Source organism: Stegostoma tigrinum, chromosome 32, assembly GCF_030684315.1.
Source record: "Stegostoma tigrinum isolate sSteTig4 chromosome 32, sSteTig4.hap1, whole genome shotgun sequence".
Classification (NCBI taxonomy): Eukaryota; Metazoa; Chordata; class Chondrichthyes; order Orectolobiformes; family Stegostomatidae; genus Stegostoma; species Stegostoma tigrinum.
In genome coordinates, this window is record NC_081385.1 from 4,166,826 (window position 1) to 4,311,004 (window position 144,179).

Consider the following 144,179-nt stretch of genomic DNA (forward strand, 5'->3'; position numbering starts at 1 on the left):
TTCATGGCACCAACGAGCCATGCTTCCCTCTCACACCAGCTAGCCATTAATGAAGAACAGTAATTTACAGTCAAATTCAGAGCAGACTTTTGTGCTAAAGGCTGACACCACTGAGAACTGAATCAGTAATGTCCTCAAATTCAGCTCACAAAGGACCCACTAAAAGCACCAGGAAGTGAAGAAGCCCAGCCTTCACCTGCTGTGTCGTGTTTCCAAATGCTTGTGGTGTGGCTATTCCATCCATTGACTCTTCTGCACATCCTTTAGAATGAGAGTCCCATGTTCTGAATCAGAGAATGCACCCTGGGCTATTCCACGGCAGTCGTTATGTTCATCGAATTGTGGCTTAAATTGTGAATATGAACACTATTGGTGTGAACTTTGAGACTTTTATTCTGTCATTCAGTGATTTCATTTCTGGAATTGGGGATGAATTGGGAACCAAGTGGGAGATATTGCTGAATTTTGAGGAACTTTTCATTTTGTGTGTGTGTGTCTATGGTTTTGGATGTGTGAGTGGTTCTTTGTGTGTGTGTGTGTGTGTGTGTGTGTGTGTGTGTGTGTGTGTGTGTGTGTGTGTGTGTGTGTGTGTGTGTGTGTGGTGTGTGTATGTATGAGAGAGAGAGTATGTATGGGCTTGTAGGTGCAAACATGTTGTTGCTTTTTCTTAAGAAAACAAAAGAGATGGCATGGTGGCTCAATGCTGCCTCACAGCGCCAGGAACCTGAGTTTGATTCTAGCCTTCGGTGATTGTCTGTGTGGAATTTGCACACCTGTTTGCACATTCTCCTGTTTGCATGGTTTTCCTCTGGGTGCACCGTTTTCCTCCCACAGGATTGATTCAGTGAATAGGCTGTGCTAAATTGCCCACTATCCAGGGATTTGCAGGCTAGTTGGGTTAGCCATGGGGAAATGTGGAGTTACAGGGATTGGGTCTGGGGGTGATGCTTTTTCGAGGGGTGATTTGGACTCGATGGGTTGAATGGCCTGCATTTAGACTGCCGGGATTCTCTGTGGTTGTGTATGTATGAATGTGCACGTGTGCATGTACAAAGCTGTAGGTGTATATGTATGAGCCTTTGGCAGGGTTGTGTGTTTGTGTATATACGGGCATGCGTAGGTGTGTCCCATTTGAAGATGAGTTAAATTTGCATTTCAGAAAAGGTTATGTAACAACAATTTTAGTTTGCATTTATACGACACCTTTAACACAGTTCACTATCCTCCTGAAGCTTCACAGGGATAAAATCAGAAAGGAATTGACACTGGACTAGACAAGGTTAATGCAACAGATGACCAAATACTTAATCAAAGAGGTAGGTTAAAGCAAAGGCAATAGAGCAAGACAGAGAATTTGAAGGAGGGAACTGAAGAGCATAGTACCTCTGAAGCTGCACAATATCTGCTCAAATGGTGTCTGTAGTTCACAGGAATCATAGAGTGAATAAACAGCTGCCTAATGTTACTGTAATAAAACGATAATGTGAGTGACCTAAGAATTCAGAAGACTGAACCAGTGTCCTTTTAGGGAAGGAAATTTGCCATCCTCTCTTGATCTGACCTACATGTGCCTCCAGACCCAGGGCAATGTGCTTGACTGCCTCTGCCTCTGAAATGGTCTGGCAAGACTGTCAGTTATATCAAACCACTACAAAAAAGTCAAATTTTCAACATATCACTTCAATTCCACAACATCCTCGTTAGAAACTATAACCAAGGTCCGGTGGCCACTTCCATACTGGACAAATTGACAGTGGTCAGTAAAATATTGGGGAAAGGACTGTGATTGTGTGGAGAGTCAGGAGAAGCTGAATTTGTTCTCTTCAAAACAGAGAAGGTAAAGAGAAGATTTCAAGAATTGCTCAGAATAAGCAATGACTTTGAATGAATAAATAAGGAGAAATTGTTTCCACTGACAGGACTGTTTTTAGTGCAGTGAACTGTGGAGGTTTGGAACTGCAGTATCAATATGAACTTCCAGAAGAGAAATGGAGAAATAATATGTGAAGGGGATAGGTTAGCAGTTTCAAAATAAAAGTCCTCCTGTTTAAGGTGAAGATGTGGAAGAATTTATTCTGTCAGGGGACCATGGATCTTTGAAACCATATGTTGCAGAGAATAGTGGAAGCTGGATTGTTTGAATATCACCTGCTCTTTTTCTCACATCTCATGTTCTTCCAGGGCTTTGGGGAAATAGCAGGCAAATGGGATGAATTGATCAGCTTTCAAAAAGTTGGCGCAGTGCATCAAGTGGCCTATTTCTGTACTGTCTGATTGGATGGCTCTGAAGCTACTGTTTGTCTTTGCAGAAATTTGATGAGTTCAAAACGGACCCCAACTTATTAATGAAAGGAACATTAGCTTAACCACTTAGAAAACTTGGATTGGAAGACACTGTTTTTTGAAGAAATCATTTTGGACACACTGTATTCTGCTCCGGCTCTTAACATTGAGAATTTCCACAGATTTAGCGATTTATGCCAAGAGTTACTCAAAATCACACCCCTGGCCTTTCCACTAGTTTGATGACAGAACTGCAGTGAGACTGCATTACTACACGATGCACAGCAGCAACTCACCCAGGCTCGTTTGGCAGCACCTTCCAAACCCATGACCCTCACCACCTGGGATACGAGAGCATAGAACATAGAACATTACAGCGCTCTATGGGCCCTTCAGCCCTCAAAGTTGCACTGACCTGTGAAACTAATACGAAGCCCATCTAACCTACACTATTCCATTATCATCCATATGTTTATCCAATGACCATTTAAATGCCCTTCAAAGTTGTCGAGTCTACTACTGTTGCAGGCAGGGCATTCCATGCCCTTACTACTCTCTGAGTAAAAAACCTACCTCTGACATCTATCACCCCTCAATTTAAAGCTATGTCCCCTCGTGCTCGCCATCACCATCCGAGGAAAAAGGCTCTCATTGTCCACCATATCTAATCCTCTGATCCTCTTGTACGTCTCTGTAAGTCGCCTCTTAACCTTCTTCTCTCCAACGAAAATAGCCTCAAGTCCCTCAGCCTTTCCTCATAAGACCTTCCCTCCATTCCAGGCAACATCCTGGTAAATCTCCTCTGCACCCTTTCCAGTGTTTCTACATCCTTCCTATAATGCAGTGATCAGAACTATACGAAATACTCCAAGTGTGGCCGCACCAGAGTTTTGTACAGCTGCCACATGACCTCATGGCTCTGAAACTCAATCCCTCTACCAATAAAACCTAACAGACTGTATGCCTTCTTAACAACCCTATCAACCTGGGTGGCAACTTTCAGGGATCTATGCACATGGACACCGAGAACTCTCTGCTCATCCACACGACCAAGAATCTTACCATGAGCCCAGCACACTGTATTCCTGTTACTCCTTCCAAAGTGAATCACCTCACACTTTTCCATATTAAACTCTATTTGCCACCTCTCAGCCCAGCTCTGCAGCTTATCTATGCCCCCGTATAACCTGCAACATCCTTCCGCACTATCCACAATTCCACCGACTTTAGTGTCATCTGCAAATTTACTAACATCCTTCTATGCCCTCATCCAGGTCATTTATGAAAATGACAAACAGCAGTGACCCCAAAACAGATCCTTGCGCTACACCACTAGTAACTGAACTCCAGGATGAACATTTCCCATCAACCACCACCCTCCATCCTCTTACAGCTAGCCAAATTCTGATCCAAACTACTAAATCACCCTCAATCCCATGCCTCCGTATTTTCTGCAATAGCTTACCATGGGGAATCTTATCAAACACTTCACTGAAATCTATATATACCACATCAACCACTTTACCCTCATCCACCTGTTCGGTCACCTTCTCAAAGAACTCAATAAGGTTTGTGAGGCACGACCTACCCTTCACAAAACCGTGCTGACTATCCCTAATCAAATTATTCCTTTCCAGATGATTATAAATCCTATCGCTTATCATCCTCTCCACACTTTACCCACAACCGAAGTAAGGCTCACTGGTCCAACATTACATGTGTTGTCTCTACTCCCCTTCTACAAGGGGACTACATTTGCTATCCTCCAGTCTTCTGGCACTGTTTCTATAGACAAAGATGACATAAAGATCAATGCCAAAGGCTCTGCAATCTCCTCCCTAGCTTTCCAGAGAATCCTAGGATACATCCCATCCAGCCCAGGGGACTTTCCTTTTTTCACATTTTACAGAATTGCTAACACCTCCTCCTTTATGAACCTCAATCCCATCTCGTCTAATAGCCTGTTTCACCACTGACAAGCTCTCTTCCAAACCACCCAACATCAGACTTGGAAGCATATTATTATTCCCTCATTCTCACTGGATGAAAATTATAGAGATGCCTGTGGTCACATTGAGTGCATCTATATCATGTTGGCTGTAGTGGTTCACCATTCCCTCCTGCAAGGCAGTTAGTGATACACAATAAATACTGACTAGCCAGCAATGTCCAGATCTTGAGATTGAATTTGCCAAAGATTTGGACCAGGAGAAACTGGTCCAGAAGAAACACAGTATGACTCTCCCTGAAGCAACAGCTTAAGTTAAATTTCCTGATAAATGTATTAAAAAAGATATAAAATCGTAATAAGCGAGCTGCAGCTAAACGTTCAGATTAATTTGATAGAAGCAATTTAGTGTACCACTTTGAACTGAAGAAACTTGAAGCTGCAATTCTGAAGTTTGGGAGGTAACAAGGAGAAAGCTGTCACTTTACCACCAGTGCACCCACCCCTTCTGTTATCCATTATTCCTCACAATAAACTCTATCATCATGCAAGAGGGAAAGAATTTGAAGGCTGCTGAGAAAGGGGAGGGAGATCAGGTTGAATTGAATAGCTCTTTCTATGATCAGAGTCATGGACCAAATGACCTGCTGTGCAACACATTTCAATGATTCTTCATAGTACATGATGCTGCACTGTGCAGGAGGGGAGTTGTCAGTTATTTATTAATGGAACCGCTGTATTATGGTGGAATGGTTTGGGTTATTATGGTCTGGAATATGTTTCCTGAAAGAATGGTGGAATTAGACTCCATGGGACCACCCCACAGGAAATGGGATACAAGCATGAGAGGAATCTCTTGTTCAGGGTAATGGGGTAAAGCTGAGATGTGGACAAAACCAGACAGCTCGTTAATGAGCTGCTGCTAGCACAGCAGGCAGAATGACAACATTCCCTGCTGTAAGGGTTTACATTTCTGTGCACTAAACAGATATTTTTGATTTTCACCAGATGTGTTTCTGGAATTGGACCTGCCACTGGACATTGTACCTGCAGTTCACCAAGGGGATGAGGGTGCTCTGGGCTTCTTTCCACAGGTCCTTAGCTGCTATCGAACAATTCTTCAGAGTAGGACATTCTTGACTCCTACTCTGCGTTCCCCCCAAGCTCAGCTCAGAGGCCCAAAAAGAGGTAATAGGCCTTTCAGATTATGATTGCAGTGGTTTTTATGCCTGCCTTAAGTGGCTGGTAGGAGTTAGCTGTAACTTTGTCAAACCCAGTTCAGGCTGGACATCCTTCCAGGTGCCATTTGAATCCAGAACATTGATGCTTGCTGAGTTGTCAGCTGTGGCTCAAAACAGGAAGTACTTTCACTTCTGATTCAGCAGTTTTTGGGTTGAAGTCCCACTCTGGAGCTTTGATTCTAAATGTGCAATCCCAAGTGAATCTTGCTTTGGTAGTAATGCCACCTTTTCAATGAGGCATTAAACAAAGACCGCTCATGACTGTAACAAAATCACGTGGCAGTATTCTGAAGAAGGTCAAAGGAGTCCTCCTCATTCTGCTGGCCACATTATCTCCCAATCAGCATTACTGAAACTGATTAGCCAGTCATTATCACAGTGGTTTTGTAGAACCTTGCTGTGTGCAAATTGAATGTTACATCACCTTCACTAAAGCAAAAACTACATCTCAAAAACACACATTTAGTTGTAAAACACTTTGGGATGGCCTAATATGTGAGACACATGTTGTGTTTTCCTAGAACCGGACCTCAGTTTCCCCGTAGATGTACCAGAGACTAAGTTCTGTCTTCAAGGAGTTTAAGATAGGAGAGCGCTAGAAGAAACCTTAATTGCTCTCTTTGCTTCCTCCTTTCATCCTTTAGTTCCTTCAGGCTAATGTTGTCCCACTTTTCAAGAAAGGTGGGAGAGAGAAAACAGGAAATTACAGACCGGTTAGCCTGACGTCAGTGGTGGGAAAGATGCTGCAGTCAATTATAAAAGATGAAATTACGACTCATTTGGATAGCAGTAACAGAATAGGTCAGAGTCAGCATGGATTTACGAAGGGGAAATCGTGCTTGACTAATCTTCTGGAATTTTTTGAGGATGTATCTATGAAAATGGATAAGGGAGAGCCAGTGGATGTAGTGTACCTGGACTTTCAGAAAGCCTTTGATAACGTCCCCCATAAGAGATTGGTGAACAAAATTAGGGCACATGGGATTGGGGACAAAATACTGAGTTGGATTGAAAATTGGCTGGCTGACAGGAAGCAAAGAGTAGTGATAAACGGGTCCCTTTCGGAATGGCAGGCAGTGACCAGTGGGGTACCACAAGGTTCGGTGCCGGGACCGCAGCTGTTTACAATGTATATTAATGATGTAGACGAAGGCATTAAAAGTAGTATTAGCAAATTTGCTGATGACACAAAGCTGGGTGGCAGGGTGAAATGTGAGGAGGATGTTATTAGAATACAGGGTGACTTGGACAGGCTAGGTGAGGACAGATGCATGGCAGATGCAGTTTAATGTGGATAAATGTGTGGTTATACACTTTGGTGGCAAGAACAGGAAGGCAGATTACTATCTCAATGGAGTCAAGTTAGGTAAAGGGGAAGCACAACGAGATCTAAGTGTTCTTGTTCATCAGTCAATGAAAGCAAGCATGCAGGTACAGCAGGTAGTGAAGAAAGCTAATAGCATGCTGGCCTTCATCACAAGAGGAATTGAGTATAGGAGCAAAGAGGTCCTTCTGCAGCTGTACAGGGCCCTGGTGAGACCGTACCTAGAGTATTGTGTGCAGTTTTGGTCTCCCAATTTGAGGAAGGACATTCTTGCTATTGAGGAAGTGCAGTATAGGTTCACATGGTCAATTCCCGGAATGGCGGGACTATCATATGTTGAAAGATTGGAGCGACTGGGCTCGTATACTCTTGAGTTTAGAAGGATGAGAGGGGATCTGATTGAGACGTATAAGATTATTAAGGGATTGGACACTATGGAGGCAGGAAGCATGTTTCCGCTGATGGGTGAGTCCAGGACCAGAGGACACAGTTTAAAAATAAGGGGTAGGCCATTTAGAACAGAGTTGAGGAAAAACTTCTTCACCCAGAGAGTTGTGGATATATGGAATGTTCTGCCCCAGAAGGCAGTGGAGGCCAACTCTCTGGATGCTTTCAAGAAAGAGATAGACAGAGCTCTTAAAGATAGTAGAATCAAGGGTTATGGGGATAAGGCAGGAACAGGATACTGACTGTGGATGATCAGCCATGATCGTAATGAATGGTGGTGCTGGCTCGAAGGGCCGAATGGCCTACTCCAGCACCTATTGTCTATTGTATTGCCCCTGAAAGATCAAGCCTTAATCCATCATGGGCTTTTCAGAGAATGTTGGAGAGTTCTTCAGTGCAATAAACCATATGAATTGTCTGAAAGAGCAGCTGGCTGGTCATGTCATAGGAGGGTACTTATCCTACAAGTATTCTTGGGGCTGCATTACAAAAAATCCCTCCCTATTGTGGCACAGTTCCTAGGGCCAGTCAATCAATTTTGAGATTCAGTATTTGGATCAGAAACAAATTAAGATATCTTGAGATTTTGAGTGCTCGGAACACTAAAGGATATCCCTGGCTCCCTTCATAACTCTCCCCCACACTGTTATTGCACAGTGTCAGCTGTCACATGATTGTGAGACAATCAGAAAGTTGTTGGTTCAAATTCTACTCCCATCATTAAGTTGAAATTCATGGCGAAGTATTGATGGAGTGCTGTGCCATACAAATCTTGATAAAGGTAAGTCAGTCTTCCTGTCTTTGCAATGCATAAAGAAATAATTCCATGGAATGTTTGGACATTGTATTAATAATGAAGAAATTCCTATCACAGCCTCTTATGCATAAATTATACAATTTAACTTGCACTAAGCCATTACTTTAATCTGCATCTGTTTGTAGAAGAGTTGTGTTTCTCTAGCACCTTTAATGACCTCAAGTGTCTCAAAGCCAATGTTGTACATTTAAAGTATCGTAACGGTTATTGGAAATTCAGCAGCCAATTTCTGCACACCAAATTCCACAAACAGAAATGTTATGATGACCGGATAGTGAGCTGGGAGATTAACGTTGGCTTGCACACCTAAACTCTAACAGTAGCATGAAAGATCTTTTACTTCTGATTGAGAAAGTAGGTGGGGTCTCTATTTAATGTTTACTCATTGAGGTGGTAGCTCCTAGAGTACAGTACAACACCACAATATGAACACAAAACTGCACATCGGGAAACATAAGTTAGTTCACGAGATGCCTGGAGTGAAGTGCATCACAGATGCAATCCCCCTTCTAACTCCACTAGCAGGCTGTCTTTTACTTTACCCAATGCTCCTGAGGAGGCGCCCCTCAAACAATATATAACCAATTCTCTTGCTAATAGAGAGAAATGTTTTGACTCCTTATGGACGTTGGCTAGCCACCTGTGCATGAAATTCTGTCTACAACTCTTGTATTTTCAGTTATTGTAAATGTCCCTTTGTCCCAAGGCCTCAATGGCTACTTAATTTTAATTGTTTGCAGCCTGTCCTGTTCCCTCCTGAAGTCATTGATTCTCACAGGGTTGTGATTTGAGCGTTGCTGCTCGGGATAACAATTATTGCTAATCCCTACTTACCTGAAGCAGTGACTGAATTTGCTGGACCACTGCCATCTCTATGATAGAGATACCCCCACAGTGCAGTTAGATAGCAAGATCCAGAAATTTGACCCAGCAGTGCTAAAGGTTTATCCATTGTCATAAAGATATGTGACTTGAAGGAAAGTTCGGAGATGATACAGGTAGGTGCACCACTTGCCCCTTCACCTTTTTGGGTGGGAAATGTTGTATCTTGGAGATTCTGGATGAGTTACTGGACACAATCAGACCAAGAATCTTGTTTGATGTTTTATTTGAAGTTAGTTACATTCCCAATGTTTAATGGCTCAGCCACAGTTTTTTACCTTTTGATAATCCTTCAGTTTGACTGTCTTTGGAGCTCCATGCATCTGCAGACTTTGGGAGAGATATGAGGAAAATGAAGCACAAGGCCCAATCTTCACAAACTGCTGATTCAGAAGAAAAGGATCTAAAAGAGAACTCACACTCGCACCCAGTTCACACTTAGCCCACATACGTAGCACACACTTTGACCAGCTCACACACACACATACCCAGCTCACACTTGCACCCAGCTTAGGCACAGGAGCTCAACCTGACCCCACACTTACACCCTTGCACTCTCAAACTCGCATTCACACCCAGCTCAGACTCAAATGAGCCCACACTCTCATGAGGATCACACTCTCATTGGGCTCAAATTCGTATTCATGCTCTCACTGTCGCTGAGCAATTACACACACTAACCTCACACTCACACTGATGTACGATTACAAGTTTGTTCTTGATCAGGGAAATTACACAAATGTAAGTTCTGATCCGTGTGGATATTTAAACGGGCAGTCTACACTGAAATGTTTGATTAATTCCTCTGTTGCTTCCGGGAGAGGGAACATTTTGTCCCAATTTCATTCCTAAATAGTTGTAGTAAATCAATGGGATGATTAATCTGCACTCTCTTTGTACTTAAGAAGAAATAATGTTAGTGTAGTGTCGAGTTATTTACCCGTGGAAGCTGCAACTCTTTAAACCATTGTTGGAAAGGAAGTGGTTTGTTTAACAATATAATTGGCTAAAATGTGATCTGCACAGGGAGAAATAAAATGTTGAAAAAAGGGAACGTTGCTCACAGGAGGACAGCCTGTTGGGGAAGAAAGCTGGTCAGGAAAATTATATCTTCACCGAGCGAGTTCATTGTACATCTAATCACTTGGCAGGAGATTGATCTCCTGAATCCAAACCACCTCGATGGGACATGTTGGCAAAGCGGGATCTTAAATAACACTTGGCGTCAGGTTCCAATCAGAGAAGTAACTGAGGTACTAATTATAGCTTCAGAAATCCGTTTCATGAAGAAGGCAACAAAGTTCAGAGTTTACTCCGCGCTGTAGGTGATCAGTCTTTGCACTCAGCACCCCATTTCCTCTGGCCCTTGGAAGGACTGCAGTCAGAGAGAGTGGGAGGAGAGTTAAACTAAGGTTAGGAACTAGTGCATAGCAGCGCGCGGTCCACTGCTTAGTCTAGGGCACACACAGAAAAGACTGAAGTCATGTGAATCAACGTGACAACTGAAAAATATACACTGTACAAATATAAAGCACAGACAACCTCGATGCTGCTTGGCCAGGTATTATCTTTTATTTTAACTCAGCATTTAGCAGCTTTCTGTCTTCTCTCTCTATTTCTCCACCTCTCCCTCTCTCTCTGTTTAATAGAGGATTTATTTTTGGCAGGACGCCAGACTGTGAATATCAGATGCATGATGGTACTGGTTCTTGAGGCCTCGCTATGATGGCTACGAGCCACGATCAATTGCTGGTGAAATAAGTTGGCTGTCTGCCAGCCTCAGGTTGCTACGCAGCCAGCCTGCCCTGCGCTGTTCACTGTTAAATCACAGAAGGCAAAAGATTGGCTCCAGACAACTTTTTTTTCTCTCTCTTATGTTTAACCCATTTCAGGCAATCGGCATTGCATCAAGATACTGAAGTGTAAGCTTTCAGGCAACTGCCACAGGTTGAAGGTTTAAAATTAACATGTGATTATGTGTTTGTGTGGGAACAGGGACTTTTTTTTGCATATTAATATGAATGTTGGTGGCATTTGATGTCCATCCCTCATTGCTCTTCAGATGATGATGGTGAGCTGTCTTCTTGGACCACTGTAAACCAATTTAACATAGAATGGTGGCGATGGGTGGGCACGCTCAAAACGACTTTCAAAAAAAAGTTGAATAATTGTAAATTCAACCACCTCGGAGACATTTCCGAAAGAGAGACAGGTCATGTTCTTTTGTTTCCTTCGACCGTAAATGCACCAGTATTTCAGAGGCTGTAGCTGGCAACACTCCATCCTTAAATATACCCATACAAGACAGTGACACTCGTTCTAATACTGTGCTTCATCACAAATAATCTTGGCAAAGTTTAATTGGCTATCTGTATATGTTAATGCCTTGTGTTAATTATACTGCGTGAATTGCACAATGGGATTTGGAAGACTGCAGCAGAGCGATTAGTTCTAAAATGTTATGTTTCTGCCTGCAAAGAATATACCAACTAAGGAGTTACTCCTATTGCCTAGTGTTTCACTTGGCTGCTACCCAGTTAGATGCCTTGGTATCTTCAAGGCCGCTAGGGTCTAGACAGTTCATTGTCCCCTGGCATTAATGGGTCCTGTACTGCTGTACAATGGCTGGTGGCTCTTCAGGCATCTCAATTGCCTGGCACCAGACATGGAGTGCTGGGTGGTGTGATTACATGGTTGATCAAACGATTGAGGCGACTTGAGAGAGAATGGGGGAAGGTGGGGAGATGGGGGTGTGATTTCGAGGGGATGAGAAAGCAGCGTTCTGCAGTGTGAATCCTCCTTTTTCCAAGCAGTCGCTGATTTTTGATTCCCTTTCTTTGTGGCTGTATGTGACGGTGTATGTATGTGTGTGTGTGTGAGTGAGTGAGTGAGTGATGCTGCAAATTAGGTTTTCAGTTTGAAAAATGATCCCTAGCTGCTTCATTCCCAGTCAGCACATTTGAAGCTCGAGATTAATGTCCATGATTGGTGTAAGACTGCCGCAGTAATCCGTGAGCAGAATGCAAGATGGGATATGGGGGAAAGGCCAAGATTCATGCCTATACTCAAGAGTTTACACAAGTCTCCATAGTAACATGCCTGGTTATTTTGTATGCGTTTGATTTTTGTTTTTGTGAGAACAGATTAAAACTGTACATTTGTTTGACCAGTATATTTGATGTTATTATCCGCAATATTCCTCTTTTATTTCTGAAGAATTATGTTCCTCCAATTTTTAAAATAATTGACTTTCACTGTATTGCAGTTCTGATCAGCAGCGAGATCACCGTGTGCTTGCTGTGTCTCGTTTCTCTCCCGTTTTCTCTGTCTCGCACACATTTCTGTCTTTTTCCTTCTCTTGTTTGTCTTCTCTCGCTCATGTCTACTTCCTTCATTTCTCCCTCTCTGTTCTTTCCGTCTTTTCTCTCCTAATCTCTTTACTTTCCAATTCCCCCCCCCCCACCCATCTTTCCCCTCTCCATTCATTTCTCTCTTCGTCAGCCCTTTCTTATTTCTCCCTCTTTCTCTTTCTGTCAAGTCCACTCTCGTTCTCCTCTTCATCGCATTTTTCTTTTTCTCTTCCGGCCCCTGGAGTTGGCAAAGCCAATGAGCTTTTGTCGCTATTTCCCCCAACCTCTCAACACTGCCTGCCCCAACAACCCACCCAGAATTGGTGATGAAAAGACTACGAAAAAAAAATTACTCCTCAACTGAACCCCCACCCCCAACCTGTGCAACCCCCCCAGCCCCCACTTGGCATGCACACGCGCACACTTCACACACACGCACACACACACAAAAATTAGTCATTGGCTTCACGAGAGAGAGGGGGAGAAAAGGCTCCTTCAGAAGTTGCCTTGTCCTTCCTGGGTAAGGTATGTTGGAACACTACCTCCAATCCAGCTATTCACACGTAGGGAGAAGCCACATTTCAAACCCGATCAGCAGAGGAAGAGAGAAAAAAATGGGATTGTAAGAAGCGGTGTGCTGCAGTCAGCCTGCTTGTAAATACTCTCTCCCCTCTGTCATGGCTCTCCGCTTCTAAAAAGCATGCCAAAAAAAATTGAAAGGCTCAGTGTTGGCGATTTTACAAACAGATGTTGCCTCTTGATGCTCTGTTGAAGCAGAGACCAGAACAACAGTTTAGACACTCTAAACGGCTTTTAGGGGTTTGCTTTTAGGTCTGTTCAGGGTTGGGGGTTGCGATGGGGCGTGCGGAATGCGGGGCTGGAAGACCATAGTTTTATTCATGTTAGTTAAAATATCATCGTTATTTTCTCCTGTCATAAATTCACTAATCTCAGTTTTATACTTTGTAAATTGTTTTTGAAAGTTAAAAGTGGCTTCCATTTATCTATTCTCATTAACTGCAATGTGGACAAAGCTGTGAATGAAGTCTAGATCCGTCTTAAAATATCCCAGCTCCTCGCCCGTCTCCACAAAGTTTTAAAAAAAAACCCAATGATCGGGAATTTTCGGACGTTCCTGGTGAGTTAAAGAAAACACCACCGCAGACACAATGGTCTCTTTTTGGTTCTTTTTCTTATTCTTGGCATCCATCTCTAGCGAACATTCTCTTCTTTCTGCCATTCCCCCCCCCCCCACCCCCTTTACACCTCCCACCACCCCCTCCTCCCCGCCGGTATTGTCAAACAGTTATTTTGACATAACGTGGCTCTCAAGTTATTAGCCTCGAGGGAAGCAATTCACTTTGAATAGAAAAGTAGAAAGGGGTAATTGTGCAAAGCCGGGCAACTGTTAATGCTCTCCAGTGCCAACGTTACTCCATATTGCTTGTCTTTGCCAGGATGCAGACATCTACATAGACAGCCGTCTGCAATCTTCCTTCGCTTTCTGTTGCTTTCCTGACCTGTGCCTCCGTCTCGAAAGTGTTAAAATTATTTGGCACCAGAACTGCATTTCAAAGCAGATTTGTCTTTTCTTTGCATTCAAGATTCACAGGGTACCATCTGATATTAAAATTCACATTGTCGGGCTTTGTGCATTGTGCCAAGATCCACTCTAAACCCTTTGCTCTTTCTCTCTCTCTCTCATTCTCGTACCTTCCCTCTCTCTTTCCTTCCACCCCTTTCGTCCTTAATTGCCATTTAACGCTTAGAGAGAGAAAAGAAAACTTTAAAAAAAGGCTCCTTCAAAGTTTTCTGGCTCTAGGAATTAGATGTTTGACCGCGATTGAAAGGCTGAATTTCTTTGTGTGTGTGTGTGTGTGTGTGTTACCTAAGTCTTTGTGAGCCTGTGAATCTTTCTCTTCTCCCTATCTGCTGATGACTATCCATCAACCAAATGGTACTGTCGCTGTACTAAGTAAGAATCTGCAGTGCCCGGGCACTGCATGATGCCAGCTTTGCTTAGTTGGGACAGCAGTAGATCGAAGTCGGTGGGGGGGGGAAAATAATTCAAAAATACACCATCTGAAAACTGCTGCAACGCTTTGTCCCATCATTTTTTTGTTGTTTGTTTTCGTTGATGAAAATCAACGCAAATATTTCCCTGCTAATCCCACCCGGATGAAACAAAAGAATAGTAATCGCCATTTTTTTTTGCTAGCAAGGGGAAACAGCTGGCTTGTGCAGTCAGCAGATTTAATTGCGAGGGAAACCAATTCCATTCGCAAAGGATAAAATTCTATTTGGCGATCCTTTATTTGGACGACAGAAAGCAGGCAGACTCCCCATTTTGCTTGTGCCTGTGTTGTCTGTGTGCTTTTCCAGAATTATGGAATTACCCGAAACCTGCTCGGAGCATTTGTGTTGGCAGCGCTGTTCTCAACGTCGGTGGTACTGCGCAATGTCGAGGTAGGCCCTATTGTCACAAGCGGTGAAGCATCTTAAAATGAGCCGGGAGATTGGGTGGAAGGAGGAGAGCAGATAGGGAAAGGAGGGTGGTGTCTGGTGTGTGGGGAAGGGGCAGGGAGGAGGGGGAGCTTGGATGCAGCTCCATTTGGACCGCTCTCCCTCACTCCCCACAAGCAAACCTGTTGTGCTGTATGTGGATTTTGTGTAAGTGCGCCAGCTTTATTGCGTTCCCTTTCTTCATTCTCTGGGCTCTGATGGCGAGACGGTGAGCAGCAAGGTGAGGCCTGTGCCTCAGCTTTTAGCAGAATTCGTATGCTTGCCTTTTGTAAGGGGCGGAGTAGGGTGGGTGACTGCCTCAATCCGGCTGCACTCTGCCGTTTCTTTCTGGAATTCTGCAACGTGTGTGAGGAAGACTTGGACTGTAAGCCGCACTTAAAGTTGGTCCAAAGGCATTGTTGCTTTTTTCCAGGAGGGAAAGGTTTAGGAGAGAGGCGAGAATGAAAGTGAGAGAGCGAAATCAAGACACAAAGGCTGTGTATCCAAGCTTGGCGTTCAGAACGCGCCTGGGTAGCTAGCCAAGGAGTCCGCTGTGGTACAAAGCAAATCTTCCAGAATCTGAGTCAAGTAATTCTTCTGATAGTAGTTGTGCTTTTTTCATTGAGTGATCGTACTTTTCACTTAATTCTGCCGCTATATCTCATTTTGACCGTGATTTGAATCAAGGAACTTTAATTGCGTTTAAATGTATGTGCGGACAAACGCCCAATATTTGATGGACACGACGAGATGAACACCCTTCGTAACGTTTAAGAAATTACAAAGCGTTATCTGGTTTAAATGTCCTGAGTTAGTCGTTTTGGAATTATTAGCAGTGAAATATTTCATTTGCAATCTTTAAAAATCTCCTTTTCATTTCTTAATTTTTCTCCTTTCTATTTTAGGAGCAGAGAACTCGGCCTAGTGAGACAGAACACAGCCTGATGAGCCAACAACATCCTATGCCAGAAGTTGAAACTGAGAGCTAACAGATGGCCCTACATGTGCACATACAGCAACTAGATCACAGTGTGTTGGTGTTTTGGGTTTTAATATTACTTTTATAATTGTTTTGGAAAAGCTTTTAATTTGTCCCCATCTTTGGTCAGATTTGGAGTTGGGAAGCTGCATTGAAATTTTGCAAATTCATTTAAGTTGGCAACCAAAGTGAAAGGCGATCTCTATTTCAGGGAGCTTTGGACCAAGCTCACAATTTGCACAATGGGTGTGAACCTGTATGTGTAGAGAGAAAGGGAAGTGAGAGAAGGGGAATAAGAGGGGGAAGAAGAGAGTGGGATGGAAGGCATTAGCAAAAAGGGAAAGGAGATGAAAAGAAATGAGGGAGAAGCTAGATGTGTACAGATGTTGAAACTGCAAAGCCAGCTGCCACTAACCCGTAGATCCGAACTTGTGTTTTGCATATCCCACAAGCTCGTGTCTATAGGTCTGTGTCTACGTGGTAAAGAAACATCAAAATTTCTCCTCAGCAATAAATGATCAACACAGGGATATGAAGATGTCTTGTGGTGATTCTCAGCCTCAGATCATTCCAGTTGTGAGGCTTAGCCCAGGGGCTGGGGAGAGGAGGGTTGTGGAAGGGCTTCCTTATGTACTGTATGTGCTGAGGACCCAAGTTGGAGCAACAACCATGTGATAATTACATCAAACTGTACAGCACAGGAACAGGCCACTCATTCCACTGGGTTCAAGCTGCACAGGAACCTCTTCAGTTACTGACGCTGAGAGGGGCCAACTTTCAATCCAGTTCTCAGGAAGGGTCACTGAGCCCGAAACGTTAACTCTGATTTCTCTTCATAGATGCTGTCAGACCTGCTGAGCTTTGCCAGCAATTTCTGTTTTTGTTTCTTATTTCCAACATCCGCAGTTCTTTCAGTTTTTATTTTAAGTCCTGAGCTTCTTCTTTTACAACAGGGTGGGGCTGGCAGTGTAAAAGTCCCAACCCATGAGTCAGTGATGCAGCTGAGCTTCCAGCAAGCAACTCCCTAACAAAAATTGACTGTTTAACCAGTCATTTACTCCCCCCTGGACGTAGTGACCCAAAAGCCAATCAGAGGCCTTTGTGGTGAAATCTTTTTGAATTCTTGCTGGGGACTAGCCATGAAGGAAGGAGGGGACATGTGTTTTAGGGGAGATGTGGGTTCAGGCATAGACTGCTACAACAAGCCAATCTGACAGTATTTTGTTTCTGAGGTTCACAGCTTCCCTATCATTGTCCTGAGAGTCTAGTAAACAGCACAGTCTCACTGAAGACACCATAGTTGTCAAGATCCCTTCTTGGTGTGGAGGCAAGGATAGAAAGTGAGTAGAGATTGTTATTGGGAAGAAGAGATCAGTGAATCATTGGCCTTGGGGTTAGAAGAAAGCTGTTATTTGGGTGGTCCTGCATTCCCATCAATGGCATAGAGAGGTGTGTTGCAAAGATCTTTTTTTCTTAAAATTAAAACTAAAAATCTATCTGTTATTGCGTACGAACAAGTGTGTGTGTGTTTTGGTTTGTGTGCCTGTGTCTACCATTGCATGTACTATTGTCTGGATTTATAAAACTGAATACACTAAGGCCATGTTTATGGATTTCTACATTTTTCTCCTCCTCAAGGTGTGTTTGCATCATCCAGCTACCCCTGTAGAAAGATAGTCATCTAGAGAAAACTCTAAATTTTGGACTGATACTGCACTTTCCACCCCTCTTGTGTTCCCTCTCTCACCCTTCCTCTTGCATCCTTTAATGTCATCAGTCCTCTACTCATCCCTACCCTCATCTCACCTACAGTCGCCCACTCACTGTCCCACCCCATCCTTGATTCACTCCCACCCCTGACAAGACTTCTCTTCGTACCTCTGCTGCAGGAGTCGATGAGCCAATTACTGTGTGCATTCAGGCTGAGGTAGTAGGTTGTATAGTTTAGAATTATACCAAGGGAGATAACTGTACAACCTCCTAGCTTTCCCTGGGGCATGCATACAACAGCAGCGGGGGAAACGAGTCATGAACAGTCGACCCCCAGGAAAATAAACCCCCCCACTATAACTGAGAAAATGGTAAGCACGTTGGTTTGCTCTCCAGGGTTGAAAGGCATCAAATGTCTGTAAGTATCTGGCCTCCTGTTAGAAAGTTCTGGCGGAGTGATCACGAGCAAGTCTTTCAAAAAGTTGATTTTACAGAGAAAAGTGTCGGTGTCTGAAACGACAGTATTTAATAACACTTTGCTCCCTGCAGGTCTCTCTGTTGCTTGACTTGAGGATTTTTCTTAACAGTAGCAACCTGTCAGTGTGTATCGGTTTTCTTTGGGGTGGGGTCACTGAGGGAGAGTTTATGGGTGTGTTGGTTTTTCCTTTTTGCACTTCTTCACTCAGTGTCCCCTACTTCCCAGTGGCCAGATACCAGATACCTAGTAGATCAATACTCCATCAACTGTGCTCATCAGCCATGTAAATCAGAGAGACCCCAGACTGGTGTTGAATCAAGTATTCTCCATCAAGCAGGGGCCCTACAGTTGGTCTTCACCGTTTAGCTCTGGGGCAAGAGGTCTACTTTTAAAAAGTTGCCTTTTAATCAAATTGCTATCCAGTAATCTTGTTAAGATCCAGTGTGCTAATTATTTGAGACATAACATGTGGTGAGTGTAACATGGCTTGGGGTCAACAGATCAGTTTTGATCTGTTATTCCTGAAACTCTCCACCTCTGGATTTGACATGGGGTTTGTGGGGAATCTCGCCTCATGTCTGTTATGGACTCATTGACGCAGATTGAATGTAATCAACAACTCTATTATCTAGCGAGTTTTGAGAAGATTTGTAGTTCAGGTTGAGGTTCTGGATGTGAGTTTGCTCGCTGAGCTGGAAGGTTCGTTTTCAGACGTTTCATCACCATACTAGGTAACATCATCAGTGAGCCTCCGACGAAGCGCTGGTGTTATGTCCCGCTTTCTATTTATCTGGTTAGGTTTCCTAGGGTTGGTGATGTCATTTCCTGCGTTGGTGATGTCATTTCCTGTTCTTTTTCTCAGGGGATGGTAGATTGGCACCAAATCAATGTGTTTGTTGATGGAGTTCCGGTTGGAATGCCATGCTTCTAGGAATTCTCGTGCGTGTCTCTGTTTGGCTTGTCCTAGGATGGATGTGTTGTCCCAATCAAAGTGGTGTCCTTCCTCATCTGTAAGTAAGGATACGAGTGATAGTGGGTCATGTCGTTTTGTGACTAGTTGATGTTCATGTATCCTGGTGGCTAGCTTTCTGTCAGTTTGTCCAATGTAGTGTTGGACAACACTACATTGGACAAACAGGCAGAAAGCTAGCCACCAGGATACATGAACATCAACTAGCCACAAAACGACATGACCCACTATCACTCGTATCCTGACATACAGATGAGGAAGGACACCACTTTGATTGGGACAACACATCCATCCTAGGACAAGCCAAACAGAGACACGCACGAGAATTCCTAGAAGCATGGCATTCCAACCGGAACTCCATCAACAAACACATTGATTTGGAGCCAATCTACCATCCCCTGAGAAAAAGAACAGGAAATGACATCACCAACGCAGGAAATGACATCACCAACCCTAGGAAACCTAACCAGATAAATAGAAAGCGGGACATAACACCAGCGCTTCGTCGGAGGCTCACTGATGATGTTACCTAGTATGGTGATGAAACGTCTGAAAACGAACCTTCCAGCTCAGCGAGCAAACTCACATCCAGAACCCTATTATCGTACCATGGGACTATCAGGAGCATGAACTAGATAGATACTAGTTTCTGTGAATGTGTTTTTGGTGAGTGGTGCCAGGATTAGATTGGCATGGTACTTCCTCCCATGTTAACCAGCTCAGTGTCCAGCCTCTCAAGTCTCGTCTGGTAACATTGCACCCAGTCATTTCAACATCACCAACTTATATTTATAGAGCACCTTGAACTTGGTTTAGAAAAAAAACAAGCTGATTTATGACAGGTAGATCTAGAAATAAAAGCTTTTGTTGACAAAGGGGACCATGAGGCTACTCGATTGTCAGTAACAAAAAATTGAACTGTTTCATTTGGCCCTTTAGGGTAGAACACCTGCTGCTTTTGCCCACTTTGGGCTGATACGTAACTCCAGATCACATCAATGTAAATGACTTTTAACTGTACCCTGTGACAGCCTCACAAAATAGAAACATCCACGATGCCCACACACTGAGAATGTATAAAACTCTGCTTTTATGGCAAAATGTTCAGTAGATGGGGTTCTGATGAAATCAAATGAAAGAGAAAAGGTTCTTCTCATGACTTCTACATTCATTTCTGTTTGTGGGGAGGTGGTAAAACACACATGTTTAGATATTTAAGGAATGTTTAAGCCAAGAACGATAGATTTCCAAAAATGTAAAGGCACAATAAGGGGAAGTTGTAAATGTTGATTCTTGGCACGACAGTTAGCCTTTTAGAGAGAGAATGAGCAAAATGAGTTTTTGCTCTCCAGATGAGTGGGAAGTGATTTACCTGAAACTGACAAAATTCTTTAGGAGCTTGGCAGGGTGGATGCCGAGAGGCAGTTTGCCCCCTGCTGGACAATGTAGAACTGAAGGTCACATTCCGAGGACAAGAGGTCAGATCATTTAGGACTGAAATGAAGAGGTTTGTGAATCTTTGGAGTTCTTCATCCCAAAGAGCTGTGAATATTCCATCTCTGAATATTTTGAAGACTGAGATTGGTAAATATTTGCATGCTAAAGACTATGCAGATGGGCTGGAAGTTGAGGTCAAAGATGCGTTGTAGAGTTATTGAATGGTGGAGCAGGCTTGCGGGCCTGAATGGTCTGCCGTTTCTCCTATCTTGTATGCTGTTGTAAATCTGAGTTCCGTGTAGGTCAATGGGTTAGTGAGGGAAGCTGTGTCCAATATCACAGCATAATGATGCGGTAGTCAGGGTTATGATGATTTGTTCACTTAGTGAGATTTTATTTGCTCTGTGCCCTCACAGGAACTGCTGTAAGTGACATGTCCTGTCGCTGAGGCTATGGGTTATCACCAAATGTTATCAAGAGCCTCAGTTGTGCATAGAGGAGATTAGTAAAGAAAAACTGAGTACATACAACATTCCTGGATATATTAAAGAGGCATCATCCATTGAAAATTGTTTGACAAATCCTTTCCTTCCTCCAAGATCATTCCCACTTCCCCAATTACCTCTCATCCTTTCCCAGGGAATGAAGATTCCTGCTGTGATTATTATCAATAGGTCTCATTCATAATGTGGTCTGCCCAAGTCACAGCTATTGAGTCCAAATTGTTGCTGAGTGTCTTTGGACTGGAACATCACAAGCAAAGCCATACCCTACCCTGACCCAGATCTGTGGATGCAAATTGAGGCATTGTCACAGCTACCCACTACAGTGACTGACACTGTAGTCTGGTACTTGGCAATGCAGTTAACCATGGGACCCATCAGGTGACAGTGGTGAATTTCAGCAAAATTAGTCCAACTTCCCTTTTCCATCTTTAAATAAAGAGGAAATGATTGGCTATGAAATCACAACATGGGATAACAAGAACGCTTAATATGTGCAACAGAAATTTTTCTTCTGTATCTGCTGATCTGTAAGACTCCTCCCAAGGTGTACCTTTCATTTACCATGGCCAAGGCAGGGAAATATTTTAAACAGAATTGAATCATAAGATAAAACAAAGGAGTTTAAATACTGGAAATCTGAAACATAAACAGAACTCACTGGAGAAACTCAACAGGTCTGGCAGCATCTGTGAGCAGAAAGCATTGGTAACATTTCAAGTCCAATGATCCTTCTTCAAAACTAGTTGCTGCTTCACGATCTGCAGAAGGGTCACTGGACCTGAAACATTGACTCTATTTCTCTCTCCACAAATGTTGCCAGACCTGTTCAGTTTCTGCAGCAATTTCAGTTTATATTGAATCGTAAGCTATTACCTTGAACCTATACACTAGTGTTTAGCCCAATTACTCTAGTGTTTGCAATTCAGATGAGCCATCTCTGACCTTAATAATCTCTCCCACCACACCCTGTCTTCTTTTCTCTTCTGTGACATGAAACTGCCCTTTAAATGCAACAAAGTGTTTTGCTTCATCTGCCACACTATGAGGCAGTAAGTTCCACACCTTCACTATTCTCCAGCTGATACAACCTACAAACACAACCAATAGTTCAAGATGAGATAGCAAGAACTGCCAATGCTGGAGCCAGAGACAACAAAGTGTGGAGCTGGAGGAATACAGGCCAGAAGGGTCCCAACCTGAAGCGTCAGCTTTCCTGCTCCTCTGATGCTGCCTGGCCTGCTGTGCTCTTCCAGCTCCACACTGTGTTATCTCATTAGTTCAAGATGTTGCTTCAGTCCCTGTGCAGTTATATTACGAGGTTTTCTGTTACTTCCAATTGAATTATTAATGGGTTAGCCTGTCAACTTTGAGTTTAAACACCGTGAGAGGGATCTTGTTGTTGTTTCTGTGTGTCGGCTCAGTCATCTTATCAAAAGAACTTTCTGGGAAAAGTGACTGAGATTGAAGCTAGGCAGCAGAGGGCTAATTGTTAGAGTTGGCTGCCACTTCCTGATAGGCATAAGCTCTTCCCCATCTTCAAAGAATCTCGCCAAGAGGCATTTTGTAAAATAGAATCTTTCCCTGTCAACTTAGGTAGAATTTTCCAGCCATTCCATGGGATTCTCACCCATTCCACTGGACTCCTGCCTCGTGAATTAGTTTAAAATCACGTCCCACCCATTTAGTTTCAGAATGAATGAAGTACTCCTTTGTCATTTTAGTTTAAAGATGTTTGGGCAAAAGGGCAGTTTGTGCAAAACCATAATTCTGTCACACAAATCATCATAGCCCCTGGGTACTGCATCATTATGCTGTGATATTGGACACAGCTTCATTCACTAATCCATCGTCCTACATGAAACCCAGACTTACAACAGCAACAATGCCCAGTTTTGGGTCTTAGCACAATGGTCTGCCCAGCCAAACATACCCTTCAAGATGCTACGACATCTCATGTGGAGGAATTTTATTAATGGAAATCTAAAAAGAGTAATTTTGAGTGTAATAACTTCTCCTTTTGAAAGGGTATAATAGCAAAGCAACAAAACTCAATACGCACATTAATCAAACCCTGATCTAGAAGTTTTTAGAGAGACCAGACTTTAGATTTGGGTTCATTTTGACGGCTGACCTAAAAATACTAGGTACTCCTGTAAAAATATTCAATTCCTACAACCAGTTACTATTTCCATAGAAAGAGTCCATGCTGGTGGCCTGGTCTAAACATTCAACAGAGACTGTTTTGCCATTTGACTCAAATTAGCTTTCACCTCTCAGGTTTTCTATGGAACTGTTCATGTTTCCTTCCAGGCAAAGCAACTAGATGTTCCCCCTCAAACCCCTTCAACCCTTTGTGTATTTAATTCCTACCCTTTACAATCCCCCACCAACTCCACTTGCCAACTCTTCCTGAAATGGCCAGTAACCCACTGGAGCCTCACTGAAGTGCTTGCTTTACAGATATTAAAGGCCAGGAGATCAGGAGGAGAAACATTAGGGATAGCTTTAGCCCCGTCACTGCCCCATGATCATCAATTCAGTTTTCAATTGGACTCATTGAATAAAAGATCAGGATTCCTCTGGAATTGTTAAACATTTATCATATTACTTCAGGTGGACAGAATTGATGGAATGCTGTACTGTCTGTGATGCTGTCCTTTGAATGAGGCATTAAACTGACTGTCCTCTCAGATCCAAAATCCAAAGAAGAGCAAGAAAGTTCTCCCCAATGTGCTGGGCAAAACAACTGGACCATCACCTCATTTAACACAGGAGACCTCGCTCTGCACAAATTACCTGCATTGCTTTTCACTAAATGTTAGTGGTGACTATTGGCTTTGCTGCTAAACTGCCCACATTTGTAGATATGCAGCTGCCTGAAAAAAATTGCTCAGGCTTCTTCTGTGCTCAGTGTAGTGGCCATGTGATAAAGATTTAGGGATACTGAACAGTAGAAAAAAAAGTACTCATCATAAATAAACTCACCATTTCAAAGGGAATCTTGGTGACTCTCCTTCATTGGCTGGCAGTTTTAACTTTCTAGGTGATAGCGTAATCTGATTAAGAATTAATTAGCCACCACAATATGTCATGTCTAGCATTGAAATCGACAAAAAAAAGGAATCTTGGGCAGAATGTAGGAGTGAGAGAAGACCACTCAATTCCTCCAGCCCTGCTGCACCATTTAACAAGATCCTGGCTGACCTACTACTTATCTCTATGTCCTGTAATCTTCCTTGTTAACAAGAATGTACCATTGTTCACAATGAAGGATGAGCTGTCAAAGCTTTTTGCACTCCTCAGAACAGACACGAGAATCCTGGAGAAAAGGGTGCTGATTGGTTGGCAAGTTGACTGATTGGTCAAGGTGTTGTCTTGGAGAATAAACCAGGAAACCACAGTCCCTCGAGGCTTTGTTTAACTCAAAAATAGCTAAATACAAGACTTAGTCCTTTTCCTTGTAGTAGACAACTCCCTGTTTATGACCAACAAGCATAAGCAATGCCCAAGTGATATTTTAAATTGGCTGTTAGTGAATTCTGAGAACACACTATCTATCTCAGATTTATGAAGAACTATTAGCTCACTATTGATTGTCATTTGTGAAAGCAAATTTTCACAGAATGGAGAAGGGTCTAGGCCCGAAACGTCAGCTTTTGTGCTCCTGAGATGCTGCTTGGCCTGCTGTGTTCATCCAGCCTCACATTTTATTATCTTTTCACAGAATGGTGTTTCCTAATTTAGTCCCTGAAAAGTCTGGCTTTAGTTTTTAGATTATGTTCCATGATCCTAAACTCTTTAGCCAGTAGAAATAACTCTTCTCTATCTATCCTATTACTTCCCGTTAACACCTTGAAAACTTCAGTGAAATCACTCCTTAAGTGTATAAGGTACCATTTCTAGATGCTCAGTGACCAGCAAAGTCAGTATTGCCCACTGTCTGCCATCACCCAGGGTTGGGCTGTAGGTCTGGAACACCATTGTGTAAAGGAACCTGAGCTAAGGCTGGAACCATATAAACTCAGCACCAACTTGTGTAGTGTAATGTTAGCAGCAGTTAATTGGATGAGTGTCTGGTTGGAGGTTAGATCAATAATGATGCACTGAAGTAATTAATGACCCTGAAAGACAATGATGTTAGTGCTAAGGACATACTCCCTGGATCACAGCAGGCTTATGCAAAACAGTAAGATTTGAGAATGAGTGAATGTTTTGGAGTCTTAGTTGCCTGACTGGTCCCTACTGTGCATACTAGTTCCTACAGTCCATTATGGAGAGTTGAGATGGGCGAGAATAAGTTGATGTAAACTATGCATGTGGAATGACAAGGCTTTAATAGTCATGTTCTTGGAATAAGTCCTGATGCATTTAAATGGGAAATTTGCCATATATAACATGCAAATCCAATGTGACATTAATTGGCTGACGTCCTCACAGATGTCAAATTAATAGGTAAATCCCATTCAATCTGACCAATCATCTCCTTTATTAAGACTGCAGAGAGGCTGATGAATTAACGATGTCTCTATTAGGGATGTTACTTTCTGATAATCCATCAGTAGTGGAATATTAAAACACTGACTCCGTGATTTGTTCCCAAGGCTGAGATAATGAGCAAAAACCTGACCATCAGTGAGGCTGCTCCCAAATCCTAAACTCATTACAGATCGATAATATCTTCAGACATTGAGATGTTTCTGTAATTCTCAGAAACCTTGGTCGTAGCAGAAAGTGGTAGAGGAAAATGTGAATTTAGAGAGAACCTTTATTTTCCCCAGGGAGTCCCAAAGTCATTTACAAGCAATGAATTACCTCTAAGGTGTCGCCATTGTTGTTTTATAGATAAGAGCAGCAACCAGTTTGTCACAGCAAGCTGCCGCAAACAGCAACAAACTAAATGACTTGATCGTCTGGATATTTTTTAGGTGTTGATTGAGATTGCCTTCTGATATGATGTGCTCAGGTGCCACAAGGTAGGGAGACTCCTCATCCCACTCTGCAGACAGTTTTAGGTTTCCAATTCCCATTAACCTGCCTGTTTAATTCAACAACAAGTTTCATCTATATTGCACCCTTGTAATAAAATGCTCCAATGACTCTTCACTACATTGTGATCAGACAAAATTGGACATTAAAGCAAAGCAAGAGATATTAGGAGAACTGACCAAAGACCTGGTCAAAGAGAAAGGTTTACAGAGAGTGTTATGGAAAGAAAGACAGCAGGAGAGTTTCAGGGTGGAATTCCAAAGCTAAAGATATAAGTTCTTAAAGATAGCATTAGTAATTGTGGGATGAAGGGAATGAGAGCTGTGTAAGGGGGCCAGTGTTGGAGGAAATTTGCAAAAGATAAATGCAGGACCTGTTTTGAAACTCTCTAGTTTTTTTATTTATTCATGGAATGAGGGCATCGTTGACGAGTCAAGCATTTATTACCCATCTCTAACTGTTAAGAGTCAACTACACTGCTGTAGCTGCGAATTCCCATGTAGGCTGGACCTAGTAAGGATGGCAGTTTCCTTCCCGAAAGGACATTATTGACCCAAGAGTTATCAGGAATTTTCAGTTTGTTCTTGTGTTGTTTAAGTCGTGACCCGGGGTGGGGAAAATGTGAGGGAGCCACTTTCCTGATGCGAAGGTTCAACAATGCTAAATGTGAAGCGCCATCTTTGGCAGGGGTACAAAATGGCCAGAAATGAAACAGTTGCCCATTATACAGCCATCTAATTAATGTTAAAAGGAAAAATGGCTGAGTTGGGTGTATAGTGGCGGCATATTCCCATTGGGATTGTATTTGGGCCTTCTACTTCCAGCTCCTCATTTAGTGACTGTTGTACTGCCTCAGCCAGCTTTTAGTGAAGCCTAAACCCAAGATGCAGAAGTTGGGGCAGATGAAGGGAGATGTGGTTAGAGTCTGGACTCTGATGTGAATATATGAATCAGGAGTAAGTCCATTGAGTCTGCTACATCATTCAGTAACATTGCAGCTGACCTGATGACTCCGTATTCTCACCCAGCCCTGGTAACTTTTCACCCATTTCCTTTATCAGGATTCTATACTCTCTCTTAAAAGTTCAAACAATTTGCTTCCAGTATTTTGAGGGAAATGTTCCAAAGGCTATCGATCCTTGAAGAAAAAAACGTTCTCCTCATCTGATGTTGCTATCCTGTAGCGAGAAGATTTTTGAAACTCTCATTAAAAAGGCACAGGTACCATAGCCCTACCTGTCCAAAGGGCTGTTGTCTCATTAGACAGAGATGAATGGTAGTGGTTTAATCTGAAGGTCACCATGCCTCAGACAAGGGGAAAGGTTGAGGGGGAGAGTCCTTCACGGTAACCTCAACCAGTGCAGGAATTGAACCCATGCTTTTGGTTTCACTCTGTATCACAAACCAGCCAGCCATCCAAGCTAACCAATTCCCTCTCACTAACTGCTGTCTGACACAGCGGGTAAAACAGAAACTTTGTTTTTGTGATGGTAGTTGAACAATGAATATTGACCATCAAGGAACACAGCTCGTGAACTACTCAGCATCTGGGAACAGGGTTCATGTTTCAGCTTCTCTCAAATGATGATGAAAAATAGTTGAATTGCTCACTATGTTTCTGTCTCCATTGCTGCTGTCTGACCTTAATAGAAACATTAACCCTGTTTCTCTCTGTAGAGATAGTGCCTGACCTGATTAGCACTCCCAGTAATGCGTTTATTTCAGATTTTCAGCATCCACAGTATTTTGTTTTTATATTTGGAAATAAATCCCTGCTCTTCTTTGAAATAGTGCCATGGGAACTCATTTGACATCTGAACTGAAAGGCAGCATATTCCGCAGTGCAGCACTCCTCAGCACTGGTGGCAGGAATGTTGGCGAGATTACTTGCTCAAGTGTCTGGATTGGGACTTGAATCACGAGTGTTGATCACTGAACCAAATCTGAGCCAGAGTCTCTTCTAGTTCACTTTGAGCAGTAGCGTAGAGAATCTGCTTAATACTTTTTTTATAAAAATCTTCATGAAATTAAAAAAGGACAGCAACAAATACTCAAGATGAGACTCCCAAAGTGTACCTTGTGATGACAAAGCCAAGTCTTTAAATCCTTGGCTGATTGGCAGCAATAAATTAGAGGCATGATGTAGAGGTGCCAGTGTTGAACTGGGGTGGGCAAGGCCAGAAGTCACCCCATACAAGGTTATAGTCCAAAGGTTTATTTGAAATCGGAAGCTTTCGTTGTGCTTTCGAACCTTGCAATAAATTGGCTGTTGAGTGTGATTACTGGGTGAGTGATGAGGTGCTAAATGGAGCTGTTAGAAGGATCAATTAACAGATTAGCATTATACAGAGAGTCAAACACTAATTCTGCGGCATGTCCATTTATTTTTGTTAGATGGTGTCAGGAATTACAAAATAGGTAATTGGGGGCACAGTTACAAAGATTGCACGGATCTACTAGCTACCATGGAACTTCTGAAAGCTCAGACATGTAAAGAATTCTCCCCAAAAAGAAATTGTAATTTTCATCAATTCTAACCTGAAAAATTGAAGCTAATATAAAACAATGTTTTCCCATTTTAAATTTATTGAAGAAAGGAATAATGGTTTAACCACACATAGACAAATATACTTAAAAGGGAAATTCATCTATAAAGTCCCTTAACCAGTCATGTTGAAGCTTTTGCTGTCGTGATCCATGTAGCTTCAGAACTCCATGGAGCATATAATACAATGGCCATTTGGTATATGCCAGGTTGCTAACTCCAGTGTAAGAGTTTGAGGACCCAGTCCAGTTCAAGAACTGGTGGAATACTGCTCTATAGGAGTCAGGAGCTGTCTTTCGGATGAGACATTAACCACAGACCAATGAGACCTGTCAGGGAGATGGAAGATCCTGTGGCTACAATTCAGAGAAAGGCAGGAGAGTTCTTCTTAGTAAATAAAATATACAATATTACAGATGCTGAAAGTCTGAAATAAAAACAGAAAATGCTGGAGAAACTCAGCATCTGTAGACTGAAAAACAGAGTTAATATTTCAAGTCCAGCATGACTGTTCTTCCTCCTGGTATCTTGGCTGATATGTATCTCAGTCAGCATCATAAACAGTCTGGTCAAGATTGCATGGCTGTGCGTGGGATCTTGCTGTGTGTGAATTAGCTGCCAACATTCCTTCATTGCAACAGTGACCACACTTCATTGACTGTAAAACCTGTTAGGCCATCCAGAGATTGTGAAACATGTAATATATTACTGCAGGTTCTTTCTTTCTGGGATATTAATTCATAATGGGTCGTGATGAGTCAGCAGGCTGTATGCTCACTGCCCTATTCTATTTCCGTTGACTCAGTCTTTCTGACTTGCTGTCTGATTCAGATCCATTCACCAATTCAGCTCTCAGCCCAGCCCTTTCCAATTCTGCAGACCAACATGTTGGCATCAGAACAAGCCAACTAGTGAGAAGTAAAATCCCGAGTAGGACAAAGTTACCTGGCTGGTAGGCTGAAGATGACTCATGGGCTTATAGTTTGAACACCCCTCATCTAGGGTTCCTGCCAGAATCAGCTTTTGAAATTAGATATCTGGTAAAACAGAGGAATAAGAAGTAGGCAGAAATAGTGAACTTTGCAGCTGCCTCAGTGTTGTAAAACAAAATTGTTGTGTGGGCAAGTTTAATTGTCCACATCAGTATGAATCTAAAATGTGAAAGTGTCAGAATGGAGGGAGCTTCATTTCAAACCCTAGAGTGTTTGGTAATGAAGCCTGGAACGAAAATAGATTGAACCTTTTCCTCAGCAAGAAGAGGGTATGAGTGGGGCATAAGCCTCCCCAAATGACTTGTTAATGTTGTAAATACTATTGATGTGGCCCAGGCAATGTCCAAAATCTCAGTCAAACTCTTCTCTACCGCATCAACATTGGCTGTCTCCTGGTTTTATTGACACAATTTAAATTTTCCGAGACAAGATCTAAGGGAGAGGAGTTATCATTTTAGGAAGAAAACTATCCATTGTTGTCTATAACTCTTAACCAGATCTTATCTACTTCAATGGTAATTTTACGCCAATTAATTTCATTTGCTTTTCAAAATATCGAAGTTCTGCTCCATTTGACAGGAATTAGTTTGCAATAATTTGAAGATCAGAGATTACATATTCCTAATATTTCACAAGAATTTTGTGAAAAATTTGTAACATGGCAACAAACGTTCTGGTTTTCTTCAAACTTCCAGGAACCTTGTTTGTTTTCAGTAAGATTTCTTCAATAAGACGATTAGATCCTAAGAATAGACTGGTACTCAGGCTTGTGTCTGCAATCGGAATGTAATAACCGCGTCACGAGCGACACGGTGGCTCAGCGGTTAGCACTGCTGCTTCACAGTGCCAGGGACCCGGGTTCGATTCCAGGCTCGGGCGACTCATTCTCTCCATGTTTGTGCGGGTTTGTTCTGGTTTCTTCCCACGATCCAAAGATGTGCAGGTTAGGTGGATTGGCCATGTTCAATTGCCCGTAGTGTTCGGGGATGTGTAGATTAGGTGGGTTAGAGGGCGATGCGTCTGTGTGGGTGCCCTTGAGGTTTGGTGTGGGCCAAAGGGCTTGCTCCCACACTGTAGGGATTCGATGAATAAAGAGTAAGATTCTGGTTATTTAAGGGGTGCCAAGTTAAGCTAAATTTTTGTTTTGGGGTTGCAATCTTCTCTGATTTTTTTTTAAATTTTGGTGCCTATCCACACTGCCACTCTGTACAAATACATGGTATGAAAGGAAAGACTCGAGGGGTCAGTGGCACAACACGTAACGTGGCTGACCTCAGTTAAGAAAGTTGTAGATTTGACTCCCATCTGGCTCGTATGCAATAGATAACTTTGCCCTCTTGTGGTGCAGCGGCAGCATCCCTACCCCTGGACCAGGAGGCTTGGGTTGAAGTCCGACCTGCTGCTGAGGTGCGTAATAACATCTCTGACCAGGTTGATGAGGGAAAATAGGTTAAATAATGAATATAAAGACTTGCAGCTATATTGCACCTTCCAAGACCACAGGACACCCGATGCATTTTGCTTGTAGGCACCTTAGACGTGTAGTCAATCCCATAAGAAATGCGAGAGTCGATTTGCATGTAGGAAAACCCCACAAACAGCAGTGAAAGAATGACCCGTTAGTCTGTTTTTGTAGTATTGTCGGAAGAGTGAAAAGTACTGGCCAGGAAACTGGGGATATGTCTTTTAAATTCTAACTAACTCTTTTTCTTTTAATAATGCCACAAGATCTCCTCTCCTAAATTGTTCAAATGTACCAGCTGACCTCAGGTACTTAACCTTAGTAGCTTTTTTCAATTCTAAACCCATGTCGGCCAGTGCCTGAGGGCTATTTGACCATGATGTGGATGTGTTGGTGTTGGACTGGGCTGGTGAAAGTCAGAAGTCACATGACACCAGATTGTTGTCCGTCAGGTTTATTTAAAATCACAAAGCGTTTGGAACGTAGCACTTCGCCTGAGGACGGATCAGTGCTGCGAAAGCTTGTGATTTTCAACGAACCTGTTGGGCTATAACCTGATATTTGACTATGAAGGGTGTTGGGAGTTCGTTGGTCAAGCTCAGTTCTGTTCTGATCCAGTGTCCATGTTCACACATGGCCCGAGACATGACTCCATATAACAAGGAGACCTCTCATTCCCCTGTTCCAACAAGCAAAGTAATTTACCAGTTTGACCATTGCAAATCCTCAAGGGCATCCCTGCTGACTCAATTGCGATTGAGAATGCTGATCATGTGATTATTGTGACCAATCAGCAACAGCAAAGAGTTCGGAGCTCTCCTGTCAACCACAGAATCAGTGATCAGTGAGGAGATCAGCCAATGACTCAAAACAATAGATCGAACCAGAGTCAGCAAAATAGATGTTAGTTGCATTATGATTTGGAGAAATCGTGTCTGTTTGAAAGGACCCAGACTGTATTCTAGTATAAGATGTTGTACTCAGTTCACTTACCTCGGGTCAAAGTGAATATTTCAGTAAGGCACTGAAATTCAGGGGACTTGCGATTAATCTGAATGGTCAGGCATGGATTTAAATTAGTGATTTGTCTCAACCAATGCCTGTGTTGTATTAAGTAAATACATCTCATATCCCTCTAAATAACTATTAGTGATTACTGTTAGGTTTTGTTTCTCCCATTATGGAAACGTTCTTCCGACATTTACGTTGTCCAACCCATTCATAATTTTAAAGATCTCCATTTGGTCAAATCTTTTTTCTAATAGAAAAATTCCAATCTATTCAGTATTTCCCAAAAAGTATAATCTTGATTCTGGTACCATCCTTGTAAATTCTTTTTGTGTTTTCTCCAATGACTTTGTGCTCTTTCTGGTCACCAGAACTGTGTACAGTGCTCTGACTACAGCCAGATTCGGGTCTTACACGACTTGAATACTTCATTACTTTTGAATTCTACACCTTAGAGAGTGTTTTAACAGTTTCAAAAGCTCTGCTGACCTGCAATTCTGCTGCTAATGATTTGTTCCTCTGTATTCCTAGCTCTCTTTGCTCTTCTACCTTTCAGCTTCTAATTTTCGAAGGTGTGCCTGATGTTTCTTCCAAAATGCCTGTGTGAAGTACATTATCAAGATTCTGAAGCTTGAAATGCTGTATAGTCAGAAGATTGATCCCAACCAGTCACTCGCTTGGCACCATTGCTCAGCTGGCACTACCCCTTATTTCCACTATCACATACCTGACACTCTCACTCAGAGAAGCCTCGGGGAGCAGGTTAGACAAATGTCCTACTTGTGCTGTTCGAGTTTAGGATCTGAACACGTTCTTGAAGACAGACTTCAGGAGAACCTAAAACAGAATTGACCAATACTTGGCCTTTTACATTTTCATCCTGACCTTGATGAACACAAACCACTTGTAAAAGAAAAATACTTGCAATTAAATCCAGCCCTCTGTTACAACCATCCCTCTATTTTCTGTATGTCCATCGTCTTGCAGTCTTTTGTTATTCTGTCTGTTGTCATTAGGCTGCTACACGATAGATAAAGATGAGAAAATCTATTTGATTCATCTTAGCTCATCCACCTAAAAATATCCTGCACTTCCCTTTATCCTTGCCAATCCTTTCACAGCATCAAATTGACACAAAATGATTGCAGAATTTTCACAAGCCAAAATATTGCAGAAGCTAGACAGCTGCAATATAAGTAGAAAATGCAGGAACCCCCTCAGCAAATCATACATCTCTGGCATGCAATGGCTAATGTTTCAGGTCTCTGACCTTCCATTACACTTTCACCTTTGCTGCTGTTTTTTTTCCCAGGTGTGGATTACTCTTTTAATTAAAATCGCTTAACATCAACCTAAATCTACTTTGACTAATTTCCCCATTGTATATACCTTTGGTATAGTATGAAGTATTTTTCTAGATTTACCATTTTTGCGCTGCTTGATATCTTAGTTGTCCGTGTTTAGCAACAATATTTGAGGTGTACAGACCTAATTAGCCTACAGTTTATGCAGACTTCCCTCAAAACCCTCTTTCTAACTTGCGCTTTGGGGTGTGCAAATTGGCTGCTGGGCTTAACTATGTAACAGCGGTGACAACATTTCAGCAAGAACTTAATTGGCTACAGCATGCTTTGAGATTGCCTAATGATGCGAAAGGTGCTATATAAATGCAAGTTCCTTGCGTTCACAATGTAGTTCAACATTCCACTTGATTCTTATACCCCTCTCTGTGCGCCTCCTTACGCTTTCAGTTGTAACGCAGGTTCCAGAACGAGGTTGCTGGAAAAGGTCAGCAGGTCTGGCAGAACTCAGTTCTGAGGAAGGGTCACCAGACTCTAAACACTAACTCTGATTTCTCTACACAGATGCTGCCAGACCTGCTGAGCTTTTCCAGCAACTTTGTTTTTGTTCCTGATTTACAGCATCCGCAGTTCTTTTGGTTTTTATTCAGTTGTAACACTCACACACTCTCTCTCTCTCTCTCTCTCTGTCTCTCTCTGTTGAGAGTAACGATACAGCTGTTCATTTGAGCATTTTATTAATCAGGACTGATGTTACATTTAAATTCCCAATTCCTCATTATTTCACCATCCTTTAACCTCCTTCTTCCAGTAAATATCTATTTTCCTCATGTACCTATGTACTGTAGTCTTTCAGAGCATTATGCGTAAACAAGAGTTTTCTAGAATTTTTTTGAAAGTAGCTCAGGTACATACGCGTTGCTAAGTCTAAATGACTGTGTTGGAGAAGAGAGCAATTCCTATCAGTTTCCATTCTCAAACTTACCCCAACCCTGACTTAATGTCCAGGCCACGCAGGACTGGGATGGCTAACGTTGGTAATGGCTGGTTTTCATTGCTCATCCCTAATTGCCCTTCAGGAGGTGGTGGTGAGCCGCCTCTAGGGAGTGGCTTGTTGGAATGAGGGCAGTTTAAGGGTGTGTTGGTGTGACGCTGGAGAAAGGAAGAAAGGCATGCCATTAGATAGCGCCTAGGGCTGGGGGAAAAAACCCAATTGTACCCAGAGGTTGCTGTAAGGTTTTAAATAAGAGAATTAAGGAGTTTGCATTTCAGTAGCGCCTTTCGACGTCTTTAGGCCGTCCTGACGTGGGTTTCTCATAGCCAATGAAGGTATATGTGATGTAGAGTCATTGTTGTGATGTAGGAAAGTCCGGGTGGGGGGAGTGGGGGAGACTGCGTGCATCTTTCCTCGAGTGCTCGGGGCAGCTTTGTGATTCCGGAATGTGTTTGTAAGTGAATTTCAAAATTCTCAAACTGCCCGTTTGCAGGCGCATTCCTCCAATTCGGATTGAAGTGAGCTCGGTCTCTCGTCTTTGCAGAAGCTTCACCTGGTGAGCAGTCAGCAGGGTTTCTGCGGCCACTCGCCCCGGGGTCTGGGTTACTTTGTGATGCCCTCCAAGGCAGATAGCCAGTTCGCACTCAGGCCGAGCTCTGGTGTAGAAACGGGATCATTTGCTGGGCCGTTAACGCCTGGGAGTTCTACTGAGGGGTAAAAGAGGCTTGTGAAAGCAACGCCGGTTAAAATGGACTGAGACTATTCAGAGCAGCGACCGGGAAGTGTTTAATAGCAAATGTTTGGAACCCAATTGCCTCGCTGCTGATGCGAAGCGATTATTTAATTTTGTGTTTTAATGATGCCGACGAGATGTCGCTGCCTTTGTTTCAGCTAAAGACTATTGCAAAGGCGTGTCTCTGCCACCTGTACCTGACCAACAGTTTTTAACAAAAAAAAATCCCCTGCCTGAGTAGACTCAGGAACCTCTCGTTGCTTTCTGCAGCTCCCCAGACCCAGAAATTCTCCCTCCGCTTCCCACAGGTGCTGAGAGCAAACAGCGTTGCACTAGCGCCGGGTCTGGCGTGGGTCCCCTCTCAACAAGCGGCATCCGGAATCAAAGACTTTTTCTCCCACCAGAGCCACACCCCCCCCCTCCCAAAAAAAAGCGCAGCCTGGTTCCTTCCTGAACCATTCCAAGGCACTCTTCCCCTCCCCTGGCCCCTGTGAGAGTTCAGACATCCCAGTGAGAGTCTGTGGAACTGAGTGCAGGGTTTTTTTTAAATTTCAGAACAATTCATCGTTATTTTTGTCCTTTAATTTGGAAGAATCGATTTGGAGTTTGTTCTGTGTGTGTGTGTGCGCGCTGCAGTCTGCCTCGGACCATTTTTGAAAAAGAAATTGCATTTTCCGTTTGCACATCCCTGAACCCCTGCTGGAGAAATTTAGTTTCTACGAGTTAGATATTTTCTCTTCAATCTTTTCCTGCCCCCTTCTCTCTTCTTCCTCTCCTCCCCCCCGCCACAAAAATGCCCCGCATGGAGGCAGACGAGAGGGTGTTCAACACCAGGAGTCTGCACATCTCTGTCTCCTGCTGAGAGCAGCCTGGGTTTTTGTTTTAATATAAATATTATATATTTTTTTCGCTTTCCTTCCGCAAAGCGGGGGGGGGGGGGTGGGGGGGTGTGTGTGGTGGGAGAAAGGAGCAGGAGCTTGATCAGAGTGATATCGATTTCTGATTGAGCCTGGCGCTGCTGTGAGCAGTCATGTACATCTGTGCAGAGAGAGATTCTGACAAAGAGCCATGTTAAAGCGCTCTGAGAGGGAGAGGGCAGTGCAGCATTAGGAAAACATTTCTGCATGTCACTGAATACTGCCCAATGCCTCGTCCATCAGCAACCTCCTCCTAGGAGCCTGAGGGGGAGAGAGAGCCTGCTCCAGAGAGTGTACACTTTTTTTTAAAAAAAAGTCAGCCACATCGATGGTGCGATGTGTCTGCACGATTAAGTTTAAAGGCAGTGGCTATGATGACGGTCTGGCGATGCCGGAGAGGCGGATTATTTTCTGGGCTGTTTGTATGTGTTCAGCGAAGGTGAGAAAACGAGTAGGATTTTCCGCATGCAATTTTAACGTTTTTTTTCCAACTTAAAGTCTGTTCTATTTGTCGGTACAGGAGAGATTCCCCCCCCCCCCCAGAAGCTGTTTGAATGATGGATTATTTTTTCAGATCTGTGTAGAAGAGGCCCTGCCTGAAACGGTGTTAGCTCTTTTCTGTCTCCCTCTGTCCGTCCCTTACCCAGCACCCACCCCCGATCCAGGTTTTTGTCGTTGTCATTGTGGTTTTATATCGAAATGGGGTTGTGTGCGTGTCTGTGTGTGTGTATGTGTTGGCGGGAGGAGCATTGGAGTGAAAGGGAAAGAAATGAGAATTAAGGGTAATGCAAAAATCCAATGGAACTTTTAAAAAGTGTTTGTTTTTATATAGAAAAAAATCTTGACTATTTCCTTCGGCATTGAGTGCACGGTAAGTGTCCTCTTTTGCCCCCTTTGAATGAGAAAGACAGGATCAGAGTGAGGAGGAGGTAACGGCGGAGGAGGTGGGAATGTCTGGCAGAGCCCCCTGCTCCCTCCCTCCCGGTGTCTAGTGAATGACACATCAGAAACTGCAGTTTGTTAATTTGGCCTTTAGTTTCATCCCTGGATCAGATAGACCGGTGTTTGGGGGGGGGGGGGGGGGCGAAGTGGGGATTTGCGGAAGAATCAAATTCGAAGCTAACGACCTGCCGAGAATGTTTCTCAGGAAAAGGGGGAATTAAGTACCATGTGTGTGTGCCTGGGAAGCGAGGGGCTGCCTCTGTCTCGGCACTGACTTTGTGGATAAGCTTAAAGCTTCAGAGTCAGCGGCAGTCTAGACTGCTTTCCTCAATGATTATTTTCCTTTTGGTCTGCACTTTGTTCTCTCTCTCTCTCTCTCTCTCTCTTGTAATGGCTTTTGGGCCAAGCTTCACGTTCCAAAGCTGTTCCCTTGCCCCTGTCCTCCACCTCCTTCCTGGGATTGCTTTGCAGTCTGAGATTGCTCAGTTTGAAAGGGTGAGTTCTAAACTGATTGTTTTGCTAACACATTCTTTCTCCTCCCAGAAATACTCCCCTGCACCTGGTCATTTTGCTTTTTAAAACCCAATGTATGGGCTCAGTGTTTACTTTCAGCCCCACTCATTTCCTTATCCCAGGTGAGCAGGACGAGAGGGAAATCCTGAGACATGACAAGAGAAAACTCTCCAGCCAGGGAAATCTTTTGCCACATTGCTGTCCTATTAATAGCAAGTTGATGTAAATGAAGAAAGCGTTGACAAGATTTGTTGTCGTCTTCCTAACCTTCCACAATTTCCGTCTCTCGAACAAAGTGATTGTTCGCCTGGTTTGAGTCTCATTCCTCCTGTAAAACTAACTGGCTATATGTGGGAGCAAAATGTGAGATTGCTTGTGGGCTGAGAGAGGGTTGTTGTGAGATTGTGATGCCGGGGTGAATCGGATTGGAAGAAGAAATTTTTTCAGCAGATTAGAATCCTTGCGCCTTATTCTGACTGTTCTGGATGTTTTCTGTACCTCATTTCTTTTCTGTAACAAGTTGCACTCCTCTCAGTCCCTGAGACCCTAACTTGTGATGTGTATCTCCTTAATCCACGGGTTAGGCTCTTGGGAGCTGTGTGCTGTGCGTTGACATCTTAAAAATAGGAGGACATTTGAAATGAGAGAGTTTGGTGATGGGGAGGAGAGACAGAACACTGTCAGGTGACATTTAGAGGCGTCAGCTGATTTGAAAATTCTATTTGAAATGAAACAAAGGCATGCCAAGATTTGAAAGAGGATAAACTACATGATATTGTTCATATTTGATATATCTCCATAACATCGTGAAGTCTTTGACAAGTTGGTTGTAATTGTCTTCGCTTCCCTCTCCGCTATCTCTCTCTCTCTCTCTCGTGTAACAGTTTCAAGGGCCTCTTATTGACAACAAATAAAAATAAAATGATTAACAGTTTGAAACGACTCAGTGTGTGGGGTTTGATGTTATTCTTGCAGTGCCACAGTTAAATGTTGGAAGAGATCACAAGTTAATGTCGCATTGGAGAGAGCCCGTGGTTATGGAGTGTTGTCGCACAGGAGAGACTGTGTGTCGGTGATTTTCCATTACCCCAGGACCAGTCTGAGGGAGGGAATTGAGGGAGACGGAGTGGAACCATGGGGAGGGTGGGGGAAGACAGGGGCTTCCTGCATGGATGGTCAAGGTAAGAGCCCGCCCGCAGATGATAACCTTGTGTCTGCTGTCAGCTCCCCCAGGCTGACCCTCTGCTGAGGGGTTACGTTTCCCACTGCATTCAGGCACCGCCTGGGAAAAGGACACAGGTCACCTGGACCTTGGGCTGTGGTCAGGTTTGAGGATAACGACAACAGTTGGCGTTTATGAAACACCTTATTGAAGTAGTCGGACGGTGTTTCTCCAACCCCCATCGGTTCCCAAAAATTTGGTCAAAACATAAACTTGACACGAGGAAATATCAGCAGAAGTAGCTGGAAAAGCTCAGCAGGTCTGTGCAGAGAAATCAGAGTTAACGTTTCAGGTCCAGCAGCTCTATGGGTTTTTATTCAGGAATTATAAGGACCGGTGACCAAGCTTGCGGCTGGGTGCAGTTTATTTTTAAAGGAGTGTGTTAGGAGGAGGAGAGATTTTTGAGGAGGGGATTTCTACTGAGAACCTCAGCCACCAAATGAGTGAAATTTGAAAATGTGCAAGAGGAGGTTTTAAAGATAGGGAGGGCGATAGAGAGGGGCGGGTGGGGGGAGTTGGAATCAACTTTTGACTTGGATGATATTTTAAAGAAAACGGTGGCGGGGGAAGGGACGCAGTGAAACCATGTCACTGCAGATTAACAGTGATGAAATACGGAGAATTGGATAGCGATACAGGCAGGTTTGTGGAGTTCAATGCTGGAATGCAGGATGTCTCAATGTTAGCCAGAGGTGGTTTGAAATCAATGAGAAAGGTGGCATTATCCTGCAAGACAGGCAGGTTACCCTAGCGGTAGAGTGCAGTGAAATGAATAACATAATTGCTGGTTGGGTCATTCACCGACAGTCTAGACTGGTCCAGACACATCAATTAGTGCCTGTCTTAGGGGGAAGAGCTGAGCAGAAACAAGCGCTACCTTATTGACACTGATCTCTGCAGCAAAACTCCCGCTCACACAGATCAAACCAACACCAACATTTGCACACACGGCCGATCCCAGGAAGCAGAATAAATGAAATGCAATAAGATCCCACCCCACCCCCCACAACCACCGATTCAAACCGTGAAACTGGGGCATCCTCGGTTTTACAGAGGGGTAACATTCACAAATTTGTTACCGTCTGACCGTTCTTCAGCCAGCCCCAGACAGAACAATCTTCGGTTCACAAGGTTTTATTTTAAAGAAAGTGACTTCATAATTTCCACCTTCCTTGAGATTAGATGTTGTCTGATTTAAGTTTTTTAAAAATAAAATCATATGGTACTGCTAATGCCACCCCCAACCCCCACAATCTGAGCTGGACACAGTGGAGGCAATGCAGAATGATGGGGAGGAGACACAGAGAGAGTTACTTATTTCTGCTCGGAGCTAATTGATCTGCTTCATTGATGAATTCATTCAGGGTTGAGAGGCCGCCAAGGTGTGTGTGTGTGTTTTGAGGGGGCTGTGTACGATACAAGATTTGACCGGTCCATGTAGACAATGAACTGAGGAAGGCTTGCGTCTGGAGTTCTGCTTCTCTGATACTGCAGTGAGTTATTTGCCCCTTAGCCTCTCCCCAGTGTTTTAGCCAGAATCTCTGCTCAGTCTGACTCTTAACAAGGTTTGAAACGATGATCATGGGTATTTATTGTTGGGGATAGCTGGTGAAAGGTGTCACCAGTTAGCCCATTAACCCCGAGATTAATATGATGGACATAATGAGTTTAATTTCTGATTGATGTTAAGGTATATCCTGACACTGACCTCTCTCCCTCCTCCCTCATTAACCAAGTGAATGATTAAAATCCGGATGAAATTGGGTTTTTTGACAATAATAGGTTAATCGTCTGTGAAACATTGATTAATTATGCAGACAGACAAACATCATCCAGTCGTTTGATCAATCCTTTATAAAACGACATTGAAATGCTTAAAAGTACAATAAATCCTTAGATAGTGAGATCGTTGTGAACAGACGACTTGGAACCTTTATTTAAAGAAAAATATTTTTAATGATTTTGTTACCTAAATGTTCATTTGCGACAAGAAATACAAGGAAATGTTTAATCCCGTGAGATCTGCTCTAGCGGGGTTCCATCATAACCGAAAGACGAGTGAAATTCTTTTAAACAAATTCTTTTCAAATTCTACGTTGCATTCGTGTAATCCTTTGTTTTATGTTTTCGAGAGAAGCTTTCTATCAACTCGCTAACGTATTTTCTTTCCTAAATCCCCGGTAGTAATTGAGGCTTGCTGCCCCATCTCGAATTGCATGTAGGAGGAAGCGTTAGTAGTTCTCTCCCAGTCCCAGTTCCTTCCCAGTGCGCGGAGCAATCCCGTCTGGTTGGCATGGAAACTAGCCGAGCTATTATTTCACCTTGTCTTTCATCACGAAAAGAACTGCACTTGACAGAGAATGTCAGAGAGAGAGAGAGAGAGAGAGAGAGAAAATATAACCCTCCTATAGAAAGAATCACCCGGCACCATTCTATGTAAGTGAAAAAGTGAATCGAATAATGGAATATAGTCTGCACAGGATTCCCACTTCAGTCTTTTATTTTCACTTCCCAGTGAGAATCTATAGCCCAGACACTTTGCTTATTGATTGTAGATACCCCGGCCCCCAACCCACTTAGGTCAGGAAGTATACTTTGCCGGCCTACGTTGAGCGCTTGCAGTACGACGTGTGTATCTGCTTATCAAAAACACGGGGTCGGGAGATCATTAGGAATTTAGAAACGGATAGCCAGTGAAGGAAAAATATTTAATTGGTTTCTTTATTTCTTCTAACTTATCTTCAACCTGCGCTCCCAGATGCATCCACTCGTTCTGCTTTTTTTTAAAAAAACAAGACTTCCGTTACCCCATTTTCGAATGCTCAGAGTAAAATGCAAATTAACATCAGTGGATGCTGGAAGCCTGAAGCCTGAAATAGAAATTGCCGGAGAAACTCAGCAGGTCTGGCAGCATCTATAGAGGGAGAAATCAAGCTAATGTTTCAGTTCCAGTGACCCTTCTTTAGAAACACATCCTGACGACGTGACCAGACCTGGACTTTGCTTGGAAACTTGAAAGCCCTTGGCTCAGTTTCTGATGAGCGGCATTGCGGGTGATTCAGTGAGTTTGAATGGATGTGTGTGCGCGCTGGGAGGGAGGTGGGGCGGGGTGATATTGGTGGAAGGGAAGAGGCAAGGAGATGTCACCTATACACCAGCCCTCAGACTTCGACAAAATAAATCCTTTGCTACTTTTTCATAAAACTTAAAATAAGTGAAATCCTTCAGCTTGTTCCTATCCTAAAAACATACACCTTAAATGCAGTTAGATGCTCCAATCTGCTTCTTAGAGATGTCACTGTGCTCTCTACATTGTCCTGAACTGAATTCCTGTAGCACAGGAGAGGAAAGGGCCTGACCACTATTAACACCAAATTTATCGTGAAGACCGACGTAATGTTTTGGGGGCCCAGGTTCAAATCCTGCCTGGGCAGATGGTGGAATTTGAATGTGATAAAACTTTAGTAGTGACCACGGAACGGTTGTTGTGAAAACCTTCTGATTCACTGATGTCCTGTAGGAAGGGATATCTGCCATCCTTACCGGGTCTGGCCTTCGTGTAATTTCAGATCCACAGCAATGTGACTCTTAGCTGCCCTCTGGCAATGAATGCTAGCCTGGCCAGCAACACCCATGAATGAATTTTTAAAAATGTGGCTAGACTTCATAACAAGTTCACTGTGGTAAAGGATGTCACTGTAGCTGTGTAGTCTTTTCTCAATTCATGATTTTTTTAGCCCTTTTACCCTCGTATCGGCAGGTTTAGCTACCAATACACATCAAGCTTTTCGTTTCATTGTCGTCAGTCTCTTAAGCGAGCAAGTCTGACCGTCCCCAAACAACTTCAATTTGTTATTTGTATTTTCTTAAAAGACCTCCCAATAGGCAGGGGTTGAGTCAAAATATTTGCCTGCAAAAGCTTAAGCATTTTTGAAATAAAATTCCCATTCTGAGCATTAATATAATATTATCCCAGTGGCAGCAGTTACTGACTAGGGTCTGCCTTTAATGTTGGTTCCATCGGGGCATCGACCACACATTATGCTCCCTGCGCCCTGGGTTTGGGGGGCCAGGGGACAACGCCTTAGTATTCAGGTTCAGCCGCTCAGATGGAGGTGAATGCTTTTCACACAAAAACCTGGAACTCTGCTTCCTAAAGCGTTTAAGACGAGGTCATCTGATGATTGCCAAATCGACTTTTATGTTTTCTGAGGAAGCACCACCGGACCCCAAACGTGAACTCTGATTTTTCTTCACAGATGCTGCCAGATCTGCTGAGCTTTTCCGGCAATTTCTGTTCTTGTTTCTGATTTACAGCATCCACGGTTCTTTCGGGTTTTATTTGCTATGTTTTTGTTAGTTACAAATATTAAAGGGTTGCAGAATCCTATCAGGAAAATTTGAGTCGAGAATATAGATCGACCATGATTCATTGATTGATAGAACAGACTTGATGGACTGAACGGTCGACTACTGTTTATATGTAACAAAAGTAAAGGGTTGAATAGCCTCCCCCGTTCCTATTATAACCGACACAACCGGACCTTGAGTTTCTGCGTAACAGGCTAGAAGGGCTGAATGGCCTCCTCCAGTTGCTGTTCCTAAACAGCATGCCAGCGAGTCTCCGAACTACCACTCCAAGCGGTGGAGAGGGAAGACAAAGATAAAAATTCCACAAGTTTTAGGAAAAGGTGGTTGTTCCCATGGTTTGGAGATGGGAGAACCATTCTACGTCAGGTTATGGTGTAAAGCGGTATAAAAATTCCCTTTCACAGCTGTTGGCTTTGATTCAGGTTCAAATTCATTGAAATGAACTAGGCATTGAAACAATTGGATTTCGGGAGTCGGATAAATATTTTTCAGTCTGTTATCACCGAGCCAATAATTCTTCCTTTTCTGAATCAAATTTACATAATATTTTTAAAGAAAAAAGATAAAAAAATTTGATTCGCATCAGAAACCATTGGTTGAAAGGTAAGTGTGTGTTGCTGTCTCCTGCCGGAATCAGCAATCTCTTCAATCACAAAAGGAAGTGTTCAATGTAATGGAAGACAGCTTCTGTGACGAGCTTACTTATCTGGGGTATTGTGTGTAAAATGCAGTGAAAGTGACCATTCTCTGAAAGCCCCTTCTCTGTGGGTGGCAGACTCCCTCCTCTTAGATCATATGCCCTCTTCTTCCATTCAAATGCACTGGTCCTTCAGAAGTGTTAAGTGTGAAAGGCTTTTCGCGCGCCCCCCCTTTCCCCGCTATTGTGTGCTTTCCATTGCCGGTATGTCTGAGTTTGCATGTTTATGTGAGTGTGCGTGTTTCTGAGTGCCTCTATGTCTGTGAGTGTGTCTGTGTGGTGTACGAGTGCAATTGTTTTATTGAAACAGAAAGTGGCCTGCCAGTCAAAACACGGGGGGAGGCGATGGCTTTGATGGTGTTATCGCTGCAGTGTTGATCCACAGACTCAGGTAACGTTCTGGTGATCTGTGCTCGAATGGTGGAATCTGAATTCAGTCAAGATCTGGAATTAAGAACTTAACGATGACCGTGAATACATTGCCGATTGTTGGGGGGAGAAAACATCTGGTTCACTCATGCCCTTTCGGGAAGGAAACTGCTATCCTCACCTGGCCTGGCCTAGATCTGACTCCAGACCCGCAGTGATGTGGTTGACTCTTAACTGCCCTCTGGGCAATTAGAGATGGGCAATAAATGCTGTCTGGCCAGTAACACCCTCATCCTGTGATTGAATAAAGAAAAAACCCAATACCTGACAGAACCTAGACTGCCGTCCTCTTGGGGAGTTGCTTGTAGACCATCAGCATTTGCCCCTGATAGCTATCCTGTTTGTACATAAGACACTGAGCTTCTGGATCATCCAGAAATGCGGGAGATTAAGATTTAATTACAGTTCAGGAGTATTACACCAACGTTGGATAGGGTCAAATCAAACCAATGCTCATGGCAAAGTCATTCTGTCTCAGCGTATTAGTGAAACAAACCATTGCCCTGATGCTGGGTTTTATACAGAAGGCGAGATTGCTACATCTGCGTTAACTCTTGAGTGCTGAACTACCTAACTGTATTCCAGGTCTGTAACTGGAGAAACACATAGGATGAAAGCATCATGGTTTCACAGTTCTCGACGGGATCATGAAAATTCAGAATTTTCTCAATGTTTCCTCATTACATAAATTTTAACAGCTGAATGAGTCGAAATGTGATGTTAAATCTGAGTGGGTGGGTGTTTTAGAGACAATATTCATGATCTCTCATTTCTTTCTTCCTCCAACCTCCAGCAAAAGCTGTGTGGAAGTGACCATTGGAAAAAATGGGCAATGTTTTTGTTGAAGTGAGAGTGATGGGAATGGGGATGTGGTCAAAATTGCCACCACACTGCGTGTTCTCCATCCTAGTGGTTCAGCCACCGTGGGTACTGTTGTGGCAGTGGTCTCTGTAAAGTAGGGAATTCCCCCTGATTGCTTCTCCCTCAGTTCGCTTTTCTCAGTTGGGATGTTCCGGAGGAGACAGCACAAGCAAGATAGAAAATGTGGTTTCAATCTTTATCTTAAAAGTCCGACGAAAGACTCCTGTTGTCTTGACAACGCAATGTGAATAAGACAGCTTTTGTTCAGCTTCCTATTATCCCTGCCCCCTTCTCTATCTCAACCCCACTCAAGTTCCGTCAGTGTTTGTATTAAGTGCGAGTCCATTCTGTTATCACTTAAATGGTTGTATCTTTAGGCAGGAACTGAAACATCAGGCCCATAGTCTAGACTTCAGTTCCTTCCTCTCTGGGTTTAAGTTCAAGACTTTGTGCTTATCACAGGTTCAATAATTAAAGAAAGGGTTGTGTGTCTGTGTGTACATTGCGCCTTTCACGACCCTCGTCTCAAAGCACTTTCCAGCTAGTCACTGTTGTGCTGTAGGAAATGCGGCAGCAAACGTTGTACATAGCCAGGTTCTGCAAACAGCAGTGTGACAACAACCAGCTGATCTTGATCTGTCTTAGTGATGCCGATTGAGGGATAGGCTTTTGCCGGGGCACTGAGGATGACTCTCCCGCTCTTCTTCGAAGTCGTGCCACTTTGGATCTTTTCATTGGACCTGAGAGGGCAGCTCGCTCTTTTTGCAGCAGAACACAGAGACTGTGTGTGAGAGGCACCAGGAACGTTGTCACTTCTGCCCACGTGTTGGCACAGGGCGACTGTTGCCAGGAGACCAGCTCTCTGCAATTCCTCAACAACAGCGCACTGTTTTCACTGCAGCAGGACACAGAATCATCATAATTGCCAAAAGAACGAGAGGGAAGATGAAGGATTTTTTTTTCTTTTTCTTTGCGCGTTATTGCACTGCGCTGCCTGAAAGGGCAGTAGAAGCAGATTCAATAATAACTTTCAAAAGCGAATTGGATAAATTATTGAAAAAAAAAGCAAGGTTCAAAGGAAAGAACAGAGGGAGTGAAACTTGCTGGAGAGATCTTTCAAAGCTGACACAGGAACAAAGAGCTAACAAGGCTTCGTTCTGTACTGTAAGGTTCTTTGGTTTTTGGGACTAGCATCTGGCTTGGATTTTTAACCTATAGGGGCTCAAACCGTTCTGTCCCTGTGACTGGAAGTAGGATTTTTAAAAAAATTTTTAAGAAGTCTATAAGATGAGAAAAAAATAACCTAACTATCAAAACTTGAGCCCTTAATGTGTCCAAGTATCTATTTAAAAGTAAATTGCCAATTTGTACTTGGTGATTTTGTTGATGATAACAGAGACAAGATGAAGTTTGACCTGACCATACTTTTGCACCTTCCTATGTTTGACAGTGCAACAGTTTTCTAGCTTCATTGATAACACAGTGTGGAGCTGAAGAAAAACAGCAGGCCAGGTGGCATTAGAGGAGCAGGAAAATTGACATTTTGGGTCAGGACCTTTCTTCAGAAATTCTGACCCAAAACATCAAACTTTGCTCCTCTGCTGCAGCCTGGCCTGTTGTGTTCCTCCAGCTCCACACTGCGTTATCTGTGACTCCAGTATCAGCAGTTCTTACTATCCCTTCCCAGCTTCGTTGTCAGTTTAAGGTGTTTGTGACACAATGGCTCTCTCATTGATCCTTAATTCTTTATTTCCATTCAAATTCACGGAACAGAAATCATTTGGATTCTTGGTACTTTCAGCTGACATTCTCATGGGACAATTTATCCTGCTCTATATCCTGGTAAATATCTTCTGAACTCTCTCCAGCTTAACAATATCCTTCCTGTAGCAGGGCAACTAGAAGTAGGCAGCATGGTGGCTCAGTGGTTAGCACTGCAGCCTCACAGCACCAGCACCTGGGTTCGATTCGCGCCTCGGGTAACTGTCTGTGTGGAGTTTGCACATTCTCCCCGTGTCTGCCTGGGTTTCCTCCGGGTGCTCCGGTTTCCTGACACAGTCCAAAGATGTGCAGGCTAGGTGGGTTGGCCATGCTAAATTGCCTGCAGTGTTCAGGGGTGTGTGTGGGTTGTAGGGGAAGGGTCTGGGTGGGATGCTGCAAGGGGTGGTGTGGACCTGTCGGGCCAAAGGGCCTGTTTCCACACTGTAGGGAATCTAATCTAATCTAGACACTGTACTTCAGAAGAGGGCTTACCAACATCCCATGCAACCTGAACACAGCATTCCAACCCCTATACTCAAAGGTCTGAGCAATTTGTGTCACAGAAATGGGCCATTCAACCCAACTGGTCTGTGCTGATGTTTATAATCCTTATTTACCTCCTCTTAACCCTCTTCATCTCATTGCATCAGCATTTCTTTGGATTCATTTCTCCCTCGTGGGTTTATCCAGCTTCCCTTAATGGATCTATATTATTTGTCTCAGCCGTTCCTTGCAGTAGTAAGTTCTGCATCTAAAGCACTTTCTTCATTGAGAATTTCTCCAGAAATGCCAGTTGGATTTCTTTGTGCCTGTTTTTAATATGTATGGTGCCTGGTTCTGAGGGTTGAAAGAACATTGGAGATTGGCCATGTTTTTCTGAGTCTTTGGGAAAGAATACAAGGCAGTGAGCGAGAAGAAGTGGTAAACACAATGTCAAAGATGGAGGTTAGGAAGAACAAGAGAGTCCTTGCAGATCAACAACCATAGATATTGTCTAATCATCCTGTTTGGAAATGCTGTTAAACACAGCTGGAACAGGTGGGACTAGAAGCCGTGCCTCCTGGCTTAGAGATAGGGACACTACCATTGCACCACAAGAACTCCCAATTATAGTCTGTATTTTTAATCAAGTTGTTTAAACGCATCCCTGGGTTGAGTGGGACTTGAACCCCAGCCTTCTAGTGCAGACGTAGGGATATTAGCATTGCACCACAAGAACCTGAGTTGCTCAATCACTGTAGTTTGTGGGACTAATGTAGTGTTTTGTACAGATTAACTGCAGATTCCTGTAATCATTGCCTGTAAATAATTTCCCAATTAGTGTGCAGTAGTGATCTCATGATAGTAAATCAAGGGGTGCACATTGTTAATTGGGAGTTAAATGTGCTTTAATCAAACACAGGTGGTAGGCATTAACTGGGTATTCCCTTTTTAAACAAAGTGGTAGCTTCCCAATCTCTGAGGCAGAAGGTCCAGGTTCAAGTTCAACTGCTTTAGAGGTGTGTAATAAAATCTCTGAACAGGTTGATTAGGAAATATTAAAAATAGACACATAAAACTCTGTGAAGATTGGTTCCAGTCCTATCCTTTGACAGTTGGAATTTTGAAATAGTTTACAGATGGAGGTTAAATCCAAATATTTGCAGCTAGTCAAAAATCAGACCCTTATTGAACAAAAAGATTACTCTTAATTCTTCTTATTTGCCCTTTAAGGCAAAGATGACCATATTAATCATCTGGAGTGTTTGGTAGTTTTCCAGTGGGTATGTACATCAACTGCTGAAGTCAATTTGCTTTTGGATGGCCTTGCTGTGAAAGGGACTGGATAATTCTGCACTCAGTTTTGGATGAGTTGCAGCTTGGGATTTCCTCTCCTCGAGTTCACTCTCCACCTCTACTTTTGAAGCAGGCTATACGGCATTTTATTTGATTGTTCCATGTGCATTCATCCTGAGTGAATTTGTCTCAGGACTCAGGACTTTATCAAAATTTCTAAGTGAAATGTACAGGGTGTCCTTTTGGTGCTTCCTTTGACCACCATGAGCATCCTCCTGTATTCTGGGTGTCCAAAGAAGTCTCACTTTAGTAAGCAAGTATCAGGCAGGGGTCACTTAATTGTGTCTATCTCAATACAGTGTGAATAGCTGGGATGCCTGCTCAGGTGAGCACCTCAGCAGCTGGTATTTTGTCTCAGAAGCCTCAGGAGACAGCTCAGCTGAAAGTGGTTGAGCTAGTTGGTGTGACGGCAGTACACAGCCTGAGTTTCACATGAGGTATAAGGGCTTTGAGGGAGAAGTGGCACTTTTCGCAGGTGACTTTGTCAAACTCTTTCTTTTGGTTGTCCTGTTCACCCAACTCTCACCTGCAGCTCCAAGTTGCTTTTTGCATGTGACTGCAGCCATGCCACCTTAAAATTTGAATTAGAACAAATAACATATAGGCCTGGATAATAGATGTTCTGGGACAACAATAGAACCCTTTTCCCCGACTGCACTCTTCTATAATAAAACAAAGAACCACAGATCCTGAAGACATGAAACAAAAACAGAAATTGCTGGAGAAATTCAGCAGGCCTGATAACATCTGTGGTGAGAAAGCAGAGTTAACCTTTCTTCAGAATTGGGTTAGGATTAGGGTTAGAATCTACTCTATCCAGGCCACAACATTTTTTTGTGGTAATTGTTCCAGGATCACCTATTTGTTGCAGATTTCGCTTAAATCCAGATTTCACCACCTTCCGTTAGTGGGATTTCAGCCTATGTCCCAAACGTTAGCTTGCTTCTGGGATACTAGTCTACTGACATTACTGCAACACCACCACACCCCACAAAATATTGTCACCATCCCTCCTAATGCACCCCTTATATAATGTGAAATATGTTTACCTGACTCTTCTACAGAAAAGACCTCAGCCTGTTCCCTCTTTCCTGATAGGTTTAACCTCTGTTTACCTCTTCTGTATCCTGTAGAATTAAAATAGAAGCTCTAAGGTCAGGATCGCTCTAAGGTCAGGATCTCTCAAAGTATTCCAACAGATGCTGAGTTACTATGAAGAGTAGTGAATGTACTGACTTAAGGGAATGTGATAATGATTCTACGTCAATCATTTCCCAGAACCAGCAGTTTGTGAGCAGGGAATCTGCTTCTGTTTGGTGGTTATTGATGCTTATTGCTTTTGACAATGCGCAGATCATTGGAAACTGGATATGTAATTCAAGATGTGTATGGATAGCCTGTGGAAATCCCAACATCCTCAATCACCCAGGAAGCTTAAACTTCCGATGGGTAATTTTTTCTGCTTCCAGGAGCCTCTGTAAGAGTCTGTGTTAGAGTTGGTGACTTCCCACAGTTTTTGGTGTATTTAACTAAATGGTTACGCAGGAAATGTCAGACAAACCAGTCTAATTCTTCGGTACTTACAGAACTCACAGCCTGCTGTATAATAACTTAACCTGACCCTTGATTCCCACCACAAGTTCCCTTGAATACACCCCTCTACCCAACTAGCCCCTTGACCAGCCCAATAACTGTCTCCTACTCACCTAACAACAGAACCAACCAGAACTGACTTAGTCATCCCAGAAACATCCCCAATTACAGTCCTCTATCTGGTTTCCCCCCTACCCCAAACTAACTAGGACTCAATTCACCACTTTTTTTGAGATATCAAGGTGTGGAGCTGGATGAACACAGCAGGCCAAGCAGCATCTTAGGAGCAGGAAAGCTGACATTCTGGTGAAGGGTCTAGGCCTGAAACATCAGCTTTCCTGCTCCTCTAATGCTGCTTGACCTGCTACGTTCATCCAGCTCCACACCTTGTTATCTCAGATTCTCCAGCATCTGCAGTTCCTACTTTCTCTCACCACTTCTTTTATTCCCTTGTGGGTCATGGGCATCGCTGTTCAGCCAGCATTTATTGCCCACCCCCAGTTGCCCTTGAGAAGGTGGAAGTGAGCTGTTTTCTTGAATTGCCGCTACCTTCCACTTGAACCTGCTACAATCCTAGCTGGCAGTCCCACTAGAACTTCAACCAGCTACCCCCTCACCTGTTCAGAACACCCCCGCTTGATACTTAGTTATACTCTCTGGCAGATGGTGCTGTAAAAAAGGGGGCATGTCTGACTTCATCACCCTCACTACCCCCATTCCCCACTTCCTGATACTTCTGCATTGTATCATGGACTGTATGCTCTGCATTTCTGCAGAAGCCAAGTTTAGAATATCCCACCAGAAAAGTGGATCAGTATTGGGTGTGGTAAAGGTCAAGCAGTATAATTTAAGGGCAATGAGTATTTAGAATACATCATGGGATTTGCGCATTGATGGCTGGGCTAGCATTTATTATGCATCCCTAATTACCCAGCTGAGAGTCAGCCACATTGCTGTTGGTCTGGAGTCACATGTAGACCAGAACAGGTAAGGATAGCAGATTTCCCTCCCTTGAGAACATTAATGAACCAGATGGATTTTTACAGCAATTAGTAGTGGTTGCACAGTTGTCATTCAGCTGGATTCATTTTAAAATTCCAGATTTTTATTGACGTTAAATTCCACCTTCTGCCATGCTGAGATTTGAATCAATCCATGCTCCCAGAATGTTAACCTGGGGTTCAGGATTACCAGTCAAGTGACATTACAACTACACCAAGACCAGCCCTGCCCCTAAGCGTTGCAGAGGGCCAGGACTGACATTTTTGTGAACTGTCCCTGGATATAAACCACTTGCTTGAAGATGCGGGATGTTCACTGTGTGTTATGGTAATTTAATCATGTTTAAAGTGTTCGGCGGTGATGTCGAAACAAACTATACTGTCAGAACAGGCCTGCATACATTTAATTTGTAAAGTTAATGATTTGTGTTTTTTCAAGAAGCCATTGGGATGTTGAATAAAATTGCCAAAAAAACCTATTAAAATCTCCAGGAAAATCCCCTTTAATAAAAATGGAATTAAGTTTTCAGTCGCCATGAGTCAGTGAACCATTATAATTGATTGAAAAATAGGATCCAAAGTAACGCTCCTGGGAATAGGCTGCCTGTGTAACTCGATGGCCAGACAAATTACTTTAAAAAATTGGGATCCTTGGCTTTGAAATAATTGGATCATATAGTGTACAAAGAGGTTGCTCTGCCTACCATGCCAATTCTGGTCCATTGTCTGGTATCTGCCCTCAAATGTTTCTGAACACCTCCTTGGCACAGCTTCATTTGCACTATCCCTCTACCTCAAGGTCATACATTTACTTTGAATGTGCAGAGCTTACTTTATCCCTCAGTCTCCAGTTACCTCCCACCTGGCTATAGAATTCTCTTAAACTCTGCCACAGACTAAATCTCTTCCAGTTTCTTCTCAAACCCAACTCTTTGACCATGATCATCATCTTTTCCTACCTTCCCAGACGTGTTCTTGGTCTCCATCTCTTATTTTCCTCCCTTTCTTTATTATTTTACAGTGATGACTACATGTTAAATGTTTTTCATTGACTATATAGCAAACAGGGATGATCTGACATAAGTTGCTCTATAAAGTGAGCCATTCTCTCTATGATGACTATAGGGATAATTTTCTACACTAGAATGTGCATTCAACACAACGTGTACCATCTATAAGATGCACTGCAGCAATTTGTAAAGCCTCCTTTGATAGCACCTCCCGAAACCATAGCCTCTACCATCTGGAAGGACAAGGGTAGCAAATACATGGGAACACCATCCCTTGCAAGATTCCTTCCCAAGTCGCTCACCATCCTGACCTCCATTCCTTCAGTGTCGCTAGGTCAAAATCCTGGAACTCCCTTCTTAGCCCTAACCCCATATGGACTGCTATGATTCAAGAAGGCAGCCCACCTCCACCTTTCTAGAACATTAGGAATAAGCAAGAAATTCTGGCCCAGCCAGCAATGCTCACGCGCGTGAACAAATAAAAAATAAATATAAGTGCAGTATGGATGTAAAATATTGCTGGTGATTTCACAGCATTCCAGTTATGAATCTCCCACCCTCAATCCATCACCTCCACCTCTTCCAAAGGTGCGAACTTGTGCTCAGAACAGATCCACAGCATCACCTCTTGAAGTGATGACTCTTTTGTCAGCTTGAATGCAGCATAATAGTGATTACAACAGAGAAGGACAAAAAAACAGGAGAGTGGGCTTTGTGTAAGAAACATGTCTGCGTTTACAGAGTGAATAAGCAAAGGAAAGGTGGAAATGAAGTCAAGTGGAACCTGAAAGTGACAAAGCAAGAACTAGTTTAGGATATAAATGTCAGCACAGATGAGTTGTGCTGAATGAGCTGTTTCAGCTTATGTAAATTTTGGGTGTTGGGGAGCAAGGAAACCAGTAAATGGAAAGTTTTAGCGAAACATTGAAGATGGATTCAGACAATAACTCAAAGAACATGCTGAGATCTGGCTTAATTCAAGAAGAGCCAGTACCTGTTTCCCAGGGAAAAGTGAGAAGGACAATTAATGTCAAGAATTTGCCAATGACACACAGGTCCTGAGAATGAATTTATCAGAAAATGATAGATGTGATGGGAAAATTACAGATTTTCCCTCCTCAAAGCCTCCCCTTTGATTCTTACATTGTTCCTGAGCAATAGACACAAGCTCAAGATATCTTCTCATTGAGAAATTGCTTCCCTTTCCCCCAGTCCCTTCACCAATGTCACCTCTGGTCAACTCCATTACCATTTCCTCCCCTACCTCAAAGTCGGAGCTCGGTCAGCCACCCCTTCACCTCTCCAAGCACTCAAGAAAGATCTGAAATGTATATTTTTTAAGTTGATAGTGTGGTAAGATTTTTCCTGATAGTGAAGCACTTCAACCAGTATGATTGAAATAATATTATCTGAACAAATGTGCTATATTTTAAAGGAGTAAATCCATATAACTCAATAGCGCAATTTTTATGCATATTAAAAATATAAATGAACATTATTCCAGGGCAGAGATAACAAGGTGTAGAGCTGGATGAACACAGCGGGCCAAGCAGTGTCATAGGCGCAGGAAAGCTGATGTTTTGGGTCTGCCCCTTCTTCAGAAATTATTCCAGGGCAGTTGTTAGAAATCACTTTAAAAGGCCAACTAACAATTTTTGCAGTGACTCTGATAATTCACTGTCTACATAATTACTACAGAAATCACTCCAAAATTGTTAAACTCTCATTTAACCAACTAATTTCATATGGAATTTGAATTAAAAAATCAAAATGAAGGAACGATCAACAAAAATAAGGCACTACCATATATGATATCCTCGTCAGAGAACTATAATCTGTCTTAACATCTTTGGCTAGTAGAGGACTCTGGCAGGAAAGGGATATGTGAAAGGAAGGGAGAGAGAGAGAGAGGAAGATAAAGAAAACACGAGACAGAGTAAGAGAGCAAATAAGAAGAGCAGAAAGGCTTCTCAGAAGTGCGAAGAAAAAGGAGGATACAGAGAGAGGAGAGCAGAAGAGAAAGAAAAACCTCAAAGGGACAGAAAGAGAACGAAAAATTTAGAAGGAATAGGAAGATTGAAGGGTAATTGATAAAGACAATTTTTAAAAAGGGAGACATTACAAATTCATTGTGACCTGAATTGAGTTTGTAACCTATAAAGAGCAGAAGTAAATCATGAAATGCAAAATGCATGACGGGAACAGGGTCAATTTCCATCTTCACCACGTAACATTAGAGCCTGTGCCTTCAGCAGTATGGGCTCGAATCTCTGGAATTCCCTTCCTAAACCTTTTCACCTTACCATCTCTATCTCCTCCTTTTACAAATTCCTAAAAAACTACCTTTTTGACCGTGTGCACCATAATATCCCTTGATGTGACTTGGTGTCAAATTTTCTTCTGTAACTATACCTGTGAATCACCTTTAGATGCTTTACAACATTAAGGGTCTAAATAAATACCAGTTGTTGTTGTTATTGGCTAGGAGAAATAACAGAAAGATAGGGCTACTAATAAACTTTTTTGGCAGCATGAGTTGCAACGAGTTTTTTTTTGGAGACATTCCTACGCGAGGCCCAGCAAGTTTTATTGACACATCTCTCCAAAGTCACTGCATTAACTACATATCCTGTCATATGGCATTTCTCACATCCAATTCCATCCCCATCTTGCCAGATAAAAACCAAAAGTACTGCAGATGCTGGAAATCAGAAACAAAAACTGAAATTGCTGGAAAAGCTCAGCAGGTCTGGCAGCATCTGTGAGGAGAAATCAGAGTTAACATTTCAGGTCTGGTGACCCTTCCTCAGAATGCCTCTTGCCAGACGTTATCCCTTGAATAACTTGCCGCTCAATGGACATCCGCCCCACCGCCCCCCACCACACCCCCCCACCACACCACCCACCCCCCCGCCCCCCACACCATGCACACACCATCTTTGAAAAGCTACTATGTACCCAGACAAGCTTTGATGGTACAGCTTTGTCCCTCTTTGGTAACACCATGACACAGCAGCAATCAGACCTTTCTGCCCAAGCACATAGCCAACATGCCTGACACTGCCTTGCACCCTATTCTCTCACCCTGTTCCCTGTGTAACCATCAGGCCACACATGCTTTACCTGTCTGTAGCTACATCCTGAAGCCTGAACATCCTCCAGGGCAGCATTGCCCTGCCCCCAAAGGCTGCTGTACAACCATAGCCTGTCGCTGTCCACTAGAAGAACTTCGCAACTCGGCAAATGGTTGGATAAATTCAAACATGAACTTTTATTTACATTAAGCAAAAGCTTGAGTGAGAACCAATGTAGATCAGTGAATGCAGAGGTGTTAGGGCAATAAGACTCCCAGCAAGTTAAGACAGAGTTTTGAATGACTTCATGTTTAGGGAAAATGTGGATTTGGTCTTGAATGTATTGAACTAGTTGAATTCAGAGGTAAATGAAGCTTGGATGAGGGTTTCAGCAACAGAGGAGCCTAGAACTTCTTAATTTGGATCGAATCAAGACTAAGAACTAAACCCTAATGTTGAGCGTGCATGATGGATAAGGAAGTGATGCCCAGAGTGGTGTTGAAATTTGCACGATCAGGCACATGAATGGGGGTCAGAATGACTTCAGTGACTTAATGAATGGTTGCTTGGCTACGGTGCAAGATGTGGAGAGAATGTCAACGTGCATCAGAAGCAACATTACCCATGGCTTTGTCACCACGGCAATTTCTTCTCCTTTTGGATTGTCACTGGCCAAGCCTTTAGTTATCAGTTTGAGTATCTCTTGGTGTCAAATTTTGCCGAATAATTGCTCCTGTGAAGCACCTGGGGATATTTTTCACTGTGTTACAAATGGCTATGTGAAAGCAAGTTGTTCTTGCCGTTAAGGCCAGCTTTATACCAGAGTTACTGATCCCTAGTACAACTCCAACGCCGTGCAATACTTCAAGGTCAAATTTCCAGAACTCTAAGGCAGTCTTTCTTCTGTTGGTGCAATAGTTTCAGCTGAAGGAACATAGCAGGACAGGCTGAGGGAATGAGGAGGAATGTGCAAGAACAGGGAGCTACCAGTCTAACTGGCCCTTGACAATGCTGCCGAAAAATAAATCAATCTTTATGGAGTTGATCTGCCATAAACATGAATAATTACCATAAAAGGATTGAGAATGAGATGGCGCAGATTTAAAGTAATTTACAAAAGGAGCAAATATTTTGGGAGAAAATCAGTTTCACTCAGTGACAAGTTTGAATTTGGAACACATTGCCTGGTTCATTTGAACCACTCAAGAGGATATTGGGTAATTATTTGAATAGAAATGATGTGCAGGATTGAAAGGAAAAGGCAAGAAAATGGCTTAAAGTGAGCCAACACAGGCTTGACTGGCCAAATGGCCCCCTCTTACACTGTCACAATTCTGATGTTGTAATATTTGGGGTGATAGTCTCAAGGTAAAAGGACCATGATTTCCGACTGCAATGAGACTATGTACCTTCTCTTTGATTGTGAAATTTTGGAATTCTCTACCTCATATGGCTCTGGATGCTCGGTCATTGTGATCATGAATGAAATCAACCGATTTCTCAAGCACAAAAGGACATGAATTTGAAGGTCAACCGTAATCCTATTTGGATGGTTGAGCAGATTCAAAGGCTTCGCGGTCTACCTGTTTTTCTATGTCTTTTCCATACAGTGTGGAGCTGGAGGAACATAGCAGGACAGGCAACATCAGAGGAGTAGGAAAGTCGACGTTTTGGGTTTTACACCCTTCCCTACTTTTGTTCAATTTATTTAGTTCACTTAGTAAACCTCTAGAAAGTTAAATTATGTTTAAGGGATGGCTGGCAGTAAGGGCTCTTCAAATGCCTGGATAACACTTGCCTGTGTGGCATCTTACCACTGCACCACCTTCAGTCTACGTGTGGATCTTGCTCTTGGCCTTGGGCTACATTAGAATGAAATCAAAGAAGAATCAGAACAAGATGTTGATCGCAATATTGCTGAATGCTAGATAAATGTTCTTTCACAGTATATTGTCACTGCTGGCAAGGCCAGTGATTGTTCCCTATCTCCACTTGCCCCTGAACTGAATGGCTTGCTTAACCATTTCAGGGGCTAGTTAAAGGTCAACCACATAGCTGTGGGTCTGGAGTCATGTATAGGCTAGACTGGGTGAGGCAATAGACTTCCCTTTCTGAAGGATATCAGTGAATCAGATGGGTTTTTACAACAGTCTATGATAATTTTGGTCATTATTATTGAGGCTAACTATGTACTCTAGACTTCCTTTTATTGATTAAAATTAAATTTCATGAGTGGCACTGTGGGATTAGAACCCCTGTCCCATACCTTTTGCCTGGATCTCTGGGATTGGTAGCACAGTGACCCTATCACCAAACCACCATCTCCTCTTAAACTGGCTGCAAGGAGGCACGAATGCATTGGAGTACCCCTCCTCCAACTTTCCTGGATGGATGCAGCTCCAACAACACTCAAGAAGCTTGACACCATCCAGATCAAAGCAGCCCTCTTCATTGGCACCACATCCATAAGCTTCCACTCCCTCCACCACCGACACTCAGTAGCAGCAGTATGTGCTATCTACAAGATGTACTGCAGACATTCGCTAAAGATCCTTAGACAGCACCTTCCAAATGCACAATCCCTTCTACATAGAAGGACAAGTGCAGCAGACCCATAGGAGCACCACCCCCTGCCTGTTCCCCTCCAAGCCACTCACCAACTTGACTTGAAGATACTTCATCGTTCCTTTCCTGTCCCTGGGTCAAAATCCTGGAATTCTCTCCTAAGGGCATTGTAGATCTATCTACAGCATGTGGACCACAGCAGTTCAAAAGGCAGCTCACCATCATCTTCACAAGGGGCACCTAGGGACAGACAATGAATGCTGGCCAGCCAGAAATGCCCGCACCCCAAGAGTGAATAAAAAAATTCTGAAGTCCAATATCTGAAGCTCTTCAATGGCATGTAGGATATGAAACAATTCATCTATAAACTCTGTCCACTCTGATATACAACTTATTTATTGGTACAGCAGGTCAGGGCAGTTGAGGCAGATACTAGTTGGAGTTGGCCCAGTCTCCTCATGGAGCCACATACATCTTATGTACTTCATGTTAGTTATAGTTAATGTGTCTTTGAGTTTTTGAGATGTAATTAATTACATCCTGTTATCAAAGACAACAGCCTCTTCTGCTGAGACTTATTTGTGGTTGACTCTTCACTACGCCTATGCATCAGCCCCTAACTTGTATTGGAAGAAGGATTTGAGCTTAAACTCTACCTCATCTGCAATGTTTGGTTCCTAAACCTCACATCACTTTATAGCACTCAGAGTTCAACACTGTTCTCAAGGAATGGCCACTGTTTCAGGAGAATGATTCACGTCCCCTAATTTCTTGCTCTCTCTCCACTCCCCCAGCTCCCAAACCTGTATTGAAACCTTGTCAAGTGCTTCACCTGATTGATTATGAATTTGGTGGCTCTTTTCGAAGAGCTGACACAGGCAAGAAGAACCGAATGGTTTTCCACTGCACTGTGTCACTCTGGATTGTTCTTTAATTGCATAATGTCTTGTGGTATTGGTTGAGGGATTAAGATTGACCACAATTCAGAAGAACTCCCTGCTCTTTTACAAATGATTCTATGTGATCATCATCTGCGTTTTTGGAAGATTGGGAGGGATGTGTGCGACCTAGCAGTGGATTGAGAAAAGAGAGAAAGAAATTTTGCTCTTCACACAGTCTCAAACAATCTTTTCGGAATGATAACAATTTAATAGCCAGGAGTTTTCATGGACTTGTCAGCATTTGCTAGGCATTACTGCCTCAGAAATTGGTCCCAGTTTCAGGATGGTGGGTGTACACAGATTGTGAGGAAATCCTGTCGATGCATTCTGTCTCTCAGGAAGCAGACACGGTCTTCACTGCATGGCTCTAGCACCTTTTTCAGACACAGCAATCACTCAATATTACTACTCCCCCACTGCAGCTCTAGCACCTTTCTTGGAGACAGCAATCACTCAATATTACTACTCCCCCACTGCGACTCTAGCACCTTTCTCAGACACAGCAATCACTCAATATTACTACTCCCCCACGGTGGCTCTAGCACCTTTCTCAGAGACAGCAATCATTCAATATTACTAATCCCCCACTGTGGCTCTAGCACCTTTCTCAGAGACAGCAATCATTCAATATTACTATTCCCCCACTGCGACTCTAGCACCTTTCTCAGACACAGCAATCACTCAACATTACTATTCCCCCACTGCATGGCTATTAGAGACTCTGTGAAAAGTTACATCTTCTCTAATTAGGTGTAACTGCACTTTTAACAACAATCTGGGCAATAACTACTGCTGAACAACATAACTGTCCCAGAAAAAGCAGTTTTATGTCGATACCATTGAGAAAAATCTCCATTTGATTAATTACTAGATGTTTAATATTTAAAAACAAAATCAACTTTTAAAAATTGTTTCAAAAACAACAAAGTTGCTGGAGAACCTCAGCAGGTCTGTCAGCATGTGTGGAGGAGGAAACAGAGTTAACGTTTCGGGTCCGGTGACCATTCCTAGCAACTGAGTTCTGAGGAAGGGTCACCGGACCCGAAACATTAACTCTGTTTTCTCCTACACAGTTGCTGCCCGACCTGCTGAGCTTTTCCAACAACTTTGTTTTTGTTCCTGATTTACAGCATCTGCTTTTTTAGTTTTTATTTTAAAATATTTCGGTACACTTGTGCTGTTCTGATTCAGTAGAGAGCACTTATGCACCTGAGACAGAGTTCCCACTCCAGATTACAGCACAAAAACATTAATAGTTCAGAGCCTAGGGACATTGGTTGAAATCCCACCACGGCATTTGCTTGAAGCTAAATTCAATTAATAGACCAGTGATGGTGACCACGAAACTAAGATCCATTGTTGTAAAAACCCATCTGACTCACTAATTCCCTTCAGAAGGGAAACTGCAATCTTTACCTGGTCTGGTCTTCATGTGACTCCAGACTCATGGAAATGTGTTTGACTCTTAGCTGCCCTCTGAAATGGCTTAGCAAGGCCATTCAGTTCAAGGGCAATGAGAGATGGAAAACAAACATTGGTATTGCCAACAACACAACATCTCAGCAAAGAAAGAATTTTAAGAAAGCACCAGTGTCTGTAATCGGGTGCTAAACTTAAAGGCAAGAAATAAGGGGATAACCTCTCAGTCAATAGTGTTAGTGGGCAAACCACTATCAAGGTCCCAATCATTGATTATTTTTGAAGTGTTGAGGAGGAGAGATTCTACTTCTGTGAGCAGATTGAGCGTCTTATGAGCATCAAAGGAATAAGAACGGGAATGAAGCTTCGCTCCTCAACAATTTGGCTTGATTTTCAAACATGGATTCTTGGTATTTTTCCAGATGACTTAAGGGCTTTGGAGAAAATTCCTCAGATTTACCTCTGAAAGGTTCAGGACTTTTCATAAAAGTTATTCTTTTTGGACTGCTGTTGTGTAGGGGGTTAAATCTATTCTTTTGTAATACTTTCACCAACTCACACATAGGCGTTTGTGGTGTCCTCTTTGACTTTCTCCTTCCCGTAAACCAGAATTTATACATACTTTATCAAAAGAAATGTTAAGTGTGGTGAAAATACCACAAATGAGCATGGTGCTGGCAAATACAACAGAACAAACTAAATTAATTAGGAAGTATGGGAGTTCAAAGGAAAACAACATAAAGAATGTTGAAGGGAATGTCAAATCCATACTGTTTCGCCCTCATCTGTTCAGAGTACGCCTAGAAATCGTTACACAGAAAACATACTCTGGTTCAGACGATTATAAAAACCACATCATAAGTGGTTAATTTTTAAAAAACCAACCTTCCCAATTTGGTTTAAGCCACACTGTCACAGCACAGGGTTTTTATCAATGGGTTTTAAATTATCATTTTGTTTAAATAAGGAAAGCTAAAACAAGGGCTTATTTATCTGGAGTAGATTAATGTTGGCAGGGATTCATTCTGCAGTGGAAATCATTGTGACTTACTCATTGGGCTAGCATTGCATTCATCCTATTTATTGGCCACTGCATCCTGTGTGTCATCTGTTTAAAAATGTAGTGAATATGTCGTGCCCTCAAGTCAACTGGTGTGGGTTTAACCTAAAACAGTCCCGGGCTGTTGGTGAATGCTATTTCATAGTATATTTTAACTACAGACCCCATCAAAATACCACAGTGAACCAAGCAAAATACACCAACAGACTCATCAATAAACTCCAGCAAATAGCTCAAAGCAGGACTTCCCAATTGACAGCTAGCAAAAAATTCTACCAGTAATGTCCTATCTCTTTTTAAAATAAAATTCAGCAGATGTTGGGATCACTGGCTAGGCTAGCAGTTAATGTCCATCCCTAATTGCCCTTGAGAAGATGGCATTGTGCTGCCTTCATGAACTGCAGCCATCTTTGGAATGTAAGTACACCCGCCATTCCTGAGGGAATTCCAGGATTCTGACCGAGCTACACTGAAGGAGCAGCAATAAATTTCCACATTAACAACTTGCATTTAAAAAACACCTTTAACATAGCAAAAAAATCCCACAGTGCTTCACAGGAGCATGAACAACATTTCACTTGGTCAAATAATTAGTTTTTAATGAGGGTCTTAAGAGGACAGAGAGGTTCAGGGAGGGAATTCTAACATTATGATTCATTGGTAGCATGCAGGAAACCATGCCCAGCTATTGTCACAGAAGTTAAAAATGTTTGAAAATATGAAAAGCTTCCCCAATTTATCCGATTTTCAGATTCAAGTTGACAGAAAGCGTGGATCAGGTTTCTAATCTTCACAAGAATTATGGTTTATTACACCAGTAACAGATAGACAATTATGAACTGTTGCATGTAACTCTATTAATAAAACTCTAACCTGTTTATAAACTGCCATTTACACACCCCCTGCACACACTACATATACATCACACACACACATACATAACACACAGAACATAGACAGGCACAACATAAATGCTGATGTACACACACAGAGATAACCTACACATACATAATAGACACACATAACAAATGCATAACACACACATAACATATACGCATACATACACATGCACACATACACACACAGGAAACAAAACATGGTATTAGGGTCAGAGGGGAAAGAAAGCTAGGAGCGCAGATCATTGCTTCCTGTTCACAAGTATTATTGAAATGATTATTATGATTTCTGTTCTGGTCAGAATGCTGCTTCTCAGTGCCCCTTCTCTGGATGCTTCCACTAGTTTTCAAGAGGCACAGTGTGGCTGGTTTAACTGTAAAATTTCTCTAACTTATGAATTAAAATTCACAATGTACAGCAAGTACACATGGAATGATAAATTGGTTTTCTTTAAGTTTAAAGTGACATGCTGCAGACAACAGGGAACAAGTTTCTCAGCTGAACATGGTTTAAAGGTTTTTCTGTATTTTGTTCACAACCTCAAGCTGCTCAATGACCTCAGAGCCAATTACATCATTGTTGGCAGGCCAAAGGCCTTTGTCAACTTGTCAGTAGTCCAGAGACCAATCAACTTCTTGTTACAGCCAAAGTTTCATCTGTACACAAACCCTCAGCTCTAGTTTGTCCACAAGATACTCAACTACTGGTTCAGAAGCAGCTGGATAAACAATGCTTACAGTGAGTGAAAGGTTACCTGCTTTGAAACACACAGCAATTATCCTGCCACTTTTGGTTTTAAAACAGTTATTTTCTCATTTCACTCCATAATTTAAAAAAACATAAAAATAAAAAGCCATGGTGTGTACACTTGAATTTAGAGTCAAGGCAGCTGAAAGCTCAAACAATAACTATTTAGGTTAAAATAAGCTAGAATGAGAGGAGCGCTGACCACCCTGGTTGTAATCTCTTCCAAAGTCTTCCATCAGGCAGAAGATACAAGCTTAAGCACATGGACCTACAGATTCAAGAACAGCTTCATCCCCACTGATATTAGATTTCTGACTGGATCTCTCAAATTTCAAATTGAGAGTTGACTTTTCTCTTTGAATACCTTCTCTGCAGCTGTAACATTGTATTCCTTGTTCTGCTCTATTAACCTTATGTACTTCATGTGGCATGATCTGTCTGTACTGCATGCAAAGCAAAACTTATCACTGTACGTAGGGACATGTGAATAAAATAAATCAAATTTTAAAAATTGTGGATGGTTGTGGATTTGGAGGATATTAAAGAGCCATAGAGGGACTGGGAACCAAGGATGAGAATTGTAAAATTGAGCTGTTACTTGACTAAAGGTCAGCCTATATAGGGAAGGAGGTAAATGAAACCTAGTGTGAGTCAGGATACAGACAGCAGGACATGAGCTGAGGACAGCTAATAAAGCAATAGAATAGTCAAGCACAAAAGTTACAAAGGGATGGATGAAGGTTTCAGCAGTAGATACACTAAGGCATGAAAGTGAAAATATTGATCTTAGTGATGGAGGGAACACTTGGTTGGAGGTCATGGAATATGACACCAAGGTTACAAACAGTCTGGATTGCCTGGGCCAGGTATCAGGGAGAGATGGAGTGACTGAACATTTTTAGTCTGGAGATTTTTTATTCATCCAGTATTGGATGTTGAGTAAGCCGAGTGATATTATCGGTAGATTATTAATTCAGAGACCCGGGTAATGTTTTGGGGACCTGGTTTGAATCCTGCCATTGCAACAGGAGAATTTACATTCCATAACAATCTGGAATTAAGAGGCTAACGATGTCCATGAAAAGGTTGGTAATTGTTGGAAAAGCCCATTTGATTCATTAATGTACATTAGGGAAGGAACCTGCCATCCTTACCTGGATAACAAAGTGTGGGGCTGGATGAGCACAGCAGGCCAAGCAGCATCTTAGGAGCATAAATGCTGATGTTTCAGGTCTAGACCCTTCATCAGAAAAGGATCTAGGCCTGAAAAGCCAGCTTTTGTGCTCCTAAGATTCTGCTTGGCCTGCTGTGTTCATCCAGCTCCACACTTTGTTATCTCGGATTCTCCAGCATCTGCAGTTCCCATTATCTCTGCCGTCCTTACCTGGTCTGGGATACATGTTACACCAGACCCACAGCAATAAGGTTGACTCTTAACAGGCCTCCGGGCAGTTAGGGATGGGCAATAAATGCTGACCTGCTGGCCAGTGATGTCCACATCCCAGAAATTAATATATTTTTAACAATCTGAGAGATAAGAGAAAGTTGAGGTTTATTACAGCATAAATGTGGAACTAAGTAAGACAGTATCTGGACAATGTCAATAAAAATCATTGTTTGGAAGGAAGACGGATTCTAAGTTTGATGCCTGAAAGAATTACCAGAGGCATCAATGTGAGAACAGGAAGCAAAGCATTGTAAATGTTTTCACAGCTACATCTGGATAGTTAGAATGGACAAAGTGCGTGCACCAAAAATCGTCAAAAAACTTCAAAATGTTATGAATGATTCCACCGAAACACACTAGATAAACAGAAAAATGTGTCAGAATAGATTGGGAAGTAATTGAAATACACTGGGAAAAGTTTGAAAATTTATGGGATAAGAAAACCAGAATAGACTGAGGGAAAACAAAACATTGGAAAGAAAGGAAAATTTATCAAAACACACTGAATAAAATGACCAAAATATGCAATATAGACTGGCAAAATCACAAAATGTAACTGGAAAAAAAATACAATGGAAAAATATAACAAATACATTGGATAAAGTGATAAAATAATTGAATGAGAACATGGAAATACAATAGATTTAAAAAATCACTGTGACAAATAAAAATAAACTGGGAAGACTTAAAATACATTGAAAAACATCAATTTACATTGTATTAAATCAGCAAAATACTTTGGATTAAAACACCAATACAAAAGACAAAAACACCAACTGTCACTGGAAGAAATCACCAAGTACGTTAGAAAATATTTGCCAAAATCCAATTGAGAAACAATAAGATACAATGGAAACTAAGCAAACAGTGTACATTAGGGTAAGAAACAAAAACACTCTGGACAGGAACCCTAAATAAGCTACCATTGAAAAATCAAGGGAATCCGCAAAGAGTAAAGAACAAAATACTTTGAAGGAATATCAAAATGTACTGGAAAACAGACCTAAAGTATCTATTTTAAAAATCCATCAAAATAGGAAATAAGAGAACCAATTCTTTGTAAAATCACCCAATAATCTTAATAGGAATCAAAGTAGTGCTGATAAAAATAACTAAATAGCTTTGGAAAGCAAAACACCAAATTTCACCTAAAGAAATAGCCCCAATATATTGTGTGTAAGCTCTCCAAAAATTATTTAGGAAAAGCAACAAAATTCATTGAAAAAAAGAGCAAAGGACATTGAATACATGAAAATGTCAAATAAACGCAGTAAAATACAAGAAAAACAAATGTACTGAAACAAAATCAAAATATACTGGAAATAAAGACTAAGATTCTGGATCAAAACACTGAGATCCACTGGGGGATAAAAGCATGAGAAAAATCTAAGCTACTTGGAAGGAAACATCGAAATGCATCAAAAAAACACTGAAATGGAACGTACAATAAAACATTAAAATGATTCTGTATTAACCAATGAAAGTACATTGGGTAAAAAGTGCAAAAGGAACCAGATTTGTAAAAAACAAATTTAATGAGAAAGCTCATCAAAATACATTGGAAAAGACCAACAGAAAGTTCATTAAATTATCAAAATGCATTGAAAAAATTTCATCAAACTAATAAAATTATCATAGCACTTTGGAAACATAGAACAAAATATATTTTGGAAATATATTCATAGAAACATTGAAAAACATTAGTTTAAAAAAGCAAATCGTGATGAATGAAAACACAATATACTGCATGTACTCTAATATATACCTGACAGAGCATCAAAATTGACTGAAACAACAGCAAGATATACTGGACAAACAACAAAGTGAATAAAGAATAGTACAGCACAGGAACAGGCTCTTTGGCTCACAAAACCTGCACCAACACATGATGCCTTTCAAAACTAAAAATCTTTTGCCCCTGCATAATCCATATCCTTCTATGCCCTGCCCACTCATATATCTAAATGAGCCAAAGTATATTAAGAAAACAATGAAAATTCATGGAACAAAGAAATACAGATATGTAGGAAAGAAAATTGTCAAAATAGACTGAAATACATTAACTACGAAGACCAAACCATGTGGGATTTAGAACTAAATTATACAGAATACAACACCAGAATTTACGGAGTGGAAAGGCCAAAGTATCGCATGTGTACCAGATGAAAAGACCACTTCAAATACATTGGGGAGAGACTCCATGAAAATGGAAAAGCAGAGTGCACTAGTTAATAGAATGCCAAAATACAGTGGGGAAAGAAAACATTCAAATAAACTAGCTAAAAAAGCCAAAGTACAAAATCATTAAAGTAAGTTGAATTTTAAAAAAAGCACCATATAAAGCACCAACACACAGGATCAATACCAAACTCCATTGGAAAGAAACGCCAAAGTGCACTGGAAAGGCTTCATAATATATTGAAAAAAACTGTTAAAGCCATTCAAAATAAAAACTAAACTATGCTAAATTAATGTTCTAAAATACCTTGATAAACAACAAAGAGGTATATTAGGGAAATATTAAAAAGCACTGTATTGAGCCATCAAAATTAATTGACTAAAAGCAATAAAATATTTTGGAAACACACCAGAAAGCTGATTAAATCAGAAAAACACACTGAGTTAAAACACTAAAACCCACGAAATAGAACATCAAAGTACCCCATAGAAAACACTTTGGATAAAACAATTTCTTCCTATCATAAAATCTATAGAATTTTGGCAACAACTTGCATTTCAATAGCACCTTTAATATAGTAAAATGTTCCAATGTGCTTTTTTATGAATGTCATAAAACAAAACATGGCAGCTCCAAAACACTTTGGACAAAGATCAGTAGACAGAAAGGAAACCTCATCAAATGCATGAAAATTAAAGACTACAGTGAACAGTGAAAATTCTTAAATCCATGGGGTATAAACAAGAAAATACATCGTGAAAAGCTTCCAAATGGAACTACATTAAAACACCACAGAGATACAGTAGAAGAATCAACCCAATCTACTGCATAAAAGCAGACAGATATTCTGGAGCAAAACACCAGTGTTGCCCTGGAAATTCACTAAACAACAACGAACAAAAAGTTCCTATAGCCTTTGAATCAAAACACAATACTAGTGGAAATCTACCATTATAGACTGGATGAAAAATTAAATTACACAGGAAATAAATACTTAAACTTAGGAAAAGCACCAAATTAATTGGAAAACACCAAAATATGCTGAAAAAAGCTCCAGTGGGGAAATATCATGTACTGTTGATAAATATGACAAAACAAACTGGATAGAAATTAAAAGCAAGATTTACTGGAAAAATCGCAAAAACAAAAGACACTGGAACCATTGGCAGAAACAAATGAAAAAGGATCATCAAAATATCCTGGGAAACATCAGAATGGACTGGAAGCAAAGAGAAAATCAATCCTGGAGAAAGTGCTAAGATTAGACGGGGAGAACAAAAATGAAAGAGGAAAGCATCAAAATATACTAGCAAAAAAACAGCCGCATATGAACACTTGCTAGAATAAGCCAAAAGTACATTGGCAAAACATCCAAATTCACTGGGAAGAGCACCAAATATACATAACTAAAATGCCAAACACACCAGAATAATAGATTGTAAATGCCAGCAAACCTATGAAACTAGAAAGAAATGCAACAAGCTATACCAATAAACCCTTTAACATTCAACAGTAAGCCCACCAAAATATATTGAAAGAAAACCACATGAATACAACGACGTCTCATTTTATATTTTTTTTGTTTGCTAGATACATTCTTTCTCTTCTATTAATATTACTGAGTAATTTTGCAAATTAAGTATTTTATTGAGGGGCACAGACAAATCATATGTTGCTGCTTCCCATATCATCCAGAGCACCATTCCACACCATTTGCCATCAGGTAAATACTTATCCTGTTACTTGGGTTAGATGTTAGTTAGTCTGCATATTAATCTGTTCTTTTCTATTAGTTAGTTAGTTAGTCAGTTCAGATAGAGTTTGACATGTTAATTTGTTAGACATTATTAAAGTTAATTTATTATGTTAGTTGTTTGTTGGTTTGTTATTTGGTTAGTTAGTTAGCCGTATTAACATGCTCGCCATTCAGGCAGTTTGTTAATTTAGATGTCAGTTAATTTGTCATATTTAGTCTGTTAGTTTGCCATTAAGGAGTTAGTTATTTAATTACTTTATTTGTTAGTTAATTAGTTATTTAGATTATATGTTAGTTTGCCATTTAATCTGTTAGTTTGCCACTAGGGACTTTAGTAATTGTTATAGTGGTTAGTTAGTTAAGTCATTCATTTGTCAGTTAAATGTTAGTCAGTATATCATATTAACCTCTTAGTGTGCCATTGGGAAGTTAGTTAGTTAATTATTTTACTTGTTAGTTAGTTGATTGGTTAGTTAGCTAGTTCGTCATATTAACCTGTTAGCTTGCCATTCAGATGAAGCATCCCACAACTCTGCCATTGAATGTGATGATACCTCAGCTGAGAGGATATACTGTTAAGATAGGCCAGAGTCCTTTCTTTAAGGTGTGGTCTGATTAAGAACAGATTAGATTGGGTAAAGATGGAAAACGTATTTTCATCCAGCATGTCTGAGACTAGAACAAGCGGGCATAAATATAAGATAGTCAATAATCAGACCGCAGCGGATTTACGTCAAAAGGGATTGTGATGTAGAACTAGGAGCGTAAGACTAAGGAGCAGCAGTAGGCCATTCAGTCCTTTGAGTTTGCTTAAGATCTTCTGATCATGGGAAATGAGTGATTGGTTGACAAACCAGCGGAGATGTGGTTAAAGAAATGCTGAACAAAGCCAAAGACGAAAGAAATGGAATGTTATGTTGATAGGCTGAGGTGAGGAGGGGGTTTGTGTAGAGAGTAAGTGCCGACGTGAATCATTTGCTGCAAACTCAATGTAACTTAGTGTAAAGCTCAAAGCAATTTACTCCTCAGTTAAAGCAAGGTGCTTACAACCAGGTGACTAAATGAAAGAAGTGCATCTAATGAACTCCCACAGGACATTAAATGGTTGTGAGGGATGCAGCTACCAGTGTATCTAAGTGTAGGGGGAATTGGAAAGACTGTCAAAAATTAAATATCACTTTATATTAGTTCTTTTAACAAAAATCCTCCAAATTATATTATTAACAGGTCCACCCTGTTGGAAGTAGAATGTAGGGTCTGCCACCAATTTTATGTTCAAACCTCATTCTAGTACTCTCATCAGACATTAAGCCAAGACATAATGAGATTTTTCACACAAATTTAAAAAACAAATCTCCTGGTGTTGTTGGTATCTTGGTGAATACTTGTGTCTTAAAGACCATCTTTGAAAGCAGAACAGCTTGTGATTGCTGTGTGTAATACCAGAAGGCCATAGGAAATAGGAAAAGGTGTAGGCCATTCGGCCCTTTGAGTCCACTCTGCCACTCAATAGGATCATGTCTGCATGAAAGTTAGTATCTTTGTATGTGGCAGCCATATTTTCTACAGAACAACAGTGGTTACATTCCAAAAGTACTTTGCCTGTGAATTGGTTTTCGATGACAGGATTATCACACTGAATGAAATTTGGTTGTGATTTTCTCATTGAGTCAAACAATCCTTGGTTTCCTAACCCTTATGTTCTGTAACTTAGATCACAGGGGGGACTATACATAGTACTTAAAGAAGAAATGAGCATTGGTCCTTAATGAATACTTCCAGTAAAACTAGTTTTCTGCAGAATGCTAACAAAGCAGGTACTGACTGCAATAGCTAAACTCAAATTCACTGCTTTCACCCAATTTAATTAATTAATTTGTGGGAAAATGTGCCAGTAATGCATTTTTCATTCAAAAGGGTTCACCTAAACCAGATGTGAGCTGAATAGAGGTCAACACCCCTGCAGATGCATAACAGGCATGAATGAACAAACTTGGGTTTTAGATCTCCAATTCTAGCCTTTTGATTTTGATCAGTTTACCATTAGTCATCCTACTCTCAGTTGCCAGGATCCGAACTTCTGGGATTCCCCAAACCTGTCTGCCTTTCTCTGCTTCAAACTACTCATCTTTTTGACCGTGCTATTGATCACCTGTCCTAATATCTTCTGATGGTTTCCAATTGTATTTAATGATGATCATGACAAGCACATTGGAGCATTTTACTGTTTTAAAGGTGCTATTTAAATGTAGGTTTACATTGTCAAATGTCTGTCGGTTTTAGGGTAGGAAAAAGCTGATGAATTCCACATCTTTAAAGTTTTATGAAGATAGCAAAGGGCAGGATTTTCTTTCTTGTTTGAGTGTGGGGGCTAGTCTGTTCGATGACAACTGACCTGCCTCTCCTCCCGAGCGCACCCCACCCCGTACCACCTGCCTCACATACACACACACATTCGCAGACACAGACACAGATAGATACACACACTCACAGACGCAGTCTCTCTCACATGCACACATACATACCCACACAGACACACTCCCTACATGCACAAATTTGCCCTACACACACACACAGACATACAGGCAAACTGACACACACACACACACACACACACACACACACACACACACACACACACACACACACTCTCACCCGCCCCTGGAATGCCTGCTGAATTACCACTAATCAGCTCATCAGGAATTGAGCTGAGAGCTTTATTGTGTTTCTCAGTAAACCACAGGCCTTGACAGGTCGCCAGAATGCGTTTCTGAAGAAGGGTCACTAGACCTGAAACATTAACTCTTGTTTCTTCCTCTCCACAGATGCTCTCAGATCTACTGAGTATTTTCTTGCAATTTTTGCTTATTTCATATCTTTGTTTAATCAAAGACTGGGAGCTCCTGGTTCCTAAATTTTGACAATTCAATCCTGCTCTTTGTAGATCCTGGAGTGAGAAGGTTTTTATTCTTTTCTTGCCTGGGATGGTTGGGGGCAGATCATGAAAAGACAGATGTCGGAGGGTTAGGGGAAGATGCTGTTAGAGGCATGGAGATGGTGAGCACTTTCGTAGCCTACACCTGGACCTCAGCTATGTATCCAATTAACACCAAATTGGGGAAATTGGAGGCCTACCTTAACACAGGAGGCAGGTTATTCTGATTTCCCAGTGGAGGAGAAGTTTACTTTCTCTCACAATATCGTTTGTCTGTGGAATTCACTTCCCCAGAATGTACTCGAGGCAGGGTCTTGTATATCGTTAAGGTTGCAACTGAGACAGAGTTATGTTTTAATACTCTGTCAAATAATGTGGGTGTTATTGTATGTGTATCTTGCCATTAACAGTGTGTTAGATATCAGACCTGGATATGGAGTAAGGACTGACAGGATGCAGAGATGGGCTGAGAGGTGACAGATGGAGTTCAACCTGGATAAATGCGAGGTGATGCATTTTGGAAGGTCGAATTTGAAAGCTGAGTACAGTATTAAGGATAGGATTCTTGGCAGTGTGGAGGAACAGAGGGATCTTGGTGTGCAGATACATAGATCCCTTAAAATGGCCACCCAAGTGGACAGGGTTGTTGAGAAAGCATATGGTGTTTTGGCTTTCATTAACAGGGGGATTGAGTTTAAGAGTCGTGAGATCTTGTTGCAGCTCTATAAAACTTTGGTTAGACCGCACTTGGAATACTGCGTCCAGTTCTGGTCGCCCTATTATAGGAAAGATGTGGATGCTTTGGAGAGGGTTCAGAGGAGATTTACCAGGATGCTGCCTGGACTGGAGGGCTTATCTTATGAAGAGAGGTTGACTGAGCTCGGACTTGCTTCATTGGAGAAAAGGAGGAGGAGAGGGGACCTAATTGAGGTATACAAGATAATGAGAGGCATAGATAGAGTTGATAGCCAGAGACTATTTCCCAGGGCAGAAATGGCTAACATGAGGGGTCATAGTTTTAAGCTGGTTGGAGGAAAGTATAGAGGGGATGTCAGAGGTGGGTTCTTTACACAGAGAGTTATGAGAGCATGGAATGCGTTGCCAGCAGCAGTTGTGGAAGCAAGGTCATTGGGGTCATTTAAGAGACTGCTGGACATGCATATGGTCACAGAAATTTGAGGGTGCATACATGAGGATCAATGGTCGGCACAACATCGTGGGCTGTAGGGCCTGTTCTGTGCTGTACTGTTCTATGTTCTATGACTATTTTCTAAACGGTGAGAAAATTCGTAAGGCAGAAGTACAAAGGGATCTGGGAGTGTTGGTCCAGGATTCTCTAAAGGTTAACTAGCAGGTAGAGTCCGTGATTAAGAAAGCGAATGCAATGTTGTCATTTATCTTAAGAGGGTTAGAATATAAAAGGAGCAATGTGCTTCTGAGATTTTATAAAGCTCTAGTTAGGCCCCATTTAGAATACCGTGTCCAATTTTGGGCCCCACACGTCAGGAAGGACATACTGGCGCTGGAGCGTGTCCAGCGGAGATTCACACGAATGATCCCTGGAATGGTAGGTTTAATGTATGATGAACGGCTAAGGATCCTGGGATTGTATTCATTAGAGCTTAGAAGGTTGAGGGGAGATCTAATAGAACCTTACAAGATAATGTATGGTTTAGAAGGGGTGGACGCTAGGAAGTTGTTTCCGTTAGGCAGGGAGACTAGGACCCGTGGGCACAGCCTTAAAATTAGAGGGGGTAAATTTAAAACGGAAATGAGACGACATTTCTTCAGCCAGAGAGTGGTGGGCCTGTGGAATTCATTGCCACGGAGTGCAGTGGAGGCCTGGACGTTAGATGCCTTCAAGGCAGAGATCAACAAGGAATCAACAGCTACGGGAAGAGTGCAGGGAAATGGAGTTGAAATGCCCATTAGCCATGATTTAAATGGTGGAGTGGGCTTGATGGGCCAAATGGTCTTACTTTCATTCCTATGTCTTATTGTCTTATGGTCTTATGGTCTACCTCCATGTGTTAAGTGTATAAAATGCCGTGGCTCAGCCTGACCATTAGTCTGTCGGAGTTGTAACCTACAGACTCTCAAAAATGAGCTGGCTGTTGTAATGCCAGCTTTATAGCTTATAGCGTGCTTTATGGTTTTAAGTAAACTATCCCACAGAATTAATCACTCCTTTGTGAGTAAGTGATTACCAAACCATTACAATTAATATGGCAGGCATTACTGACAAGGCTGGCATTTACTGCCCATCATAATTACCCTTGAACATTTGTGATTTGTTCAGCTATTCCATCGGTTAACTCACTGCTCAATTACATGTCAACATGAGCAGGAGATTAAGCCCTTTCCAGAAGGGTATTAATGAAGTAGATGGGCTTTTATGCCCGTTAATGATAGTTTCATGCTCACTATTAGCATGACTAGCTTCATATTTCTGATATCATTAGTTTAATTCAAATTCTACCAGCAGCTGAGGTGGGATTTGAAACCAGACCCTGAGTATTACTAATGCTGTGTTTCCATTGCTCCAGTGATTGCCAAAGAGTGTATCGCAAGAAAATAGGGTTGAGGTTGCAATCAGATTACCCACAATCTTCTCAAATAGTGGGCACAAGCTTGAGGGGTGAATGGCCATCTTCTGCCCAAAAATGAGCACGTTTACCTGTTTGTAACAGACTGGCTCGAAGTTCAGAGTTCTGTTTGTCATGTGCAAATTGGCTTGATGCAATACCCTCTCATTATATTGATATACGGCAATCGCACTCATACTGCTAAATTGTATGGAACAATGTGAATTGAAGTAGAACACTTAAAGGCAGAAGGCCAATCAATGTCAAGTAGGTAACATGGCTGGACATGTAGAATCTTCAAACAAAAGCAAAATCCTGCTGATGATGGAATTCTGAAACAAAAACAGAGAATGCTGGAGAAACTTGGCAGGTCTAACAGCATCTGTGAGCAGAGGAGCAGAGTCAGAGTCAAAGCCCAGTTCTTCAATTCTGAAGAAGAGTTACACCGAAATTGAAACTTTAACTCTACTCCCCTCACCACTGATGCGAAGAGACCAGTTGGAGTTTCTCCAGCACTTTTGGGTTTCATTCAGAAGTAAGTCCTTATGTAGCTAAACCAGTGGAGGATAATCTAGGAATATATCGACCAACAATCAGCTGAAGATGCATCCTTCTAACAGTCTGCATCCAGAAGACATTGTGTTTGAGATCTTTCATAAGTTGAATTGTACCTGTAAGCCTCTGAGAAAGCCCTCCATGGACCACTCATGCAAGAAGACAGAATATTAGTATCAACAGGAAGAGTGATACTAGTTGTTGACCAAAATTTGGTTAAAGATCAACCTTAACCAACTGGAAGTCTTCTCAGATTGACCACCTGAAGGATAACTATGATTTAATTGAAACTGTATAGTTTGACTGTAAAGTCAATGAAGGTTTACAATTGAGTGTGAGATTGCATCAATTGTAATTTTCGATCTTCAAATTGAACAAAGAACTAAAACCCACCGACACACAGAGGCAGCATCTCTTGTGAGAGGCAAAATGCAGAGTGGTCTCTGATCACACTGTAGGTGATGTTTCATCCGTCCTCACTCCAGTGGCTGTCTGACATAACAACTAGATAATGACTTGGAGGTCAAATAGCCAGAACCTGAAATATTAGGATCTGTGTAACCTTTGTTGAAGCTTTATAAATGGGTTTCCTTTCCATCCATTCAGGACACTTTGGGAGTGTGAGTGTGTAGTGGTATGGGGCAAGTGACAGAAGACATGCAGTGATTGGGAAGTGAGGTGATAGAGGAATGAGGTGGTAGAAGAGTGAGATGATAGGGGAGTGAGATGGGAATAGGGTGAGCTGGTAGGGTGAGTGAGGTGTTGGAGGAGTGAGGGTAGGGGAGTGAGGTGGCAGGGGAGGGAGGTGGTAGGGGAGGGAGGTGGTAGGGAGGGAGGTGGTAGGGGATTGAGGTAGTAGGGGAGAGAAGTGGGAGTGGGGTGAGTGAAGTAATTCTTCCCTGGTAAATTGAATTATGCGTGTTGGGCCTTGCAGATTCCCATTCTGTGATGAATAACGTCTCCCTGGACCACAAGGATTAAATTACAAGGAGAGAATAAATATACTTGGACTGTATTCCATTGGATTTGGAAGATTAAATCAAAACTTTAAAATTATTATGGAGAGCTATTATAGCAGATAAAAAGAAACTAGTCTCGGGCAACATAGGAATCAGAAATGTTTCCAATAGTTTAGAACCAGATGCTTTAGGAGAGATTTTACGAAGTAGTTGCTCATACAAAAACACTCTTCCACAAATAGCAAATGATGATAGATCATTTATCAACTATAAATATGAAACTGAAAGAATCTTTTTCACCAGGAAGATTCTGATTTATAGGGCAAAGGCCCTTTTGGGTATATGGGGCTGGCTGCGAAACCAGCCATAATCTCATTGAATAATAGATGGGCTGAATGGCCTCTATTTGTTTACTTCTTAGTGATATAGAGGATTATCAATACCAGAAGAACAGGAACAACTAAGTCCTTTTGGATACTTATTGGGAAATTTAATTGTATCTGATTACAAGTTTGGAACTGTGACAGATGTCACTGAAATTTGAATATGAAGGTATTCAAATTAGGCCATTTAAACAAATCATTTAAATGACATGGATGTAAAAATGCTGAGGTTTTTACTTTTCAGGTAAAATCCATATTTTCACTGGAATTTAATAAAAGGAGGATTGTTTTCTCAGCAGTGTCTCATGCCCACGGCATTGTACGTCTGAACTTGCTCTGCATTTGAAGTAAATTGTTGAAAAGCTGTCAGGTTTGGTGAACAATGCCCTGGTTTTAAATTATAAACTCGAGAGTCGCTCTAGCCAGCACTCACAGCATACCTGCTGTTTCTGGAAAATCTCAAACTCCAATTCTCAAACAGCTTCCCACTGGCTGTGGGTGGCTTTAGCCTGGAACGCAAGAATTTGCAACACAGAAACCGGCCATTCAGCCCCACTGGTTGATACTAGTATTTAGGCACCACTCAAACTTTCTCCACCACTCTTTACCTGAGTTTACTAGCAGATTCCTCTGTTATTACTTTGATCACGAACTTGTCTAATATCTCCATTGACAGATTTAGACTGTTCCCCTCAATCACTCCATATGCGAGCCAAATAGCATATGCTCACCATTGTCTGGGTGAAGGTGTTTTCGCCTCAACGCCCATTTGTGGTTGTTAATTGCAGTCTTATTGTTACAGATCCCATTCCTAACAAGTACAATCATCTTCCCTACATCTCAAAACCTTTCATTATTTTTAAAGATTGTCAGCAGGCCCCCCAATCCATGCCCTCAACTTGCCCCTTTCTACCCCTTTCAACCCCACCCCATCCAGTTTTTCAGGAGAATGATCTTTTGTGATGGTTATAATTTCTTATTTCTGGTAAAATCCTGGTAAACCCTTTTGTCCTGGTGTCGCTAAATCCTGTTGGCAATGTGGAGATCAGTATTGTGAAGAGAAATCAATTGGCTTCACATATTCCTTCTTTGGGAATTTTGAGGAAATGGCAGAAGAATTTCCAAGATAATCAGCCTGTGGAACCACATCATGGTTGCTCTTCATGCAACCAACAAATCCTGGAATGGGATTCGAACTCAGGGCCAGGGACAGTGCCCACTGCACCATGGGATCTCCAATGGAATATCAATGTATTGTCACCTAAGCCTGATACAGGTTTAATGTAACTTTACAACCTTTTTAATTCTATCACTCTTGAAAAAAACACACAAATGGATTTGGGATTTTTGTGCATTATTCACTTGTTTTTGGGATCTGTATCTTTACTCCAAGAACTCCCAGTTAAATTTGATTGGTTTTAGTTCTGTTCATCATCAGAAAAATAATCTGTCATGTACAGCAATCTCTTAGCAAATGCTGGGAAATGTGTATTTTCACTCTCTCTACTTCCTATACTACACTCATATTCTGTGCTTATTGGTCAGCAATCAAATGCTGATTCATCCCTTTTCATACCTCGTAGTTTATTTCCAATCTTCTTTCTGATCAGGCTCATATCACCCATCCTGCATCAAGTTTCAAAGCTGGACCTCAGACCCAAGTCCTGTCCACACCGCACGTGGACCCACGCTGTCTCCTGGACCAATGACGCATCAATTTCATTGATTCTTTTTCTCTCTTATATCCAGAAATGTTCTAACACACATCTGAATGGGTTTTCTCTCCCATCATCAAATCACCTGTAACTTTCTTTTCAACTATCAACCCATCACCAGTAAATCATCTAGGATTTCCAATTTAAGATCAACCTCAATTTTAAAATTTCCACTTGAGTTTTCAAATCCTTTCATGTGGTGGCAAGTTGCACATTATTATTGTTCTCCAGATGGGGAGAATTTCTCAGCCCTCCCTATCACTGTCACCTCCTCCATCCCCTACACCCTCCCTATCTCTATCACCTCCTCCCGAACCTACATCCCTTCCCTATCACTGTTACCTCCTCCATCACCTACACTCTCCCTATCTCTGTTGAGGTTGTATGTGTCATTTAGGAGGCCTCTTCTGCAATACTGTGACCAGTTCTGGTCACCCAGTTATAGGAATGATACTACCAAGCTGGACAGGGTTCAGAAGAGATTAACCACAATGTTGCCAGGTATGGAAGGTTTGAGTTATAAAGAAAGGCTGGATAGGCTGGGATTTTTTTCATTGGAGCTTGGAAGGCTGAGAACCAGCCTGATAGAAGTTTACAAAATAATGAAAGGTAATGAGTTAGTGGTAGTTGTCTTTTCCCAAGGATGAGGAATTTCAAGACTAGGGGGCACATTTTTAAGGTGAGAAGAGAGAGATTTTAAAAAGACATGAGAGGCAATTCTTTTTATACAGATTGTGGTTCATGTGTGGAATGAACTTCCTGAGGAAGTGGTGGATGTGGATTCTATTATAACGTTTAAAAGACATTTGGGTAAGTACATGAATAGGAAATGTTTGAAGGGCAGGTGCAGGCAGTTGGGACTAGTTTAGTTTGGGATTATAGCTAACAAAATGTGAGGCTGGATGAACACAGCAGGCCCAGCAGCATCTCAGGAGCACAAAAGCTGACGTTTCGGGCCTAGAGCCTTCATCAGAGAGAGAGAGTTTTGGATTATGTTTGGCATGGACTGATTTGTTTCTTCTATAACCGTGATCTCTGCCAGCCCCTACAGCTTCCCTATCTCTGTAACGCCCTCCAGTCTCATAAATTCTCTTTGTACTCCTTCAATTCTGACACTTTGAGCATCTGGAATTTTAATCACCCCAACCCATGTCTCCATCTCTCTACCTCTCCACCTCCCTACTTTTCCATCTCTACCCTATTTCCTCTCCACCTCTCCATCCCTCCATCTCTCAACCTCTCTACCTCTCCATCTCTCTCTCTCTACCTTACTACCTCTCCATCACTCCCTCTCTGCCTCTCTCCCTCTCTAACTCTCCATCTCTTTCCTTCTCTATCCATCCACCTCTCTATCATTCTTTCCTCTGCTGAGATGCCTGTGTGTCTAGACCTTTGTCTTCAACCAAGCATTCGGTCTCCTGTTCTAATTCCTGCCCATCGTGAAATATCGTTTGATAAGACTCCTGTGTGGTGTGTTGGAATGTTTTCATATGATAAAGGGGCTACATGAATACAACTGGCATATGCTAGAATTTTCAATCTGAAAGACCTAAAACACTTTTAGTAGTAATGGACATTGTGACTTTTAGTCTACCAATGAGGCTTTAGAAATTAATTCTTTGCTTTCCAAAGAAAAGTTGATCTTTTCAGGTGTCAGTGGTGGCTCAGTTAGAATTGCTGTCTCCTTTCCAACTTGGTAGGTGGACACTTCCAGAAACTGGAGCTCAAAATTCCAGGCAGATACTCACAGTGCACAGTACAGAGGGAATCCTGCACCATCAGTGAAGCTGAATTTCAGAGGAGGCATGAAACAAAAGGTCAAATCTGCCATCTCAGGTGGTTGTAGGGTCCCATGGCACCTTTTTGAAGAAGGGCAGTGAGGTTCTTCGCTGTGCCCTGGACAGTATGTCACAATGTGAAGAATAGTCTCTGGCTGTGTCCTGAAGGCCGATTTGGATTCTGCTTGACTGAGGTGTCGAAAAACAGCAGCTGGTGCCCTTTGACCTATGCCCTCAGCACGTGTCAGCTTCAGGAGAGAAGGACAGTGGTGAGGCAAAATGGCGGGTGTTCAAAAACAACTGAGACAAACCAAAGTCTTTCCGTTGTGGTTTCAATCATTTAGAGGAGATGGCTGTTGCTGATTAACCTGACAGACTGAGGGTGAGCTCAGCTGAGCTGCTCTCGAAGAGAAACTTACTCTGAAGTAAATGAAATGCAGGTGGGATAAGGAGTAAAAACACCTGAGGAAATGTCCTGAACCTAATCACCACAAATGACTCAATGGCCTGATTAGACTCCATGGACCCTGGGCTCCATTCATTTGCAAAATACAGGGCTTCTTTCTCAATGTGAGAAAAAGATCAATATTTAATTTCTACGATCTCAGTGATTATTGATCTTTGTGTTTTTTCACTAATCAATGGAACTTTTCCTGAAGGTTATAAACAAAGAAAGGTGTTCACAGAACCACAATGTCACGAAGGCCTGCAGTTCAATGTATTCCAGATATATATAAAATAGGCATATATATTTTCAAAAGCAATTTGCTGAATAAATAATGATGAATAATGTGTTTTACTGAACAACTATTTTGTGAGCATATTGATACGTTGAGCAGGGTTAGATTTACAGGTTTGTTGGACTAAATTGCAATACAATTCTACATCTAACTTGGCTTACCGGCAGCTGGGATTGTCATTTGATATCATAAAATGTTAACACTTTGCATTTGTATCGCATCTTTTACACAATAATCAAAAAAATTCCTAGAGTGCTTCACAGGAGTGCTGATGGAACAAAGTTTGACACTGAGGCACGTTGGGGAGATAATCAAATTTTGAGAGTCAAAAAGTGAGGTTTATGGAGTAAAGCGGGGTAGAGAGTTTGAGAGTTTTCAGCATGGACTGTGCTGATGATGGCTGAAGGCACTGCCACCAAAGAATAAGTGTTCAAAATCAGGAATGCACAAGAGGTAAAAGTTGGATGAAGACAGAAAACTTGTCGGTCTGTGGAGCTGGAAGTGATTACAGAGATAGAGGCATATGAGGCCATGAAGGAGTTTGAAAAAAAATGTTGAGAATTTTACGATTGAGCCATGATCCATTGAGCAAATGTAGGTCAGTGAACACTGGATGCAGTGATGGGAGAAAAGGATTGACGTGATATAGAGTACAGGTAGCAGGGTTTGAGTTTATGAAGGATACAGTGTATCCAAATCATGGTTCACCTTCATCATCAGTTCACCTTCCTAGTTCAAACTCTCGATCAGCTTGACTAACTTACTTGGGTATCAATAGAAATCCCCATTTGATTAGTATGACTGGCTAATGAGATGCCACATTAATTAATGAACTACTCCAGTGCTGAACAAACAGCATGGATTCAACCCCTTGTACCTGCTGCACCAGTTCATAGAGGGCCTGCCTTCCTACTTCACCCCATACTTCACCACTGTCCTTCGGCCTATAACAAACTGTCTCACCCCAGTTGAGAGAGATGACTGTGGACCTTGATGGGCCTTTCTCCTTTATCCAATTCTAATTATTTGCTTTCAGTATTAACTGTGAATGGCAAGCCTGTGACTCAAGATTTCTTGGTTCATTTTGATTTGTCCCCTTCCACTTCCTCACCTTCCTTCCCAGCCAAAAACAGAATTTGCCATTTCAAGTAACCAACAGTTTGATCTGCCAACCATCAGAATTTTCAAATTAATTCCCAAGATGTTTGCTGCTGTGGCACTAACTAGAACTAGGGGGCTTTGCCTCAAAATTAGGGGGGAGGGGGCAGATTTATGACTGAGCTGTGGAAGACCTTCTTCACCCAAAAGTTTGTGAATCTATGGAATTCCCTGCCCAGTGAAGCAGCTGAGGCTACCTCATTGAGTGATTTTAAGGCCAAGGTAGATAGATTTTTGGCCAATAAACAAATTAAGGATTATGGTGAGTGGACAGGTAAGTGGAGCTGAGTCCATGAAAAGATCAGCCATGATGTTATTGAATGCTGCAGCAGGCTCGATGAGCCAGATGGCCTACTCCTGCTCCTGGTTCTTATGTTCTATTGTTTTGCTGAGCCAGTCAAAGGAGTGTTTAGGAGTCAACCATATTACAGTGGGACTGGAATCACATAGGTCCAGGTTGGGTCAGCACAGCAGATTTCCACCCTTAAAGATACCACGCATGAACAATTTAGATTTTTAACAACAATCTGACCACCTTCATTTATTTCCACATGTTTTTAAAACCACAAATTCAAATGTTCAATCTGCCACCTTCGGAATTTAACTTGTATCCTTCTGGATTGTTTGGTCTAGCTGTCTGGATTATTAACCTCCTGTCATACCACTGCCTTTGAGCATTTCACTAACTCGATCCCAAAGACCAAAAGGCAATCATGCAGTGCCACTTTTAAATGAGTTACCTCCTCATTGCTCCTAAGATACTGTTAATGTGTTAAATTTGGCGAAGAAAGATCCGATTCTACACAATGAAAGAACACAACTTGCAGCGTGAGAATGTGAAAACTCAAATTCAGCCTAGTTGGAGTCATGGAGATTCCCTAAATGTAAACACTAGTCAGAGAAGAAGTTTCCAATGATGTAGCCGAATTCTCTAGCTCACTCACTCTTCACTATCTAATGAGGAATTGTAACAATCCTCACACAAGTTTTTCTTCATTTCTTTTCACAGAGTGGCTGATGTTGTGCTATTTCCCCACTCTCCCCCCAAATTGAAAATTATACATTTGTTATATATTTGAAAATAAACAGCAAAGAATTATGACCTGCACACCCCCTACTGCATCATGTTTTATGATTGTATCAAGTTACAAATAAATGATCCCTTCTGGTCTGAGAAGAAATAATATCAGATTTTAAATCATCTCACAGAGCCTTAAAGTGACTCCTTCTGCAGAAAAGGGTGAGGAAGTTTGAATATTAAAATCTCAATATTAGAAAGCTGTCGAGAAAGATAAACAAAAGACACAGTGCCTGCCCTGACAAACTCGACTCGAGAATATCCGCAGCTGCTCCTTTGCTCAGAGCAGGAAATAATGTTTCAAATTCCGCACTGCAGACTCAGAGGTGGGTGCAGTTCAAACATTGAGATGGTAAGATGGCTAGAGAGATCGATACATAGCTAGGCAGATAGGCAGGAGGACAGATAAAGTGACAGACAGAGAAACAGACAGATAAATGGACAGAATGACAGATAGGCAGAGAGGTAGATGGACAGAATGACAGATAGGCAGACAGGTAGACAGACAGAAGGATAGATAGATAGATACACAGTAGGATAGATAGAATAGATAGATAGATAGATAGATCAGAGTTACCAAGCCGGTTGTCACTGCTTTAACAATGTAAGAGAAATGGATTTATTTTCCCTTCAGAGGGTTAGTGATGCATGGTTGATATATGTGCTCCCTCTTGCTTCCGAGGTCATGCTTTTTATTACAAGGCCGTAGCCTGCTGACTGGCGGATTGTCTGTGAGCTAGGAAAGACCCCGAGGGCTCAGCATTGACCTAACTGGTGCATTTTTATTGCATTTCTGTCTGTCTGTCTATTTCTCTCTTGTATGAGGAAGGAGACAGTTTGTTGCTTCTATTCTGACTTATTTTGAAGAGTTTGATATTATCTTACATTACATCGGATTTAAGGAGAAAGGTTAACGGTGGAAGAGGCCAATGTGCCTGGCAAGCAAATGTGCCAGCTCTCTTTTGTTTTAAATGCAGTATTATTTATATAATCTCAACAATTTTCCTGTCTCCCTTGTTTGCATTCCATGATATAAGACCTTGCTCTGATCCCCTCCCCCTCTGCACTCCTAGGCACTGTTCAATGGGAGAAAATTTGAAACAGGTGCAGACAATTTTTCTTAACTCTTTCAGCACCAATTTTCACTTTAGTTCAAACATATTTCTTTCAAGTATGAGGCAGATATTTCCTGGTGGTTTGGAATTGGCTGACAATCTGTTGATAGATCTGATTTCAGAATGCAGCACTACATTTTCAGTTAATTATTAAGAAAGGGAGCTTGAAATGTGATCAAAACAGTCATCTCCATAAACAGTTGATAGCCCAGTGGATCAGGAGTACCTCTTACAAACCACACACTCAGATCCGAGACACATCCCAGACAATCCCATCCCAAACGGTTTCATCCCAGATGCTGTCTTCCCAGACGCTCCTATTCTAATCATATTCTAGACAGTCCCATCCCAGACACTCACATTACCACACACTCACAGCTCAGACACTCTTATATCCCAGGCTCTCCATCCCAAACGCTCATACCTCAGACACCCACATCCCGGTCAGATCCCTGCCACTCACGTTCCCAGATGCTCACATTTCTGACAGACCCATTCCAGATGCTCACATTCTTGACACAAACATTCCAGACAGACACATTGCCTGTGCATTCCAGGTAGTTGCAGACGCTACACTGCAGGAAACAGGCTATTCAGTCCAACAGCCCATGCTAGTGTTTTTACTGTACTCAAGCCTTCTCTTCCTTTGTCTCATGCTATCATAAACCATCTATTCTCTTCCCCCTCATGTGCTTGACTGGAATGCTTTATTTCTGAATTACCTATTGGATATCAGGGGAATAGTGTTATATTGGCAGGCTCTAGTTCTGCTGTTTCCTCACAAGAGGAAACAATGTCTGTGTACCCACCCGATCAAACCTCTTCAATCACTTTAAAGACCCTGATTAAGTGACCCCTTGACTTTCTTTCTTTGAGGGTAAAGATACCTGAGCTGTCAAACCTTTCCTAGATAACAAAGTGTGGAGCTGGATGAACACAGCAGGCCAAGCAGCATCTCAGGAGCACAGAAACTGATGGTTCGGGCCTAGACCCTTCACCAGAGAGCAGCTTTTGTGCTCCTGAGATGCTGCTTGGCCTGCTGTGTTCATCCAGCCCCACACTTTATTATCTTGGATTCTCCAGCATCTGCAGTTCCCATTATCACTGTCAAACCTTTCCTAATAGGTGAATTTCTGGTATCATTCCGGTAAATCTTCTCTGCTCCACCTCTAATGCTGTTGCATCTTTTCCATCACGTAGCAATCAGTACATGGAACTCCATGTGTGATCCCTTTAGAAATGTCCCTTTCATATAGGGTTTGCTTTTTTAATAGCTTTGCCAACTTATTGCATGACTTTTTATGATTAATATGTTTGTAGTTTGAAATCACTTTGTGCCTTTATCTCATTTAGACTCTCACATTCTAAATAACATGACTTCCATGTTCTTCCTCCCAAAATGGGCCACCTCAGATTTATCTGTGTTGAACTTCATTTGTCTATTATTTTCTAGTTCCATACTCAGTATTGTTCTGGGAAAGTCATGCTGTCTTTCACTTTTGGACCCATAACTTTGTGATGGATGGCAAACTCTCCAGGGGTTTGGCTGACACCACAGGAAGAGCAAACTCACAAAATTCACAATCATAAATCACCCTAAATGTTGACAACACATAGACATTTGCAGGACCATCAGTTGACGATGGGAACCATCCTACTAAAAAAAGCGACTAAATTAGGAAATAACTCCAAGACTACAAGGCATAGGAGCAGAAGTAGACAATTCAGCCCGTAAAGTCTGTTTCGCCATTCATTGAGATCATGACTAATCTGATAAACCTCAATTCCACTTTCCTGCCTATTCCTCAGGACCATTACGTCCCTTACTGATTAAAAATCTGTCTACCTCATCCTTGAATAGACTTAACAATCCAGTCTCAACAGCCCTCTGTGGTAAAGCATTCCACAGATTGATTATCTACAGACAGAAAAAGAAATACTCCTCATCTCTATCTTAAATGGATGACATCTTATTCTGGGATTATACCTTCTGATCCTACACTCCCCTGCAATTGGTAATAATGGCTCTTTGCATCTACCATGTCAAGCTGCCTAAAAAATGTTTTCTGTTTCAATCAGGCCTCCTCTTATTCTTCTAAATGCCAGTACAAATCCAAATGACTCAACCTTATAACCTCCACACCTGGATTTAACACAGTGAATTTTCTCTTGACTCCATCGCTGCATTTCCTTAGCTTAGGGGACCACAATTATTCACAATATTCCAGATGTAATGTGTCTAGATTTATTTATAGTTTTAACATATTTTTATTTTCCATTCCATTTCAAACAAAAGCCAGCATTCAATCTACCTTCCTATTACCCTCTGAACCTGGACGTGATTCACGAATTAGAACCTCCCTCTGTTCTGCAACTTTCTGCAGTCTTTCCCCATTTAAGTGATACCCAGGTCCTCTATTCTTCCTTCCACCTCACATTTTCCCACATTATATTCCACCTGCCAAGTCTTTAGACTACCTGTGTCATCCTTACTAGGTAGATAGATAGAACATTACAGCACAATACAGGCCCTTCGGCCCTCGATGTTGTGCCGACCTGTCTTACCGATCTCAAGCCTATCTAACCTACACTATTCCACGTACGTCCATGTGCTTATCCAATGACGCCTTAAATGTACCTAAAGTTGGCAAATCTACTATGGTTGCAGGCAAAGTGTTCCATTCCCTTACTACTCTCTGAGTAAAGAAACTACCTCTGACATCTGTCCTATATCTTTCACCCCTCAATTTAAAGCTATGCCCCCTCATGCTCGCCGTCACCAGCCTAGGAAAAAGGGTCTCCCTATCCACCCTATCTAACCCTCTGATTATTTTATATGTTTCAATTAAGTCACCTCTCAACCTTCTTCTCTCTAACGAAAACAGCCTCAAGTCCCTCAGCCTTTCCTCGTAAGACCTTCCCTCCATACCAGGCAACATCCGAGTAAATCTCCTCTGCACCCTTTCCAAAGCTTCCACATCCTTCTTATAATGCGGTGGCCAGAACTGTACACAATACTCCAAGTGCGGCCGCACCAGAGTTTTGTACAGCTTCACCATAACCTCTTGGTTCCGGAACTCGATCCCTCTATTAATAAAAGCTAAAACACTGTATGCCTTCTTAACAGCCCTGTCAACCTGGGTGGCAACTTTCAAGGATCTGTGTACATGGACACCAAGATCTCTCTGCTCATCTACACTACTAAGAATCTTACCATTAGCCCAGTACTTTGCCTTCCGGTTACTCCTACCAAAGTGCATCACCTCACACTTGTCTGCATTAAACTCCATTGCCACCTCTCAGCCCAGCTCTGCAGCTTATCTATGTCTCTCTGCAACCTGTAGCATCCTTCGTCACTATCCACAACTCCACCGACCTTAGTGTCGTCTGCAAATTTACTAAGCCATCCTTCTATGCCCTCATCCAGGTCATTTATAAAAATGACAAACAGCAGTGGACCCAACACCGACCCTTGTGGTACACCACTAGTAACTGGTCTCCAGGATGAACATTTCCCATCAACTACCACCATCTGTCTTCTTTCAGCAAGCCAATTTCTGATCCAAACTGCTATGTCTCCCACAAATCCATTCCTCTGCATTTTGTACAATAGCCTATTGTGGGGAACCTTATCTAACACCTTGCTGAAATCCATATACACCACATCAACCGGTTTACTCTCATCTACCTGTTGGTCACCTTCTCAAAGAACTCAGTAAGGTTTGTGAGGCACGACCTTCCCTTCACAAAACCGTGCTGACTATCCCTAATCAATTTATTCTTTTCTAGATGATTATAAATCCTATCTCTAATAACCTTTTCCAACACTTTACCAACAACTGAGGTAAGGCTCACAGGTCTATAATTACCAGGGCTGTCTCTACTCCCCTTCTTGAACAGGGGAACCACATTTGCTATCCTCCAGTCATCTGGCACTATTCCTGTAGACAATGACGAGTTAAAGATCAATGCCAAAGGCTCAGCAATCTCCTCCCTGGCTTCCCAGAGGATCCGAGGATAAATCCCATTCGGCCCAGAGGACTTATCTATCTTCACACTCTGTCGGATTTCTAATACCTCTTCCTTGTGAACCTCAATCCCACCTAGTCTAGTAGCCTGTATCTCAGTATTCTCCTCGACAACATTGTCGTTTTCTAGAGTGAATACTGTTGAAAAATATTCATTTAGTGCTTCCCCTATCTCATCTGACTCCACACACAACTTACCACTACTATCCTTGATTGGGCCTAATCTTACTTTCATCATTCTTTTATTCCTTAAATACCTATAGACTTACTGCAGACTTGATGGGCCAAACGGCCTCTTCCCAAATTGTAAGGATTCTATGACTGAAAGTTTCAGAGTAGGTTTTAGCTGCACTGATGATGTCACCCAGCAGGGTAATGAAACGACTGCGGAACAACGAACCAGCTCGGCGAGCCAACCAACCACAAGATTCTATGATCCTGACTTGGTGATACCATATTCACTTCCCTCACACAAGTCATTAGCATATATTGTCAATAATGGTGGTCCCAGCAATGATCTGTCTGGCACTGCACCAGTTACAGGTTATCATTGTAAAAATAGACATAACAAAGTGTGGAGCTGGATGGACGCAGCAGGCCGAGCACCATCTCAGGAGCACAAAAGCTGACGTTTCGGGTCTAGACCCTTCATCAGAAAAAAAATCTGATGAAGAGTCTAGGCCCAAAATGTCAGCTTTTGTGCTCCTGAGATGCTGCTTGGCCTGCTGTGTTCATCCAGCTTCACACTTTGTTATCTCGGATTCTCCAGCATCTGCAGTTCCCATTATCTTTGTAAAAATGCCCTCTTTCCCCAAAGTTAGCTAATGATCTATCCATGCAACTTAGAGGGAACATCTCCTAGGAGCCCACTGGGCCATCTTAGTCTATGGTTAGCTGGGATTGCTGTATGCAACACCAACTGTCCCAGAATCCTAATGAAAAAAAGGAAGGATTCCAAACTAGACAGTCCTCCAGTGGGACTACCCCTCGGATAAACCCCTCTCTTAAATGTAAGGTCTAATGAGCATTGCCTGCTCTCATTCAAGTCTGGAGCAGTTCAGGTTGATCCTTAGAGTGACTAGCATTTCTAACACTGACGTTTGGGAGTGGGAACCCTGACTGATGTTTACCCTTGCTTGAATACTGAGGTTCTTTCCCCATGCATTGACAAAAAGAATCCCCTTCCAGACCTGCCTCTCACCCAAGCCTATTCCCATAACCCCACACCTAGCACGGCCAATCTACCTAACATGCACATCTTTGGGCTGTGGGAGGAAACCGGAGCAAACCCATGCAGACATAGAGAGAATGTACAAACTCCACACAGACAGTTGTTCGAGGCTAGAATTGACCCCAGGTCCCCTGCGGCTGTGAGGTAGTAACATTAACCACTGAACCACTGTGATTCTCCCAAGTTAGAACAGTTAGTCCTGGAGTCTTTAGTTATGTGGAGAAATGAACAAAACTAGGCTTGTTCTCCTTTGGGCAGGGAAGGTTAAGGGAAGTTTTCAGAGAGCTTTTGAAACTATTATGGTGTTTTATGATCAAATAAGGACAAGCTGTTTCCCCTGGCAGGAGGGTCGATAATACTTGGCACTGGTTTAAGGTAATTGGAAAAGAAGCAGAGGGGAACCGAGGACAGTATTTGTTGCTGTGAGTTGTTGTGATCAAGAACATGCAGCCTGAAACCGTACTGGAAGCAAACGCTAATAAATTTCAAAAGAGAATTAGGAAAATACTTGAAAAGGAAAAGAAAAACTTTGTTGGACTCTGGGGAAAGAGCAGGGGAATGAAAGTATCGGGATAGCTGTCTGAAAGAGCTAGCACAGAAACAATTCACAAATCCTCCTTAGACAGTACTTTCACAACCCACAACCAGTGCCATCTGGAAGGACAAGGGCAGCAGATACATGAGAACACCACCCCCTGCAACTCCCCCTCTGAGCCCCTCACCAATCTGACTTGGTAACACATTGCTGTTCCTTCACTGTCACTGGATCAAAATCCTGGAATTCCCTCCTAAATGGCATTCTGGATGTGCATCTTTCCAGGGATTGCAGCATTCGAGAGGGTAGCTCACCACCACCTTCTCTAGGAAAATGAAAAATACCAGCAACACCCACTTCCCATGAAAGAATCAAAAACAAACATTCAAGAAAGGTAAGAAATGAAAAAAACTAAAATCTGGTTAATTATTGTAGTTATGACTCCTAAAGGAAGAAAGTAAAGTTTCTATTGTTCATATAATCCCTACAAAGTGGAAGCAGGCCCTTCAGCCCAACAAGTCCATACTAACCCTTTTAGCATCCCAACCAGACCAATCCTCCTATAACCCACCTAATATACACATCCCTGGATACTATGAGGAAGTTAGAATGGCTAGTCCACCTAACCTGCACATCTTGGGACAGTGGAAGGAAACCAGAGCACCCAGAGTAAATCCACATAGGACACAGGAAGAATGTGCAAATTCCATACAGTCGCCCTAGGGTGGAATCAAACCCAGGTCCCTGGCACTGTGAGGCAGCAGTGCTAACCACTGTGCCATCGTGCCGAGTCCTACCAGACCACAGGGTTGCTCAGTTATTAAAGAGAAAGAAAGACTGGTGGTTTAACCTGAGGGTCACCACACCTCAGGCAAGAGAGAGATTGAGAAGGAAAGCCCTTTGTGGAAACCTCAACTGGTGTTGGAATTGAACCCGTACTGTTTGGTGTTATTCTGCACAGCATACCATCAAAGCCCTTGTAAGGGCTGTGGGGCCACTGAAGATGGTACAAAGAGAGGTTGACACCAGAATTGAGAGGTTCAATCTATCAGGGAAGACTGAACATGCTGTATTCTTTTACCTAGAATACAGAAGATTGCAGGGTAACCTGACAGATGTCTTTAAAGTAATGAAAATCTTTAATAGAGTCAAGGTAGAGAAAATGGTTCTACATTCGAACGAGTCCAAAATAAGATGCATCAATGTAAAGTTACTCACTAATAAATCAAACAGCGAATTCAGAAGAAACATCTTCAGAAAGGAGGAAGGGATATGAAAGACAGAGTAAGATAAAAGATTTTTACAAAGGGAAAGACATTTGAAGGCAGTGGACGGGATGATAAGGTGAAGTGTATAATTCTGTAAGGCTGATTTACCACTTAGAACACTTCTATTTGGAAACACAAGTTTGTTTTTTATTACCAGCGTTCCATAGAATGTGATATTTGTTTAACTTTTACTCTTTGAAAATCTGAGTAAAATGCCTGTTATCTCCAAAAACACATTTCAGCATTTTTTTAACCTTTGTCCCGGCCTATTGTATAGATGAGTAGGCTCTCATTGCTACTGTAACTTGCCATTGCTCTCCAGATTTCTGTCAGTAGATATGAAGTCGGACGATAATTTCATTTATGTATTTTCATAATTTAATTACCTGCAGATTTTTTTCAAAGGTTTTAAGTTTTATTGTTTTTTTATACCCTCTGCTGTGCTCAGTATGCAGTTTGCAACACCCCCACTACAAAGGCTCATTTCAAGAAACAGACACAGTGCAAAGCCATAGCTAATTTGTGCAATGTAGTATCTGCCCTGGTCTGTCATTAATGAAGAAGGAGAAAGAAACTGCATCTACATAGCATTTTTCTCAACCTCAGAATGTCTCGAAGCACTTTAAAGACAATATTCATTTTTCCCTAAAGTACGGTCACTATTGAAATTTGGGAAATATTTCAGCCAATTTGCACACGGCAAGGTCACACAACCAGCAATGTCACATTGTTCAGATAATCCACTTTAGGGATGTGGGGTAAAAACATTGACCAGAGCACATAGGATAACTGCCCTGATCTACCGCAATTACACATTGCCCTGGGAGAGGAGATAGAGCCTTGGTTTAGCATTGCCTTGTTCCTAACGATGACACTGTCACTCCCTCAAGACTGGGACTTGAACCAGTAAGCTCCCCTCTGCAAGGTAAGACTGCAGTCCGCTGATCCACAATACACCTGCCACAATAGGCCTAGCTTTATTCCACTTAGGTTGCAGTTGTAAGGCTACAACTGGCAAATTCTTCTTCTGTTCCATCGCTATGGCATCTGACTTGATCCACTTCCAGTGTTTTACATTCGACTGACTGAATGCTGACTAGTTTCTTTGAGGAAGACTTGATGCACATGAAAAGTTTCGTAGCTTACATCTCCCTCAACATCAGCAAGTTGCATTTGTAAAACACTTTCATATAGTTAAATATTCCATATATGGGTTATAACAGCAATTGCGAAACAAACTTTGACTCCAGAGATAGTAAGAACTGCAAATGTTGGAGAATCTGAGATAACAACGTGTAGAGCTGGGTGAACACAGCAGGCCAAGCAACATCATAGGAGCAGGAAATCTGACGTTTGGGGCCTAGACTCTTCTTCAGAAAAAAGGTCTGAAGAGGGGTCTAGGCCTGAAATGTCAGCTTTCCTGCTCCTATGTTGCTGCTTGGCCTGCTGTGCTCATCCAGCTCTATACCGTGTTATCTCAAACTTTGACTCCAATTCATTTGAGGTCATTTAGGAATACCCACCAATGCGTGGTCAAAGAGAAAAGTTTTAAAGAATTTTAAAGGAGGAAAATAAGGCAATGTGCTGAACATTTTCACACGAGAATTCCAGAGCTTCAGGCCTTGGCAAATGAGCCATGAGGGCAATGCCAAAAATGGGAGGAGTGCAGGGATATCAGGAAGTTTTAGGGCCAGTGGATATTTCCAAGGTAACATAGTTAGAGTGGAATTTGAAAACAGGGATGACTATTATAAGGGTTTTCTTTATTTGTTCATGGGATGCGAACACCATTGACTGGGTCAGATTTATTGCCCATCATTAATTGCCCTTGAAGAGGTGGTGGTGAGTAAGCTTCTTGAACCGCTGCAGGTAGACCCACAGTGCCCTTAGGGATGGGTTTTGAGGATTTTGACCCAGTGAAACTGAAGGAACGGCGATTTATTTCCAAGCCAGAGTGGCTTGGTGTGGAACTTGCAGGTGTGGGTGTCCCCATATATCTGTTGTCCTTGTCCTTTGAGATGGCAGTGATCATACGTCTGAAAAATGGCCTCTGAGGAGCTTTGGTGAATTTCTGCAGCTTATTTTGTAGATCATACACTCTGCTGCTACTGAGCATTGGTGGGGGAGGGAGTAAATGTTTACAGATGTAGTGCCAATCAAGTGGTCTTTTTAGTCCTGGGTGATGTCTATTGTTGTGCAAATCTAGTCCTCTGTTGCCATTTGAGAAAAAGAAACCTGTTATCCTTACTTGGTCTGGAGTACATGTAACTCTAGACCAAAGTAATGTGGTTGTGGTTGTCTCCTAACAATTTAGAACAATAAGTGCCATTCCAGCCAGCAAAGCTCACATATCATGACCAAGTCGTTTCTTAAAGTTACAGTATGCTAACCACAGAGGATCTATGATGGCATTGAGTTTGTTCAAAGGGATAAAAACTGAAAATACGCAGCATCTCAGATATTATCTTTGGAAATAGAGTTTCAGGACTGAGAGGTGACATGAGAATATCAGAATAGAATACTGCCATGAGGGGTATTGACAAGGTGGATAGCATGAAGCTTTTTCCCAGAGTGGGGGACTCAATCACTAGGGGTCATGAGTTCAAAGTGAGAGGAGGAAAGTTTAAGGGAGATATGCGTGGAAAGTTCTTTACACAGAGGGTGGTGGGTGCCTGGAACGCGTTGCCAGTGGAGGTGGTAGACGCAGACACGATAGTGTCTTTTAAGATGTACCTGGGCAGGTATCTGGATGGGCAGCGAGCAAAGAGATACAGACCCTTAGAAAATAGATGACAGGTTTAGACAGAGGATCTTGATTGGTGCAAGCTTGGAGGGCCAAAGAGCCTGTTCCTGTGCTGTAATTTTCTTTGTTCTTTGAGAGATCATTGGCTCCATCATATGTTTTATTTTCTTTATTTTAGGGTTCCACTTGCTTTTATACTGAAAGAAAATTGGATAAACACCTGGAGAGGAGAAATCTGCAGAGCTAAAGAGAATGAGACTAATTTGGAGATAATCTTTGAAACAGTAGCACAGAAATGAAGGGCTGAATGGACTGTGTTGCACGAATCTTTGATTGGCAACAAAATCCTCTGTGCGAAACCATTTTTTTGTGCTGGGCAAATCAGCAATCTATGACAGTAATATTTATGGAACAGACTGATCCCAGAGTTGCTAAGTGGTAATTCCAATTCTGCCCAGCAATAAGTGGAGGGACTTATTTTCACAAGTCACTCAGGACAGTTAGAGAGTCACTGAAGAGGTGTTCAAAGGTCACAAGCAATGGGTGAGGATTGGAGAGAGAGAGAAACGGAGGCAAACTCCAAGTTAGGCATTGCTGCTTTTAGAGTTAACTAAACTACATGAAACAAAAATGGAAATTACTGGAGGATTATCCATCAGTATAAGAACTGTCATTGATGCAGTTCATGACGGAATGATTCTTGAGAGGGAATTTCAAGAATAGATCAGCAAAAGTGAAGAATTGGGATCCCTAGTGAAGTTTAATTAGATTTGATGATATTGTCAACATAATTTGGAGAGAATTTCTGACAAATCCTTGAGATCTGTCTTGATTGCATTAGCTATTTGAATGTGCATTGTAGAGTGTTCGATCACAGTCTATAACCCATAATTACCATGTTAATTCAGGGTGTTAGAAATGGAAATGTTGTAGGTTGTATAACAGTGCTAATATTCTCCCGTAAAATGTAATGTTAATTATTCAAAACTGTAACTGTGATTTTATTCTCTTCGTAATTCTCTGAACTTTGTACTTTGTCTACTTTAAAATAAATGTTATTGTCTCCTAACCAGACTGTAATGTAAATTTGGCAGTCTGGCCCAGTGTCGTAACTAATTCCATCACTGCGATGGAGTGGGGAATTTCAAACATAAGTTACTTTGTCTAGATGGAATTATTTAGATGTATTTAAAGCAAAGCTATGGGTCGGTGATGGAGAAGGGAAGAAAAGGCTACATTTATAGAATTAGATGAGGACTGATTTGTGGAGGCTGAAACAGAGTATAAACCTCAGTATGCACTTGATAGGCTGAATGGGCTGCTTCTGAACTGAATGACCTGTGTAATTTTAGATACTAACCACTGCACGATGTGAGCTCATCTCTAAGCATGGCTATTCTCCGTAATTTATTTTAACTCCCTTTTCATGGTACATTCAAGCTGAGATATTGCCCTAATCTTGCTCTTGAATAAATCCTGATAACACAACAAATCAAAGCATACACTGTGATAGGCACTGCCACAGCAAGCAGGCTGCAGTCTAGTGAGCTTGCTGCAAAGATTATTGACATCAAAAGATGCCAAGAAATCCTTAAAGTGAAAGCAACTTGTGTGGTTATTAGCCCTGTAGATACCATCACCTGAAATCACGCAAGAGGGTTTCCAGCTAAACTTTCGCGGGTCAACAATACCCTTGCAATTTGCCTCTCAAAGGAGAGAAAAGAAAGACTTGCATTTCTATAGTGCCTCTCATGGTCAGGGTAGCTGTAAGCTGTACTCAGCCAATGTCGCGCTTTCAAAGTCTAGTCCCTGATGTAATGTAAAAACACAGACACCAATTTGTGAACAGTATACTCCTGCAAACAGCAATGTGGTAAATGACCAGATGAATTAGTGATGTTGTTCGGGGGTACATATATAATGGCACAGACATTAATTCCACAAGGTTGCTCTCAGAATTACCAACTTGCCTCCCAAGGCAAATGATGGAGAAGGAGGCTGATATGGACCATAAACAGCAGTACAGGATAGATGGTCTAAATGGCTAATTTCAGTGCTGTACATTTTTAGAAAATTCATTTATGGGAAGAAGGTGTCTAGGCCAGCATTTACTGTTCAACCCTAATTGCCCAAAGGGCAGTTAAGACTAAACACATTGCTATGGGCTTCAAGTCACACTTAGGCCAGACCAGGTAAGGATGGCAGTTTCATTCCCTAAAGACATTACTGAACCAGAGGGGTTTTCTAACAATTGGCAATGGATTCATGGCCATCAGATATTTACTGAATTCATATTCCACCAACTGCCGTGGCAGGATTGGAACCAAGGTCCCCAGAACGTTGTCTGGGTATCTGGATTAACAGTCCCACAACAACACTGCTAGGCCATTGCATTCCCTTTCATATTCGATGTAATTGCATGTAATTTGTGGCTGAACTTGACCAAACTGCACCCTTTTGTGTGTGTTATGTCATGTCTCTAACGTGAACATGTGTAGCGTTCTGTGAAGGAGCAAAGGGTGCACTGTGCCCAGAGGTCATTTGAAAGAGAATGAATTGCAACAAGGAAATCCCTGAGGTAGGTACAATCTCAGGGTGTTCTGGAAATCCCTCAGATTGGCTGACACAAATGGCACGTCATTAATGATTTGCAATTGAGGCGTGGGAACACAAATGATGTCTGAGAAGAATTCTCTCCAGAGGCCAGTGGCTGGGAATGTAAAGAAAAATTCCTCTGTGAGGATTCAGGCCCAGTGAAATTGGATTTACAGATTGGTCTATAGGAGATCAAATTGATTCTGGGAGGAAATAGCTTTTAAGTAACCTGCTTTTATACTGTGATTTTGCATCCTTCCAAGAATAATTATCGAGATGGGGAATATTTTTTCATTTGAAAGCCATTTTTAGCATGCTGTGCCAAACTGTTTCCTGATGTCTCATTCAAACAGCCAGGTATGCAGGTTCCTTAATGAGTGGAGTTGATTTGTTAAATAGCTGTGACATAATTACTGGATACAGGCCTCATTTGTCAATGCATCAACTTGTTCAGATGTGAAAATCCTTTTGTATTTTCTTGGCTGGGGTGGTTATCACTTTTTTGATGTTAAGGGAATGGGAAGAGGAAGGAAGACAATTAACATCCTTAGTATTTCTTCTTTTCCTCCCCTGAGGCTAATTTCAAATCTGGAATAAAATCCTTTGTTCACAGCCAGAATTGACAGGCTGTCAATCAGATGGTCTAACTCTACAACTCGATCTCAAGCTGTGGCTTGTAGCCAGGATCTAGGGCTTGTCTGCAGTGCACAGCTTATTTGTAATGTCACAGACAGTACAGTGATTGGCCAAGGATCACCCGCAGGGATGCTCTCAGTGAGTTGGCTCATAGATCGAAAGTCAGAAACAACCAACTTCTGAGTGCTGGAGAGAAAAACACAGGGAAGGCAGACTCTTACAAAGGAGGGAATATGGTGTTGCACGGAGGGAAGAATGGGTGGGTGGAGAGCAGGCATGGAGGGATGTGGAGAATGGAGGGTTGGAGAGAAGGAAAATGGAGATGTGGAGGTAAAATAATAGAATCCCACAATGCGGAAACAGGCCATTTGGCCCATCAAGTCTACAATGGTTGTTGAAAGAGCATCCCACCCAGACCTGCCCAAACCCATAATTCTGCTCTTCCCACAGCTAACCCACCTAACCTGCACATTCCTGGACACAATGGGCAATTTAGCACGGCCAATCCACCTAACCTGCACACCTTTGAACTGTGGGAGGAAACCAGAGTACACAAAGGAAACCCATGCAGACACAGGGAGAATGTGAAAACTTCACACAGAGCCAAACCTGGAATCGGACCCAAGCCCCTAGTGCAGCAAGTGCTAACCACTGAGACACCATACTGTCGAAGTGGTGAAGGGAAAAGCTGAAAAGGGGAGAAATGTGGAGGCGAGAGTAGAGAGGGTGAGAAGAGAAATTGGGAAAGAGATTTTGGGAATAGTGAAGGGGCAAATAGAGTGAAGAATAGAGACGACAATGTGGGAGGGGTGAAAAAGATGTTGGGGAACAGGGTTTAAAGGTATGGATTGTGGGGGTGGGGAGGAGTGTAGTGAGAAAGATACAAAGGTGGGAAGGGGAGGTGGAGGTGAGGGAGTGTAGAAGTGGAAAGCAGAGGGCAGACAGCCAATAGCCATTTAGAGCACTGCTACTGAATGTTTTTGATGGGGTCATGATAATAAAGATTGAAGGGTCTGGAGAGAATGCAGTTCAGAGCTTGGGAAGCTGTGTATGGAGAAGAGGGCAACAAGATGATGTGGGATGGAACTGAAAGTCTCAAGCAGATGGAGAAATGCTGCTGATCAACCACTATCTCATTGATTGGACCTGACCAAAGTCAAAGAGCTAAGTAACCTCACTTGCTTTTACGAAATGGAGTGACAGACACAGCAAACGATGGTAGATATAAGTATTGCCTTGCAAAGGATAAGGGTGGAGAGACAGATATAAGAAAAGACTGGAGGCAGAAGGATAGATGCACTGAAGAGTTGGGAATAGAAAGAAGAATATATGGAAGGGTTGGAGATAAAGGAACTGATACTCTGAAGGCTTGGGGATGGAGAGATAGACATATAGAAAGTCTAACACTGGACAGTCACTCTAGGTCACTTTTTTCAGAGTGACATTTTCAATCATAAATATCTCAGGCTCCTTTGTGGTTGCACTCGGAAAAAAATCTCTCGTTAGTTCCCAATGCCATACATTTCAACTGGCACACGTTCCCTCCATTAATTACCTCATTGGGATGTGCACTGTCCATGTGAGATCTCTAACAATGAATGTGAATGGTCTATTACTGTGTAACTGAACCAGTTTTGTTGCTGTCTGGTGCTTACATGCATCAGTTGTCCTGGTGACCAGGAGCAGAAACCTTGATTGATCTTCTCTCCCTCCTCAGTCCTGGGCACTGTAGACAAATGGTAACGTCTAATGCTGCAATTGTTGGGTTTAAGGTAGGAATGAAAATGTTCAAGAATTCTGTGCAGTCTCCAGGAAGCAGTCCAAAGATGTGTAGGTTAGGTGGATTGGCCTTGCTAAATTGTACTGTAATGTGCAGGCTAGATGGGTTAGGCATGGGAATTGCAGGGTTACAGAGGTAGGGTGGTGGTGGGTCTGGATGGGAAGCTTTTCAGAGGGTTGATGTGGACTTGATGGGCTGAATGGCCTGCTTCCACATTGTAGGGATTCTATGATCAAGAAAGTGACTTACATAAAGCTTAAACCACTAAACAGACTCATCTGTTTCGATGACAAAGACAGGATTACAGAGTCTATTTCCAACTAATCTCACTCTATTTCTCATGTTACTGCTCTTTGAGTAGGCAGGGTTTGAACTATTTAATTACAGAGTGATTCTCTGAAGTGAATTGTTGGTCAGTAGTTTTTTCCCAGCAACACCCTCTGCATCCGAGCATCTGGATCAGGAGAACAAGAATCTTTCAGTAAATGACTAGGAATTGCAGCTACAATGTCTATAATCTGCTGGCCTGGGAACACTCACAGCTACAAGCAGGAAGGTGCGTCATATCCTGGTGTGGCAAAAAGATCACAGAGACGTACATACATTCACTTCTACCTTAATGTATACTCAGTCAAATAAGATACAGACATAAACACACAATTGTTAAGAAACCCAATTAAACAGGCATACAGACAAATACACTCAATAAGACACAGAAACTCATACAGGTACCGAATCATACTGGTACACAAATATACAGACGCACTTCCGTCAGCACGGTTGATACAGTGTGCAGCTGGAGAAACACAGCAGGTTAGGCAGCATCATAAGAGTAGGAGAGTAGACATTTCGGGCCTATACACTTCATCTGGACTGGGCAGGGGGAAGGGAGCTGGGCGAAAGTAGGTGGGGTGGTTGCAGTGGGGATGGTGGGGTGGATAGGTGTGGCCCAGTCCTGATGAAGGGTCCAGGCCTAAAACGTTGACTCTTCTGCTCCTCTGATGCTGCCTGACCTCTGTGTTCCTCTAGCCCCAGACTGTGTCGACTCTGACTCCAGCACCTGCAGTTCTTGTTATCTCTGAGTTGCTTATAATCCTTCCACAAGCACAAAATGACATAGACTCACCCATTCAGACACTCATTCTCATATAGTGACATTTATACAAATCCACATTAAAGGAAAAGCTCACAGAAGCATACTGCCTGCACCAATTCACTCACTAATGTACCCATATGTACCTACAAACGCATGGACACATTCGCTCCTTATAATTATGAACAAAGCCCAAACGCTTCCTCTCAGCAAATAATACCGAGGCTGCACATGGATTTAGGGAAAAGAGAAAAAGAAAGATTTGCATTTATACGGTGCCTTTCAGAATCTCAGAATGTCTGAAAACCAATTTGATCTAACCGAGAAATGCCAGAATGAGCTTGTGGTCTATTTTACAAACTCTGCTCTTGTCTTAACTGCAAGCAACTGTTACTAACAAAGGAGCCTCAGACACACAGTGAGTGCAGCTCACTGAGAGCAGTGTCATAGAAAAAAAACAAGAAATATTAGGAATTAATATGTATGGAATTCCAAGTCTACAGATTAACAGTCAGGTGATCATGAGAGGCCCAGCGACAGGGGTAGGATCTTACAACAACCAGCTGTGTTAAACATTTTAAGATGGTCCAGGAGAAATATATTTGTTTAAATTTAGTCAATCTCTGATGCCATTGTTCATGCAAAACCAGAGCCAGGAGTGACACCAATGTTCAGTACTTGCAATAGAAAAGTATGTAACTTGATTGCTACTCAAATGGTCCAACATCTGTAAAGCAAAGGACTCATCCTGCAGTTAATTAAATGCACTGTACGTTCTGAGATCGGTAAGAGGGTAACGGCTTTTGTGTTGCCAACTGGCTGTGAAGCCATAGCATTTTCCTCAAGTTCAGAATAACTATGGTGAAATGAATGGCTTTCGTTCTAACTCAACACATTAAAACAAAGGGTCAAAAATGTGAAAGACAGACAACAGTTACAGGGAGCCTATGTTGACAAGCATGCACACAAACAAAAGCAAATCTTCCAGTGCTTTTCTCACAATAATTTTTAAGCAGGAGAATGTTCTGCCGGGCAATTACAATCTTATAATTGAATGATATAAATACAACAGGAGAGATGCAGCCTAGATGTGTAAAAATGGAAAGAACTGCAGATGCTCTAAATCAGAAACTAAAACAGAAGTTGCTGGAAAAGCTTAACAGGTCTGGCAGCATGTGTGAAGATAAAATCAGAGTTAACGTTTCAGGGTCCGGTGACCCTTCCTCAGGATAGTAACAACTTCTGTTTCAGCCTAGATGTGTGTTGGCAATGATTCAGTTAATGGCACTCGCATTTCTGCTCTTGGTCAGAGACCTGTGAGTTTAAGTGCCAGTGCAGAGATTTCAGCACAATATATTAATGGACACTCGGTGTGCAGGATTGTACCAAAGAACTTTGATGTATTCATTTATCCATTCAATGAACATGGCCTGAAGAGCAGCATTTGATGCCCATATCTAATTGCCCTAGTGAACTGTGTTCCTGAGCCACTGCAGTCCTTGGGGTGTAGCTATGACCCACAGTACTGTTTGGAAGGAAGTTCCAGGATTTTGACCCGATGTAAGAGGAAGGTAATGCAATAAAGTTGCTTTAAGGGCAGGCAGTGGTATAATGGTAATGTCAATGTACTCCAGAACTCCAGGCTAATTTTCTGGATACGTGGGTTCAAATCCTATCATGGCAAATGGTAAAATTCAACAAAAATCTGAAATAAAGAGACAGCCTAACGGTAATCATGAAACAATTGTCGTAAAAGCTCAGAGACATTAAGGACAGCAGACACTGGAGCTGGATCAATAAATGTGAAGCTGGAAAAGCACAACAGGTCAGACGGCATCTCAGGAGCAGGGAATTCAACATTTCAAGTTGAAATCTTTGTCAGGACTGGGGAGGGGGAGGGGAGCCCAGAATTAGGGATGGGTGGGATGGGGGCTGGCAAGTGGGTAGGTAGGATGGAGATAGGTGGATGCAGGCAGGGGGTTATTGTGGTTGGTCAGTGAGAAGAGTAGAGAGGTTAGGTGAGTAGGAAGATGGACAGGTTTGGGGAGGAGAGATTTTGAAGCTGGTGAAGTCAACATTCAGGCCATTGAGCTGTAAGCTCCTGAGGTAAAATATGAGGTGTTGGTCCTTCAGTTTACATTTGGCCTCATTCTGACAATGGAGGAGGCCGAGGTTGGACACTTCACTAGGGGAGTAGGAGGGGGTATTAAAGTGGATGGCAACTGGAAGGTCAGGTTGATTGGCATGTGCAGAGTGCAGATGCTCTGCAAACCAGCCCCCAAGTCTTCTGTTTAGTCTCCCTGCTATCTCGAGGAGATCACATCAGGAGCAACAGATACAGTAGATGAGGTTAGATAAAGTGCAGGTGGAGTAGCCTTCTGAGCAAGGTCTTTGAGCAGACATTCTCTGGACCAAGACAGTCATTAACCCGTTCCTATGATAAACTCAATCTGTTGAACGGCGGGCTTTGTATGACATGGTGAGAGTTCTTGCTGAACAGGCCAGGGCCCCTGTGCAGCTCACTGTCATCACTGGAGACTTGGTATAAAGACCTTTACTTAGAGAGGCACAAACAATGCTGCGCGTTACTGGGCAGACTCAGTGGTGGATCACAAAGTGCAGAAAATGAGAACACCTGTTGCTTGGCTTTGGGGATTTGCATGCGCTAATTAGATAGATAATTAATTATTAATTATGGCTACATTTCCACATACTTTCTTGACTCTAGCATGTTTTGGCAGATCCTGCAGCTGTAAGCGGCACCATATAAATGTAATCCTCTTTTGTTTTGGATTCACAAAGATGCTATCAGCAAGCAAAGAGTTAAAGTCCTGCAGGCTTTCTATGTAAAGTATGTCCTTTATACACAGCAGCTGATGGAGATCTTCAAGATTATGTAGGGTTCTGACATAAAAAAACCACTGACTTTTCTTTCCTTCTGATCAGAGTGGAAATGAAAGAATCTGCACAAAAAGAAGACAGAAAGTTTTGTCATAGAGACGGTGGTTAGAATGGTAGAATTCTCCACCGAAATGAACGTAATAAATTCTTGTAAAAGAGAATTAGCTAGCTGTTTGATATAAGGAGTGTGAAAGTCTTATGGGGTGCACGCAGGGGACTGGGATTAGAAACAGCAGTTCATGACGAAATGGAAGTGTTCCAATTTCTAGACCAACATTCTAGAAAGTAGCTGTGCATCACTTCAAGATTAAAAGATAGAACTGCTCTTCATTCTTAAAGTGACCAGGTGGGTCACTTCAGGTCAAGTTGCATATGAGACAAAGAGTTTTGTTTAAGTGATAAATCTATTTTAAAAAGGAGGCCGTGTGGAACTCGTGCAGTTTTGGAGAGAGCATTTTATAACTGTTTACCATGGATTGGTGATGGAACAGTTGATAAAAAGTGCAAATGATATGAATGATTGTAAAATCATTGTTTATTCCTTTGAAACATTTTCCTATATCAGCACTTGACTCTGTTCAAATATTTTTAGCCTGCTTTACATTACTTATCCATAGCCTGGTTTATCATTTGAGAAAGTTGTTGAGGGAACTGAGAGGATTAAAAGCTACAGGAGCAAAGCTTGAAGCCATCACATGGGAAAGTGACCTAATCAAGTGTGGCAGAATAAATTTGCTGAGGTTAGAATGAATTTGTCACTGATTAATTAGTACAGAAAGTGTCTAATGACAAGTACTGTATACAAGAGTTTTAATATACAGCTAAATAGATTGACAGGTAGATTGACATGCTCACTGCAGAGGCAATAGCCTAGTGGTATTATCATTAGACTATTAATCCAGAACACAACTAATGGTCTGGGAACTAGTTTCAAATTCTGCCATGGCAGATGATGGAATTTAATTTTAATAAAGAATCTGGAATTAAATGTCCAATGATGACCATGAAGCCATTGTCAGGAAAAACTCATCTGGTTAACTCATGCCCTCTTTGGAAAGAAAATCTGCCATCCTTACCTGGTCTGGCCTACATGTGATTCCAGACCCACTGTAATGTAATTGACTCTTAACTGCCCTCTGGGCAATTAGGGATGGGCAATAAATGCTGGTCTAGCCAGTGATGTCATCGTCCCATGAATGAATAGAAAAGAATACTGAATGACAGATAGATAGATAAATAGAATGATAAACAATATCATCCAAGGTATGGCCCCTTCAGAGGCAAAGAGATATTTCTATTGCTCACCAACATTTTGCTGAAGAACATAGTCCCAACTCTTAACAATGCTTCAGCACCAACCTTTGGACCAACCTTTCATACAAAAATAATGATGACATGAAATCAACCCAGAAAGTGAATTCTTCACTTCAATAATTGCCAGAGTTAGTATTTGTCAGGTGGAAGCTGAGAATGTTTTCACTAGGATGGAAGGTAGACAGAGGAATTATTCCAATCTTAACAATATGCCCTCAAACCTGTTGTAGAGATGTTTGGGATGGTTAGGCCTCCCCCTTTTCCATCTACATATCTCTGCAGTCTTTTACTCAAGTTTGAATATCTAAATCACCAACTTCTTTCTATCAAATTCCTCAAAGCCTTCCTCCAACCCACATCCTCCCACCCTTCTCAGTCACTCCTTTGAAATGAATGACTCAATTCTAGAACTCCCTCCCTAAGAGTTTTGTGGCTCTACCCACAGCAGGAAAGCAGCTCACCACCACCTTCTTAAAAGATGGATAGTGAATGCTGGCTTTTCCAATGATGCATATATTCTACAAATAATTTTTTTTAAAAATGATCGAAATCTGATGATCTCTATGGCCTTCCAGTTTTGACAAAACAAATTGATCTGAAGCATTCTTTCTTTTTCTCCTCTCAGTAAATGCTGCCAGACTTACTCCAGCATTTTTTGTTTTCATATCAAATAGATGATTGTTGCTCGTTACACATTTAGCTTTAGCAGTGGAGGAAGTAGCGAAGTGTCTATGTGACGTTAGAATGAAATTTAACACAGCAAGAGATTCTGAAACTTACACAAACCAAGCCATTCTTTCTCTGATAATATGGTGTGAAGCTGGAAGAACACAGCAGGCCAAGCAGCATCTCAGGAGCAGGAAAGTTTGACATTTCGGGTCGAGACCCTTCACCATAAAAGGGGGAGGGCAAGGGGGTTCTGAAATAAATAGGCAGACGGGGGAGGCGGATAGAAGATGGATAGAGGAGGACATAGAGTGAAAGGACAGACAGGTCAAAGGGACGGGGTTAGAGCCAGTGAAGGTGAATGTAGGTGGGGAGTTTGGGAGGGGATAGGTCAGTCCATGGAGGACAGACAGTCAAGGAGGCAGGGTGAGGTTAGTGGGTAGGAGATGGGGGTGGGGCTTGATGTGGGAGGAATGGTTAGGGAGATAGGGACTAGCTGGGCTGGTTTTGGGATGTGGTTGGGGGAGGGGAGATTTTGAAGCTTGTGAAGTCCACATTGATATCATTGGGCTGCAGGGCTCTCAAGCCAAATATGAGATGCTGTTCCTGCATCTTTCGGGTGGCATCATTGTGGCACTGCAGGAGGATAAGGATGGACATGTCGTCCAAGGAGGGGGAGATGGGTGGGAGCGAGGGGTGGGGAAGAGTTGAAATGGTTTGCGGCTGGGAGGTGTAGTTGTTTGTTGCGAACTGAGCGCAGGTGTTCTGCAAAGCGGTCCCCAGCCTCGGCTTGGTTTCCCCGATATAGAGGAGGCCACAATGGGAACAGTGGATGCAGTGTATCTCATTAAGAGATGTGCAGGTGACAATCTGCTTGATGTTGAAAGTCATCTTGGGGCCTGGGATCGGGGTGAGGGGAGGAGGTATAGAGGCAGGTGTAGCACTTTCTTCGGTTGTGGGGAAAAGTGCCAGGGCTGGTGGGGATGGAGGGGAGTGTGGAGTGGACAAGAGAATCACGGAGACAGCGGTCCCTCCAGAAAACACATAAGGGTGGGGAGGGAAAAATGTCTTTGGTGGTGGGGTCGGATTGCGGATGGCAGAAATGTCGGAGGATGATGCGTTGGATTTGGAGGTTGGTGAGGTGTACGTGAGGACAAGGGAGATTCTGTTTTGGTTATTATTGCGGATGGGGGTGTGTGAGATGAGTTACGGGACATGCAGGAGACACCGTCGAGGGCATTTTTGATCACTGTGGAGGGGATGTTGCCGTTCTTGAAAAAAGAGGACATCTGGGATGTTTGAGAGTGGAATGCCTCATCCCACGAGCAGATACAATGGAGGAAGGTAGGTGAGAGGAGGAATATTCTAATTTTAATTCTAATTCTGATGTCCTCTTTTTTCAAGTAGAATATTCTTCCTCGCACCCACCTTCCTGTAAAAAGGCCATCACCTATTCCCAATTCCTTCACCTCCGCCATGAGTTCAAACCTGACAATTTCTTTCCATAAATTTTACTCTAATAAATGCTGCTTACAAGGTGATTTATTAAAGTTGACCATCACTTGGTCCACAACCAAGTTAAGGACAACATGTTGGCCAACACATCCACCTCTAGACAGCCACGCAGTCACATAAACAGGAATAGGTTAATCAGCTGAGGCCCATTAAAATGCAATGAGAATGACACAGAATCATAGAATCCCAACAGTGTGGAAGGAGGCCATTCAGCTCATCGAGTTTACACCAACACTCCCACCCAGAGCATGCCACCCAAATCCAAGCTAGCCCTGTAACTCTGCATTTCCCATGACTAACCCCCCCTAGGCTGTGCACCCCTGGAATCTATGGGCAATTTAGCATGGCCAATCTGCCTAGCCTGCACATCTTTGGACTGTGGGAGGAAACTGGAGCACCCGGAGGAAACCCACACAGACACGGGGAGAATGTGCAAACTCCGCACAGACACGCCTGAGGATGAAATCAAACCCAGGCCCCTGGCGCTGTGAAGCAGCAGTGATAACCAATCATGCCACCTGTAACAGAGAATGCTTTCAGTTAAGAAGGAGAAAAGATTTATTCGATGCTGAGAGAGTGATGCACAGACTCTTGGAGGGACATTATAATACCCCTCCAACCACCTCAGGTTTCAGATATGATGTGGGTTAAAAGAACTCACAGCACGATCTTGAAGAAAAACAGAGTAACTCTCTCAATACATGTGTCAATATGTATCCCTCAGCCAGCATCATTAAATAGAAAATGGATGGTCATTGTGCACATTGATGTCTTCAGAAATTGGCTGCCATTTTTCCTACTTCATAATAATGACTCAAAAGTAATTCATTGGCTGTAAAATTCTTAGGGACACTCAGGAATTGTGAAAGTTATTATTACAATGAAAAGTATTCTGGCATTCAAGTTGCATATTTCAAACAAATTCCAGTTCTGAAGCTCAAATAGTGTCATTATCTTTTGCCATGGTTTAAGTCCAGTCTTAATTCCAATTCTACTAAGTTTACAAAGCAGAAAACACCAGGCTAATTTGTCATTCCTCATTCAGAGAGACCAAGGGATGGCCAAAAAATGGAAAATGTCAAATAATGCTTCAGAATGCATTCTTGTGTGGTATTGTTCAGGCAAACCTTTTGAAATTCTGTACAGGGAGCTTTACTCTGCATCTAACCGTGTGCTGTCCCTGTCCTGGGAGTGTTTGATCAGAAGAGTGTAAAGAGAAATTTACTCTGGAGCTAGCCCTATGCTGTACATTTCCGGAAGTGTTTGATGAGGACAGTGTAGAGGGAACTGTACTGTATATCTAACCCTGTGCAATACCTGTCCTGGGAGTGTTTGATGGGGACAGTGTAGAGGAATGTTTATTCTGTATCTAACCCCATGCTGTCCCTGTTCTCACGATGCTCAATGCTGAATCTGGCCTCTGTTCCACATCATTGGCGTCCCTTTGAAAACTTAAAATAAAATTCACTTTTTATCTCAATACAATAACAATTTCATCAATGGGAGTAACAATGTATATGACTTCTTTCCAAGAAAAAGCTGACTTCATAGGAAATTTGAGGTACCGATGGTGGATATTTAACTGAGATGTACACCATGAAATGGTTGAGACATAAGCTTGTATCGTTTTGACAGAATACTATGTATAATTCAATCCTTTAAGTATTAAGATCGGGAGGTGACGTTTGACCCTATAACATTCTTGGTGCCCTTGGCTGAATCCATAAGGTACATGAACTAACTACAGCTGGTGCAGAGACAGCCAATTGGTTTCAATACCCCAGAGCATGCATACATTTGCCCAAGGATCAGAGCTGGGGAGGAGTGTGAACTGCCAGATGCAATCATTGCCCTACATTGAGTATGAGCCTTCAAGCTGAGCTCGAGCCACCCCTGACTGAGCTCCTTCTTGCTAAGGAGAATTCTCCCAAAAACAGAAAGATTTCTCTCTCTCTCTCTCTCTCTCTATCTCTCTTACACACACATTCTCTCTCTCTCTCTCACGATTGCAGATGCAAACAGTGCTGGCTCGAGTCCATATTGCACAAAGAGCTGGAATTTCTAGCTCTCTGCTTGTAATCTCCTGTGTCAGTTCTTGTTAATGTTTCAGTGTGAAAGCTGAGGGGGCAAAGTGGCAGTGGAACAGCAGAACCACGATCAAGAATTCTTATGCAACTGCAGAGCTGTGTGAATGGCATAGAACTGACACACAGATCACTGTCGCCATGAGAGAAAACAAAATCTAATACATAATAAGTCAGGAATCCATCACCGCGCTGGTGAATTCACAGTAAATAGAACAGCATTAGCATTTTTCCACTTCTAGTTGTGCTCACTGATCCGAGTAGGTCGGATTTGTGAAAGAAAAGATCAAGGGGCTGGGAAACGAGTTGGGGCAAGACAGAGATTCACAAAATGGCTGCTCAAATTTTCCTGCAATTTCTATATTTTATATGAGAGTCAAAGATGCCTCCGAGAAATTGCGCATGCAGTTTGTCCTCAGGCTTTATAGTGATATTGATATAAAATTTAGAGGAGAATTTATAGAAAAATAAATCTCACATCAGGAAATGTCTCCATCTTATGCTATTCCTGTATCAGCATGCTTTCTTGTGTTCTGTCGTTCATTCTCCAATGAAAAAAAGACAACATGCTAACCTTTGGCAGCTGGATTGGCAGTCACAGGAATTTGTTTGACCCATGCCACTGCTCAAAAAGCCCTCATTCACTTTTCACCTGACAGGCTGTCCAGTGAGATTCAGGAAGCTCTGAGGTAGCTCTTTCATATACAGAAATTGTTCACACTGGTCAAGGTTTGGAACCCCCACATTTAAAGTTAGGGAGATTAGGAATAAGGAAAGAGCTCTTTAAAGAGCTGTCATGTGCAAAATGGGCTGAATGGCGTCCAAGTTTGTTGTTCCATTCTATCATGTTTTCAGATTAGCTGAGTAATGAAAGACATCACTCCGGAAGGGAGTAAGGTAAGTTATTTTGGTTGTTTGAAATGGTAATTAGATGACTTTTGCAAGATTTCCAACTCTGGTTCTCTATGTTGCAGACCATATCCAAGCGCTCACCTATGCATTCCTTTTTCCATCACACCATGAGTTGTCTAATGCATCAAGCCACATGGCATTTGGTGAACAATGGCACCTATCGTACCCATAATCCTCTGCACTCCAGAAGCCTCTATATCTGTTGTACAGGTTGATTTGTTGAAGTACTTGCATGCAGCAAGGCCACACTCCTTTCATGCAGACATGCTGTTATATTATTAGTGCAACAAGAACAACTAAATTCCTGAACAGCCTGCAAACATCTCTGACAGATTAATTTACAATTCCAGGAGGCACCGGAGGGTGTTGGCAGAGTCTGTGCAAGAATGGATAGGAATAAAATGGAACAATGATCTGTAGACTCTGGAAATCTGAAACAAAATCAGGAATTGTTAGTTAAACCAGCAATGGGATTGGAATATTTGACTGATAGGATGGGATTGGGAAAGAAATGGATTGACTAGACCAATAGAAAGAAAATCCCACTTTTTCAACCAGTCAGATGTGCTCCTTGGCTATGCAGATGAGTAAATAATCTGGATCACAGCCAATTCCTTTGTTTTTGTCTTTCCGTTGACACCATGTACCATTGAATCTGATAGACTTATTCAAGTGTTATGATATTTCTGCTTCACATTGCAATGCACAAAACCATTTTCTATTGTGTCCAAAGCCTTTGTGACTCAAAGCCTGGTGCGAGTCTATAGCTGGCACCAACTGTTCAAGGGAAGTGATGTATTGTGTACAGTTGAGTTGATTTCACTCTTTGTTGTGTTTCCAGATTTTCTTCTGAAGGCTTGTTGAGCCTCCAAGTGCCACATCAGTACCACAGCAAAAGGCCTGTATCTCTGTGTGTGGGTCTCAGGGGCTGTTGGAGTGATCACAGCAGACTGAACACTCAGGGTTCATGTACACACTGTGTCTAGGTATCAGGAGGGGGACGGTTCCAGGTTTTGTCTCTCCATCATCCAGAAAAGTTAAGATCAGTTTATTAAAAAAAAATTTATAGGTTGTGGATATCGCAATTCTGGCAGAACCAGACAATTTGATACAGATTATTGAGTGAAAATCAGATGCATAAAGAATCTACAATAGAAATAGTCTATTCAGCCTAACTGGGCAAAGCAAACAAACTTCCTCCCAGTCAACAGTTATCAGGGGTATACAGGAAGAAAGTTGAGGTTAAAATCAGATCAGCCAGTATCTTATTGAATGGCAGAGCCTCCTACATTTACTCAATGTTCATATGCTCCTATGTCCTCATTATATCCTCACCAGGTTAGAGTCAAGATGTGCGTAATAGATTTTGAATGGAAGTTCCCACCAAGCTGTGCCTGTGTGTGCAGACACTCCAATATACTAGGGACAGCAGAGTGCTGACACAGACTGTAGCATTAACTTCCAGTTCCCAAAGTCGTTGCCACAAGTAGACCTTGGAGGTCCGCTCCAAGGAGAAAAAGAATACAGAGAATGCTTGCCATGACTCGAGTAAAAGGCTTAGAAATTCCTGTAAGCACACATCAAAATGATGAAATTTATTTTTTCTATCTATATCAGACACTGTTTTGCCAAAAGCTTCACTGTAGTGCACTGCTACTTACTAACATTGCAAATAATAAATTCACTCATGGAATGTGGGCATCGCTAGTTGGGCCAGCAGTTATTGCCTGTCCCTTGTTACCCTAGAAAAGGCAGTGGTGAGCTGCCTTCTTGAACCCCTGAAGTCTATGTGCTGTAGGTAGACCCACAATACTGTTAGGGAGGGTGTTCCAGGATTTTGATCTAGCGACAGTGAAGGAACGGTAAATCTATGCATAAGATAGCACTGTAAGTGGCGACTTGTAAACTTTTTACCCTACTCATGTGAGTATATGTGCTAACAAATGTAATTCATTTCAATATTTCCAAGTCAGGATGGTGAGTGGCTCAGAGGGGAACTTGCAGGGGACAGTGTTCCCATTAATCTGCTGCCCTCGTCCTTCTAGATGGAACTGGTCATGAGATTGGAAGGTGCTGTCTAAGGAGCTTTGGTGAAGAAGAGAACTCCTGCGTACCAGTTGTGAACAGATTGTAAACTTATACCAGAAATTTTCACAAGGGTCCTTGTGTGTTATGATGCCTTTCAGATCAGTTTCTTAAATCACTCAGATGCACACTGTGCTTTCATTTTGGCACTAGAATGAGTAAGATTAAAACTTGAGTTAGCTCACTCGATTACATTTTCTTAACCATGCTGTGCCTAATGCGCATAAATGATGGTTTTATGACTTCAGACTTTAATAAAAAGAGACTTAACGAAGGAACATGGCATAAGTTTGGCACTTGTGTTAGATCCCAACTGATTTTCATTTATTTATCTTGCTTTTTACATTCCGTACCGAGGTGGACAGGAAATTTCAGCACAAGCTTTGGCAAAATTGCCTTGGAACTGATGAGGAATAGTCAGCTGTGTTGTTACTGGAAACAGATTGTCATAAAGTGGAGGATGTCATGTGATCCCTCATGGTCTCACAATATGAATGCATATCCACCCTCCAACAGTCTAATTACTGGGGAAGGTGTGGAGATGAACAACTAAATGTCAAACTGTGACAAAACGTGACAGGATCGAGGAAGTGCTTTCATTTCATAGTTTCTGACAGTCTCTCAGAATTTGCATTAATTGCAGCTTGTTAGAATTATACGGAAATTCACATCAAGTAATCATTGATCAATCAATTTTCCCTGAACTTTGCCAAATCTCTGTCACCCTTTAAAATGCTTCTTAAAACCAAACACTTAAATCAACTAATGACCATCTGACCTGCTATCAGAGAATCATGCAGGACAGAAAAGACCCATCAAGCCTGCACCAATAAGGAAACTATTCTAAATTTATACTTGTCCCACTTTCTAGCATTTGGCCCATAGTCTTGAATGTTTTGATAGGTTATTCATCCAAGTACATTTCAAAGGGTGTGAGCTTTCCCATGTTAACTCCATCCCAGGTGAAAAAGTTTTTCCTGAAATCCCATTTAAACCAGTTGTCTTTCACCTTAAAATGATGCCTTCCCGTTATTGACGCTTCAACTAAGGGGAACAGCTTTTCCCTATCCCCTCTGTCCATGCCTCTTATGAACTTATATACCTCTATCAGGAGCCCTCTTTGCCTTCAGTGCTGTAATGAAAACAATCTGAGCCTATCTGGCTTCTCGTAATAGCTAAACAGTTCCATAGCAGGCAACTTCCAGGTGAAATCTCTTTGACACGATGTCCAGTACAGCCACATCATTCCAAATAACACCTTGTTATTCAATCTCTTCTGTCTTCCATTCTATCACAGACCTCCACGTTTGTTCTTTTACATGCACTTTCCCCTTTAAGTTCTTGAAAATCTATAAAGTCTCGATTACATCTCTTCTCCTCTTTCAGCACCATTAGCAACCCCTTTGTCTTTTGCACTGGGCCTGTATGCCATCAGATTCCTTTACCTCTCCCCCTGCCTCTGTCAAAAGTATATTGAAAAACCACTTTCCAAGCCCTTTCAGCTTTTGAAGGAGAATACTGGGTTAGAAACATTAACAATATTTCCCTCTTCACTGCTGAGTTTCTCCAGCATCCTCTGTGTTTATTTCGGATTTCCTGTATCCACAGTACGTTGTATTTATATGTCTCTAACATTTCTCAGTTCTAATGAAAGGTCATCACCTTGAAATTGTTTTTCACTCCACAGATGCTACCTGATCTGCTGAGCATTTTCAGAATGTTCTGTATTGATCTTAGATTTCCAGAATCTGTTCTCGTCTGCTTTCCTTGTCTTGAATAGCTCCTGAAGTGTCCGCTGTCAAATGTAGATTTGTGACATTTTAGAACATTGGGATCATTGGAAAAGAGATCAATATTCCAAAGAACAGTTCTTCCCATTGTCCTTGCTGATTAATTTTCTTTAACCACCATCAATTAAATATTAATTGAACACCATCTTGTTGGTGCTATGGGAGACTGCTGTAAACAAATTGACTGTGACTTTGTTATATTACTTTGTTGGTGTGTGAGTCACTAACAAGGCCACATTTTGTTGTTCTAAGGTACCCGTAGCTCAAGATTACTTCATTGGCTGCAAAGCACTTTGGAAACCATTGGGACCATAAGAGTCACTACATAAATGCACGTCTTTTCTCTTTTCATTGAGTTGTACAACTTACAAAATTTCAAAAGAGCAAGGAGATAGATGTGGAAAGCAATTCACTTTCAGTTTAATGGGATTGCCCAGCAGGCAATGAGATATGGAACACTCTCAGTGGCTTACAACCCAAAACTCTTTCGGTCTGTTACTGCAGCCCACATTCTTCTACGGTCTTGGAGTTCTGATCTCTTGCACATCCCCAAAACCATTGTTGGCCCTACCTTCAGCCAACTATCTCCTAAATTTTGGAATTTCCTCCTTAAACACCTCAGTTTCTCTCCTCTTCTTTAAGCTGCTTCTTGAAGTCCATCATCCAAGGTCTAAGACCTGGCCTCAATGTGCTGAAAGGCTGTTGCTCAACCAAGAATTCTGCAGATATAGACAGCCAACTTGCAAAGCCTTGTTTCTCAGCCTGTTTAATCATTTCACCAGCGATTCAATCCAGTCAAAGGAACAAACACAAACCACAACATATATTACAAAAAAATTGATTGTGTTCCTAATCTGTGCGTACAGCCTTTGAGGTGACCTGAGTGCTATTGTTGTTATTTTCACAAGTTTCTCAACTCTTTTCCTGATGGGGTTGGGGCTGAGATACAGTTGACAAGTTTGAGCCAGATTGGAGGGCAGTGGTGTGTCAGCCCATATCAACAACTGCTTACATTTATATCGCAACTTTCCAAAGGTGCTTCACAGAAGCATCAACAAGTAAAGTTCGAGCCTGAGTCATGTAAACCAATTGTAGGAAGGATGACGAAAGGATTGGTTAAAGAGGTAGGTTCTAAGGACCATCTTAAAAGAGGAGAGAGATGGAGAGCATAAACGAGACTGGTGTAAGGAGGGAATTCCAGGGCTTAGGCCAACCAGCAATTAAAATCAGGGGCAGTGCAGGCAGGCTAAATCAGACCTCACAGTTGAGCTCAGACGAGCTCCCACCCCATGTTTACGCAAGTGAATTTCCAGAGAGCGAGTCTCCCTATCACAATCAGGAGAAACTCTGCTTGCCTTTTCAAGCCCCTCACACTCCACTGTCATGGGCAATCCTCTCCATCTCTGATCAAGCAGGAAATTGTGCTCAGGGCCACATTGGGTGGACCGTCCACCCACACAGTCTCTCTCTCTCTCTGTCTCTCTCTGGGTGACATATGGAAAGGAGATGATTATCAATTCAGTGCTGCCAGATCCCATTAGAAAGCTACATTCAAAGAGAATACAGGTCAGAGGAGAATGGGGTTAGAGCCAGTCTAGCATCCACAAGGGAATGGGGTCAATAGATTAGACAGGGCTGGTGGGCTTAGAAGAGGATGAGAGTTACAGCAGAATGTGGTTCAGATGGAATGGTGTCAGAGGGGAATGGAGTTGGAGGGGCCATAGAGGTGAAGAGAACTATGTTGGAGGGTGATAGTGGATGTTAGAAAAATGTACGAAGTTGGTAGAAACAGTGGGCACAGAAAAGGATGTGGTCAGAGTCAAGTGGGGTTGAAGGGGAAGGGTGTTGGAAAGTAAAGGTAAGGAAAGTTCCAATCAGTCAGCGAGAACATTGCATCAAGCCGGCTGTCCTATGATTACAGCAGCGGTGAATTTTCAGCTAGGCTTCCGGAACCCTGAGCCGGAATTGGGAAAACTTCTCCTGCCTCGAGTAGGGTCTTGTACTTTATTGTATGTTCCTATCCTTCAGTGTCTTCTTCAGCAGCTTCCCTACCACTGACCTCAGGCTTACCGGTCTATAATTACCTGGATTATCCCTGCAACCCTTCTTAAACAAGGGGACAACATTAGCAATTCTCCTGTCCTCTGGGACCTCACGTGTGTTTAAGGATGCTGTAACGATATCTGTTAAGGCCCCAGTTCTTTCCTCTCTTGCGTCCCTCAATAACCTGGGATCGATCTCATCCGGATCTGGGGAGTTGTCCACCTTAATGCGTTTTAGGCATTAAGTTTAAGGTTAAGTTTGCAGATGACACAGAGCTAGGTGGAGGGACAGGTAATATTGAGGAAGTGTAGAGGTTACAGAAGGACTTGGACAGGCTAGGAGACAGGGCAAGGAAGTGAGAAAGTATGAGGTCATGTACTTTGGTAGGAAGAATAGAGGTGTAGGCTATTTTCTGAATGGGGAAAGGCCTTGGAAATCTGAACCAAAATGGTATCAGAGATAACGGGAACTGCAGATGCTGGAGAATCCAAGATAACAAAGTGTGGAGCTGGATGAACACAGCAGGCCAAGCAGCATCTCAGATGAAGGGTCTAGGCTGAAACGTCAGGTTTTGTGCTCCTGAGATGCTGCTTGGCCTGCTGTGTTCATCCAGCTCCACACTTTGTTATCTTGAACCAAAATGGTCTTGGGTTTCCAGTTCAGGATTTTCTTAATGTTAACATGTAGTTCATAACTGACAGTTAGGAAAGCAAATACAATGTTAGCATTCATTCTGAGAGAGCAAGAATACAAGAGCAGAGCTGTACTGGTCAGGCTGTACGAAGGCTCTGGTCAGACTACATTTGAAATTTTATGAGCAGATTTGGGCTCCATATCTGAGGAAGGATGTATTGGCCTTGGAAGGAGTTCAGAGGAGGTTTACAAGAAAGATCCTGGGATAGAGGACTTGTCATATGAGAAACTGTTGAGGAATCTGGATCTGTAATCGACGGAGCATAAATGGATGAAGGTATCTCAGCAACAGTAACAGATAAGGGTCAGAATACTGACAGACCTGAATAGAGTGGATGTGGAGAAGATGTTTCCACTAGTCGGAAAGCTCAAGACCTAAGGGCACGGCCTCAGAGTGAAAGGATGATCCTTTAGAACTGAGGAGAGAAGGAATTTCTTCAGCCAGAGTGTGGTGACTCTGTGGGCTGAATGCCACAGAACTCTATGGAGACCAAGTCATTGTGTGTATTTAAGACATAGATAGGTTCTTGGTTGGTAAGGGATCAAGGGTTACAGGGAGAAGGCAGGAAAATGGGGTTGAGAAACATAGTGACTGTGATCAAATGGTGGAGCAGACATGATGAGCTGAATGGTCTAATTCTGCTCCAATATCTCACAGTCAAACGAAGACCACTGGTTTTCCAATTGGCTGAGAGAAGTGCTCAACACAAGTTGGTCATATCAAATGGCCAATAGCAGGAAGGACAATTAGAGGCAGGATGTCATATGATCAAAACATGTAGGAATACCTGTGAACAGACTTGGTGGTGCTTGTGGGGCCCCTATAACTAAATTTTTGGATGGGCTTCCCACTCATTGTTTGAACCTGCTTGAGTAACAGCCATTCATGGATCTTCATGTGGATGATGAAGGTGACCTCAGGGGAAGAAGAAAAGTGGTCCCATTGTAGTTGGAACATTAAAGAACTCAGATGAGATAACAAGGCATAGAGCTGGATGAACTCAGCAGGCCAAGCAGCATCAGAAGAGCAGGAAAGCTGATGTTTCGGGTCGAGACCCTTCTTCAGAAAAAACTCAGATGAGGCTGGATAATTAGTGGTTAAAGGGCAGACTGTGGCCCACTTTCTCTAAGTGGGTCCTTCATTCTCAGAATGCCACACAGATGGGAATTGTACAGTGCATAAAGGCGAAATAAGATAGCACAAGTTGAAACAAAGCCTAATGCTCTCCAGGAAGCACTTCCTTCGAGCCTAACTGTAGGTTCTGAATGATGAAAGGACTGCATGCTGATGATATTAAATCCACAGGTCACCAGGGAACTTTGTTCTCATGCAGGTTTCCTCACGTCAGGAATAATCGCCACCCACAATAAATCGTGCAGAAAATAGCCCTATTCTGTAAAATATAAGAATGAATGTTGGGGGAAGGGAGATCAAACTGACAAAACCATCTATCATTCACAAGTTTATTCTTCAGAAAAAAGCATGTAGTAATCTGAACACGCTGTAATGTAAGTAGTTCCACTCACCCTATGCCCTCTGTGTCTCTCTCTCCCCCGTCCCTTTCCTAGTCTGGCTCTTCTCTCTCCTGCCTTAGACTCTCCCCCCTTTCTCACAAATAGGCAAGTGTCTCATAAATAGACTCCAGGAGCAAAAGGAAGAATAAGACAAACTGTCAAAACTGTTCTAGGTGAAATTTGAGTGAATATAGTAACGGTATGTCTAAAATTAGTATTCTTTCAAACTTTTTATTGAATATAGCAAGGAGGAAACTTTTTCTTTATTCTTTCATGTGATCTGGGCATCGACAGCAAGGGACCTTTGTTTGCACATTATTTATTGTCCTTGAAGTGATTGGCTTGCTAGTCTGTTGCAGAGGATAATTAAGAGTTAACCATATCGCCATGTGCCTGGACTCACATATGAACATACCCATTATGAGCAGGAGTAGAGTATTTGGCCCCTTGAACCCATTCCACCATTCAGTAAGATTATGGATGATCTAATTGTGGCCTCAACTCCATTTTCTTGCCTACTCCCAATAATCTTTGACTCCCTTGTAAGTCAAGAATCTACGTAACTTCACCAACAGCACAGTCTTCATTGTGCCCGGAAGAGAATTCCAGAGACTCACCACCTTTGAGAGAAAAAATATTCTCCTCATCTTTGTCATAAATGGGACACTTCTTATTTTTAACTGTTTTCCCCTAGTATCTTTTCAGTATCCAGCCTGTCAAGTCTCCTCGGGACCTTACATGCTTCAGTAAGATCACCTGTCATTCTGCTGAATTCCAATGGATTCAGGCCCAGTCTATCCAGCCTTTCTACAAAATATAATGGCGCCCCCATTCTGACCACCAGTCAAATATACCCTGTCTGAACTACTTCTGAAACATTTAGTCCTTTCTTAAACAAGGAGATCAAAGCTGGACATAGTTCTCCAAATGTTTACTCACAAAAGCCTTGCACAAATGTAACAAAAAATCCACACTTTCATATTCCAATTCCTTCCCAATAATGTCAACATTCCATGTGCCTTCCTAATCACTTTCTGTATCAGCAATACTAACTTGTTGGTATTCATATACGAGGATTCTTAGATCTCTCTGCACCTCAAGCTCTCTCCATTTAAATGATGTGATGTTTTAAATGTTCTATCTATGTATATTTATATATATATTAACTTCTTCAGATATCTTATGACACACTTCCAGGACAAGTAAGACTTGAAACCAGACCTCTGGCCCAGAGGAATGGACATTATCGTTGCACCATCAGAGCCCTCCTCCATGTTTAAATGCCACACCTAATGTATGTTAGTGAGCCTGACGGTCTTTTAATGATAGTCATTAGTTAGTCACCATTTGGTTTTTAATTTCAAGTTTCATTGAATTCAGATTTCACCAGTCTGCTGTGCTGGGATTTGAACCCTTCTCTTTTAAACATTAGTTGTAAACTACTAGGCCAGTGACAATACCATTGGCTCCTTCCACTGCCAAATATTTCAGCAATGGCCTTGACCACAGCTGGATTCCTAACTTTGACATCAATGTGAGTCTAACATTATCCTGTTAGTCTGTTCTGAAGAAGGGTCACTGGACCCGAAACATTAACTCTGCTTTCTCTTACAGATGCTGCAAGGCCTGCTGTGTTCTTACAGCAATTTCTGATTTTGTTTTTGATTTCCAGCATCTGCAGTTCTTTAGTTTTTTTTTGTTTAACATTACCAACAATGTTTTACTTAATTGCAGGTTTGCCTTTGGCTTTGAACTGGCCCTTAATCTTACCTCCATGTTTCTCCTCAGCGTAATTGTGGTTCTTTCTTCATCCCCAAATTTTGTCCTTTGCTGGATCATTAGTGGGAATCTCTGGTATAGTCGGAATGTCACTGGATTATTAACATGACAACAGAAGATCAAATCCCACTACAGCAGTTGGTGGAATTTAAATTCAATGAATAAAGCTGTAATTGAAAGCTAGTTATTGATTCTTGTAAAAACCCGTCTGCTTCAGTAATGCCTTTAGGGAAGGAAATCTGACATCATTGCCCAGCCCAAATGTGACATCAGCCCTACAGACCCATTGAATCTTCACTATCCTCTGAAATAGCCTACAGAGACATTCAGTTCAAGGGTAACCGGAAATGGACATCAAATGCCAGTCTAGACCAGCAATGCCAACATCCCATGTAAAAATTACTAAATAAAGGAATCAAGCCTAAAATGAGAATCAATCAGAGTCGAGGATAATAGGAAATGACAGGGCTGATAACGATAAATTATTTCCAGTGGTTGACATTCTAGAATTAGAGGGCTTAGTCTGAAAATTAGGGCCAGACCAGGGGGAAGATGTTTGGAACCCTCTTCCATAAACAGCAGTGGATGCCTGGATCAGTTATTAATTTTAAGTCTGCAACAGATAAAATTTTGTTCAACAAAGATATTAAGGGATATGGACCAAAGACAGGTTTGTGGAGGTAGGCCACAGATCAGCCATTGATGTCATTGAATGGAGGGGTTGAATGGCCTACTCTTGACCCTATAAGTCGAAGGCCAGGGGTAAGACTTGGAACAAGGGTGTCTCAGATCAAACGTCAGCCAGGATGACGAATTAGATTACACCCAAGGATCAAGCTGAGTTTACAGCTGAGATCACCACCCAGCTAAGGTTACAGTTAAAGCTCAAGTCAAGTCAACAACTACTTTTGTGCGAACTTTTTCCACCACACACAGATGCAGAACATTGAGAAAAAGTGTTACCATCTGTTGCAATTGAACCTGTATGTACTCCTAGACTTTCCTCCAATGTAGTTTTTTTCTGCACATCTCTAGTAGTTACTGTGTTTTTTTGTCCAGAATATTTGGGTTGACTGTTCACAAAAAAAGATTACTCTCATTTTCAAAACAATAACCTTCAATACTAATGATTAGTATTTTATTATTATTTAGGCTAAGTTTATTTTACAGCATGGAACCTTGTTGAAGTTCTCACCATCCATGCTCCAACATTCACAAACTGCACATGATAGGTAGCTGTGATTGTGTGTTTTTATTGTCATTACTTTGTTTTCCCAGATTCCTGTGGTTAATTTATAATTGAATAATGTGCATAATTACATCAAATTGCACTAAATGATATTATCCATCATACTGAAGCTTGCAGGTTTGTTTTGGAGAGGGGGACAGGAGCGTGAGAGACAAGGAGGAAAAGAAAGAAAGAAGGAGAGAAATGGAGGGGAGAAAGAGAGAGCAAGGTGAAAGGGAGAAGTTGGTAGAAGTGCACTATGATAGGAGAATGGTGTATGTAGTTGAGAATGGGTAGGGGAATGGGAAAGAGAAGATATAGGAACAAAGGGGAGAGGAGAGAAGAGGAGAGGAGCAAAATGGTAAGCCAGTGCAAGGGAATAGATCAATGGTGAAGGGAGAGTTCTTTCCTAAAGCCCTTGTCAATATTTATCCCACAACTAACTTCAATAAAGCAGGTGGTCTGATCATTATCATATTCCTGATTGTGAGGTCCTGCTGCTTGCAAGCTGGTAGCTGTGTTTCCTAAATTACAACAATGACTATGCTTCAAAGGGACGTTGTTGGTGGGAATGAAATGATTAGTCAATTTTATATCATACCTGTTTGAAAGGAAAAGAACTGGGTTTCGGAGGTGTTTCATGGGCAGTTGATCTTGCTTTTTTTGAGTGCCTGTCAAATATTTTGTAATTTTGTTTCTCATTCTTATATTAATTTAGTAACTTAATTTCATAGTTCTTCTTTTCCATTCCTATTTTCATTTATCTCCTGATATTTTTACTTTCTCTTCCCTGTGGATTATGTATTGAAGCTTTGCCTCTTTCTTAGCCCTCAATTGTTCCCTTACATCTTACTTCATCCATGGAGTTCCACTATTGCTTATCTTGTTCTTTCCTTATAGCATAATATTTTGTTTCTGGTACTCTTGTTGAAAAGTGTTTTAAATGCAGTTCTGCATCATTGTTTGCCAGAGGTCACATGCTAAGGAAATGGGACAAACCACTTGGGATTGAGATGAAGGGAAATTTATTCACCAAGAGAGTTAGAACATAGAACATAGAACATAGCAAAGTACAGCACAGTACAGGCCGTTCAGCCCATGATGTTGTGCCGTGGATTAATCCGAATCCAAAATTAAAATAACCTACCCTACATTCCCCTCAATTCACTGCTGTCCATGTGCATGTCCAGCAGTCGCTTAAATGTCACTAATGACTCTGCTTCCATGACTACCACTGGCAAAGTATTCCATGCGCTCACAACTCTCTGAATTGAAGACCTCCCTCAGACGTCTCCTCTACATCTTCCTCCTAACACCTTAAAACTATGACCCCTCGTGGCAGTCAATCCTGCCCTGGGGAAAAGTTATTGAGTTATACAGCATGGAAACAGAACTTTCGGTCCAATACATCTGTGCTGACCCTCCCAAAACTTCCTTCCCTCTTATGCAATCCTTTTAGTTATCCATGTTACTAACCATGATGTTTTCAGTTGGCAAAGCCTGTGCCCTAGAGTTCCCTCATTGAAACCCACTCCTAAAGCCTCTTTGATTTGGAAAGTTTTTTGCTCCTTAATTCTGGGCTACTTTTCTATATTAAAAGAGACATGTAAATTTGTATTGAATTATACAATAGTACGTTTTTGTATTGAAGAAAGCATTTAGCTTTAAATATTTGCAAAATCTTGTGTAGTGTACAAAGCTTTTTCACTCTTCCTTCCACACATCAATATTAATTTTGTCACCATTTCCCTGAAACTATCAGAAGGGATCTTGATTAATTGGGCCAATGGGCTGAGGAGAGGCAGATGGGGTTTAATTTGGATAAATGTGAGGTATTGTAATTGGGTAAAGCCAATATGGGTAGGACTTATACAGCTCATGGTAGGGCCCCTGGTAGCATTGTACAACAGAGGGACCCAGGGGTTCAGGTACATAGTTCCTTGAAAGAGGCATCACAACAGGCAGGTTCAGTTGCAATATTTAAAAGACATCAGGGTGAGTACATGAATATGAAAGCTTTAGAGGGGTATGGGCCAAATGCAGACAAGTGGGTCTAGTTGGGCTTGGGAAATTTGGGCTACATGGAGGAGTTTGACCGGAGGGTCTGTTTCCACGCTGTATGATTCTATGACAATGTCCAGACGTCCCAAACTGACCTAGTTCCATTTGCCAGCATTTGGCACATATCCATGTAAACCCTTCCTATTCATTTACCCATCCAGATGTCTTTGAAATTTTCTGAGTGTACCTGCCTCCACCACTTCCTCTGGCAGTTCATTCCATACATGCACCACTTTCTGGGTGATAACATTACTCCTCAGGCCCTTTTTGAATCTTTCCCCTCTCACCTTTAACCTCTAGTTTTGGACTCCCCCACCATAGGAAAAAAACTTTGGCTATACGAACTATTCATGCCCCTCATGATTTTATAAATCTTGATAAGGTTCAACCTCAGATGCTCCAGGGAAAAAGACCCAGACTATTCAGTCTCTCCCTATAACTCAAACCCTCCACTCGTGGCAAAATCCTTGTAAACCTTTTCTGCACCTTCTCAAGTTAAACAACATCTTTCCTATAGAAGGGCAACCAGAATTCTACACAGTGTATTAAAACTGGCCACAATATAACGTCCCAGCTCCCATTCTTGCTGTTCTGAACAATGAAGGCTAGCATTCTAAATGCCTCCTTCACCACCCGGTCTATCTGCAACACCACTTTCAAAGATCTATGCACTCCTAGGTCTTTTTGTTTGGCAACACTCCCCAGGCCCTACCATTAACTGTATAAGCCCTGCCCTGCATTACCTTACCAAGATGCAACACCTCACATTTTTCTAAATTAAACTCCATCTTCCACTTCTTGGCCCATTGGCTGATCTGATCAAGGTACCATTGTACTCTGAAATAATCTTCTTCATTACCCACTACACTGCCAGTTTTGGTGTCATCTTCAAACTTATTAACCATTCCTCCTATATTCAGGCCCAAATAATTTATATAAATGACAAAAAGCAGTGGACCCAGAATTGATCCTTATGGAACACTGCTGTTAAAGGCCTCCAGTCCAAAAACTAACGCTCCACTACCACCCTCTGTCTCCTACCATCAAGCCAATTTTGGATCCAATTGGCTAGCTCCATCTGGATTCCATGTGATCTAACCATCTAACTAGTCTATCATGTGGGACCTTGTCAAACATTTTGTTGAAGTCCATATAGACAATGTTTACTGCTCTGTCTTCATCAATCTTCTTTGTCACCGCTTCAAAATACTCAATCAAGTTAGTGAGGCATGATTTCCCACACACACAGCCAGTATGCTGAGCCTATGGAATTTACAATGACTGAAAGCAGTCAAGGCCAAAACACTGAATGAGTACAAGAAGGAATTAGATTTTGTACTTTGGCTGAAGGGATCAAAGGATATTGGGGAGAAATGGCAACAGGGTACTGAGTTAGATGACCAGCCCTGATCATAATGAATAACTGAGCAGGCTTGAAGAGCTGAATGGCCTACTCACGCTACCAATTTCTGTTTCTCTGCTATTATTGTTGCCTATTTTATTGTCCCAAGTTCTGCGGTCATCCCCACCTGCTCAATATCATCTTTTTTTCAATCCATTTAAGTTGTCAGAGACATTGAGTCATACAGCATGAAAACAGACCCTTCAGCCCAACTCATTGATGCTGACAAGATTTCCTACACTGAACTAGATCCATTGGCCAGCATTCGGCCCATACCCCTCTAAATGCTTCCTATTCAGGTACCTGTCCAAATGTGATTGATTGATTGATTGATTGTCACGTGTACTGAAATACAGTGAAAAGCTTTGTTTATGAGTGGTACAGGCAGATCATAGTAAGCAAAGGACGTACAGATCAAAAAGACTCAGATAGAGGCATTGCACAGGGCGTGCACTAGGTAAGGTCAACATTAGCAAGATCAGCATTTTTTGAGGCTAAAGGGCCCATTCATCAGTCTGATAACGGCCAGGAAGAAGCTGTTCCTGAACCTGCTCATGCATGTGTTCAGGCTTCCGTATCTTCTGCCTGATGGAAGAGGCCGTGGGAGGTCATTACCAAAGTGCGATGGGCCTTTGATGATGTTGTCTGCCTTTCCGCAGCAGCAAGCCATGTAAATAGAGTCCATGGATGGAAGCTTGGCTTCCATGATGGTCTGGGCAGTGCACACCGCCTTATGTAGTTTCTTACGGTCCTGGGCAGAGCAGTTGCAGTACCAGGCTGTTATGCACCCGGACAGTATGGTTTCAATGGTGCATCTATAGAAGTTGGTGGGGGATCCTGTGGACATGCCAAATTTCCTAAACTTCCTAAGGAAGAAGAGGCATCCCTATGCCTTCCTGAACATCACATCTATGTGGGACATCCAGGAATGTTGTTGGTTATCATCACTGCAGGGAACTTGATGCTGTTCACCCTCTCAACCTCAGTTCCATTGATGTAAATGGGGGCGTGTTCTTCTCATTTCTTTCTGATGTCATTGATCATTTCTTTAGTTTTACTGACATTGAGAGATAGATTGTTTCCATTGCACCATGTCACTAACCCTCTATTTCCCTTCTGTATTTTAACTCGACGTCGTTAGATATGTGTCCCACTATAGTGGTATCGTCAGCAAACTTGTAGATGGTGTTCATTCAGAATTTGGCAACACTGGCGTAGGTGTAAAGGGAGTATAGTAGAGGACTGAGGATGCATCCTTCGGGGGCTCGGGTGTTGAGTGTTATAATGAAGAAGGTGCAGTTTCCTACTTCACTGTCTTTTAAAATGTATTTTAAAAGCTGTAACTGCACTTGGCTATACAACTTCCTCTGGCGGCTCTTTCCATATACGCACCACCCTCTGTGTGAAAAGCTGCCCTTCAGACCCCTTTTAAATCTTCCTCTGCTCACCTTAAACCTATGCCGTCTAGTTTTGGATTCCCCTATCTTGGAAAAAAGACCTTAGCCATTCACCTTGCCTGTGTCTCTCATGATTTTATAAACCTTTATAACATCACCCCTCACCTTCTATGCTATTTAATATCCTTCTCTTGCATGATCTTAAAGCATGCTATATTATCTTATTCTCACATTTTCTCTTTGCAGAATCTGACTATCCACCTTCCTGATTTATCCCATTTTCCTCTTTTTTCCAACATTGATACTGTTCAGCTCCAGGAACATGGGCCAGGTTTCCCACTTCAAGAAATTCACAACAATTCCATACCAGCAGCGTAACAAGTCTCAGCAAGTCAGTACCAAACTCATTTGGTTATAAACTAAGACATTTACAAATAAATCTGTAAATCAGTTGCACAATTTAACCACTTGTTTATAAAGTTGCAATTTGATTCAGAAAGCAGCTTATTAATTGTGTGAATTAATCTTGAATAAAATCATTAACCAATACATGAACGTGCATATTTGTAAATGAATGTGAGGAGATGTATAATTACCAGCATACACATTGACTTTCTGTGAGAACAATTTGAACTCATTTTGTTAAAAACAACAAGCTACATTTACATAGCACACTTAACATAGCAGAATGTCCCAAGGTGTTTTGCAGAAATGTTACAAAACAAAATTTGACACTGAACCACAGAAGAAGATATTGGTACTGGTGATCAAAGCTTTGTTGAACAGATCATTTTTAAGGAGGAAAGGGAAACGAAAAGAAGGACATTTGGAGAGTGAATAATCATGTACAAGACTAAATTCTGGAAAGTGGGCTGAAGAAAGAGGTTTGAGTTGATAGGAATAATCACTCAACAGGTAACAAACTCCCCTTCTGTGAGAAAGGTATTTATAAGAACGCCCGTGCCTCGAGAGCAGTAATTGGATTTTAAATGGATTTGGGCTTTAGAAAATGTCAGGAGATTATGAGGGAAGAACTGTTGGTGAAAGTGAGTTTCTCAGGAAGTTCATTCAAGATAATTATGCGAACTTTATAGATTTGGGATATTGTTTTCTAATCCAGAGAATTATAAACAGAAACATCAGTTAGACGAATAGCAACTTAGAACCATAGAATCACAGAATTTTACGATATAGATGGAGGCCACTCAAGTTGTTAAGGCAGCAAATGGTGTTTTGACTTTCATTGGCAGGGGAATTGAGTTTAAGAGCTGCGAGGTTATGCTGCAGCTCTATAAAACCCTGGTTGGACCACACTTGGAATATTGTGTTCCGTTCTGGCCACCTCATTACAGGAAAGATGTGGAAGCTTTAGAGAAGGCGCAGAGGAGCTTTACCAGGATGCTGCCTGGACTGGACAGCCGGTGTTAAGAGAATAGGTTGAGGGAGCTAGGGCTTTGCTCATTGGAGTGAAGAAAGACATTAGGTAACTTGATAAAGGTGTACAAGGTGATGAGAGGTGTAGATAGAGTGGATAGCAAGAGACTTTTTCCCAGGGTGGAAATGACTATTATGAGGGGGCATAATCTTAAGGTGATTGGAGAAAGGTATAGGGGAGATGTCAGAGGTAGGTTCTTCACAGAGAGTGGTGGGTGCGTAGAATGTGCTGCTGGCAGTGGTAATGGAGTCACATACATTAGGGAGATTAAAGCGACTCTTGCATAGGCACATGGATGATAGTAAAATGTAGAGTATGCGGGGTAGTTTGATCTTAAAGTAGGATAATAGTCTGCACAACATCATGGGCCAAAGGCTGCACTGTTCTATGTTCTATGTTCTAACCCATCATGTTTGTACCGGCTCTGAAATAGCTACCCATCCAGGCCAATTCTCCAGCCCCTTTTCCACAGCTCTCTGTATTCATCACTTTCAAATATACATACAGCTCTCTTTTGAAACCTCCTATGGAATCCACATTTTGCTGGTCTTAATGGCTCAGAAATGGATAGGTAGTTCAGTAGTTAGTAATGCTGCCTCACAGCGCCAGGGACCTGGATTCAATTCCAGCCTCAGGCGACTGTCAGTGTGGAGTTTGCACATTCGTTCTGTGTCTGCGGGGAGTTTCCTTCCACAGTGTAAAGGTGTGCGGGTTAGGTGGATTGATCATGCTAAATTGCCCCATATTGTCCAGGGGTGTGCTGCCTTGATGGGCTGAGTGGCCTCTGTCTGCACTGTAGGGATTCTTTGGTACTATAATATCGACCACATGAAGAACTCAAAAGCTCGGAAGAATGGATCAGCCATTCAGTTTGGAGCTGGGAAGGGATTTCTTCACAAGGAAGTTATGAATTTTTGTGAATCTCCAGCCTAGAGGATGATAGATACTCAGTTGATGAGTATACACCAGATGGTCATGTTGTGTTTGTGGAAAGAGTTCAGAAAAGATTTACAAGAATCTTGCCAGAATCTTTGGAGGGTTTGACCTATACAGGGAAGCTGAATAGGCTGGGGCTGTTTTCCCTGGAGCATCAGAGGCTGAGGGGTGGCATTATAGAGGTTTTAAAAGTCATGCAGTACATGCACAGGGTGAATAGGCAACATCTCATCCTCAAGGAGGGGAGAATCCAAAACTAGAGGGTACAGGTTTAAGGTGAGAGGGGAAAGATTTAAAAGGGATCTGAGGAGCTGCTTTATCACACAAAGGGTGGTGCATGTCTCTTGGAATGAGCTGCCAGAGGAGGTGGTAGAGGCTGTGCAATAACAAATTTAAAACTTATCTGGATAGGTATATGAATAGGAAGGGTTTAGAGGGATGTGAGCCAAATACTGGCAAATGGGACTAGATTTATACAGGATACCTGGTCACCATGGATGAGTTAGACTGAAGGTTCTGTTTCTGTGCTGTAAGTTCTATAACTCTGTTGACACATTTTTGAACAAAGGGAGTGAATGGATATGGGACAATGGGAAGGTAGAGTTGAGGCAGCAGATCAGGAAGGTCTTATTGAACACCGGAACAGGCTTGAACATGAAATAAGTTTCTCCAGCTCCTTTTATTTACGTTCTTATGTTAATAACCAGTATGCCAACAGCTCAATAACTACAGTAAAAGCATAGATGTTAAAAGCCTTCCGCCTATGAGCAGTTCTAGATTGAATCAGGTCCAATTGGACAAAGAGCTATTGACCAGTGGGATCCTCTCACTGGTCTTGACTGTCTAAAATGTCTGAGTTAGAAATATGGATCTCTTTAACAAGTCAGCTCCAGGGCTAATTGTGAACAAGTGATGTTCATCAGAATTTTGTATTTGAGTTTTTTTCTCCAATGGGGTGTTCAATTTCCGGACAGAGCAAGGTTCCTGAAAGAAATGGTGAAAACTGATGATTATATAACCGATTTACAATAAGATTTTGTCAATCTCTGCAATTTTTTTGTTGCCAAATTCAACATAAGGATATTAGTCAATAAAGCATGATTCCAGTTTGTAAATGTTACTTGGTGACATTGCCCTTAGTTTTCCCACAGAGTTAAGGATTGTTCATCTGGAATGTACTGTTCCTCACTTCCTTACTGTTTTTCCTAAAGGTGAATTGATGTTAATCTCCTACAGAAAAGTCAGACAGGAGAAAGGCTCAATCAACTTGGTACTAGAAGACTCTCCGTTAGTAATATTGTACAAGAGCCTTTCGATCAATACAAAGTAGTTCGATGCAAATGTGAGGATGTTAGCTTGGAATTGAGCTTGGCCAATAAACATAAGTTGTGGCTGTTTTGCAATCAATGATAGCCATTATCAGTTCATTGCACATTGATGGGCTTTAGATCAGTGATGGCAGAAATTGTGAAACTCCTGAAATTCCTAGAGCCTTTAGCGCAAAGAAACTTTACATGAAATTAGAGTTCTGCTCATTATCCCATGACCTGCTCATACACACATGTGAAAGAGTTAAAAGAAATACATTCATTTATAACTCTAGGACTTCCCCAAATGCTCTATAATCAATAGCTTACTTCTGAGGTGCAGTTACTGTTGTAACGTAGGAAATGCAGTTACCAGTTTACACACAGCAAGCTCATACAAACAACAATGAGAAAGTGATCAGATCATAGATTTAATTAGTTTGAGGACGATCGTTATCAGGACATTAGGTGGAACTCCTTTGCTTTTCTTTGAAATCAAGCTGTGAGATCTTTCTCATCCACCAGCAAAGAATTAATGCTCATCTGAAAGATGCTCCTTTAACAGGGCAGCAGTCCCTCAGTGCTGTCAGTCAAATTTCTGTGCCCCAGTCTGTGGAGTGGGGCATGTCCTAGTCGGGGATAGGATGATGCACAATGTGCATCATTCAGTAGCATAACTCAGAGCTTCCAGCAATGCTTTGCTGGTGAATAAACATTGCTCACAGGCGAGTAAAGAAGCTCAAGAAGGCAGCTCATCATCACCTTCCCAAGGGCAACTAGGGACAGGTAATAAACACTGATCAGCCAGCTACTCCCACATCTCACAAAAATTTTTTAAGAAGTTCCACTCCCACCTTGTTAATTTTTACAGGGATGGGGTAGAGAGGGTGGTTCTGGGTGGGATGCTCTTCAGAGGGACAGAGTGGACTCAATGGGCTGACTGGCCTGCTTCCACATTGTATGGATTCTATGAATCTATGAACCATGGCATCGTCTTGTATTTTGAACGAACCCAGTACTTTTTCTCAAATTTTTCTCAAACCCAGTTCTGAGGAAGAGTCACTGGACCCGAAACATTAACTCTGTTTTTACCCTCACAGATGCTGCCAGACCAGCTGAGCTTTTCCAGCAACTTTGTTTTTTGTCAGTGGTTTTTCAATTCCACGCTTGGAGCTTGTGGGGTGTGGAGCTTGCATATTCTCCCCATGTCTGCGTGGGCTTCCTACCACAGTCCAAAAACGTGCATGTCTGGTGGGTTGTCCATGCTATGTTGTCCTGTAGTGTATAGGGATATGCAGGCTAGTTGGATTATCCATGAGAAATTCAGGATTACAGGGAGAGGGTGGGAGTCTAGGTCTGGGGGGATGCTTTTTCAGAGAGTTGGTGCATTCTCAATGGGTCGAATGGACTCTTTCCACACTGTAGGGATTCTATGATTCTATTAACATTGACTCAAAGTAGCCAAAGAATCATAGAATCTGACAGGATTCAGAGAAGTCATTCAGTCCAACAGGCATATGCTAGATCCATTACAGAGCCTCAAATTAGTTTTTCACCCCACCATTTTTCCCTGATTCCTGTAAACGAGTACATTTCCTCTAAAATATCCATTTCTGTGGTACAGATTTCCAGATCCCAGCTGCATTTAGACACTTGAGGACACCATGCCCGCTGTCGCTCCAGTGCAGTACTGAGAGAATGCCGCACTGTCAGAGTTAGTCTCTCAATAGTGAGCCTTAGGGGGGCAGCAGCTGCCGCCTGAAGGGCAAGAATGGTGAGGGTAAGACAATTTTGTCTTGTGGAGCCCCATATTCTGAAGAGGGAATCCCTTGAGGAGGAAGTGGTCTTATGTTAGGCTGAGCCAGGAACAGGTTCAACTTCAACTCTCATTAGTATTACAGTAGTATTGAGCCAGTTGCATTATGTTGAGAATCTTAATTTAGTAACTCTGAGGCTGTGTTGCCCTTTAAGGTCAGCTGCACCGAAACCCCATTTTATGGAGTTAATGTTTGTACCCCTCTCCCCACTGAAGCCTGAGAGTTGCTGCACAGCACCAGTTTATCAGCTGTTACAGCCCGACATCCAGTATTTTATAAATTCCGCATCAGGCAATATATCATTCAGAGAAAACAGAGAACAATGGATCAAAAAACCTTTTAGAGGGAGAAAAGAAAACATTTCTTTTAAATAGTGCTACAGTCACAGCTATAAAAGCGGTGTAGCATGGGCAATTAATCCGACAGGAAGTGCTTAGCAATGTTGAAGAGGTTTTGCCTGCAGGAGACTAAGGGAAGGAGGTTCCTGCACAGCTAGTAATGACGGGCATGGGAATGTTTGATGTGTGTGTGGTGAGCTCTGCAACCGTTGCTATTGGAAACCTCGACTTCCTCTGCAGCCCGTCTATTAACATTTTAATTAATCCCTTTCCAGTTATGAAATGTAACACTGCATTAAAATAAAACAAAAAAAACAGAGCCTCTTAATCTCCTAATCCCTTTTTCAGACAATCTGGTTCTATCTGAATCAACTCAGATCCAAGAACTGAATTATCAAACTGGCTGACTGAAGATTCGGGCTCCCAGTCTATTCAGTAACAACATTCCTTTCATGAGTGAAGAGTTACATTAATACAGGCACCATGAAAGCCTGCAGAATTTGCAACAATTGGGCATTTGAATTAAAAAGCAAAAAAAAAGAAATAATCCCAATGTATTTATTGTCGAAGAAAAAAATAGCATAGAAGTGCGGGAATGAAATCAGGAAACCTACCAAAAGACTGATCTGCATTTTAAAGCTCTTAAAATAGCTACTGTTTTTAACTCTTTCTGCTCCTTAACTATTTGCACAGGTTTGTAGAAGTACTACCTCTGATGAGGCAATATTCAGTCCCGAATATAGATGACAGTTTATCCAGCTGAAAGCAGCATTCACAACACAGATCGTGAACTTGGTCGATTCCAGTCAATAACTAATTGAGCAGAATCTGTAGTACAGCCAGAGGTAAAGGTGGGGAAAATTCCTTTGATAGTGCTCCGAATTTTAGTGATCTGAATTGTGCTGTCTGAAAGGGTGATGGAAGCTGATTCAATAGGAACCTCCTAAAGTTTGGCAGGGACTATTAGATAAAAAGTGGAATGGGGCTAAACAGAGAGCTTTAGGTATGTTCAGGTATTTAGTTAACTCTATTTGAATTTGCTACCTTTATTCTAAAGCTCCAAGTCTCTTTCAAGTTGACCACATTCCAAATGAATGATCCCAAATCTTTAGAATTATCTCTGTACCGAAAGATGTTTAATGATTCTTGCGAGTCCATATTGCCACTCTCCTCGGGACCTTTTCAAAGGTGTGGTATCACACCCAGTCCCCCTACAGATAAGCAGAGTGTCAGCCTTGATCACTGGTTTCCGTGGAATGGGATGATCTCAGCCAGGTTAATGCCTGAAAATGATCATTGGAATTTGAACTCCAGCATCAGTGACAGATCAGGGACACTGTCCATTATCCAGTCAGCCTCCTGGGGAAGTGGGTGTGTGTAGGCATCGGGGAAGAGCAGGATTGCTATCGGCTCTGACACTCTCCAGGGTCAACTGTTGCTTTGTGAGATATCTATGCACAGCTCAGTTTTGACCACATGGCTTTTACTCAGCAAACATTTTACTAAATCCTGTAGGGAAGGTGTCCTGGCAACTCCCGAACCATTATAGTGTCTAACACCAGCAATGATACTGTTTATAAGGGATGTTTAGGTTAGGTTGGTTAGATATGGGGAAATGCAGGAGTAGGGGAATGAGTCAGGGTGGGATTCTCTTCATAGGGGTAGTATGGACACATTGGGCTGAATGGCCTGTTTCCACACTGTAGGAATTCTATGATTCTATGAAAATATATGAATAATCACAGAATTTCAAAACACATCTTTACAGCTCTGGAAGCTTTCATTTACCATAGCTCTCAGAGGGTTTAGTCAGGCTTGATCAATTAAGCATTACGAACATAAATCCATCTACAGATTAATATAATCAAACACTGATCAATTAACCGACTGAACATTACACGACACTTTATGCCCATCCAGCTGCATCCTATCCTCGATTCACCTTATCTCAGCTCTTTGTGTTGGTCAGTGGGTATTCACCACTGAGGGGCACATTGTAAGTTAGTGCTGTACAGAGGAAGTTTGAGGTACCGGCATTCAGATGAAATGTTAAGCTGAGGTCCTGTCTGCCTTGCAGTTAACATAAAGATTCTTGTAGCACAATTTTGAAGAAGATCAAGGGAGTGTTCCTTGCTGGCCTGGCCAATATTCATCTCTCAAGACCCATGACTCTGAAACAAACTATCTGATTTTTATCACATTGCTATTTGTGGGATCTTTGTGTAATTGTCTGTTGTGTTTCCTACATTATATCATGACTGCACTTCAAAGACGTAGTTGGCTCTAAAGGACTTCTGATGGCCTTAAGATATATATAGTGCTGTATAAATGTAAATCCTTCTTCCTTCCTATACCTCCAGCTCTATGCCAGCATTTATACTCCACAACAAACCTCCTTTCATCCAAATCCTCCTCGCTGTAACAACATATCCTTCTTTTCCTTTCTCCTTCAGTTTGCATAGCTTCCCATAAAATGCCTCTAGCAATGCAAACCTTAAAAAAAACTCACATCTAGATATGCATCATGTCAGATATACAATTCCTTCCTCAATTCACCAGTTAAAGCACATCTCCCATGTTACTGAGTTTGATATCCTCAAAGAATTCTTGACAAAACATACTGTCAATCGCAAGGTAATTGTAGTTTTAATTGTATTCAGGTGGTGATCATTAACCAGGGCCTCACTTACACTATTTAAAAAGGAGCAAGTTAAAAGTGTGGTTGTTAGATTTGGAGAGATATACTGAAGTATTTGGAGAAGGGATTTCAAGGTGCGTTGCCTTTCGGGTGTGATGTTAAAGTGGGATGCCTGCCCTTGCAAATGGATGTGAACAATCTCATGCGCAACGTTGAAGAATTTCTCCTCGGTGAAGTGATTTTAATGTGTACCTTTACAAATAAAAGCTTTTAATTGTGTAAAGACTAGACTTCAGTTCAAAGTTTCACCTTTGCACAACGTCTGTGCTACACTCTACATAGCCAGGAGATGAATAATATTGGGGACTAGATTTTGTTTACACAATTCTCTTCAGCAATCACTGTAACCATTTGCCTAAAAGGATACTTTTTCTCCAATCACTGCTGTTCCAGTCTAGACAACTTGCATCTCATCCTCATCAAGATGTTCTGAAAAGCCAAATGAGAATTACCATGTAATTTAAGGAGATTGTTTTTAATTAAAGGCAGTTTACCGCTCTGTGCAATTTATGAATGGGCTCCTTGTTTCCCTTCCCGTTAGTGCCCTAATACATTTTCACTCACCTGCTGGATTCTGATTGAATCGGTGAAGCATGATATAAATTTGCAACAGGGTCTAACATCAAGAAAGGAAGTTTAAGGTTTCATAAGAACTGAGACAAAAGTTTTAACTACTGGTGACTTTCCAGGTCACACAAAATTTCTGTAGGTTTTTAACTCTGTCATTGCTGTGATGATACTAGCTCTTTAAACCTTTAAAACTAATGTTTGGCTATTGTGTGGCCCATCAGATCCATTCAAATTCTTAAAGCCTGCTTTAAACCTACATTTGTAGGATTAACTTAAACCATCTAAGCCTAGGATCTATTCCTAATCCTCAAACTCTGTGTTAATTTATAGAGCATGCTTTAAAGCTTTCACATAAGAACATAAGAAACAGCAGTAGGAATAGGCCATTCAAACTTCAAAGCCTAGATCTTTCATCATGGTTGATCTACCTCAAATGCACCTTTCCATCCCATCCAATGTCCCTTCATTCCCTCAGAATCCAAAAATCTGTTGTCTCCAAGTTGAAAGTGTTCAACCACACAGTATTTCTGCGCCCCCTCCAAACAGTGCCACAACCCTTTGGGTGAAGAAGCCTCTCTCCATCTCAGTGATAAAGAGTTGATCACAATCTGAGACTAAGAAATTATACTACTCTCAATTTCTGATACCCCAACCAAGGGGAAACACATCACAGTGACTTTTCTTTCAAGTGCCTTAAGCATGCTATATATTTCAATCAGATCACCTTTCATTCTTCAAACCTCCAGGGACTATAGAGCTGGTCACACAATCTTGTGCCTGTGCCGAGGAGTATCTAAACAAGGACTAAGATTTATGTCTTCTCCTAAATTTCCTCAAGTGCGACTAAAAGCCAGACAGAGAGTTGGTTCATGATCGGTTTCCTAGACTCTGGATTTTTGCAGAGAATTCCAGCAGACTCCTACTGCTACTTAGAGTTGAAACCTGGTGGTAGATTCTGGAATGGGTCGCAGGCAAATGGAAGGGGTCGCCAGCTGGTGCTCTGAGAGCTTTCAGCCAATGTCTTAAGAAATCTCTGGAGCCACATCATTGGCCAATAGTACCTAAGTGGGGAGGGGCCATCCTTGTTCCTGCTTCCCCAACTTAGGTTTGAATGGCTATTTTATTGGAGGATATTTTTGCCAGGAAATGAGGAAATTTAGGAACCAGAAAGAAAGACCATTCAGTCATACATGCTTGTGTCTGCTCATCCATTGAACTAGATCATGATCTGATCTGTACTTTAATTCCACTGACCCACTTCTTTTCTATTACTCTTATTGCAGTCTATCAACCTCAGTTTTAGAATTACCAATTTTACCCTAGCCTCTGCAGTTTTCTTTGAAGAAAGAGGGAAGTTTCTGATTTCCAATCCACTTTGTATGAAAAAGTGCTTCCTGACATTACAGTCTGACACAGTTGAGTGGTACTTTTAAGGGTCTGCATTCCTCCCCCCAAGGCCTTTTTCTGAGCTAACCTCACCCCCTTACCAGAAGAAATAAGTTACCTACCCCATCAAATCCTTTAATCATCTTGAATGTTTCAATTAGATTGTCCCTTAATCTTCCATATTCAGGATAATTTGAGTCTGGACTATACAACTTGTCCTCCAGAAAAGGTGGCTTGGGGAAGAGGTTGGTGTTGGGCAAGTGTTTTCCACATAGAATTAGACCCAATAACACTCCATAACTCAGTAGTCCTCATCTTAGTTTGACTCGTAGGCACAAGGCTCTGGTGACGGTAGAATTGTATGTGAAAACTCAGGGTTAATACGAAGAGGGCTGATAAAGGCATCCTCACGCCGATCCACGTTTTTCACTGTGTAATGTTTATTATGCACAAACCTTCTTCATCATGTTACAGCCTTGGAAAGATAAAACAATTGAACAGTCTGGGACAAGATAATATAAACAAGGTCCCCTTGTATTCCTTACAATGATATCTTTATAAATTGTCCTTTCTTATTTCAAAGTATGGATAGTTTCCTTCTGGACCTGCTAAATAAAACACTTGCGCTACTGAACTTGTAACCTTCACATCCATACGTTTTTCTCAAACTATTTGTCACCAAAGGGATGTTTTCTGTGATTTCTGCATCATATATTCTTATGTAACTGTAGATTTCTTGGTGGCAAAGGCATTTTAGAAATAACTTAAATAATTGTTACAATTGAATTATTTTCACAATGGACATTTTGCAGCCTGCAATTAGCGAGAATATAATTTGATCCTATTGCACCTCATCAAATTATTGGTCCTCTGAAGGACAATGGGTATTTTTATTTGTAAATTTCAAAAACACCTCACAGACATAAGCAAAGGGTTTAGATTGCTGGCCAGCATCAAAGAATGCAAGCTTACAGATGAGTGCATTATGTCCTAAATGGCTGAGCTATCAAAGGATGTATTCTCTGTGAGAGGTTCAAAAGGGTAAAGCAGACAATGCAACGTCAAATTACCCGTTAAAATAGGATGCATCTTCTGCCACCCTGGCTTTGAACTTGATTGATCATTTGGTAATAATTCAGAAACTTGTAAATGTGAAAGGAGACAGAAATACATCTTTCACAACCTCAGGCCACCCCAAAATGTTTTACAGCCAATACAGCACTTTTTCAAGTGTAGCTACTGTTATAAGCACAGCTGTAAATTTGTGCACAGCAAGTTCCCAAGAATTACAATGCAATAACAAACCTATATTCTGATTTTTAGTGATGTCAGTTGAGGGATAAATTTTAGCCAACAATCTGTGATAACTCCTCTGCCTAACTTCAAGATAACATTACTGGATCTTTGCTTAAATCAGCAAAGATGTCTTGTTGTAACAAACACCACCAGTCAACAACATGGCTGAACTGCAGAATAGTCTATTCCTGGATTCAGAACTACTCAAGGCCAGTTTATAAAAACTAGCTCAAAACTGAAGGAGCAAAGATCTTGGATTCCAACCAAAAGATTAAGACTGCAGATCCAGAATTGCCTGTCATTCAAATTCAGTGATCTCAGCATTGACCAGTAATGCAACAAAGTTGTATGAAATCAATAGTATTTTTTTCAGTTCCACACTTTTCTAAGTAGTTTTAAGAAAGTTTTCTATCCTGCAAAATGAATGGTGAAATCTGGCACTACGCCATTGGTAAAGGGCCTATTTTACAAAAGCAGTTATTGTTGCCAACTGGGATAGTAAATTGTGTGTCAATGCCCACTCTGGAGACTCTCATCTAATTCCAACAGGCTGCTGCTATCCAATTGGTACCCCTTTCAATTTGCAAAGGATCCAGAGTTAATGATGGACTGTGAAAACCAACTGCAAGATATTGCTGTATTAAGCTGGGGAACAAGGGGAGTGCTGGAATTTACATGGAAACAAAAGTTCAAGTTTTGTTATTGAAACAAAAAAAAAGATTGCAGAAACTGGAAATAACAATAGACAGTGCTTGAGAAACTCAGTAGATCAGGCTGCATCTGTAGAATGAGTAACCTATTACTCTCCTAACTGTCTCCTTCACTCTGGGCTCAAAATGTTAACTCTGTTTCTCTCACCACAGATGCTGTCGGAATTGTTGACATAATCAAAGAAGTGAAGGAATAAATGAGAAAGAGAGAGGGTTATTGGAGGAGGGATATGCTTTGCCACAAGTGGCTTGATTGATTGATATATTGTCATGTGTACCAAGTACAGTGAAAAGCTCTGTTTACGAGCAGTATGGGCAGATAATAGTAAGCAAGGATGTACAGATCAGAGATTGTAATAAGCTGAAGCAACGGCATACAGGTTACATCGCATGGGGCGTGTGCGAGGATAAATGAACTTTAGCAAGATCAACATTATATAAAACTATTGAGACACAAGGGCTGAAATGTGATTCAATGCAAACAGGTGGTATCCCATCAAGTGCCTGCTCCCAGTCTGCTGTTTACTTCTGCTGACACCAATAAAATCAAAGGTTAGATGTGTACGATGGAGATTTAACACACACACACACACACAGACACACACACAAACACACACAGACACACACACACACACACACACACACACGCACGCACATGCAGGCACGCACACACGCACACGCACATGTACACATGCACACATGCACGCACGCACGTGCATGCACACACACACACATGCACACACACACTCACACACACACACACACACAGACACACACACACACACGCACACACGCACACACACAGACACACACATACACGCACACACACACACACGCAAACGCACACACACACGCTCACACACACACACGTACACACACACACGCACTCACACACGCATGCACACGTGCACACATGTGCACGCACACACTCACACACACGCACACACACACATGCACACACACACGCACACACACATACACATACACATGCACACGCACACACGCACCTGCACACGCAGAGGCACACACATGCACATACACACGCACACACACATGCACACGCACACGCGCACACACACGCATGCACTCACGCACACACACACGCACACGCACATGCACACACACGCACATACACACACACGCACACACACACATGCACACACGCACACACCCGTGCACATGCACACGCACACGCACACACACACACACACACACACGCACACACAGAGTCACATATACACATACTCACACACACAGACGCACACACACACACGCCCACGCACACACACGCACGCGCGCACACACACACACGCACACACACACAGACACACACACAGACACACATGCGCACGCACACACGCACACACGCGCGCACACACACACACACACACACACACACACACACACACACACACACACACTCACACACTCCCAATCATAGTCATATTTCACTTCCATAATCTTTTAAATGAGAACAATTTGAAGAAGTGAAAGAAAATTCAAGACATGTTGAGAGCTTAGGGGAATGGGTGATGGGTTTTATCAAGTGTACCAAACAGAGTGGGCCAACTCACTTTTCACTTTTCTGTAATTTCCATAATTCTATGAATTTGAGTTGGCAGTGAGACATGGAAGGGTAGGTGGTGAGTGTGGGGTTGAGGGGGCAATGGGAGGTGACAAGAGACATGATTAGGCTCAACATTGGTACCTCAGCAATACAACACGTGAGAATCACTGACAGTAACTTCTGGATTTCTGTAATATTCTGAGCAGACTTCTGGAGTTACTGTCAGTTTCAGCACAGTATTGTGAGCAATGCTGGTGGTTTCGCTGTTATTACTATTACAAATTCCAGGCCATTATTTTCATGCAGCTACTGGCTTTCTAAGCTATAAATGGTTTTGCAACAAGTAATTTTGCGGCAGGAATGTGATGACAACTTTAAATTAGACAATATTTTTCATTCCTCTGTAATTCTTTAGACTTACATGGTATTTTTGGGGGGATTTTTATATCAAATTAATTCATCCTAATGTTACTCCATCTGCAGTCTTCTTCATGCAGCCTGCCAGAGAATCAGTGAGAAAGAAATCCCAATTAGCTGCCAATTCCATTCTTCGTCATCTACATGTGAAATGTATGAATAGAAGATCTCAAGAAAGGGTGGCAGTGGCTCAGTGGTTAGCTCAGCTACTTTACAGCTCCAGGGACCCTGGCTCGGTTCCACCCTCAGGTGACTGTCTATGTGGAGTTTGCACATTCTCCCTGTGTCTGTGTGGGTATCTGCAGGGTGCTCTGGTTTCTTCCCACAGTCAAAAAATGTGCAGGTTACGTGGATTGGCCACACTATATTGTCCCAGGATGTGCAGGCTACCTGGATTGGTCATGGAAAATGCAAGGCTATGAGGATATGGTGAATCTAGGTGGGATGCTTTCTGGAGGGTCGGTGTGGACTCAATTGGCTGAATGGCCTGCTTCCACATTGCAGGGATTCTACAATGTGAGAAGGTCGGTGGTGTAATGTTATTGGAACTGAACTAGTAATTCAGAACCGTGGGTTAATATTTCAGGTTTGAATCTGACCATGGTAGAAAATGGAAATTTGTACTCAATATAAAAAAAAGTCAGCAATTAATAATTTGGTTACAGGTGATTGGGTAGAAAAAAAAATTCAAGAACACTTCTAGATAAAAAGAAGTCCCCTTCCAACTCCATTTTGATTTCGCCCACTCCCTCTTCTCCTACCTCTCCAAAATCTTTTATGGTCTGCATTGCCTTTTACAGACTTTGCCTGTAAATTAATAAATTGGAAAACATGGGTTATTTACTGGTGGTGGTTAATAGGTGAATAAATGCCATGGGTGCTTTGGCGATAGGGATAAAAAGCCATTCAGTTGTGTGTAAAAACACTCCTGCTAATAAAAAGGGATAAGTTTGGAATTGAGGGCTCTTATGACACAAATGTAGCAGCGTTAACACAGGCCAGGAGGCCCAATTTCAAGTAGACTCACCACGTTTAAGGGCATTTAAATGGTCATTGGATAACCATATGGATAGTAATGGAATTGTGTAGGTTAGATGGGCTTCAGTTTGGTTTCACAGGTCAGCGCAACATTAAGGGCCGAAGGGCCTGTACTGCACTGCACTGTTCTATGTTCTATGTTCTAAGTCTCACCTGCTCCACAGGTGTGTTAAAACATCTTTGAACAGATTGGTTAGAAAATGCCATAAGTGTGGAGCTGCATTTAGAGAGAAGAGGGCACCCTAGGGTAGGGCGGAATGCCTTATTTCCAACTTTACTGTTAATTGTCACAGTGCAGTAACATAGAACCATGGAAAATAGGAAGAATAAGCCATTCAGCCCTTTGAAGCTGCTCGACTATTCAACATGTTCATGGCTGATAACCCAGCTAGGTCCCTTGCTCCCACCTTTGACCCCATTCCTTTGACCCTGTTAGCCCTAAGAATTATACCTGACTCCTCCTTGAAAACATTTAATGTTTTGGCCTCAAAAGTGGCAGACAATTCCACATGCTCACGACCCTCTGGGGGAAAACATTTCTCCTCATCTCATTCTGAACAACCCACACTGTGACCCAGTTATTAGGAACCTCCTTCCTGTGTTTACCCTGTCTACTCCTGTTAGAATTATATAGGTTTCTATGATATCTCTTTCATTCTTCTAAACTCCAGTTAACAAAGTCCTAACTGATCCAGTGTATCTTCAGACATCAGTCCTGCCGACCCAGGAATCAGCCTGGTAAACTTCCACTGCACTCCCTCCTTAACTAATACATCCTTCCACAGGCAAGGAGACCAAAACTGCATTCAATACAACAGAAGTGATCTCTTCGAGCCCCTGCACAACTGCAGCAAGGCATTCCTGCTCCTGTACTTAAAACCCATTGCAATGAAGTACAACATACCATTTGCCTTCTTTACCGCCTCCTGCACCTGCATGCTTACCCTCAGTGGCCGGTGCACAAAGACAACTAGGTCTCATGCACCTTCCCCTTTCCCAATCTATCCCCTTCAGATATTAATCTGCCTTTCTGTTATTTCTTCCAAAGTGAATTACCTCATATCTATCCACTTAATACTTCATATGCCATTCATTTGTTGACTCACCTAACATGTCCAAATCACACGGAAGCATCTCTCCATCATGTTCACAGTTCAGCCTCCCACCCAGCTTTGAGCCGTCTGCAAATTTGGAAACATCACAGTATTACAGAATAACTCGCTGGGCCATTTCTGAGGGTTATTAATAGTCAACATGTAGAGTCAGGACAGCAGATTTCTCTCCCTACAGGACATTAGTGAACCCAATGAGGTTTTAACAATAACTGATGGCAGTTTCATTTCTGGGATTAGGTTTCAATTCCAAATTTAGTAATTGAATAAAAGTCCTATCAGTTATTATGGGGGGGTTCGAACATGCATTCTGGTGTGACCTGAACTTCTGGATGACTGGTCAAGTACATTACATCTGTGTCACCATCCCCACTGTTACATGCCTGTGAAACTTTCAGATGTCTTACTATGTTAAAAGTTTTTTACAAATGTAAATTGTCGTTATCATCAGTATCACAGCTGAAACCAATCATAATCTAACCTCAAATTCAAACACAACGCCTCCTTGCAGAAACAGCCAAGGATATCACAGTTAAGGAACATCCTTTAGACCTATGATAGCCCGCAACAGTTATTCCCAGCTGAGATAAACCAACCCAGCACAGGTCAAACAAATAATCTGGGACCTTCTTCAGATGAATCAATACTAGACAACTTGGTGCAGTCATTACTGGTACAACTTCAGAAAAAAAAAGCACAGGAATTGTTTGTTCATCCCTAAAAAGAAACACAAAGGTTTTACTAGGTCATTGTAGCATTGCTATATGTGGGAGCTTGCTGTGTGAAAATTGGCTGTTGTGTTTTGTACATTGTAAGAATGATTACACTTCAATAAGCAGTTCATTGGTTGTAAAGTGCTTTGGGTCAATTGGAGGTCATAAAAACCACTGCAAAAATAGGAATCTTTAAACTTTGCAGAACTTCTCCTGGATTTTTTTTTTAAGTTGATGGCTCTTGTCATATTCTGGAGTAGTATGATTAACACCAGATGCCATCTTCAGAGCCAATCAGTTTAGAATGATTTAGTTTGATAGCCTGGGGCCTAACTTGTTGCATTTGAATCTTCCAGGAAAAATGGATGGCAGATGTTGGAAGGAGCTTTTGGGCTCTCAGTAGCTAGCATTGTGGAAATTCTTCTATTGCCTTTGAGAAGAATTAGAATGGTGGGAGTAAGTCAGGGTTGAGGCTTGAGACCTATCCATGTCAAAACATTTAGTGAAACTAACTTGACACTTTTACGGTTTATATTTTATATTAATCAGACAATAGCAAGTTGACAACCATTTTATATTTCACATTCTCAATAACCAGCTCCCTAGTCAATTGGAAGTCTACAATACAATGAGTGGTTGGGATTTAGAATATATTGACTGCAATGTTTTAGGAAGCAAATTCAATTATAACTTGCAAAATTAGGTCATTACTAATAAAGGATAATTTAGCAGGAATGAATGAAATGAATTGGACAATGTTTTCAAAGTGTTGTAACTAGCATGATGGGCCTAAACTAAGGTTTAGCCTATAAAATTTACCAGAGAAAAGACCAACCTAACACTCTGAAGTATTATGACAATTCACTCAATTATTTATTTACAGTCTACTCCTCCATTTTTGCATAGTCAGTGTGGATTAACTAGCAATCTGAATTAATGCAACGCATGCAATAATGCACAGTGAGCCGGACTCAAAATCTTAAATTGGCTATTTATATAATTTTTAGCATGCTCCATTCAGGATTGTTCAGTAAGTGTCCAATTGTAAAACCACATTTAACATTTGATGTTATGTTGTGAGTTTTGACACCACAGACTGGCTGACTATTGTCAGTGCTCTGCCTTATTGCTAACAGTGAAGGGATGTGCCAAGAACTCACTAACCATCAATTCAAAATTATCAGTAGCATTCCACGCTGTAGCTCACACTTACTTGATAGTAGCTATATAAATTCAGTTACAGGATCCTGCCCTCTGAAAGCAGAAAGAATTTGTCTAGGCATTGTGCCATTTTTGAAACAACTGTTCCCTGAGGTATTCGCCATGGTAATTCATTGACCAATTAAAATCAACCAAATAACACCTTTTAATCAAGTATGTAAATTGTTGTTCTCTTTGAGGTTTGATATTCTTGCAACCGTCCTGATTAATGCAATATGAAAATCTTCAAAAACATTTTTTTTTCCTCTGAGCAAAACAACTGTAATTAATGATTAAAAACAGAAAAAGGATGAGGGGAATATCTTCAATGCAATGAGTTGGTGGGATTTGGAATACGCTGACTGAAATGTTTTAGGGAATCAGTTTCAATTATAACTTTCAAAATTAGACAATTACTTATAAAGGATAATTTAGCATGAATGAATGAAACAAATTGGACAACATATTCAATGTGCAGTAACTTGCATGAAGGGCTAAACAGTCTTCTCCTGCGTTGTACAATTCAATAACTTGGACAGTTAAAATTCAAATTAAGCAATCTTAAATTTCAAGCCGATTATATTCTTATGTCGCAGTTCCTCATATAAGTTAGCAAATCTGGCTAGCTGTGTCATGTTGATTGCCATGGCAATGCTATCTTAACAATCCTGACACCCTGCCATTTCTCTATTTCCAGTTCTTCCTTTTAAACTCTTCAATTATTCGCCAGCAACGGTGTCCTGAGGAAATCATAGAATCATAGAATCCCTATGAAATGGATCCACATTCTAACGACACTACATCAGGTATGAGGAGCCTGCCTTTGCTCACTCTGCTCTCTGATATTTTTGTGGTTCACACCAGAGACAAACACAAAATCTATTTTTGTGCTCTCCTTACCATTCTAAGGGAGTGCTACATTGTTGGACGTGCTAATTTATAGCTAACCTTGTAAACATGAGGCCCCCTTCTCTCAGGTGGACGTAAAAGATCCCAAGGCACAATTTCAAAGTTGAGCAGGGGAGCTGTCCCCGAATCCTGATCATTTTTTATCCCTCAAACAACATCACCAAAAAGCAGATAATTAGGTTTTCATCTCATTGCAGTTTGGATGGGCTTACTGTGTGCAAATTGGCTGCCCTGTGTCCTTCTTCACAGCACAGACTGAACCTTAAAAGTACTTTATGAATGTAAAGCAATTTGGAATCCTC

At 41.9% G+C, this 144,179-nt stretch overlaps 1 long non-coding RNA gene across 1 annotated transcript; it reads left to right on the plus strand.

The window, feature by feature from the left end:
• Positions 1-10,398: 10,398 nt before the first annotated feature.
• On the plus strand, positions 10,399-93,956 carry LOC132206160 (uncharacterized). Its single transcript, XR_009442869.1, has 3 exons — positions 10,399-10,503; positions 15,700-15,823; positions 93,118-93,956. It is a non-coding gene; the product is annotated as an uncharacterized LOC132206160 (long non-coding RNA).
• The last annotated feature ends 50,223 nt before the right edge of the window (positions 93,957-144,179 follow it).